Raw genomic sequence first — 144,179 nt, forward strand, 5'->3', positions numbered from 1 at the left:
ACGTCATCATCTCGCTGTCGGATTCTCGCAGGATTTGGATTCCATATAAGGAGCCGCGCGTCGTGGCCATTTTCACTCCAGTCTCGGAGAGTGTAGTGAGAGGACGTGTCTCCGTCCTCAGTGTCTGTGTGGGGGTGGGAAAGTGGGGTGGCAAGTCTTGTGCTATGTTGTGCTGCTCAGTCCAGTCCAGTGTAGTCAGTGTATTGTGCTGCATCAGTCCAGCCAGTCACAGTGTTGGTATCCTCTGCTACTACAGTATATGTCCCCAGTGCTGCTGGCTGCTGTATAAATCCCTTGCATTTTTGCTGTGTTGTCTTACATCAGACCAGAGGTCGTGTCTTGTGCAGCATCAGTCCAGTGACCAGTCACAGTGGTGGTGTCCTCAGCTGCCATATATCCAGTTTTACTGCCGTATAATTCCTGTGATATTGCCGTATAATTCTCGGAATACTGGCGTATAATTCCTGTGATACTGGCGTATAATTCCTGTGACATTGCCGTATAATTCCTGTGATATTGCCATATAATTCTCGGAATACTGGCGTATAATTCCTGTGATACTGCCATATAATACCCGTGATACTGGCGTATAATTCCTGTGATACTGCCATATAATCCCCGTAATACTGCCAATTAATCCCTGTGATACTGGCTTATAATTCCTGTGATACTGCCATATAATTCCTGTGATACTGACATATAATTTCTGTGATACTGCCATATAATTCCAGTGATACTGGCGTATAATTCCTGTGATACTGGCGTATAATTCCTGTGACATTGCTGTATAATTCCTGTGATATTGTCGTAAAATTCTCAGAATACTGGCATATAATTCCTGTGATACTGCCATATAATTCCCGTGATACTGCCGTATAGTTCCAGTTATCCTGCCGTATAATTCCATATAAATCCATATAATTCCGTATAAATTCAGTTCAGTGGTGCTGCCATATAAATTCAATGGTGCTGTCCTGTGCTGTATATGGGCCCTCATTCCGAGTTGTTCGCTCGCAAGCTGCTTTTAGCAGCTTTGCACACGCTAAGCCGCCGCCTACTGGGAGTGAATCTTAGCTTATCAAAATTGCGAACGAAAGATTAGCAAAATTGCGAATAGACACTTCTTAGCAGTTTCTGAGTAGCTCCACACTTACTCGGCAACTGCGATCAGTTCAGTCAGTTTCGTTCCTGGTTTGACGTCACAAACACTCCCAGCGTTCGGCCAGACACTCCTCCATTTCTCCAGCCACTCCCGCGTTTTTCCCAGAAACTGTAGCGTTTTTTCCGCACACACCCGTAAAACGGCCAGTTTCCGCCCAGAAACACCCACTTCCTGTCAATCACATTACGATCACCAGAACGAAGAAAAAACCTCGTAATGCCGTGAGTAAAATACCTAACTGCATAGCAAATTTACTTGGCGCAGTCGCACTGCGGACATTGCGCATGCGCATTAGCGACTAATCGCTCCGTTGTGAGAAAAATATAACGAGCGAACAACTCGGAATGACCCCCATTATTTACTCCATATAAAGGAGTTAATAATATTTAATCCAAATAATTTTTAGTGTTTGCCCTGTAAGGTGTTAGGGGTATGCTCTCTTCTGCTGATTATTGTGTTATATAACTCCAGAAAAATAATGGAGAACAAACATTTGGAGGATAAAATAGGGAAAGATCAAGAACCACTTCCTCCTAGTGCTGAAGCTGCTGCCACTAGCCATGACATAGACAATGAAATGCCATCAGCGCTGTCTGCCAAGGCCGGTGCCCATTGTGATAGTAGAGGGCATGTAAAATCCAAAAAGCCAAAGTTCAGTAAAAAGACCCAAAAAAAGAAATTGAAATGGTCTGAGAAAAAACGTAAACTTGCCAATATACCATTTACGACACGACGTGGCAAGGAACGGCTGAGGCCCTGTTCTATGTTCATGACTAGTGGTCCAGCTTCACATGATGATGAAAGCCCTCATAACTGAGGCCGCCATTAGTGCAGTGGGATTTAGACAATTGATGAAGGTATTGTGCCCCCGGTACCAAATCACATCTAGATTCCACTTCACTAGGCAAGCGATAGCGAGATTTTGCCATTTAATTCCAGTGATTTGGATGTATAATTATTAATTACAGTGATCTTGCCAATTAATTCCAGTGATTTGGACGTATAATTATTAATTACAGTGATCTTGCCAATTAATTACAGTGATTTGGACGCATAATTCCAGTGATTTTGCCAATTAATTCCAGTGATTTGGATGTATAATTCCAGTGATTTGGACGTATAATTCCAGTTGGAAATGTTTGTGTCGCTTGGCTTAGTCATACAGCTACCTCATTGGCCATTGCACCTCTTCGACATCTTTGCATGAGGTGCTGATTGGGGCCTAGTTTTTGAAAAGTGCCATCCTATCTGACACTGCCGTATGAGTCCAGGTGTACTGCTGTATTAGTCCTGGGGTACTGCCGTATAAGTCCACCAATTGCAGATTTTTTAAAAGTGACTGGAGCGTGCTGGAGATGCTGTCAGTGGACTGAACAATTTCGGCCAACTCTCGACATTCAGCCACTGCGTGACACTACTAGATGGGCCAGGTGGTTGTGTCGCTTGGCTTAGTCATACAGCAACCTCATTGCAATTCTTTTTCTTCTTTGCATGATGTGCTGTTTGGGACCTTTTTTTCATATCTGCCCTCCTATCTGCCACTGCAGTGACCACGCCTAGATGGGCCAATTGTTTGTGTCGCTTGGCTTAGTCATACAACTACCTCATTGCAATTCTTTTTCTTCTTTGCATCATGTGCTGTTTGGGGCCTTTTTTTATATCTGCCCTCCTATCTGCCACTGCAGTGCCACGCCTAGATGGGCCAATTGTTTGTGTCGCTTGGCTTCGTCACACAACTACCTCGGTGCAATTATTTTTCTTCTTTGCATGATGTGCTGTTTGGGAGCTTTTTTTTTTTTTTTTATATATATCTGCCCTTCTGTCTGACACTGCAGTGCCACTCCTAGTTGGGCCAATAGGCCAGGTGTTTTGTGTTGTCCACTTGTTTTGCTTAGCTTAGTCATCCAGCAACCTCGGTGCAACCTTTTGGCCTAAAAACAATATTGTGAGGAGTGAGGTGTTCAGAATAGACTGGAAATGAGTGGAAATGATTGTTATTGAGGTTAATAATACCATAGGAGCAAAATTACCCCCAAATTCTTTGATTTTAGCTGTTTTTATGTTTTTGTTTTTTTAAAAATCATCCAGATCCAAAACCAAAACACGAAAGGGTGGATTTGGCAAAACCAAGCCAAAACCAAGATACGAAAGTGGAATTAGAACCAAAACACAAAATACGAAAAGTGCCAGCCGCACATCTCTATTTTACACCTGCCCCACCTGCAGTGCTGCATGGTTTTACCAAGATGCAAAGTTAACTGCTCTTTTTGCTCCTAAGTCAGAACATGCCCCATTATGTTATGCTCTTTGAAATCCATGTTTAACAGAGTTTGGTGATTTATCTGTGGATTAAAATTGGGGCTAATTCTGAGTTGGATGCAAGTGGAAATTCGGATTGTTCAATTTGCTGCACATTTGTCCAAGAAAGAAATCAGTGACTGTGCACATGTCAAATCAGACTATCTGTTATGCAAAATAAGTATTTCTGGGCCATAACGTTACTGCTGTGTAATTCCTCTAGAGTTGAAGGGGTCTATTCCAGAGCCGTAACTAGACTTTTTTTGGGGGGCATCCCATGCCAGTAAGAGAATTGGTGCACACCCTAACACCCCCCTACACACACGCACCCCCACACACATTTTTCCAATTGGAACATAAGGTGCATGCCTTGTGTGTGGAAGGGGCATGTCAAAATTGATCATATGTAAATAAATATATCTATATTATACACACATTTATAGAACATTGCAAGAAAATTTATTTTGAAAAAAGGAGCTCTTTATATCACATTCATGAACTTAACTTCAGAGCTTGCTGTTACAATACCCTTTATTAAATAATACATTTCAATATACTGCCATACCCAGGATTCAAACTTATCACCTGTTGCATTCCAGTAAAACACCTACTCATAGATCTATGTGATCCTACATAAAAACTATGAGATTTCTAACAAAATAAAGCTACTTGTACTTTGTAAAAAATTAATCAGTATTGCAATCCCTTGCAGCCACACACTACATACATCTCCTTAGCTTCAATTTTTACCTAGCAAGTTTAATTTTTATCTTGCAAGTGCACAGTTAGCTTAAAATTCTCTAGCTTTCTATGCAAGGGCAGATAGCTCACTGAATAGAGTGTCTGACTGCAATGCCACGGGGCCAATGGGCTTGAATCCCGGGTACATCAGCATCTTGAATTGAAATAAAAGTCAGTGCGACTGAATAGCAAAGAGCTATTAAGTTAAGTTCATGAATGTTGTATAGGTATTTGCAATGGAAGGGGTGGGGTTAGGAGATAGAGGTGGTGAAGAGCTTCTGGGCTTCAAAAAGGGGGGAAGCTTTGCCACCAACAGCGCCCCCTACCCTGCAGCGCTATGTACGGTGGCACACTTTGCACACACCTAGTTACGGCCCTGGTCTATTTATGTAGAAAATGAAAAGTGAATTATTACTTAACACTATACATCGCATCAGTTCACTGTGATGCATAGCTTTGATAAGTAGTATTTCATGTATTCTTAAGCTTCTGGCAATGTGATCTGGTATTCAGGGCTCCAGCGTTGAAGTCTACTCCTGCGGGCCCCTCTGAGAAGCTGGTGGGTCCCTTCTGCTCATGTGCCGGCGGTTAATGTCCTGGGAGGCTGCATGGGCTCCTGGGATTTCAGGGTGCAGAGCATCGGGTGCTGGACAGAGAGCGAGAAAGCTTTGAGCTTCCCTGCAGTTACTGCACTTAAGTTCCGATAATGTCATCCTGAGATGGCAAACCTGAACTCTATGGAGAAGCAGAAAGCAGAGCCTTCCATCATTTCATGAATTGTACTCACCTGCTATTCAGGCATGGAGCAGGGGTGCTGCTGGAGAAGTCAGGAACTTCTCCACAGTAACCCACTTTGTTAATAGCCCAAAGTAAAGAAAGGCCCTGTTTTCTGTAAAACAGGGCTTTACTCTGCTTTATGACTAGACCCCATAGTGTATTATCATTAAATCCTGCAATGTCTTTTTGGATATCCTACCTCCTATATATTAATTTGGCTGGGAGCCTATTCAGCAGTATGAGCAAATTAGTGTAAAGATATCAGGGACGGACATATTATTTAGTTACATATGTAGTCAATAAATTAAATGTTCCCTTTGTTGTGTAACATAGGGAACATAGCTGTATTAACATAAGCTCACAGTTGTTATCTCAGCTCTACGGAATCTCAGTGCCCTTTCATTCAATCCTGCACAGTCCCTGACTTCTAGCTATCTATCTATTTGGCTAGGAGGACATTTTAGCAGCATAGAAATATTAATATTTAGTTGTTCATTAGTGCATTGGAGACGGACACACTATCCAGTGTATTGTTGTTCAATCCTACCTGTCCCAGTAAGGGATTTCCTGCCTTCTATCTATTTGTTTGTTCTGGGAGCTTGTTTTAGCGGCATGGACACATTAATATTAGAGATGAGCGGGTTCGGTTCTCAGAGAACCGAACCCTACCGGTCTTCACATCCCGAGCCCGGATCCGAGTCAAGCTCAGGTTTTCCCGCCTGACTCGGGAACCAGAATGAGGCAAAACATCATCATCCCGCTGTCGGATTCTCACGGGGTTTGGATTCCATATAAGGAGCCGCGCGTCGCCGCCATTTTAACTCCGGCATTGGAGAGTGTAGAGAGAGGTCGTGTCTCCATTCTCTCAGTGTCCTCAGTGCCCGTGTCTTGTGCGGCATCTGTCCAGTCACAGTCTTGTGTCCTCTGCTGCCATATGTCCAGTGCTGTGGTGGTGTGTTGTGCTACATCAGTTCAGTCACAATGGTGGTGTCCTCTACTGCCATATGTCCAGTGCTGCTGTATAATAAGTCCCATACAGTGTTGCTGTGTTGTCCTGCATCAGACCAGTGGTAGTGTCCTGTGTATCAGTCAGTCCAGTGACCAGTCACAGTGGTGTCCTCTGATGCCATATGTCCAGTGCTGCTGTATATGGTGCCGTGTTGTGCTGCATCAGTTCAGTGATGGTGTATTGTCCTGCATCAGTCCAGTGGTGGTGTCCTTGTGCTGCCGTATATGTCCAGTGGTACTGCCGTATATGTCCAGTGATCCTGCCGTATAATTCCGGTAATCCTGCTGTATAATTCCAGTAATCCTGCTGTATAATTACAGTGGTACTGACGTATAATTCCAGTAATCCTGCCATATAATTCCAGTAATCCTGCCGTATAATTACAGTGGTACTGGCATATAATTCCAGTAATCCTGCCGTATAATTCCAGTGGTACTGCGTATAATTCCAGTAATCCTGCCTTATAATTACAGTGATCCTGACGTATAATTACAGTAATCCTGCCATATAATTCCAGTGGTACTGTCGTATAATTCCAGTAATCCTGCCGTGTAAATCCAGTGGTACTGTCGTATAATTCCAGTAATCTTGCCGTATAAATCCAGTGGTACTGGCATATAAATCCAGTAATCCTGTTTTATAATTACAGTGGTACTGGCATATTATTCCAGTAATCCTGTCGTATAATTCCAGTAATCCTGCTGTATAATTCCAGTTGTACTGCCGTATAATTCCAGTAATCCTGCCATATAATTCCAGTAATCCTGCCGTATAATTCTAGTGGTACTGGCGTATAATTACAGTAATCCTGCTGTATAATTACAGTAATCCTGCCGTATAATTCCAGTGATCCTGCTGTATATTTCCGGAGATCCTGCCGTATAACTTTAGTGATCCTGACATATAATTCCATATAAATCCGTATAATTCCATATAAATCCAGTCCAGTGGTGCTGCTATATAAATTCAGCGGTGCTGTCCTGTGCTGCACATTATATACTCCAAATAAAGGGGTTATTAATATTTAATCCAAATAATTTTTACAGGGTTTGCCCTGTGAGGTGTAGGGGTACGCTCTCCTGTGCCACATATTGAGGGTCATTCCGAGTTGATCGCTAGCTACTGTTGTTCACTGCATAGCGATCAGTGAAAAAAACAGCTAATCTGCGCATGCATATGCATCACAATGTGCACGCACGTCGTACGGGTACAAACTCCTTTGTGGCTTTGCACTGGTACTAGCTTCGATTCCAAACGCACAGCCAATTGCAAGGAGATTGACATGAAGTGGGCATTTCTGAGTGGCAACTGACTGTTTTCAGGGAGTGCTTGGTAAAATGCAGGCATGTTAGAAAAAATGCAGGTGTGGCTGGGCGTTCGCTGGGCGGGTTAGTGACGTCAAAAGCCGTCCCTCCATCGTTAGAATCAACGCACACGAAGAGTAACTACAGGGCTGGTCTTGTTTTGCACAAAAAGATTTTGCAGGCGCTCTGCTGCACAAGCGTTTGCACTTCTGCAAAGCAAATATATACTCCCCTGTGGGCGGCGACTATGCGTTTGCATGGCTGCTAAAAACTGCTAGCAAGCAATCAACTCAGAATGACCCCCTTTGTGTTATGTAACTCCAGAAAAATAATGGAGAACAAAAATTTGGAGGATAAAATAGGGAAAGTTCAAGAACCACTTCCTCCTAGTGCTGAAGCTGCTTGCACTAGTCATGACATAAACAATAGAATGCCATCAACGTCATCTGCCAAGGCCAATGTGATAGTAGAGGGCATGTAAAATCCAAAAAGCCAAAGTTCAGTAAAAAGACCCAAAAAAAGAAATTGAAATGGTCTGAGGAGAAATGTAAACTTGCCAATATGCCATTTACGACACGGAGTGGCAAGGAACGGCTAAGGCCCTGGCCTATGTTCATGACTAGTGGTATCACAAATCCCCAAGGAGAGTCGAAGTGTGTCGGCAGTTGCGATGCCTGATCTTCTCAACACTGGACGGGAAAAGGTGGCTCCTCCCACCATTTGCACGCACCCAGCAAGTGCTGGAAGGAGCACCCACAGTCCAGTATCTGATATTCAGATTGAAGATTTCACTGTTGAAGTACACCAGAATGAGGATATGGGTGTTGCTGGCGCTGAGGAGGAAGTTGACGATGAGGATTCTGATGGTGATGTGGTTTGTTTAAATGAGGCACCGGGGGAGACACCTGTTGTCCGTGGGATGAAGAAGCCCATTGTGATGCCTGGGCAAAATATTAAAAAAGCCACCTCTTCGGTGTGGAATTATTTCTCCACAAATCCGGACAACAGGTGTCAAGCCGTGTGTTGCCTCTGTCAATCTGTAATAAGTAGGGGTAAGGATGTTATCCACCTAGGAACATCCTTCCTTATACGTCACCTACAGCGCATTCATCAGAAGTCAGTGTCAAGTTGCGAAACTTTGGGTAATAGTGTAAGCAGTCCGCTGACACCTAAATCCCTTCTTCCTCTTGTATCCAAGCTCCTGCAAGCCATACCACCAACTTCCTCAACGTCAACTTCCTCCTCAGTCAGGAACGTCAACTGGGGAGTCCTTTCCTAACCGGGATTCCTCCGGAGGATCCTTGAGTTGTACGCCTGCTGTTGCTGCCACTGCTGTTGTTGCTGCTGGGAGTCGATTGTCATCCCAGAGGGGAAGTCGGAAGACCGCTTTTATTACTTCAACTAAGCAATTGACTGTCCAACAGTCCTTTGTGAGGAAGATGAAATATGACAGCAGTCATCCTGTTGCAAAGCGGATAACTGAGGCCTTGACACTTATGTTGGTGTTAGACGTGGGTCCGGTATCCACCATTAGTGCAGTGGGATTTAGACAATTGATGGAGGTATTGTGTCCCCGGTACCAAAACCCATTTAGGTTCCACTTCACTAGGCAGGCGATACTGAGAATGTACAGAGACGTCAGAAAAAAGTGTTGCCAGTGTCCTAAAAAATGCAGTTGTATCAAGTGTCCACTTCACCATGGACATGTGGACAAGTGGAACAAGGCAGACTAAGGACTATATGACTGTGACAGCCCACTAGGTAGATGTATTGCCTCCCGCAGCATCAGTAGCAGCATCTCGCAAATCCAAACTCGTTTCTAGGTAAGCTATGCTGTGTATCACCGCTTTATATAAGAGGCACACTGCTGACAACCTCTTACAGAAACTGAGGGACATCATCGCGCATTGGCTTACCCCACTTAGACTCTCCTGGGAATTTGTGAAAATGCCACCAATATTTTGCGTGCATTACAACAAGGCAAATTCCAGCACGTCCCATGTTTTGCACATACAATTAATTTGGTGGTGCAGAATCTTTTGAAAAATGACAGGTGTGTACAGGAGATGCTGTCAGTGGCCCGAAAAATTGCAGGCTACTTTTGACATTCTGCCACTGCGAGCCGAAGACTGGAGCACCAGCAAACACTCCTGAACCTGCCCTGCCATCAACTGAAGCAAGAGGTGGTAACGAGGTGGAATTCAACACACTATATGCTTCAGAGGATGGAGGAGCAGCAAAAGGCCATTCAAGCCTATACATCCACCTACGATATAGGCAAAGGAGGGGGAATGCACCTGACTCAAGCGCAGTGGAGAATGATTTACGTCTTCAGCAAGGTTCTCCAACCCTTTGAACTTGCCACACGTGAAGTCAGTTCAGACACTGTCAGCTTGAGTCAGGTCATTCCCCTCATCAGGCTTTTGCAGAAGCAGCTGGAGAAATTGAAGGAGAAGCTAATACGGAGCGATTCTGCTAAGTATGTGGGACTTATGGATGGAGCCCTTCATTTGCTTTGCCAGGATTCAAGGGTGGTTAATCTCTTGAAATCAGAGCACTACATTTTGGCCACTGTGATCGATCCTAGGTTTAAAGCCTACGTTGTATCTCTCTTTCCGGCAGACACAAGTATGCAGAGGTGCAAAGACCTGCTGGTGAGTAAATTGTCAACTCAAGCGGAATGTGACCTGTCAACAGCTACTTCAATTTCTCCCGCCACTGGGGCTGCAAGGAAAAGGATAAGATTTCCTAGCCCTCCCGCTGGCGGTGATGCAGGGCAGTCAGGAGCGAAAGCTGACATCTGGTCTGGACTGAAGGACCTGCCAATGATTACTAGTGATGTGCACCGGCAATTTTTCGGGTTTTGTGTTTTGGTTTTGGGTTCGGTTCCGCGGCCGTGTTTTGGGTTCGAACGCGTTTTGGCAAAACCTCACCAAATTTTTTTTGTCGGATTCGGGTGTGTTTTGGATTCGGGTGTTTTTTTCAAAAAACCCTAAAAAACAGCTTAAATCATAGAATTTGGGGGTCATTTTGATCCCATAGTATTATTAACCTCAATTACCATAATTTCCACTCATTTTCAGTCTATTCTGAACACCTCACACCTCACAATATTATTTTTAGTCCTAAAATTTGCACCGAGGTCGCTGGATGGCTAAGCTAAGCGACACAAGTGGCCGACACAAACACCTGGCCCATCTAGGAGTGGCACTGCAGTGTCAGGCAGGATGGCCCTTCAAAAAAATACTCCCCAAACAGCACATGACGCAAAGAAAAAAAGAGGTGCAATGAGGTAGCTGTGTGACTAAGCTAAGCGACCCTAGTGGCCGACACAAACACCTGGCCCATCTAGGAGTGGCACTGCAGTGTCACGCAGGATGGCCCTTCAAAAAAATACTCCCCAAATAGCACATGACACAAAGAAAAAAAGAGGCGCAATGAGGTAGCTGTGTGACTAAGCTAAGCGACCCTAGTGGCCGACACAAACACCTGGCCCATCTAGGAGTGGCACTGCAGTGTCACGCAGGATGGCCCTTCAAAAAAATACTCCCCAAAACAGCACATGACCCTTCAAAAAAATACTCCCCAAACAGCACATGACGCAAAGAAAAATGAAAGAAAAAAGAGGTGCAAGATAGAATTGTCCTTGGGCCCTCCCACCCACCCTTATGTTGTATAAACAGGACATGCACACTTTAACGAACCCATCATTTCAGCGACAGGGTCTGCCACACGACTGTGACTGAAATGACTGGTTGGTTTGGGCCCCCACCAAAAAAGAAGCAATCAATCTCTACTTGCACAAACTGGCTCTACAGAGGCAAGATGTCCACCTCATCATCATCGTCCGATTCGTCACCCCTTTCTCTGTGTACAGCCCCCTCCTCACAGATTATTAATTTGTCCCCACTGGAATCCACCATCTCAGGTCCCCGTGTACTTTCTGGAGGCAATTGCTGCTGGTGAATGTCTCCACGGAGGAATTGATTATAATTCATTTTAATGAACATCATCTTCTCCACATTTTCTGGAAGTAACCTCGTACGCCGATTGCTGACAAGGTGAGCAGCGGCACTAAACACTCTTTCGGAGTACACACTGGAGGGAGGGCAACTTAGGTAGAATAAAGCCAGTTTGTGCAAGGGCCTCCAAATTGCCTCTTTTTCCTGCCAGTATATGTACTGACGTGCCTACTTGGATGCGGTCACTCATATAATCCTCCACCATTCTTTCAATATTGAGAGAATCATATGCAGTGACAGTAGACGACATGTCAGTAATAGTTGGCAGGTCCTTCAGTCCGGACCAGATGTCAGCACTCGATCTAGACTGCCCTGCATCACCGCCAGCGGGTGGGCTCGGAATTCGTAGCCTTTTCCTCGCACCCCCAGTTGCGGGAGAATGTGAAGGAGGAGCTGTTGACGGGTCACGTTCCGCTTGACTTGACAATTTTCTCACCAGCAGGTCTTTGAACCCCTGCAGACTTGTGTCTGCCGGAAAGAGAGATACAAGGTAGGTTTTAAATCTAGGATCGAGCACGGTGACCAAAATGTAGTGCTCTGATTTCAACAGATTGACCACCCGTGAATCCTGGTTAAGCGAATGAAGGGCTCCATCCACAAGTCCCACATGCCTAGCGGAATCGCTCTGTTTTAGCTCCTCCTTCAATATCTCCAGCTTCTTCTGCAAAAGTCTGATGAGGGGAATGACCTGACTCAGGCTGGCCGTGTCTGAACTGACTTCACGTGTGGCAAGTTCAAAAGGTTGCAGAACCTTGCACAACGTTGAAATCATTCTCCACTGCGCTTGAGACAGGTGCATTCCACCTCCTTTGCCTATATCGTGGGCAGATGTATAGGCTTGAATGGCCTTTTGCTGCTCCTCAATCCTCTGAAGCATATAGAGGGTTGAATTCCACCTCGTTACCACCTCTTGCTTCAGATGATGGCAGGGCAGGTTCAGGCGTTTTTGGTGGTGCTCCAGTCTTCTGTACGCGGTGCCTGTACACCGAAAGTGGCCCGCAATTCTTCTGGCCACCGACAGCATCTCTTGCACGCCCCTGTCGTTTTTTAAATAATTCTGCACCACCAAATTCAAGGTATGTGCAAAACATGGGACGTGCTGGAATTTGCCCACATGTAATGCACGCACAATATTGCTGGCGTTGTCCGATGCCACAAATCCCCCGGAGAGTCCAATTGGGGTAAGCCATTGTGCGATGATCTTCCTCAGTTGCCGTAAGAGGTTTTCAGCTGTGTGCGTATTCTGGAAAGCGGTGATACAAAGCGTAGCCTGCCTAGGAACGAGTTGGCGTTTGCGAGATGCTGCTACTGGTGCCGCCGCTGCTGTTCTTGCAGCGGGAGGCAATACATCTACCCAGTGGGCTGTCACAGTCATGTAGTCCTGAGTCTGCCCTGCTCCACTTGTCCACATGTCCGTGGTTAAGTGGACATTGGGTACAACTGCATTTTTTAGGACACTGGTGACTCTTTTTCTGAGGTCTGTGTACATTCTCGGTATCGCCTGCCTAGAGAAATGGAACCTAGAGGGTATTTGGTACCGGGGACACAGTACCTCAATCAAGTCTATAGTTGGCTCTGAAGTAACGATGGATACCGGAACCACGTTTCTCACCGCCCAGGCTGCCAAGGCCTCAGTTATCCACTTTGCAGCAGGATGACTGCTGTGATATTTCATCTTCCTCGCAAAGGACTGTTGAACAGTCAATTGCTTACTGGAAGTAGTACAAGTGGTCTTCCGACTTCCCCTCTGGGATGCCGATCGACTCCCAGCAGCAACAACAGCAGCGCCAGCAGCAGTAGGCGTTACACTCAAGGATGCATCGGAGGAATCCAAGGCAGTAGAGGACTCGTCAGACTTGCCAGTGACATGGCCTGCAGGACTATTGGCTTTCCTGGGTAAGGAGGAAATTGACACTGAGGGAGTTGGTGGTGTGGTTTGCGGGAGCTTGGTTACAAGAGGAAGGGATTTACTGGTCAGGGGACTGCTTCCGCTGTCGCCCAAAGTTTTTGAACTTGTCACTGACTTATGATGAATGCGCTGCAGGTGACGTATAAGGGAGGATGTTCCGAGGTGGTTAACGTTCTTACCCCTACTTATTACAGCTTGACAAAGGCAACACACGGCTTGACACCTGTTGTCCGCATTTGTGTTGAAATAATTCCACACCGAAGAGCTGATTTTTTTTGTATTTTGACCAGGCATGTCAATGGCCATATTCGTCCCACGGACAACAGGTGTCTCCCCGGGTGCCTGACTTAAACAAACCACCTCACCATCAGAATCCTCCTTGTCAATTTCCTCCCCAGCGCCAGCAACACCCATATCCTCATCCTGGTGTACTTCAACACTGACATCTTCAATTTGACTATCAGGAACTGGACTGCGGGTGCTCCTTCCAGCACTTGTAGGGGTCGTGCAAATGGTGGAAGGCGCAAGCTCTTCCCGTCCAGTGTTGGGAAGGTCAGGCATCGCAACCGACACAATTGGACTCTCCTTGGGGATTTGTGATTTCGAAGAACGCACAGTTCTTTGCTGTGCTTTTGCCACCTTAAGTCTTTTCTTTTTTCTAGCGAGAGGATGAGTGCTTCCATCCTCATGTGAAGCTGAACCACTAGCCATGAACATAGGCCAGGGCCTCAGCCGTTCCTTGCCACTCCGTGTCGTAAATGGCATATTGGCAAGTTTACGCTTCTCCTCAGACGCTTTTAATTTTGATTTTTGGGTCATTTTTTTACTGATCTTTTGTGTTTTGGATTTTACATGCTCTGTACTATGACATTGAGCATCGGCCTTGGCAGACGACGTTGATGGCATTTCATCGTCTCGGCCATGACTAGTGGCAGCAGCTTCAGCACGAGGTGGAAGTGGATCTTGATCTTTCCCTATTTTTTTAACCTCCACATTTTTGTTCTCCATATTTTAATGCGCACAACTAAAAGCCACCACAGGTATACAATGTAGATGGATGGATAGTATAGTATTATATTACTTATGGAGGACGAGTGACGACACAGAGGTAGGTACAGCCGTGGCCTACCGTACTGCTATATATACATAATATACTGTATAATATAATAACGGACCTGGTGGACACTGTCAGCAGACTGCTAAACTAGTATGAAGAAAAAAAAAGCCACCACAGGTATACAATGTAGATGGATGGATAGTATAGTATTATATTACTTATGGAGGACGAGTGACGACACAGAGGTAGGTACAGCCATGGCCTACCGTACTGCTATATATACATAATATACTGTATAATATAATAACGGACCTGGTGGACACTGTCAGCAGACTGCTAAACTAGTATGAAGAAAAAAAAAGCCACCACAGGTATACAATGTAGATGGATGGATAGTATAGTATTATATTACTTATGGACGACGACTGACGACACAGAGGTAGGTACAGCCGTGGCCTACCGTACTGCTATATATATATAATATACTGTATAATATAATAACGGACCTGGTGGACACTGTCAGCAGACTGCTAAACTAGTATGAAGAAAAAAAAAAAGCCACCACAGGTATACAATGTAGATGGATGGATAGTATAGTATTATATTACTTATGGAGGATGACTGATGACACAGAGGTAGGTACAGCCGTGGCCTACCGTACTGCTATATATATATATATATATATATATATAATATACTGTATAATAATAACGGACCTGGTGGACACTGTCAGCAGACTGCTAAACTAGTATGAAGAAAAAAAAAAGCCACCACAGGTATACAATGTAGATGGATAGTATAGTATTATATTACTTATGGACGACGACTGACGACACAGAGGTAGGTACAGCCGTCGCCTACCGTACTGCTATATATATATAATATACTGTATAATATAATAACGGACCTGGTGGACACTGTCAGCAGACTGCTAAACTAGTATGAAGAAAAAAAAAGCCACCACAGGTATACAATATAGATGGATGGATAGTATAGTATTATATTACTTATGGGCGACGACTGACGACACAGAGGTAGGTACAGCCGTGGCCTACCGTACTGCTATATATATATAATATACTGTATAATATAATAACGTACCTGGTGGACACTGTCAGCAGACTGCTAAACTAGTATGAAGAAAAAAAAAGCCACCACAGGTATACAATGTAGATGGATGAATAGTATAGTATTATATTACTTATGGAGGACGAGTAACGACACAGAGGTAGGTACAGCCGTGGCCTACCGTACTGCTATATATATATATATATATATAATATACTGTATAATAATAACGGACCTGGTGGACACTGTCAGCAGATTGCTAAACTAGTATAAAGAAAAAAAAAGCCACCACAGGTATACAATGTAGATGGATGGATAGTATAGTATTATATTACTTATGGACGACGACTGACGACACAGAGGTAGGTACAGCCGTGGCCTACCGTACTGCTATATATATATATATATAATATACTGTATAATAATAATGGACCTGGTGGACACTGTCAGCAGACTGCTAAACTAGTATGAAGAAAAAAAAAGCCACCACAGGAGTGTTTTTCAGGCAGACAAACGTATACTGGACTGGTGGTCACTGTCAGCAAAACTGTGCACTGTACTCCTGCTATAACTGCTCCCCAGTCCCCACAATTAGGCAGTGTGAGCAGTGCACTCAGCACAGATATATCATGCAGCAGTGCAGCACACTGAGCACAGATATGGTGGAGCGTTTTTTTCAGGCAGAGAAACAACGGATTAAACTCACTGGTGGTATTATAATCAATACCCTGCACTGTACTCCCTAACAGCTGCTCCCCGTCCCCAATCCTCCCCACAACTATAACTAAGTCACTCTTTTCTACTATAACGGAGAGGACGCCAGCCACGTCCTCTCCCTATCAATCTCAATGCACGTGTGAAAATGGCGGCGACGCGCGGCTGCTTATATAGAATCCGAGTCTCGCGAGAATCCGACAGCGGGATGATGACGTTCGGGCGCGCTCGGTTTACCCGAGCCACGCGGGAGAATCCGAGCACGGCTCGGACCCGTGTAAAAAGGCTGAAGTTCGGGGGGGTTCGGTTTCCGAGAAACCGAACCCGCTCATCACTAATGATTACTGACATGTCGTCTACTGTCACTGCATATGATTCTGTCACCATTGAAAGAATAGTGGAGGATTATATGAGTGACAGCATCCAAGAAGGCATGTCAGACAGTCCGTATGTATACTGGCAGGAAAAAGAGGCAATTTGGATGCCCTTGCACAAGCTGTCTTTATTTTACCTAAATTGCCCCCCCTCCAGTGTGTACTCCGAAAGAGTGTTTAGTGCAGCCGGTAACCTTGTCAGCGATCGGTGTAGGAGGTTACTTCCACAAAATGTGGAGAAGATGATGTTCATCAAAATGAATTATGAATTCCTCCGGGAAGAACTTGACTAGCAATTGTCTCCAGAAAGTACACAGGGACCTTTGATAGTGGATTCCAGTGGGGACGAATTAATACTCTGTGAGGAGGGGGATGTACACACACTGAAAGGGTGAGGAATCGGAGGATGAGGATGAGGTCAACATCTTGCCTTTGTAGAGCCAGTTTGTGCAAGGAGAGATTGATTTTTTGGGTGGGGGCCCAAACAAACCAGTCATTTCAGCCACAGTCGTGTGGCAGACCCTGTTGCTAAAATGATTGGTTTGTTAAAGTGTGCCTGTCCTGTTTATACAATATAAGGGTGGGTGGGAGGGCCCAAGGACAATTCCATCTTGCACCTCTTTTTCTTCTTTGCCTCATGTGCTGTTTGGGGACTAGTTTTTTAAAGTGCCATCCTGTCTGACACTTTCGTATATGTCCAGTGGTACTGCCATATAATTCCAGTGATACTGCCGTATATATGTCCAGTGGTACTGCCATATAATTCCAGTGATATTGTCATATAATTCCTGTGATATTGCTGTATAATTCCAGTGGGAATTGTTTGTGTTGCCTGGTTTAGACATACAGATACCTCATTGCACCTCTTCTACATCTTTGCATAAGGTGCTGTTTGGGGTCTTTTTTTTATTTCTGTCCTCCTCTCTGCCACTGCAGTGCAACTCCTAGATGGGCCAATTGTTTGTGTCGCTTGGCTTAGTCATACAGCTACCTCATTGCACCTCTTCTACATCTTTGTATGAGGTGCTGTTTGGGGCCCAGTTTTTGAAAAGTGCCATTCTGTCTGCAACTGCAGTGCCACTCCTCGATGGGCTGGTGTTTGTGCTGCACACTTGTGTTGCTTGGCTTAGTCATACAGCTACCTCGTGCACCTCTTTTTCTTCTTTACATCATTTGCTGTTTGGTGCCTTTTTTTATATCTGCCCTTCTGTCTGACACTGCAGTGCCACTCCTAGATGGGCCAGATGTTTGTGTCGTCCACTTGTGTCGCTTAGCTTAGTCATCCAGCAACTTTGTGCAACCTTTTGGCCTAAAAACAATATTGTGAGGTGTGAGGTGTTCAGAATAGACTGGAAATGAGTGGAAATGAATGTTATTGAGGTTAATAATACCATAGGATCAAAATTACCCCCAAATTATGTGATTTTCGTGGTTTTTATCAAAAATCATCCAGAGCCAAAACCAAGACACGAAAGGGTGGTTTTGTCAAAACCAAGCCAAAACTAAAACACAAAAGTGGAATTAGAACAAAAACCAAAACACAAAAAGTGCCAGCCGCACATCTTTAATTAATATTTAGACATTCGGAAATATGTTTAAGTGGACATGCTTCCGACACACACTTTTCACTGCATTTCACAGCTTTTTCAAGGCTGAACCTGTATATTTCACTGCTTTTTACCCATCATTTATAGGAGACTTTTTTTAAGCACAGTATAATTAAAAGTGATATTTTAAATATATTTTTCCTTGTGTGCCTGCTAGTATACAACCCCTTTTCTCTTTCTCCCTTGGGCATTAACCATGTAATCGCAGGGAATTGATCAGTTTCATGGAGTGTCATGGGAGCGTCATGGGTGATTCTGTGCTTCTTTACAGTGTGCAGACAGATATGGGATGTCTATTTCAGACAGATCATTTGCACCAAATATGGGACTAATGATATTGGCTGCGGATATAAGAAACGGGCTTCCACATGCGTTCAGACTAGTGATGTGCACCGGACATTTTTCGGGTTTTGTGTTTTGGTTTTGGATTCGTTTCCACTCATTTCCAGTCTATTCTGAACACCTCACACCTCACAATATTATTATTTTTAGTCCTAAAATTTGCACCGAGGTCGCTGGATGGCTAAGCTAAGTGACACAAGTGGCCGACACAAACACCTGGCCCATCTAGGAGTGGCACTGCAGTGTCAAGCAGGATGGCACTTCAAAAAAATTGTCCCCAAACAGCACATGATGCAAAGAAAAATGAAAGAAAAAAGAGGTGCAAGATGGAATTGTCCTTGGGCCCTCCCACCCACCCTTATGTTGTATAAACAGGACATGCACACTTTAACGAACCCATCATTTCAGCGACAGGGTCTGCCACACGACTGTGACTGAAATGACTGGTTGGTTTGGGACCCCACCAAAAAAGAAGCAATCAATCTCCCCTTGTACAAACTGGCTCTACAGAGGCAAGATGTCCACCTCATCATCATCCTCCGATTCCTCACCCCTTTCACTGTGTACATCCCCCTCCTCACAGATTATTAATTCGTTCCCACTGGAATCCACCATCTCAGATCCCTGTGTACTTTCTGGAGGCAATTGCTGGTGAATGTCTCCACGGAGGAATTGATTATAATTCATTTTGATGAACATCATCTTCTCCACATTTTCTGGAAGTAACCTCGTACGCCGATTGCTGACAAGGTGAGCGGCTGCACTAAACACTCTTTCGGAGTACACACTGGAGGGAGGGCAACTTAGGTAGAATAAAGCCAGCTTGTGCAAGTGCCTCCAAATTGCCTCTTTTTCCTGCCAGTATACGTACGGACTGTCTGACGTGCCTACTTGGATGCGGTCACTCATATAATCCTCCAACATTCTTTCAATGGTGACAGAATCATATGCAGTGACAGTAGACGACATGTCAGTAATCGTTGCCAGGTCCTTCAGTCCGGACCAGATGTCAGCACTCGCTCCAGACTGCCCTGCATCACCGCCAGCGGGTGGGCTCGGAATTCTTAGCCTTTTCCTCGCACCCCCAGTTGCGGGAGAATGTGAAGGAGGAGCTGTTGACGGGTCACGTTCCGCTTGACTTGACAATTTTCTCACCAGCAGGTCTTTGAACCTCTGCAGACTTGTGTTTGCCGGAAAGAGAGATACAACGTAGATTTTAAATCTAGGATCGAGCACGGTGGCCAAAATGTAGTGCTCTGATTTCAACAGATTGACCACCCGTGAATCCTGGTTAAGCGAATTAGGGCTCCATCCACAAGTCCCACATGCCTAGCGGAATCGCTCTGTTTTAGCTACTCCTTCAATGTCTCCAGCTTCTTCTGCAAAAGCCTGATGAGGGGAATGACCTGACTCAGGCTGGCAGTGTCTGAACTGACTTCACGTGTGGCAAGTTCAAAGGGTTGCAGAACCTTGCACAACGTTGAAATCATTCTCCACTGCGCTTGAGTCAGGTGCATTCCCCCTCCTTTGCCTATATCGTGGGCAGATGTATAGGCTTGAATGGCCTTTTGCTGCTCCTCCATCCTCTGAAGCATATAGAGGTTTGAATTCCACCTCGTTACCACCTCTTGCTTCAGATGATGGCAGGGCAGGTTCAGGAGTGTTTGCTGGTGCTCCAGTCTTCGGCACGCGGTGGCTGAATGCCGAAAGTGGCCCGCAATTCTTCGGGCCACCGACAGCATCTCTTGCACGCCCCTGTCGTTTTTTAAATAATTCTGCACCACCAAATTCAATGTATGTGCAAAACATGGGACGTTCTGGAATTTGCCCAGATGTAATGCACGCACAATATTGGTGGCGTTGTCCGATGTCACAAATCCCCAGGAGAGTCCAATTGGGGTAAGCCATTCTGCGATGATGTTCCTCAGTTTCCGTAAGAGGTTGTCAGCTGTGTGCCTCTTCTGGAAAGCGGTGATACAAAGCGTAGCCTGCCTAGGAACGAGTTGGCGTTTGCGAGATGCTGCTACTGGTGCCGCCGCTGCTGTTCTTGCTGCTGGAGGCAATACATCTACCCAGTGGCCTGTCACAGTCATGTAGTCCTGAGTCTGCCCTGCTCCACTTGTCCACATGTCCGTGGTTAAGTGGACATTGGGTACAACTGCATTTTTTAGGACACTGGTGACTCTTTTTCTGAGGTCTGTGTACATTTTCGGTATCGCCTGCCTAGAGAAATGGAACCTAGATGGTATTTGGTACCGGGGACACGGTACCTCAAACAAGTCTCTAGTTGCCTCTGAATTAACGGTGGATACCGGAACCACGTTTCTCACCTCCCAGGCTGACAAGACCTGAGTTATCCGCTTTGCAGCAGGATGACTGCTGTGATATTTCATCTTCCTCGCAAAAGACTGTTGGACAGTCAGTTGCTTACTGGAAGTAGTACAAGTGGTCTTCCGACTTCCCCTCTGGGATGACGATCGACTCCCAGCAGCAACAACAGCAGCGCCAGCAGCAGTAGGCGTTACACTCAAGGGATGCATCGGAGGAATCCCAGGCAGGAAAGGACTCGTCAGACTTGCCAGTGACATGGCCTGCAGGACTATTGGCTTTCCTGTGTAAGGTGGAAATTGACACTGAGGGAGTTGGTGGTGTGGTTTGCAGGAGCTTGGTTAGAAGAGGAAGGGATTTAGTGGTCAGTGGACTGCTTCCGCTGTCATCCAAAGTTTTTGAATTTGTCACTGACTTCTGATGAATGCGGACCAGGTGACGTATAAGGCAGGATGTTCCTAGGTGGTTAATGTCCTTACCCCTACTTATTACAGCTTGACAACGGCAACACACGGCTTGACACCTGTTGTCCGCATTTGTGTTGAAATAATTCCACAACGAAGAGGTGATTTTTTTTGTATTTTGACCAGACATGTCAATGGCCATATTCGTCCCACGGACAACAGGTGTCTCCCCGGGTGCCTGACTTAAACAAACCACCTCACCATCATAATCCTCCTTGTCAATTTCCTCCCCAGCGCCAGCAACACCCATATCCTCATCCTGGTGTACTTCAACAGTGACATCTTCAATTTGACTATCAGGAACTGGACTGCGGGTGCTCCTTCCAGCACTTGCAGGGGGCGTGCAAATGGTGGAAGGCGCAAGCTCTTCCCGTCCAGTGTTTGGAAGGTCAGGCATCGCAACCGACACAATTGGACTCTCCTTGGGGATTTGTGATTTAGAAGAATGCACAGTTCTTTGCTGTGCTTTTGCCAGCTTAAGTCTTTTCATTTTTCTAGCGAGAGGATGAGTGCTTCCATCCTCATGTGAAGCTGAACCACTAGCCATGAACATAGGCCAGGGCCTCAGCCGTTCCTTGCCACTCCGTGTCGTAAATGGCATATTGGCAAGTTTACGCTTCTCATCAGACGCTTTCAATTTTGATTTTTGGGTCATTTTACTGAACTTTTGTTTTTTGGATTTTACATGCTCTCTACTATGACATTGGGCATTGGCCTTGGCAGACGACGTTGATGGCATTTCATCGTCTCGGCCATGACTAGTGGCAGCAGCTTCAGCACGAGGTGGAAGTGGATCTTGATCTTTCCCTATTTTAACCTCCACATTTTTGTTCTCCATTTTTTAATGTGTGGAATTATATGCCAGTATCAATAGCAATGGCCTACTATACTATATATACTGCGCACAACTGAAATGCACCACAGGTATGGATGGATAGTATACTTGACGACACAGAGGTAGGTAGAGCAGTGGCCTTCCGTACCGTACTGCTATATATACTGGTGGTCACTGTCAACAAACTGCAAAACTTAAATGCACCACAGGTATAGAATCTAGATGGATAGTATACTTGATGACACAGAGGTAGGTAGAGCAGTGGCCTTCCGTACCGTACTGCTATATATACTGGTGGTCACTGGTCAGCAAATCTCTGCACTGTACTCCTCCTATATAATATACTGGTGGTCCCCAGTCCCCACAATAAAGCAGTGTGAGCACAGATATATACAGCACACTGAGCACAGATATGGAGTGTTTTTCAGGCAGACAATGTATACTGGTGGTCACTGGTCAGCAAAACTCTGCACTGTACTCCTCCCATATATATACTGGTGGTCCCCAGTCCCCACAATAAAGCAGTGTGAGCACAGATATATGCAGCACACTGACCACAGATATGGAGTGTTTTTCAGGCAGACAACGTATACTGGTGGTCACTGGTCAGCAAGACTCTGCACTGTACTCCTCCTATATAATATACTGGTGGTCCCCAGTCCCCACAATAAAGCAGTGTGAGCACAGATATATGCAGCACACTGAGCACAGATATGGAGTGTTTTTCAGGCAGACAACGTATACTGGTGGTCACTGGTCAGCAAAACTCTGCACTGTACTCCTCCTATATAACACAGCTGCTCCCAGTCCCCACAATTAAGCAGTGTGAGCACAGATATATGCAGCACACTGAGCACAGATATGGAGTGTTTTTCAGGCAGACAACGTATACTGGTGGTCACTGGTCAGCAAAACTCTGCACTGTACTCCTCCTATATAATACAGCTGCTCCCCAGTCCCCACAATTAAGCAGTGTGAGCACAGATATATGCAGCACACTGAGCACAGATAATAAGATTTTAAACCTACCGGTAAATCTATTTCTCCTAGTCCGTAGAGGATGCTGGGAACTCCATAAGGACCATGGGGTATAGACGGGCTCCACAGGAGATAGGGCACCTAAAAAGAACTTTGACTATGGGTGTGCACTGGCTCCTCCCTCTATGCCCCTCCTCCAGACCTCAGTTAGAGAACTGTGCCCAGAGGAGGTGGACAATACAAGGCAGGATTTAGCAATCCAAGGGCTAGATTCATACCAGCCCACCACAATCATACCATGTAACCTGGAACATACATAACCAGTTAACAGTATGAACAAAAACAACAGTAACGGTCCAAGACCGATGTCAACTGTAACATAACCCTTATGTAAGCAACAACTATATACAAGTCTTGCAGAGTTTCCGCACTGGGACGGGCGCCCAGCATCCTCTACGGACTAGGAGAAATAGATTTACCGGTAGGTTTAAAATCTTATTTTCTCTTACGTCCTAGAGGATGCTGGGGACTCCGTAAGGACCATTGGGTTTATACCAAAGCATCCAATCGGGCGGGAGAGTGCGTATGACTCTGCAGCACCGACTGAGCAAACGCTAGGTCCTCATCAGCCAGGGTATCAAACTTGTAGAATTTAGCAAAAGTGTTTGACCCCGACCAAGTCGCCGCTCGGCAAAGTTGTAAAGCCGAGACGCCTCGGGCAGCCGCCCAAGAAGAGCCCACCTTCCTAGTGGAATGGGCCTTAACCGAATTTGGTACCGGCAATCCAGCCGTAGAGTGAGCCTGCTGAATCGTATTACAGATCCAGCGAGCAATAGTCTGCTTTGAAGCAGGAGCACCAATCTTATTGGCCGCATACAGGACAAACAGAGCCTCTGTTTTCCTAATTCTAGCCGTCCTGGCTACATACATTTTTAAGGCCCTGACTACGTCCAGGGATCTGGAATCGTCCTGGTCACCGGTAGCCACAGGCACCACAATAGGTTGATTCATATGGAACGACAAAACCACTTTAGGCAAAAATTGCGGACGTGTCCTCAATTCAGCTCGATCCACATGAAAAATCAAGTAGGGGCTCTTGTGTGATAGAGCCGCCAATTCTGACACTCGCCTTGCTGATGCTAAGGCCAACAACATGACCACCTTCCAGGTAAGAAATTTCAACTCAACCTTGTTAAGCGGTTCAAACCAGTGTGATTTTAGGAACTGCAACACCACGTTCAGGTCCCATGGTGCCACTGGAGGCACAAAAGGGGGCTGGATGTGCAGCACTCCCTTTACAAACGTCTGGACTTCTGGAAGAGAAGCCAATTCCTTCTGAAAGAAAATCGAGAGGGCCGAAATCTGTACCTTAACCGAGCCTAATTTCAGGCCCATATCCACTCCTGTCTGTAGGAAGTGGAGAAGACGACCCAGATGAAAATCTTCCGTAGGTGCATTCTTGGTCTCACACCAAGACACATACTTTCGCCAGATACGATGATAATGTTTTATCGTCACCTCCTTCCTAGCCTTTATTAAAGTAGGGATGACCTCTTCCGGAATCCCCTTTTTTTGCTAGGATTCGGCGTTCAACTGCCATGCCGTCAAACGTAACCGCGGTAAGTCTTGAAATACACAGGGCCCCTGCTGCAACAGTTCTTCCCTCAGAGGAAGAGGCCAGGGGTCTCCTGTGAGCATCTCTTGTAGATCCGAGTACCAGGCCCTTCGAGGCCAGTCTGGGACAACGAGTATCGTCTGTACTCTTCTTCGTCTTATGATCCTCAACACTATCGTGATGAGAGGAAGAGGAGGAAACACGTAGACCGATTCGAACACCCACGGTGTTACCAGAGCGTCTACTGCTGCTGCCTGAGGGTCCCGAGACCTGGCGCAATACCTCCGAAGTTTTTTGTTGAGGCGTGACGCCATCATGTCTATTTGAGGAGTTCCCCAAAGACGTGTTACGTCTGCAAAGACTTCTTGATGAAGTCCCCACTCTCTTGGATGGAGATCGTGTCTGCTGAGGAAGTCTGCTTCCCTGTTGTCCACTCCCGGAATGAAGACAGCCGACAGAGCGCTTACATGATTTTCCACCCAGCGAAGGATCCTTGTGGCTTCCGCCATCGCGACTCTGCTTCTTGTCCCGCCTTGGCGGTTCACATGAGCCACTGCTGTGACATTGTCTGATTGATATATATTGGTAGATGCTCAATTAGCTTAGTGATATCATTCAGGTGCTCGAAAGGGAGGGGTATTTCTAAGCAAGAAAAAAAGCCATTTGTTTCTCCCAGCACCCTGAATGATAACCGTAACCAGATTTAAATTCCACATAATAATAGAATTCAGAGATCTTCGTTACACATATTTGCGCAAATGTGTGAATAAGCCCCAAAGCCGCATCAAGGCATCTCTGTATATTTGGGGTCCCTAGCGCTATATCTAGGTGCAGGGTGTGGCACCCCAAAACACCAGCATAAGCCAGAAAGCCCAGCGTAGCATACCAGTGAAAAAACTATAGTGTTAATAAATTAGTATTTAGGAAGCCGAAGCTATAGAGAAAGTGATACAAAAATGAAATGCAATTAAAATAGAGAAATAGTGTTAAAAAATTAATAAGTGAAAAGTGTTAATAGAATGTAAGGGTATGCCACACTAAGGCCATCCAGCTCAGCCAGTCCAGAGGCACCACACCTCACACCTCCATTACCCCAATCTGGGTCTAAGATTAACCAGCAAGGAGCCACATGATAATGGCTCCTTACTACAATATGTCTAAGCTAAGAGCTACCTACCTTGGAGCAACCCCATAATGCTCCATGTGGCATGTCAGGGCCTGCACCTCCTCCTAATGCAGGAATCTCTCTGCCTCTCACAACAAACATATATATTGGTAGATGCTCAATTAGCTTAGTGATATCATTCAGGTGCTCGAAAGGGAGGGGTATTTCTAAGCAAGAAAAAAAGCCATTTGTTTCCCCCAGCACCCTGAATGATAACCGTAACCAGATTTAAATTCCACATAATAATAGAATTCAGAGATCTTCGTTACACATATTTGCGCAAATGTGTGAATAAGCCCCAAAGCCGCATCAAGGCGTCTCTGTATATTTGGGGTCCCTAGCGCTATATCTAGGTGCAGGGTGTGGCACCCCAAAACACCAGCATAAGCCAGAAAGCCCAGCGTAGCATACCAGTGAAAAAACTATAGTGTTAATAAATTAGTATTTAGGAAGCCGAAGCTATAGAGAAAGTGATACAAAAATGAAATGCAATTAAAATAGAGAAATAGTGTTAAAAAATTAATAAGTGAAAAGTGTTAATAAAATGTAAGGGTATGCCACACTAAGGCCATCCAGCTCAGCCAGTCCAGAGGCACCACACCTCACACCTCCATTACCCCAATCTGGGTCTAAGATTAACCAGCAAGGAGCCACATGATAATGGCTCCTTACTACAATATGTCTAAGCTAAGAGCTACCTACCTTGGAGCAACCCCATAATGCTCCATGTGGCATGTCAGGGCCTGCACCTCCTCCTAATGCAGGAACCTCTCTGCCTCTCACAACAAACATATATATTGGTAGATGCTCAATTAGCTTAGTGATATCATTCAGGTGCTCGAAAGGGAGGGGTATTTCTAAGCAAGAAAAAAAGCCATTTGTTTCCCCCAGCACCCTGAATGATAACCGTAACCAGATTTAAATTCCACATAATAATAGAATTCAGAGATCTTCGTTACACATATTTGCGCAAATGTGTGAATAAGCCCCAAATCCGCATCAAGGCGTCTCTGTATATTTGGGGTTCCTAGCGCTATATCTAGGTGCAGGGTGTGGCACCCCAAAACACCAGCATAAGCCAGAAAGCCCAGCGTAGCATACCAGTGAAAAAACTATAGTGTTAATAAATTAGTATTTAGAAAGCCGAAGCTATAGAGAAAGTGATACAAAAATGAAATGCAATTAAAATAGAGAAATAGTGTTAAAAAATTAATAAGTGAAAAGTGTTAATAGAATGTAAGGGTATGCCACACTAAGGCCATCCAGCTCATCCAGTCCAGAGGCACCACACCTCACACCTCCATTACCCCAATCTGGGTCTAAGATTAACCAGCAAGGAGCCACATGATAATGGCTCCTTACTACAATATGTCTAAGCTAAGAGCTACCTACCTTGGAGCAACCCCATAATGCTCCATGTGGCATGTCAGGGCCTGCACCTCCTCCTAATGCAGGAATCTCTCTGCCTCTCACAACAAACTTATATATTGGTAGATGCTCAATTAGCTTAGTGATATCAGTCAGGTGCTCGAAAGGGAGGGGTATTTCTAAGCAAGAAAAAAAGCCATTTGTTTCCCCCAGCACCCTGAATGATAACCGTAACCAGATTTAAATTCCACATAATAATAGAATTCAGAGATCTTCGTTACACATATTTGCGCAAATGTGTGAATAAGCCCCAAAGCCGCATCAAGGCGTCTCTGTATATTTGGGGTCCCTAGCGCTATATCTAGGTGCAGGGTGTGGCACCCCAAAACACCAGCATAAGCCAGAAAGCCCAGCGTAGCATACCAGTGAAAAAACTATAGTGTTAATAAATTAGTATTTAGGAAGCCGAAGCTATAGAGAAAGTGATACAAAAATGAAATGCAATTAAAATAGAGAAATAGTGTTAAAAAATTAATAAGTGAAAAGTGTTAATAAAATGTAAGGGTATGCCACACTAAGGCCATCCAGCTCAGCCAGTCCAGAGGCACCACACCTCACACCTCCATTACCCCAATCTGGGTCTAAGATTAACCAGCAAGGAGCCACATGATAATGGCTCCTTACTACAATATGTCTAAGCTAAGAGCTACCTACCTTGGAGCAACCCCATAATGCTCCATGTGGCATGTCAGGGCCTGCACCTCATCCTAATGCAGGAACCTCTCTGCCTCTCACAACAAACATATATATTGGTAGATGCTCAATTAGCTTAGTGATATCATTCAGGTGCTCGAAAGGGAGGGGTATTTCTAAGCAAGAAAAAAAGCCATTTGTTTCCCCCAGCACCCTGAATGATAACCGTAACCAGATTTAAATTCCACATAATAATAGAATTCAGAGATCTTCGTTACACATATTTGCGCAAATGTGTGAATAAGCCCCAAATCCGCATCAAGGCGTCTCTGTATATTTGGGGTTCCTAGCGCTATATCTAGGTGCAGGGTGTGGCACCCCAAAACACCAGCATAAGCCAGAAAGCCCAGCGTAGCATACCAGTGAAAAAACTATAGTGTTAATAAATTAGTATTTAGAAAGCCGAAGCTATAGAGAAAGTGATACAAAAATGAAATGCAATTAAAATAGAGAAATAGTGTTAAAAAATTAATAAGTGAAAAGTGTTAATAGAATGTAAGGGTATGCCACACTAAGGCCATCCAGCTCAGCCAGTCCAGAGGCACCACACCTCACACCTCCATTACCCCAATCTGGGTCTAAGATTAACCAGCAAGGAGCCACATGATAATGGCTCCTTACTACAATATGTCTAAGCTAAGAGCTACCTACCTTGGAGCAACCCCATAATGCTCCATGTGGCATGTCAGGGCCTGCACCTCCTCCTAATGCAGGAACCTCTCTGCCTCTCACAACAAACATGTATATTGGTAGATGCTCAATTAGCTTAGTGATATCATTCAGGTGCTCGAAAGGGAGGGGTATTTCTAAGCAAGAAAAAAAGCCATTTGTTTCCCCCAGCACCCTGAATGATAACCGTAACCAGATTTAAATTCCACATAATAATAGAATTCAGAGATCTTCATTACACATATTTGCGCAAATGTGTGAATAAGCCCCAAAGCCGCATCAAGGCGTCTCTGTATATTTGGGGTCCCTAGCGCTATATCTAGGTGCAGGGTGTGGCACCCCAAAACACCAGCATAAGCCAGAAAGCCCAGCGTAGCATACCAGTGAAAAAACTATAGTGTTAATAAATTAGTATTTAGGAAGCCGAAGCTATAGAGAAAGTGATACAAAAATGAAATGCAATTAAAATAGAGAAATAGTGTTAAAAAATTAATAAGTGAAAAGTGTTAATAGAATGTAAGGGTATGCCACACTAAGGCCATCCAGCTCAGCCAGTCCAGAGGCACCACACCTCACACCTCCATTACCCCAATCTGGGTCTAAGATTAACCAGCAAGGAGCCACATGATAATTGCTCCTTACTACAATATGTCTAAGCTAAGAGCTACCTACCTTGGAGCAACCCCATAATGCTCCATGTGGCATGTCAGGGCCTGCACCTCCTCCTAATGCAGGAATCTCTCTGCCTCTCACAACAAACATATATATTGGTAGATGCTCAATTAGCTTAGTGATATCAGTCAGGTGCTCGAAAGGGAGGGGTATTTCTAAGCAAGAAAAAAAGCCATTTGTTTCCCCCAGCACCCTGAATGATAACCGTAACCAGATTTAAATTCCACATAATAATAGAATTCAGAGATCTTCGTTACACATATTTGCGCAAATGTGTGAATAAGCCCCAAAGCCGCATCAAGGCGTCTCTGTATATTTGGGGTCCCTAGCGCTATATCTAGGTGCAGGGTGTGGCACCCCAAAACACCAGCATAAGCCAGAAAGCCCAGCGTAGCATACCAGTGAAAAAACTATAGTGTTAATAAATTAGTATTTAGGAAGCCGAAGCTATAGAGAAAGTAATACAAAAATGAAATGCAATTAAAATAGAGAAATAGTGTTAAAAAATTAATAAGTGAAAAGTGTTAATAGAATGTAAGGGTATGCCACACTAAGGCCATCCAGCTCAGCCAGTCCAGAGGCACCACACCTCACACCTCCATTACCCCAATCTGGGTCTAAGATTAACCAGCAAGGAGCCACATGATAATGGCTCCTTACTACAATATGTCTAAGCTAAGAGCTACCTACCTTGGAGCAACCCCATAATGCTCCATGTGGCATGTCAGGGCCTGCACCTCCTCCTAATGCAGGAATCTCTCTGCCTCTCACAACAAACATATATATTGGTAGATGCTCAATTAGCTTAGTGATATCAATCAGGTGCTCGAAAGGGAGGGGTATTTCTAAGCAAGAAAAAAAGCCATTTGTTTCCCCCAGCACCCTGAATGATAACCGTAACCAGATTTAAATTCCACATAATAATAGAATTCAGAGATCTTCGTTACACATATTTGCGCAAATGTGTGAATAAGCCCCAAAGCCGCATCAAGGCATCTCTGTATATTTGGGGTCCCTAGCGCTATATCTAGGTGCAGGGTGTGGCACCCCAAAACACCAGCATAAGCCAGAAAGCCCAGCGTAGCATACCAGTGAAAAAACTATAGTGTTAATAAATTAGTATTTAGGAAGCCGAAGCTATAGAGAAAGTAATACAAAAATGAAATGCAATTAAAATAGAGAAATAGTGTTAAAAAATTAATAAGTGAAAAGTGTTAATAGAATGTAAGGGTATGCCACACTAAGGCCATCCAGCTCAGCCAGTCCAGAGGCACCACACCTCACACCTCCATTACCCCAATCTGGGTCTAAGATTAACCAGCAAGGAGCCACATGATAATGGCTCCTTACTACAATATGTCTAAGCTAAGAGCTACCTACCTTGGAGCAACCCCATAATGCTCCATGTGGCATGTCAGGGCCTGCACCTCCTCCTAATGCAGGAATCTCTCTGCCTCTCACAACAAACATATATATTGGTAGATGCTCAATTAGCTTAGTGATATCAGTCAGGTGCTCGAAAGGGAGGGGTATTTCTAAGCAAGAAAAAAAGCCATTTGTTTCCCCCAGCACCCTGAATGATAACCGTAACCAGATTTAAATTCCACATAATAATAGAATTCAGAGATCTTCGTTACACATATTTGCGCAAATGTGTGAATAAGCCCCAAAGCCGCATCAAGGCGTCTCTGTATATTTGGGGTCCCTAGCGCTATATCTAGGTGCAGGGTGTGGCACCCCAAAACACCAGCATAAGCCAGAAAGCCCAGCGTAGCATACCAGTGAAAAAACTATAGTGTTAATAAATTAGTATTTAGGAAGCCGAAGCTATAGAGAAAGTAATACAAAAATGAAATGCAATTAAAATAGAGAAATAGTGTTAAAAAATTAATAAGTGAAAAGTGTTAATAGAATGTAAGGGTATGCCACACTAAGGCCATCCAGCTCAGCCAGTCCAGAGGCACCACACCTCACACCTCCATTACCCCAATCTGGGTCTAAGATTAACCAGCAAGGAGCCACATGATAATGGCTCCTTACTACAATATGTCTAAGCTAAGAGCTACCTACCTTGGAGCAACCCCATAATGCTCCATGTGGCATGTCAGGGCCTGCACCTCCTCCTAATGCAGGAATCTCTCTGCCTCTCACAACAAACATATATATTGGTAGATGCTCAATTAGCTTAGTGATATCAATCAGGTGCTCGAAAGGGAGGGGTATTTCTAAGCAAGAAAAAAAGCCATTTGTTTCCCCCAGCACCCTGAATGATAACCGTAACCAGATTTAAATTCCACATAATAATAGAATTCAGAGATCTTCGTTACACATATTTGCGCAAATGTGTGAATAAGCCCCAAAGCCGCATCAAGGCGTCTCTGTATATTTGGGGTCCCTAGCGCTATATCTAGGTGCAGGGTGTGGCACCCCAAAACACCAGCATAAGCCAGAAAGCCCAGCGTAGCATACCAGTGAAAAAACTATAGTGTTAATAAATTAGTATTTAGGAAGCCGAAGCTATAGAGAAAGTAATACAAAAATGAAATGCAATTAAAATAGAGAAATAGTGTTAAAAAATTAATAAGTGAAAAGTGTTAATAGAATGTAAGGGTATGCCACACTAAGGCCATCCAGCTCAGCCAGTCCAGAGGCACCACACCTCACACCTCCATTACCCCAATCTGGGTCTAAGATTAACCAGCAAGGAGCCACATGATAATGGCTCCTTACTACAATATGTCTAAGCTAAGAGCTACCTACCTTGGAGCAACCCCATAATGCTCCATGTGGCATGTCAGGGCCTGCACCTCCTCCTAATGCAGGAACCTCTCTGCCTCTCACAACAAACATGTATATTGGTAGATGCTCAATTAGCTTAGTGATATCATTCAGGTGCTCGAAAGGGAGGGGTATTTCTAAGCAAGAAAAAAAGCCATTTGTTTCCCCCAGCACCCTGAATGATAACCGTAACCAGATTTAAATTCCACATAATAATAGAATTCAGAGATCTTCATTACACATATTTGCGCAAATGTGTGAATAAGCCCCAAAGCCGCATCAAGGCGTCTCTGTATATTTGGGGTCCCTAGCGCTATATCTAGGTGCAGGGTGTGGCACCCCAAAACACCAGCATAAGCCAGAAAGCCCAGCGTAGCATACCAGTGAAAAAACTATAGTGTTAATAAATTAGTATTTAGGAAGCCGAAGCTATAGAGAAAGTGATACAAAAATGAAATGCAATTAAAATAGAGAAATAGTGTTAAAAAATTAATAAGTGAAAAGTGTTAATAAAATGTAAGGGTATGCCACATTAAGGCCATCCAGCTCAGCCAGTCCAGAGGCACCACACCTCACACCTCCATTACCCCAATCTGGGTCTAAGATTAACCAGCAAGGAGCCACATGATAATGGCTCCTTACTACAATATGTCTAAGCTAAGAGCTACCTACCTTGGAGCAACCCCATAATGCTCCATGTGGCATGTCAGGGCCTGCACCTCCTCCTAATGCAGGAACCTCTCTGCCTCTCACAACAAACATATATATTGGTAGATGCTCAATTAGCTTAGTGATATCATTCAGGTGCTCGAAAGGGAAGGGTATTTCTAAGCAAGAAAAAAAGCCATTTGTTTCCCCCAGCACCCTGAATGATAACCGTAACCAGATTTAAATTCCACATAATAATAGAATTCAGAGATCTTCGTTACACATATTTGCGCAAATGTGTGAATAAGCCCCAAAGCTGCATCAGAGCATCTCTGTATATTTGGGGTCCCTAGCGCTATATCTAGGTGCAGGGTGTGGCACCCCAAAACACCAACATAAGCCAGAAAGCCCAGCGTAGCATACCAGTGAAAAAACTATAGTGTTAATAAATTAGTATTTAGGAAGCCGAAGCTATAGAGAAAGTGATACAAAATGAAATGCAATTAAAATAGAGAAATAGTGTTAAAAAATTAATAAGTGAAAAGTGTTAATAGAATGTAAGGGTATGCCACACTAAGGCCATCCAGCTCAACCAGTCGAGAGGCACCACACCTCACACCTCCATTACCCCAATCTGGGTCTAAGATTAACCAGCAAGGAGCCACATGATAATGGCTCCTTACTACAATATGTCTAAGCTAAGAGCTACCTACCTTGGAGCAACCCCATAATGCTCCATGTGGCATGTCAGGGCCTGCACCTCCTCCTAATGCAGGAATCTCTCTGCCTCTCACAACAAACATATATATTGGTAGATGCTCAATTAGCTTAGTGATATCATTCAGGTGCTCGAAAGGGAGGGGTATTTCTAAGCAAGAAAAAAAGCCATTTGTTTCCCTCAGCACCCTGAATGATAACCGTAACCAGATTTAAATTCCACATAATAATAGAATTCAGAGATCTTCGTTACACATATTTGCGCAAATGTGTGAATAAGCCCCAAAGCCGCATCAAGGCATCTCTGTATATTTGGGGTCCCTAGCGCTATATCTAGGTGCAGGGTGTGGCACCCCAAAACACCAGCATAAGCCAGAAATCCCAGCGTAGCATACCAGTGAAAAAACTATAGTGTTAATAAATTAGTATTTAGGAAGCCGAAGCTATAGAGAAAGTGATACACAAATGAAATGCAATTAAAATAGAGAAATAGTGTTAAAAAATTAATAAGTGAAAAGTGTTAATAGAATGTAAGGGTATGCCACACTAAGGCCATCCAGCTCAGCCAGTCCAGAGGCACCACACCTCACACCTCCATTACCCCAATCTGGGTCTAAGATTAACCAGCAAGGAGCCACATGATAATGGCTCCTTACTACAATATGTCTAAGCTAAGAGCTACCTACCTTGGAGCAACCCCATAATGCTCCATGTGGCATGTCAGGGCCTGCACCTCCTCCTAATGCAGGAACCTCTCTGCCTCTCACAACAAACATATATATTGGTAGATGCTCAATTAGCTTAGTGATATCATTCAGGTGCTCGAAAGGGAGGGGTATTTCTAAGCAAGAAAAAAAGCCATTTGTTTCCCCCAGCACCCTGAATGATAACCGTAACCAGATTTAAATTCCACATAATAATAGAATTCAGAGATCTTCGTTACACATATTTGCGCAAATGTGTGAATAAGCCCCAAATCCGCATCAAGGCGTCTCTGTATATTTGGGGTTCCTAGCGCTATATCTAGGTGCAGGGTGTGGCACCTCAAAACACCAGCATAAGCCAGAAAGCCCAGCGTAGCATACCAGTGAAAAAACTATAGTGTTAATAAATTAGTATTTAGAAAGCCGAAGCTATAGAGAAAGTGATACAAAAATGAAATGCAATTAAAATAGAGAAATAGTGTTAAAAAATTAATAAGTGAAAAGTGTTAATAGAATGTAAGGGTATGCCACACTAAGGCCATCCAGCTCAGCCAGTCCAGAGGCACCACACCTCACACCTCCATTACCCCAATCTGGGTCTAAGATTAACCAGCAAGGAGCCACATGATAATGGCTCCTTACTACAATATGTCTAAGCTAAGAGCTACCTACCTTGGAGCAACCCCATAATGCTCCATGTGGCATGTCAGGGCCTGCACCTCCTCCTAATGCAGGAACCTCTCTGCCTCTCACAACAAACATATATATTGGTAGATGCTCAATTAGCTTAGTGATATCATTCAGGTGCTCGAAAGGGAGGGGTATTTCTAAGCAAGAAAAAAAGCCATTTGTTTCCCCCAGCACCCTGAATGATAACCGTAACCAGATTTAAATTCCACATAATAATAGAATTCAGAGATCTTCGTTACACATATTTGCGCAAATGTGTGAATAAGCCCCAAAGCCGCATCAAGGCGTCTCTGTATATTTGGGGTCCCTAGCGCTATATCTAGGTGCAGGGTGTGGCACCCCAAAACACCAGCATAAGCCAGAATGCCCAGCGTAGCATACCAGTGAAAAAACTATAGTGTTAATAAATTAGTATTTAGGAAGCCGAGGCTATAGAGAAAGTGATACAAAAATGAAATGCAATTAAAATAGAGAAATAGTGTTAAAAAATTAATAAGTGAAAAGTGTTAATAGAATGTAAGGGTATGCCACACTAAGGCCATCCAGCTCAGCCAGTCCAGAGGCACCACACCTCACACCTCCATTACCCCAATCTGGGTCTAAGATTAACCAGCAAGGTGCCACATGATAATGGCTCCTTACTACAATATGTCTAAGCTAAGAGCTACCTACCTTGGAGCAACCCCATAATGCTCCATGTGGCATGTCAGGGCCTGCACCTCCTCCTAATGCAGGAATCTCTCTGCCTCTCACAACAAACTTATATATTGGTAGATGCTCAATTAGCTTAGTGATATCAGTCAGGTGCTCGAAAGGGAGGGGTATTTCTAAGCAAGAAAAAAAGCCATTTGTTTCCCCCAGCACCCTGAATGATAACCGTAACCAGATTTAAATTCCACATAATAATAGAATTCAGAGATCTTCGTTACACATATTTGCGCAAATGTGTGAATAAGCCCCAAAGCCGCATCAAGGCATCTCTGTATATTTGGGGTCCCTAGCGCTATATCTAGGTGCAGGGTGTGGCACCCCAAAACACCAGCATAAGCCAGAAAGCCCAGCGTAGCATACCAGTGAAAAAACTATAGTGTTAATAAATTAGTATTTAGGAAGCCGAAGCTATAGAGAAAGTGATACAAAAATGAAATGCAATTAAAATAGAGAAATAGTGTTAAAAAATTAATAAGTGAAAAGTGTTAATAGAATGTAAGGGTATGCCACACTAAGGCCATCCAGCTCAGCCAGTCCAGAGGCACCACACCTCACACCTCCATTACCCCAATCTGGGTCTAAGATTAACCAGCAAGGAGCCACATGATAATGGCTCCTTACTACAATATGTCTAAGCTAAGAGCTACCTACCTTGGAGCAACCCCATAATGCTCCATGTGGCATGTCAGGGCCTGCACCTCCTCCTAATGCAGGAATCTCTCTGCCTCTCACAACAAACATATATATTGGTAGATGCTCAATTAGCTTAGTGATATCATTCAGGTGCTCGAAAGGGAGGGGTATTTCTAAGCAAGAAAAAAAGCCATTTGTTTCCCCCAGCACCCTGAATGATAACCGTAACCAGATTTAAATTCCACATAATAATAGAATTCAGAGATCTTCGTTACACATATTTGCGCAAATGTGTGAATAAGCCCCAAAGCCGCATCAAGGCGTCTCTGTATATTTGGGGTCCCTAGCGCTATATCTAGGTGCAGGGTGTGGCACCCCAAAACACCAGCATAAGCCAGAAAGCCCAGCGTAGCATACCAGTGAAAAAACTATAGTGTTAATAAATTAGTATTTAGGAAGCCGAAGCTATAGAGAAAGTGATACAAAAATGAAATGCAATTAAAATAGAGAAATAGTGTTAAAAAATTAATAAGTGAAAAGTGTTAATAAAATGTAAGGGTATGCCACACTAAGGCCATCCAGCTCAGCCAGTCCAGAGGCACCACACCTCACACCTCCATTACCCCAATCTGGGTCTAAGATTAACCAGCAAGGAGCCACATGATAATGGCTCCTTACTACAATATGTCTAAGCTAAGAGCTACCTACCTTGGAGCAACCCCATAATGCTCCATGTGGCATGTCAGGGCCTGCACCTCCTCCTAATGCAGGAACCTCTCTGCCTCTCACAACAAACATATATATTGGTAGATGCTCAATTAGCTTAGTGATATCATTCAGGTGCTCGAAAGGGAGGGGTATTTCTAAGCAAGAAAAAAAGCCATTTGTTTCCCCCAGCACCCTGAATGATAACCGTAACCAGATTTAAATTCCACATAATAATAGAATTCAGAGATCTTCGTTACACATATTTGCGCAAATGTGTGAATAAGCCCCAAATCCGCATCAAGGCGTCTCTGTATATTTGGGGTTCCTAGCGCTATATCTAGGTGCAGGGTGTGGCACCCCAAAACACCAGCATAAGCCAGAAAGCCCAGCGTAGCATACCAGTGAAAAAACTATAGTGTTAATAAATTAGTATTTAGAAAGCCGAAGCTATAGAGAAAGTGATACAAAAATGAAATGCAATTAAAATAGAGAAATAGTGTTAAAAAATTAATAAGTGAAAAGTGTTAATAGAATGTAAGGGTATGCCACACTAAGGCCATCCAGCTCAGCCAGTCCAGAGGCACCACACCTCACACCTCCATTACCCCAATCTGGGTCTAAGATTAACCAGCAAGGAGCCACATGATAATGGCTCCTTACTACAATATGTCTAAGCTAAGAGCTACCTACCTTGGAGCAACCCCATAATGCTCCATGTGGCATGTCAGGGCCTGCACCTCCTCCTAATGCAGGAATCTCTCTGCCTCTCACAACAAACTTATATATTGGTAGATGCTCAATTAGCTTAGTGATATCAGTCAGGTGCTCGAAAGGGAGGGGTATTTCTAAGCAAGAAAAAAAGCCATTTGTTTCCCCCAGCACCCTGAATGATAACCGTAACCAGATTTAAATTCCACATAATAATAGAATTCAGAGATCTTCGTTACACATATTTGCGCAAATGTGTGAATAAGCCCCAAAGCCGCATCAAGGCGTCTCTGTATATTTGGGGTCCCTAGCGCTATATCTAGGTGCAGGGTGTGGCACCCCAAAACACCAGCATAAGCCAGAAAGCCCAGCGTAGCATACCAGTGAAAAAACTATAGTGTTAATAAATTAGTATTTAGGAAGCCGAAGCTATAGAGAAAGTGATACAAAAATGAAATGCAATTAAAATAGAGAAATAGTGTTAAAAAATTAATAAGTGAAAAGTGTTAATAAAATGTAAGGGTATGCCACACTAAGGCCATCCAGCTCAGCCAGTCCAGAGGCACCACACCTCACACCTCCATTACCCCAATCTGGGTCTAAGATTAACCAGCAAGGAGCCACATGATAATGGCTCCTTACTACAATATGTCTAAGCTAAGAGCTACCTACCTTGGAGCAACCCCATAATGCTCCATGTGGCATGTCAGGGCCTGCACCTCATCCTAATGCAGGAACCTCTCTGCCTCTCACAACAAACATATATATTGGTAGATGCTCAATTAGCTTAGTGATATCATTCAGGTGCTCGAAAGGGAGGGGTATTTCTAAGCAAGAAAAAAAGCCATTTGTTTCCCCCAGCACCCTGAATGATAACCGTAACCAGATTTAAATTCCACATAATAATAGAATTCAGAGATCTTCGTTACACATATTTGCGCAAATGTGTGAATAAGCCCCAAATCCGCATCAAGGCGTCTCTGTATATTTGGGGTTCCTAGCGCTATATCTAGGTGCAGGGTGTGGCACCTCAAAACACCAGCATAAGCCAGAAAGCCCAGCGTAGCATACCAGTGAAAAAACTATAGTGTTAATAAATTAGTATTTAGAAAGCCGAAGCTATAGAGAAAGTGATACAAAAATGAAATGCAATTAAAATAGAGAAATAGTGTTAAAAAATTAATAAGTGAAAAGTGTTAATAGAATGTAAGGGTATGCCACACTAAGGCCATCCAGCTCAGCCAGTCCAGAGGCACCACACCTCACACCTCCATTACCCCAATCTGGGTCTAAGATTAACCAGCAAGGAGCCACATGATAATGGCTCCTTACTACAATATGTCTAAGCTAAGAGCTACCTACCTTGGAGCAACCCCATAATGCTCCATGTGGCATGTCAGGGCCTGCACCTCCTCCTAATGCAGGAACCTCTCTGCCTCTCACAACAAACATATATATTGGTAGATGCTCAATTAGCTTAGTGATATCATTCAGGTGCTCGAAAGGGAGGGGTATTTCTAAGCAAGAAAAAAAGCCATTTGTTTCCCCCAGCACCCTGAATGATAACCGTAACCAGATTTAAATTCCACATAATAATAGAATTCAGAGATCTTCGTTACACATATTTGCGCAAATGTGTGAATAAGCCCCAAAGCCGCATCAAGGCGTCTCTGTATATTTGGGGTCCCTAGCGCTATATCTAGGTGCAGGGTGTGGCACCCCAAAACACCAGCATAAGCCAGAATGCCCAGCGTAGCATACCAGTGAAAAAACTATAGTGTTAATAAATTAGTATTTAGGAAGCCGAGGCTATAGAGAAAGTGATACAAAAATGAAATGCAATTAAAATAGAGAAATAGTGTTAAAAAATTAATAAGTGAAAAGTGTTAATAGAATGTAAGGGTATGCCACACTAAGGCCATCCAGCTCAGCCAGTCCAGAGGCACCACACCTCACACCTCCATTACCCCAATCTGGGTCTAAGATTAACCAGCAAGGTGCCACATGATAATGGCTCCTTACTACAATATGTCTAAGCTAAGAGCTACCTACCTTGGAGCAACCCCATAATGCTCCATGTGGCATGTCAGGGCCTGCACCTCCTCCTAATGCAGGAATCTCTCTGCCTCTCACAACAAACTTATATATTGGTAGATGCTCAATTAGCTTAGTGATATCAGTCAGGTGCTCGAAAGGGAGGGGTATTTCTAAGCAAGAAAAAAAGCCATTTGTTTCCCCCAGCACCCTGAATGATAACCGTAACCAGATTTAAATTCCACATAATAATAGAATTCAGAGATCTTCGTTACACATATTTGCGCAAATGTGTGAATAAGCCCCAAAGCCGCATCAAGGCATCTCTGTATATTTGGGGTCCCTAGCGCTATATCTAGGTGCAGGGTGTGGCACCCCAAAACACCAGCATAAGCCAGAAAGCCCAGCGTAGCATACCAGTGAAAAAACTATAGTGTTAATAAATTAGTATTTAGGAAGCCGAAGCTATAGAGAAAGTGATACAAAAATGAAATGCAATTAAAATAGAGAAATAGTGTTAAAAAATTAATAAGTGAAAAGTGTTAATAGAATGTAAGGGTATGCCACACTAAGGCCATCCAGCTCAGCCAGTCCAGAGGCACCACACCTCACACCTCCATTACCCCAATCTGGGTCTAAGATTAACCAGCAAGGAGCCACATGATAATGGCTCCTTACTACAATATGTCTAAGCTAAGAGCTACCTACCTTGGAGCAACCCCATAATGCTCCATGTGGCATGTCAGGGCCTGCACCTCCTCCTAATGCAGGAATCTCTCTGCCTCTCACAACAAACATATATATTGGTAGATGCTCAATTAGCTTAGTGATATCATTCAGGTGCTCGAAAGGGAGGGGTATTTCTAAGCAAGAAAAAAAGCCATTTGTTTCCCCCAGCACCCTGAATGATAACCGTAACCAGATTTAAATTCCACATAATAATAGAATTCAGAGATCTTCGTTACACATATTTGCGCAAATGTGTGAATAAGCCCCAAAGCCGCATCAAGGCGTCTCTGTATATTTGGGGTCCCTAGCGCTATATCTAGGTGCAGGGTGTGGCACCCCAAAACACCAGCATAAGCCAGAAAGCCCAGCGTAGCATACCAGTGAAAAAACTATAGTGTTAATAAATTAGTATTTAGGAAGCCGAAGCTATAGAGAAAGTGATACAAAAATGAAATGCAATTAAAATAGAGAAATAGTGTTAAAAAATTAATAAGTGAAAAGTGTTAATAAAATGTAAGGGTATGCCACACTAAGGCCATCCAGCTCAGCCAGTCCAGAGGCACCACACCTCACACCTCCATTACCCCAATCTGGGTCTAAGATTAACCAGCAAGGAGCCACATGATAATGGCTCCTTACTACAATATGTCTAAGCTAAGAGCTACCTACCTTGGAGCAACCCCATAATGCTCCATGTGGCATGTCAGGGCCTGCACCTCCTCCTAATGCAGGAACCTCTCTGCCTCTCACAACAAACATATATATTGGTAGATGCTCAATTAGCTTAGTGATATCATTCAGGTGCTCGAAAGGGAGGGGTATTTCTAAGCAAGAAAAAAAGCCATTTGTTTCCCCCAGCACCCTGAATGATAACCGTAACCAGATTTAAATTCCACATAATAATAGAATTCAGAGATCTTCGTTACACATATTTGCGCAAATGTGTGAATAAGCCCCAAATCCGCATCAAGGCGTCTCTGTATATTTGGGGTTCCTAGCGCTATATCTAGGTGCAGGGTGTGGCACCCCAAAACACCAGCATAAGCCAGAAAGCCCAGCATAGCATACCAGTGAAAAAACTATAGTGTTAATAAATTAGTATTTAGAAAGCCGAAGCTATAGAGAAAGTGATACAAAAATGAAATGCAATTAAAATAGAGAAATAGTGTTAAAAAATTAATAAGTGAAAAGTGTTAATAGAATGTAAGGGTATGCCACACTAAGGCCATCCAGCTCAGCCAGTCCAGAGGCACCACACCTCACACCTCCATTACCCCAATCTGGGTCTAAGATTAACCAGCAAGGAGCCACATGATAATGGCTCCTTACTACAATATGTCTAAGCTAAGAGCTACCTACCTTGGAGCAACCCCATAATGCTCCATGTGGCATGTCAGGGCCTGCACCTCCTCCTAATGCAGGAATCTCTCTGCCTCTCACAACAAACTTATATATTGGTAGATGCTCAATTAGCTTAGTGATATCAGTCAGGTGCTCGAAAGGGAGGGGTATTTCTAAGCAAGAAAAAAAGCCATTTGTTTCCCCCAGCACCCTGAATGATAACCGTAACCAGATTTAAATTCCACATAATAATAGAATTCAGAGATCTTCGTTACACATATTTGCGCAAATGTGTGAATAAGCCCCAAAGCCGCATCAAGGCGTCTCTGTATATTTGGGGTCCCTAGCGCTATATCTAGGTGCAGGGTGTGGCACCCCAAAACACCAGCATAAGCCAGAAAGCCCAGCGTAGCATACCAGTGAAAAAACTATAGTGTTAATAAATTAGTATTTAGGAAGCCGAAGCTATAGAGAAAGTGATACAAAAATGAAATGCAATTAAAATAGAGAAATAGTGTTAAAAAATTAATAAGTGAAAAGTGTTAATAAAATGTAAGGGTATGCCACACTAAGGCCATCCAGCTCAGCCAGTCCAGAGGCACCACACCTCACACCTCCATTACCCCAATCTGGGTCTAAGATTAACCAGCAAGGAGCCACATGATAATGGCTCCTTACTACAATATGTCTAAGCTAAGAGCTACCTACCTTGGAGCAACCCCATAATGCTCCATGTGGCATGTCAGGGCCTGCACCTCATCCTAATGCAGGAACCTCTCTGCCTCTCACAACAAACATATATATTGGTAGATGCTCAATTAGCTTAGTGATATCATTCAGGTGCTCGAAAGGGAGGGGTATTTCTAAGCAAGAAAAAAAGCCATTTGTTTCCCCCAGCACCCTGAATGATAACCGTAACCAGATTTAAATTCCACATAATAATAGAATTCAGAGATCTTCGTTACACATATTTGCGCAAATGTGTGAATAAGCCCCAAATCCGCATCAAGGCGTCTCTGTATATTTGGGGTTCCTAGCGCTATATCTAGGTGCAGGGTGTGGCACCCCAAAACACCAGCATAAGCCAGAAAGCCCAGCGTAGCATACCAGTGAAAAAACTATAGTGTTAATAAATTAGTATTTAGAAAGCCGAAGCTATAGAGAAAGTGATACAAAAATGAAATGCAATTAAAATAGAGAAATAGTGTTAAAAAATTAATAAGTGAAAAGTGTTAATAGAATGTAAGGGTATGCCACACTAAGGCCATCCAGCTCAGCCAGTCCAGAGGCACCACACCTCACACCTCCATTACCCCAATCTGGGTCTAAGATTAACCAGCAAGGAGCCACATGATAATGGCTCCTTACTACAATATGTCTAAGCTAAGAGCTACCTACCTTGGAGCAACCCCATAATGCTCCATGTGGCATGTCAGGGCCTGCACCTCCTCCTAATGCAGGAACCTCTCTGCCTCTCACAACAAACATATATATTGGTAGATGCTCAATTAGCTTAGTGATATCATTCAGGTGCTCGAAAGGGAGGGGTATTTCTAAGCAAGAAAAAAAGCCATTTGTTTCCCCCAGCACCCTGAATGATAACCGTAACCAGATTTAAATTCCACATAATAATAGAATTCAGAGATCTTCGTTACACATATTTGCGCAAATGTGTGAATAAGCCCCAAATCCGCATCAAGGCGTCTCTGTATATTTGGGGTTCCTAGCGCTATATCTAGGTGCAGGGTGTGGCACCCCAAAACACCAGCATAAGCCAGAAAGCCCAGCGTAGCATACCAGTGAAAAAACTATAGTGTTAATAAATTAGTATTTAGAAAGCCGAAGCTATAGAGAAAGTGATACAAAAATGAAATGCAATTAAAATAGAGAAATAGTGTTAAAAAATTAATAAGTGAAAAGTGTTAATAGAATGTAAGGGTATGCCACACTAAGGCCATCCAGCTCAGCCAGTCCAGAGGCACCACACCTCACACCTCCATTACCCCAATCTGGGTCTAAGATTAACCAGCAAGGAGCCACATGATAATGGCTCCTTACTACAATATGTCTAAGCTAAGAGCTACCTACCTTGGAGCAACCCCATAATGCTCCATGTGGCATGTCAGGGCCTGCACCTCCTCCTAATGCAGGAATCTCTCTGCCTCTCACAACAAACTTATATATTGGTAGATGCTCAATTAGCTTAGTGATATCAGTCAGGTGCTCGAAAGGGAGGGGTATTTCTAAGCAAGAAAAAAAGCCATTTGTTTCCCCCAGCACCCTGAATGATAACCGTAACCAGATTTAAATTCCACATAATAATAGAATTCAGAGATCTTCGTTACACATATTTGCGCAAATGTGTGAATAAGCCCCAAAGCCGCATCAAGGCGTCTCTGTATATTTGGGGTCCCTAGCGCTATATCTAGGTGCAGGGTGTGGCACCCCAAAACACCAGCATAAGCCAGAAAGCCCAGCGTAGCATACCAGTGAAAAAACTATAGTGTTAATAAATTAGTATTTAGGAAGCCGAAGCTATAGAGAAAGTGATACAAAAATGAAATGCAATTAAAATAGAGAAATAGTGTTAAAAAATTAATAAGTGAAAAGTGTTAATAAAATGTAAGGGTATGCCACACTAAGGCCATCCAGCTCAGCCAGTCCAGAGGCACCACACCTCACACCTCCATTACCCCAATCTGGGTCTAAGATTAACCAGCAAGGAGCCACATGATAATGGCTCCTTACTACAATATGTCTAAGCTAAGAGCTACCTACCTTGGAGCAACCCCATAATGCTCCATGTGGCATGTCAGGGCCTGCACCTCATCCTAATGCAGGAACCTCTCTGCCTCTCACAACAAACATATATATTGGTAGATGCTCAATTAGCTTAGTGATATCATTCAGGTGCTCGAAAGGGAGGGGTATTTCTAAGCAAGAAAAAAAGCCATTTGTTTCCCCCAGCACCCTGAATGATAACCGTAACCAGATTTAAATTCCACATAATAATAGAATTCAGAGATCTTCGTTACACATATTTGCGCAAATGTGTGAATAAGCCCCAAATCCGCATCAAGGCGTCTCTGTATATTTGGGGTTCCTAGCGCTATATCTAGGTGCAGGGTGTGGCACCCCAAAACACCAGCATAAGCCAGAAAGCCCAGCGTAGCATACCAGTGAAAAAACTATAGTGTTAATAAATTAGTATTTAGAAAGCCGAAGCTATAGAGAAAGTGATACAAAAATGAAATGCAATTAAAATAGAGAAATAGTGTTAAAAAATTAATAAGTGAAAAGTGTTAATAGAATGTAAGGGTATGCCACACTAAGGCCATCCAGCTCAGCCAGTCCAGAGGCACCACACCTCACACCTCCATTACCCCAATCTGGGTCTAAGATTAACCAGCAAGGAGCCACATGATAATGGCTCCTTACTACAATATGTCTAAGCTAAGAGCTACCTACCTTGGAGCAACCCCATAATGCTCCATGTGGCATGTCAGGGCCTGCACCTCCTCCTAATGCAGGAACCTCTCTGCCTCTCACAACAAACATGTATATTGGTAGATGCTCAATTAGCTTAGTGATATCATTCAGGTGCTCGAAAGGGAGGGGTATTTCTAAGCAAGAAAAAAAGCCATTTGTTTCCCCCAGCACCCTGAATGATAACCGTAACCAGATTTAAATTCCACATAATAATAGAATTCAGAGATCTTCATTACACATATTTGCGCAAATGTGTGAATAAGCCCCAAAGCCGCATCAAGGCGTCTCTGTATATTTGGGGTCCCTAGCGCTATATCTAGGTGCAGGGTGTGGCACCCCAAAACACCAGCATAAGCCAGAAAGCCCAGCGTAGCATACCAGTGAAAAAACTATAGTGTTAATAAATTAGTATTTAGGAAGCCGAAGCTATAGAGAAAGTAATACAAAAATGAAATGCAATTAAAATAGAGAAATAGTGTTAAAAAATTAATAAGTGAAAAGTGTTAATAGAATGTAAGGGTATGCCACACTAAGGCCATCCAGCTCAGCCAGTCCAGAGGCACCACACCTCACACCTCCATTACCCCAATCTGGGTCTAAGATTAACCAGCAAGGAGCCACATGATAATGGCTCCTTACTACAATATGTCTAAGCTAAGAGCTACCTACCTTGGAGCAACCCCATAATGCTCCATGTGGCATGTCAGGGCCTGCACCTCCTCCTAATGCAGGAATCTCTCTGCCTCTCACAACAAACATATATATTGGTAGATGCTCAATTAGCTTAGTGATATCATTCAGGTGCTCGAAAGGGAGGGGTATTTCTAAGCAAGAAAAAAAGCCATTTGTTTCCCCCAGCACCCTGAATGATAACCGTAACCAGATTTAAATTCCACATAATAATAGAATTCAGAGATCTTCGTTACACATATTTGCGCAAATGTGTGAATAAGCCCCAAAGCCGCATCAAGGCGTCTCTGTATATTTGGGGTCCCTAGCGCTATATCTAGGTGCAGGGTGTGGCACCCCAAAACACCAGCATAAGCCAGAAAGCCCAGCGTAGCATACCAGTGAAAAAACTATAGTGTTAATAAATTAGTATTTAGGAAGCCGAAGCTATAGAGAAAGTAATACAAAAATGAAATGCAATTAAAATAGAGAAATAGTGTTAAAAAATTAATAAGTGAAAAGTGTTAATAGAATGTAAGGGTATGCCACACTAAGGCCATCCAGCTCAGCCAGTCCAGAGGCACCACACCTCACACCTCCATTACCCCAATCTGGGTCTAAGATTAACCAGCAAGGAGCCACATGATAATGGCTCCTTACTACAATATGTCTAAGCTAAGAGCTACCTACCTTGGAGCAACCCCATAATGCTCCATGTGGCATGTCAGGGCCTGCACCTCCTCCTAATGCAGGAACCTCTCTGCCTCTCACAACAAACATGTATATTGGTAGATGCTCAATTAGCTTAGTGATATCATTCAGGTGCTCGAAAGGGAGGGGTATTTCTAAGCAAGAAAAAAAGCCATTTGTTTCCCCCAGCACCCTGAATGATAACCGTAACCAGATTTAAATTCCACATAATAATAGAATTCAGAGATCTTCATTACACATATTTGCGCAAATGTGTGAATAAGCCCCAAAGCCGCATCAAGGCGTCTCTGTATATTTGGGGTCCCTAGCGCTATATCTAGGTGCAGGGTGTGGCACCCCAAAACACCAGCATAAGCCAGAAAGCCCAGCGTAGCATACCAGTGAAAAAACTATAGTGTTAATAAATTAGTATTTAGGAAGCCGAAGCTATAGAGAAAGTGATACAAAAATGAAATGCAATTAAAATAGAGAAATAGTGTTAAAAAATTAATAAGTGAAAAGTGTTAATAAAATGTAAGGGTATGCCACATTAAGGCCATCCAGCTCAGCCAGTCCAGAGGCACCACACCTCACACCTCCATTACCCCAATCTAGGTCTAAGATTAACCAGCAAGGAGCCACATGATAATGGCTCCTTACTACAATATGTCTAAGCTAAGAGCTACCTACCTTGGAGCAACCCCATAATGCTCCATGTGGCATGTCAGGGCCTGCACCTCCTCCTAATGCAGGAACCTCTCTGCCTCTCACAACAAACATATATATTGGTAGATGCTCAATTAGCTTAGTGATATCATTCAGGTGCTCGAAAGGGAAGGGTATTTCTAAGCAAGAAAAAAAGCCATTTGTTTCCCCCAGCACCCTGAATGATAACCGTAACCAGATTTAAATTCCACATAATAATAGAATTCAGAGATCTTCGTTACACATATTTGCGCAAATGTGTGAATAAGCCCCAAAGCTGCATCAAGGCATCTCTGTATATTTGGGGTCCCTAGCGCTATATCTAGGTGCAGGGTGTGGCACCCCAAAACACCAGCATAAGCCAGAAAGCCCAGCGTAGCATACCAGTGAAAAAACTATAGTGTTAATAAATTAGTATTTAGGAAGCCGAAGCTATAGAGAAAGTGATACAAAAATGAAATGCAATTAAAATAGAGAAATAGTGTTAAAAAATTAATAAGTGAAAAGTGTTAATAGAATGTAAGGGTATGCCACACTAAGGCCATCCAGCTCAACCAGTCGAGAGGCACCACACCTCACACCTCCATTACCCCAATCTGGGTCTAAGATTAACCAGCAAGGAGCCACATGATAATGGCTCCTTACTACAATATGTCTAAGCTAAGAGCTACCTACCTTGGAGCAACCCCATAATGCTCCATGTGGCATGTCAGGGCCTGCACCTCCTCCTAATGCAGGAATCTCTCTGCCTCTCACAACAAACATATATATTGGTAGATGCTCAATTAGCTTAGTGATATCATTCAGGTGCTCGAAAGGGAGGGGTATTTCTAAGCAAGAAAAAAAGCCATTTGTTTCCCTCAGCACCCTGAATGATAACCGTAACCAGATTTAAATTCCACATAATAATAGAATTCAGAGATCTTCGTTACACATATTTGCGCAAATGTGTGAATAAGCCCCAAAGCCGCATCAAGGCATCTCTGTATATTTGGGGTCCCTAGCGCTATATCTAGGTGCAGGGTGTGGCACCCCAAAACACCAGCATAAGCCAGAAATCCCAGCGTAGCATACCAGTGAAAAAACTATAGTGTTAATAAATTAGTATTTAGGAAGCCGAAGCTATAGAGAAAGTGATACACAAATGAAATGCAATTAAAATAGAGAAATAGTGTTAAAAAATTAATAAGTGAAAAGTGTTAATAGAATGTAAGGGTATGCCACACTAAGGCCATCCAGCTCAGCCAGTCCAGAGGCACCACACCTCACACCTCCATTACCCCAATCTGGGTCTAAGATTAACCAGCAAGGAGCCACATGATAATGGCTCCTTACTACAATATGTCTAAGCTAAGAGCTACCTACCTTGGAGCAACCCCATAATGCTCCATGTGGCATGTCAGGGCCTGCACCTCCTCCTAATGCAGGAACCTCTCTGCCTCTCACAACAAACATATATATTGGTAGATGCTCAATTAGCTTAGTGATATCATTCAGGTGCTCGAAAGGGAGGGGTATTTCTAAGCAAGAAAAAAAGCCATTTGTTTCCCCCAGCACCCTGAATGATAACCGTAACCAGATTTAAATTCCACATAATAATAGAATTCAGAGATCTTCGTTACACATATTTGCGCAAATGTGTGAATAAGCCCCAAATCCGCATCAAGGCGTCTCTGTATATTTGGGGTTCCTAGCGCTATATCTAGGTGCAGGGTGTGGCACCCCAAAACACCAGCATAAGCCAGAAAGCCCAGCGTAGCATACCAGTGAAAAAACTATAGTGTTAATAAATTAGTATTTAGAAAGCCGAAGCTATAGAGAAAGTGATACAAAAATGAAATGCAATTAAAATAGAGAAATAGTGTTAAAAAATTAATAAGTGAAAAGTGTTAATAGAATGTAAGGGTATGCCACACTAAGGCCATCCAGCTCAGCCAGTCCAGAGGCACCACACCTCACACCTCCATTACCCCAATCTGGGTCTAAGATTAACCAGCAAGGAGCCACATGATAATGGCTCCTTACTACAATATGTCTAAGCTAAGAGCTACCTACCTTGGAGCAACCCCATAATGCTCCATGTGGCATGTCAGGGCCTGCACCTCCTCCTAATGCAGGAATCTCTCTGCCTCTCACAACAAACTTATATATTGGTAGATGCTCAATTAGCTTAGTGATATCAGTCAGGTGCTCGAAAGGGAGGGGTATTTCTAAGCAAGAAAAAAAGCCATTTGTTTCCCCCAGCACCCTGAATGATAACCGTAACCAGATTTAAATTCCACATAATAATAGAATTCAGAGATCTTCGTTACACATATTTGCGCAAATGTGTGAATAAGCCCCAAAGCCGCATCAAGGCGTCTCTGTATATTTGGGGTCCCTAGCGCTATATCTAGGTGCAGGGTGTGGCACCCCAAAACACCAGCATAAGCCAGAAAGCCCAGCGTAGCATACCAGTGAAAAAACTATAGTGTTAATAAATTAGTATTTAGGAAGCCGAAGCTATAGAGAAAGTGATACAAAAATGAAATGCAATTAAAATAGAGAAATAGTGTTAAAAAATTAATAAGTGAAAAGTGTTAATAGAATGTAAGGGTATGCCACACTAAGGCCATCCAGCTCAGCCAGTCCAGAGGCACCACACCTCACACCTCCATTACCCCAATCTGGGTCTAAGATTAACCAGCAAGGAGCCACATGATAATGGCTCCTTACTACAATATGTCTAAGCTAAGAGCTACCTACCTTGGAGCAACCCCATAATGCTCCATGTGGCATGTCAGGGCCTGCACCTCCTCCTAATGCAGGAATCTCTCTGCCTCTCACAACAAACATATATATTGGTAGATGCTCAATTAGCTTAGTGATATCATTCAGGTGCTCGAAAGGGAGGGGTATTTCTAAGCAAGAAAAAAAGCCATTTGTTTCCCCCAGCACCCTGAATGATAACCGTAACCAGATTTAAATTCCACATAATAATAGAATTCAGAGATCTTCGTTACACATATTTGCGCAAATGTGTGAATAAGCCCCAAAGCCGCATCAAGGCGTCTCTGTATATTTGGGGTGCCTAGCGCTATATCTAGGTGCAGGGTGTGGCACCCCAAAACACCAGCATAAGCCAGAAAGCCCAGCGTAGCATACCAGTGAAAAAACTATAGTGTTAATAAATTAGTATTTAGGAAGCCGAAGCTATAGAGAAAGTAAAACAAAAATGAAATGCAATTAAAATAGAGAAATAGTGTTAAAAAATTAATAAGTGAAAAGTGTTAATAGAATGTAAGGGTATGCCACACTAAGGCCATCCAGCTCAGCCAGTCCAGAGGCACCACACCTCACACCTCCATTACCCCAATCTGGGTCTAAGATTAACCAGCAAGGAGCCACATGATAATGGCTCCTTACTACAATATGTCTAAGCTAAGAGCTACCTACCTTGGAGCAACCCCATAATGCTCCATGTGGCATGTCAGGGCCTGCACCTCCTCCTAATGCAGGAATCTCTCTGCCTCTCACAACAAACATATATATTGGTAGATGCTCAATTAGCTTAGTGATATCATTCAGGTGCTCGAAAGGGAGGGGTATTTCTAAGCAAGAAAAAAAGCCATTTGTTTCCCCCAGCACCCTGAATGATAACCGTAACCAGATTTAAATTCCACATAATAATAGAATTCAGAGATCTTCGTTACACATATTTGCGCAAATGTGTGAATAAGCCCCAAAGCCGCATCAAGGCGTCTCTGTATATTTGGGGTCCCTAGCGCTATATCTAGGTGCAGGGTGTGGCACCCCAAAACACCAGCATAAGCCAGAAAGCCCAGCGTAGCATACCAGTGAAAAAACTATAGTGTTAATAAATTAGTATTTAGGAAGCCGAAGCTATAGAGAAAGTGATACAAAAATGAAATGCAATTAAAATAGAGAAATAGTGTTAAAAAATTAATAAGTGAAAAGTGTTAATAGAATGTAAGGGTATGCCACACTAAGGCCATCCAGCTCAGCCAGTCCAGAGGCACCACACCTCACACCTCCATTACCCCAATCTGGGTCTAAGATTAACCAGCAAGGAGCCACATGATAATGGCTCCTTACTACAATATGTCTAAGCTAAGAGCTACCTACCTTGGAGCAACCCCATAATGCTCCATGTGGCATGTCAGGGCCTGCACCTCCTCCTAATGCAGGAACCTCTCTGCCTCTCACAACAAACATGTATATTGGTAGATGCTCAATTAGCTTAGTGATATCATTCAGGTGCTCGAAAGGGAGGGGTATTTCTAAGCAAGAAAAAAAGCCATTTGTTTCCCCCAGCACCATGAATGATAACCGTAACCAGATTTAAATTCCACATAATAATAGAATTCAGAGATCTTCATTACACATATTTGCGCAAATGTGTGAATAAGCCCCAAAGCCGCATCAAGGCGTCTCTGTATATTTGGGGTCCCTAGCGCTATATCTAGGTGCAGGGTGTGGCACCCCAAAACACCAGCATAAGCCAGAAAGCCCAGCGTAGCATACCAGTGAAAAAACTATAGTGTTAATAAATTAGTATTTAGGAAGCCGAAGCTATAGAGAAAGTAATACAAAAATGAAAGGCAATTAAAATAGAGAAATAGTGTTAAAAAATTAATAAGTGAAAAGTGTTAGTAGAATGTAAGGGTATGCCACACTAAGGCCATCCAGCTCAGCCAGTCCAGAGGCACCACACCTCACACCTCCATTACCCCAATCTGGGTCTAAGATTAACCAGCAAGGAGCCACATGATAATGGCTCCTTACTACAATATGTCTAAGCTAAGAGCTACCTACCTTGGAGCAACCCCATAATGCTCCATGTGGCATGTCAGGGCCTGCACCTCCTCCTAATGCAGGAACCTCTCTGCCTCTCACAACAAACATATATATTGGTAGATGCTCAATTAGCTTAGTGATATCATTCAGGTGCTCGAAAGGGAGGGGTATTTCTAAGCAAGAAAAAAAGCCATTTGTTTCCCCCAGCACCCTGAATGATAACCGTAACCAGATTTAAATTCCACATAATAATAGAATTCAGAGATCTTCGTTACACATATTTGCGCAAATGTGTGAATAAGCCCCAAAGCCGCATCAAGGCGTCTCTGTATATTTGGGGTTCCTAGCGCTATATCTAGGTGCAGGGTGTGGCACCCCAAAACACCAGCATAAGCCAGAAAGCCCAGCGTAGCATACCAGTGAAAAAACTATAGTGTTAATAAATTAGTATTTAGGAAGCCGAAGCTATAGAGAAAGTGATACAAAAATGAAATGCAATTAAAATAGAGAAATAGTGTTAAAAAATTAATAAGTGAAAAGTGTTAATAAAATGTAAGGGTATGCCACACTAAGACCATCCAGCTCAGCCAGTCCAGAGGCACCACACCTCACACCTCCATTACCCCAATCTGGGTCTAAGATTAACCAGCAAGGAGCCACATGATAATGGCTCCTTACTACAATATGTCTAAGCTAAGAGCTACCTACCTTGGAGCAACCCCATAATGCTCCATGTGGCATGTCAGGGCCTGCACCTCCTCCTAATGCAGGAATCTCTCTGCCTCTCACAACAAACATATATATTGGTAGATGCTCAATTAGCTTAGTGATATCATTCAGGTGCTCGAAAGGGAGGGGTATTTCTAAGCAAGAAAAAAAGCCATTTGTTTCCCTCAGCACCCTGAATGATAACCGTAACCAGATTTAAATTCCACATAATAATAGAATTCAGAGATCTTCGTTACACATATTTGCGCAAATGTGTGAATAAGCCCCAAAGCCGCATCAAGGCATCTCTGTATATTTGGGGTCCCTAGCGCTATATCTAGGTGCAGGGTGTGGCACCCCAAAACACCAGCATAAGCCAGAAATCCCAGCGTAGCATACCAGTGAAAAAACTATAGTGTTAATAAATTAGTATTTAGGAAGCCGAAGCTATAGAGAAAGTGATACAAAAATGAAATGCAATTAAAATAGAGAAATAGTGTTAAAAAATTAATAAGTGAAAAGTGTTAATAGAATGTAAGGGTATGCCACACTAAGGCCATCCAGCTCAGCCAGTCCAGAGGCACCACACCTCACACCTCCATTACCCCAATCTGGGTCTAAGATTAACCAGCAAGGAGCCACAAGATAATGGCTCCTTACTACAATATGTCTAAGCTAAGAGCTACCTACCTTGGAGCAACCCCATAATGCTCCATGTGGCATGTCAGGGCCTGCACCTCCTCCTAATGCAGGAACCTCTCTGCCTCTCACAACAAACATATATATTGGTAGATGCTCAATTAGCTTAGTGATATCATTCAGATGCTCGAAAGGGAGGGGTATTTCTAAGCAAGAAAAAAAGCTATTTGCTTCCCCCAGCACCCTGAATGATAACCGTAACCAGATTTAAATTCCACATAATAATAGAATTCAGAGATCTTCATTACACATATTTGCGCAAATGTGTGAATAAGCCCCAAAGCCGCATCAAGGCGTCTCTGTATATTTGGGGTCCCTAGCGCTATATCTAGGTGCAGGGTGTGGCACCCCAAAACACCAGCATAAGCCAGAAAGCCCAGCGTAGCATACCAGTGAAAAAACTATAGTGTCAATAAATTAGTATTTAGGAAGCCGAAGCTATAGAGAAAGTGATACAAAAATGAAATGCAATTAAAATAGAGAAATAGTGTTAAAAAATTAATAAGTGAAAAGTGTTAATAGAATGTAAGGGTATGCCACACTAAGGCCATCCAGCTCAGCCAGTCCAGAGGCACCACACCTCACACCTCCATTACCTCAATCTGGGTCTAAGATTAACCAGCAAGGAGCCAGATGATAATGGCTCCTTACTACAATACTGTATGTCTAAACTAAGAGCTACCTACCTTGGAGCAACCCCATAATGCTCCATGTGGCATGTCAGGGCCTGCACCTCCTCCTAATGCAGCCGACAGAGCGCTTACATGATTTTCCGCCCAGCGAAGGATCCTTGTGGCTTCCGCCATCGCGACTCTGCTTCTTGTCCCGCCTTGGCGGTTCACATGAGCCACTGCTGTGACATTGTCTGATTGAATCAGAACCGGAAGGTTTCGAAGAAAACTCTCCGCTTGTCGAAGGCCGTTGTAAATGGCCCTGAGTTCCAACACATTGATGTGTAGACAAGACTCCTGGTCTGACCAAAGACCCTGAAAAGTCTTTCCCTGTGTGACCGCTCCCCATCCTCGGAGGCTCGCGTCCGTGGTAACCAGGATCCAGTCCTGAATCCTGAACCGGCGACCCTCCAGCAGGTGAACACTTTGCAACCACCACAGGAGGGACACTCTGGTTCCCGGGGACAGAGTTATTTTCCGATGTAAGTGCAGATGGGACCCGGACCACTTGTCCAGAAGGTCCCATTGAAAAGTTCTTGCATGGAACCTTCCGAAGGGAATGGCCTCGTAGGCCGCCACCATTTTTCCCAGAACTCGAGTGCATTGGTGAACTGACACCCTTTTCGGTTTTAGCAGGTCTCTGACCATGTTCTGGATGTCTTGGGCTTTCTCTATTGGGAGGAAGACTTTCATTTGTTCCGTATCCAGTATCATACCTAGGAACGGTAGTCGAGTTGTCGGAATCAACTGTGACTTCGGTAGATTTAGAATCCAAACGTGTTGCTGGAGCACTCTCAGAGAGAGCGCCACACTGCTCAGCAATTTCTCCCTTGATCTCGCTTTTATCAGGAGATCGTCCAAGTATGGGATAATTGTGACTCCATGCTTGCGCAGGACCACCATCATTTCCGCCATTATCTTGGTGAAAATCCTCGGGGCCGTGGAAAGTCCAAACGGCAACGTCTGAAATTGGTAATGACAATCCTGTACAGCGAATCTCAGGTATTCCTGATGGGGGGCATATATGGGGACATGAAGGTACGCATCCTTTATGTCCAGAGACACCATAAACTCCCCCTCCTCCATGTTGGCTATTATTGCTCTGAGAGATTCCATTTTGAATTTGAATCTTTTTATGTACAGGTTTAGGGATTTCAGATTCAAAATCGGTCTGACCGTACCGTCCGGTTTCGGGACCACAAATAGGGTTGAATAGTAACCTCTTCCCTGCTGGTGCAGGGGAACCTTGATTATCACTTGCTGTATACACAGCATTTGAATTGCAGCTAACACTACATCCCTTTCCGATGTGGAAGCTGGTAGGGCCGATTTGAAAAATCGGCTCGGGGGCACATCCTCGAATTCCAATTTGTAACCCTGGGAAACTATTTCCAACACCCACGGATTCAGGTCCAAACTGACCCAGGCCTGACTGAAAAGTCGAAGACGTGCCCCCACCGGTGCGGAATCCCTCAGGTGAGTCCCAGCGTCATGCTGTGGTTTTTGGAGCAGCCGGGGAGGACTTTTGTTCCTGGGCACCTGCCGAAGCAGGTGCTCTCTTGCCTCTGCCCTTACCTCTGGCGAGGAAAGAAGATCCCCGACCTCTTTTGGACTTGTGCGACCGAAAGGACAGCATCTGATAGGGTGTTGCTTTCTTTTGCTGTTGGGGAATATATGGTAAAAAATTTGATTTACCTGCTGTAGCTGTGGAAACCAGGTCCGTCAGCCCATCCCCAAACAATACATCACCCTTATAGGGTAGTACTTCCATATGTTTTTTGGAATCCGCATCACCCGTCCATTGGCGAGTCCATAAGGATCTTCTCGCTGAGATAGACATGGCATTGGCCCTAGAAGCTAGCAATCCAATGTCCCTTTGAGCATCCCTCATAAATAAGACTGCGTCTTTTATATGGGCTAGAGTTAGGAATATAGTATCCTTATCCATAGTATCAAATTGATCTGTCAGCTCATCTGTCCAAGCTGCAATTGCGCTACACACCCATGCCGACGCAATCGTCGGTCTTAACACAGCACCCGTATGAGAATAAATACCCTTTAAGGTAGTTTCTTGCCTGCGATCTGCAGGGTCCTAAAGGGCCGCTGTGTCAGGAGACGGTAGCGCCACTTTCTTGGACAAGCGCGTCAGGGCCTTGTCCACAGTGGGGGGTGATTCACAAATCTCCCTGTCCTGCTTAGGGAAAGGGTATGCCATAAAAATTCTTTTGGGGATCTGCGGTCTCTTATCCGGAGTCTCCCAAGCTTTTCCAAAGAACTCATTTAATTCATGAGATGTGGGAAAATTAATAATCTGTTTCTTTTCCTTAAACATGTGTACCCTTGTGTCGGGGACCGAGGGTTCATCCACAATATGCAACACATCCCTTATTGCCACAATCATACACTGAATGGTTTTAGTCACCCTAGGGTGCAATTTTACTTCGTCATAGTCGACACTGGAATCAGAATCCGTGTTGGTAGTAGTGTCTTGTGTTAAGGGACGCTTTTGAGACCCCGACGGGCCCTGTGAGTCGGTCCAATCTGAGGATTGACCGCCTGATGTCCCCCCTAAACCAGCCTTATCAAGCCTTTTATGTAAAGATGCCACACTTGCATGCAACGTATGCCACATGTCCATCCAATCTGGAGTCGGCACAACCGACGGGGACACACCACTCATTTGCTCCACCTCCTCCTTGGAGAAGCCTTCCACCTCAGACATGTCGACACACACGTACCGACACCCCACACACACAGGGATTAATCTATAAGGGGACAAAACCCCAACCAGGTCCTAAGGAGAGACAGAGAAAGAGTATGCCAGCACACACCAGCGCTTAACAACACTGGGAAAAAAAAAATATATATCCAGATAGCGCTTTTTTATATATATTATGTCAATTCTCACTCACTGCGTCGCCAAAGTGCCCCCCTCCTCTTTTTTCCAGCCTGTGTTCAGCAGGGGAGAGACCAGGGAGCCAGCGTTTTCTTTCTCATGCAGCTTCTGTGGAGAAAATGGCGCTGGTTAGTGCTGAGGATCAAGCCCCGCCCACCCGACGGTGGGCTTCGGTCCCAGTGATTTTTCCAATAAAATGGCGGGGGATCCGCGATTTACTGCCTCCGCAGTCTAATCCCACTGTATTTGTGCCAAAATGTGAGGATTATTGCTGCCCAGGGCGCCCCCCCCTGCGCCCTGCACCCTTCAGTGCTGCTCTTTGTGTGTGTGACTGGGAGCAATGGCGCGCAGCTTACCGCTGCACGCCTTACCTCATGAAGATCTGATGTCTTCTGCCGCCTAAGATGTCTTCTATCTTCTCTATCCGCTTCTACCTTCGGCATCTGTGAGGAGGACGGCGTCGCGGCTCCGGGACGAACCCCAGGTGAGACCTGTGTTCCGACTCCCTCTGGAGCTAATGGTGTCCAGTAGCCTTAGAAGCAGTGCCCAACTTGACAAGCCAGCTCTGCTTCTCTCTCCTCGGTCCCACGATGCAGGGAGCCTGTTGCCAGCAGGACTCCCTGAAAATATAAAACCTAACAAAATTATTTTTCAACAGAAAACTCTGGAGAGCTCTCTGCAGTGCACCCATTCTCCTCTGGGCACAAGATCTAACTGAGGTCTGGAGGAGGGGCATAGAGGGAGGAGCCAGGGCACACCCATAGTCAAAGTTCTTTTTAGGTGCCCTATCTTCTGCCGAGCCCGTCTATACCCCATGGTCCTTACGGAGTACCCAGCATCCTCTAGGACGTAAGAGAAATGGAGTGTTTTTCAGGCAGACAACATATACTGGTGGTCACTGGTCAGCAAAACTCTGCACTGTACTCCTCCTATATAATATACTGGTGGTCCCCAGTCCCCACAATAAAGCAGTGTGAGCACAGATATATGCAGCACACTGAGCACAGATATGGAGTGTTTTTCAGGCAGACAACGTATACTAATGGTCACTGGTCAGCAAAACTCTGCACTGTACTCCTATATAATACTGCTGCTCCCCAGTCCCCACAATTAAGCAGTGTGAGCACAGATATATGCAGCACACTGAGCACAGATATGGAGTGTTTTTCAGGCAGACAACGTATACTGGTGGTCACTGGTCAGCAAAACTCTGCACTGTACTCCTCCTATATAATACAGCTGCTCCCCAGTCCCCACAATAAAGCAGTGTGAGCACAGATATATGCAGCACACTGAGCACAGATATGGAGTGTTTTTCAGGCAGACAACGTATACTGGTGGTCACTGTCAGCAAAACTCTGCACTGTACTCCTCCTATATAATACAGCTGCTCCCCAGTCCCCACAATTAAGCAGTGTGAGCACAGATATATGCAGCACACTGAGCACAGATATGGAGTGTTTTTCAGGCAGACAACGTATACTGGTGGTCACTGTTCAGCAAAACTGTGCACTGTACTCCTCCTATATAATACAGCTGCTCCCCAGTCCCCACAATTAAGCAATAAGCACACATATTTTTGCATCAAGAATTCAAGATTAATAAACGGAGAGGACGCCAGCCACGTCCTCTCCCTAACATTTCCAATGCACGAGTGAAAATGGCGGCGACGCGCGGCTGCTTATATATAATCCGAATCTCGCGAGAATCCGACAGCGGGATGATGACGGTCGGGCGCGCACGGTTTAACCGAGCCATACGGGAGAATCCGAGTATGCCTCGGACCCGTGTAAAATGGGTGAAGTTCGGGGGGGTTCGGTTTCCGGGGAACCGAACCCGCTCATCACTAATCAAGCGGAGAACTTACTTCGGAGAAGACCGGTTCTGATTCAGTCAGACAATGTCACAGCAGTGGCTCATATAAACCACCAAGGCGGAACAAGGAGCAGAGTGGCCATGGCAGAAGCGATCAGGATTCTACGCTGGGCGGAAGGCCATGTAGGCGCGCTGTCAGTGGTGTTCATTCCGGGGGTGGACAACTGGGAGGTGGACTTCCTCAGCAGGCACGACCTGCATCCGGGGGAGTGGGGACTTCATCAAGAAGTCTTTGCACAGGTCGCGGATCGGTGGGGCCTGCCTCAAATAGACATGATGGCGTCCCGTCTCAACAAAAAGCTAAAGCGGTATTGCGCCAGGTCAAGGGACCCTCAGGCGGTATCGGTAGACGCTCTGGTGACACCTTGGGTGTTCAGATCGGTCTATGTGTTTCCTCCTCTTCTTCTCATACCCAAGGTCTTGAGAATTGTAAGAATAAGCAGGGTCAGAACAATCCTCATTGTTCCAGATTGGCCACGGAGGACTTGGTATCCGGAACTGCAAGAGTTGCTCACAGAAGATCCGTGGCCTCTTCCTCTAAGGCAGGACCTGCTGCAGCAGGGGCCCTGTCTGTTCCAAGACTTACCGCGGCTGCGTTTGACGGCATGGCGGTTGAACGCCGGATCCTAGCGGAAAAAGGAATTCCGGAGGAAGTCATTCCTACCCTGATCAAGGCTAGGAAAGACGTGACGTTGAAACATTATCACCGTATATGGCGGAACTATGTTTCTTGGTGTGAGGCCAGAGCTGCTCCTACGGAGGAGCTCCATTTGGGCCGTCTACTTCACTTCCTTCAAACAGGAGTGACCTTGGGCCTAAAATTAGGGTCCATAAAGGTCCAGATTTCGGCCTTATCCATTTTCTTTCAAAGAGAATTAGCCTCTCTTCCTGAGGTACAGACTTTTGTGAAGAGGGTGCTGCATATTCAGCCTCCCTTTGTGCCTCCGGTGGCGCCTTGGGATCTTAACGTGGTGTTACGTTTCCTCAAGTCACCTTGGTTTGAACCACTTAAAACTGTGGAGTTGAAATACCTCACGTGGAAAGTGGTCATGTTGTGGGCATTAGCTTCGGCAAGACGTGTTTCAGAATTGGCGGCTTTATCGCATAAAAGTCCATACTTGGTTTTTCACGTGGATAGGGCAGAGTTGAGGACTCGTCCTCACTTTCTGCCAAAAGTGGTCTCATCTTTTCATGTGAACCAACCTATTGTCGTGCCTGTGGCTACAAGGGACTTGGAGGATTCCGAGTCCCTGGATGTAGTCAGGGCTTTGAAGATTTATGTGACCAGAACGGCTCGGATCAGGAAGACTGAAGCTTTGTTTGTTCTGTATGCGGCCAACAAGGTTGGCGCCCCTGCTTCAAAGCAGACTATTGCTCGCTGGATCTGTAACACGATTCAGCAGGCGCATTCTACAGCAGGATTGCCGTTACTGAAATCGCTTAAGGCCCACTCCACTAGGAAAGTGGGCTCTTCTTGGGCGGCTGCCCGAGGGGTCTCGGCATTACAGTTGTGCCGAGCAGCTACTTGGTCGGGGACAAACACCTTTGCAAAGTTCTATAAGTTTGATACCCTGGCTGAGGAGGACCTCCTGTTTGCTCAATCGGTGCTGCAGAGTCATCCGCACTCTCCCGCCCGTTTGGGAGCTTTGGTATAATCCCCATGGTCCTTACGGAGTCCCAGCATCCTCAAGGACGTTAGAGAAAATAAGATTTTACTTACCGGTAAATCTATTTCTCGTAGTCCATAGAGGATGCTGGGCGCCCGTCCCAAGTGCGGACTTCTTCTGCATGACTTGTATATAGTTATTGCTTACATAAGGGTTATGTTATAGTTTTCGGTGATACCGTGGCTATGTTGTTGTTCATACTGTTAACTGGGTAAGTTTATCTTAAATTATACGGTGTGATTGGTGTGGCTGGTATGAATCTCGCCCTTAGATTTACAAAAATCCTTCCTCGTACTGTCCATCTCCTCTGGGCACAGTTTCCCTAACTGAGGTCTGGAGGAGGGGCATAGAGGGAGGAGCCAGTGCACACCCAGAATCTAAAGCTTTCTTAAAGTGCCCTATCTCCTGCGGAGCCCGTCTATTCCCCATGGTCCTTAAGGAGTCCCAGGATCCTCTACGGACTATGAGAAATAGATTTAATGGTAAGTAAAATCTTATTATTACAGTGTATTAAAAGCTCTTCCTACCCGCAAAAAATGTGTGAGTGCAATATGCTTACTTCTAACTATCTCTCTTATTATACAGTATTATATGATTGTGGTATGTGTAACCGGCGGATCCCGGGTTCTATTCCTATTCTATTCCGGTCGCCATGGGTTCTATTCCTACTCTATGGGTCTCGTGGACACCCACGAGTGGGAATAGTCCCTGTTAGTCGGCATGCCGACCATCGGGATTGTGAAGGGGCGGGATGTAGGGGGAGGTTATGTGACCGTCGGTCACATAACTGCATCCCTATTATACTATGTAGAGTTCTTTTTCCTTTACATGTAAGAGACAGATACAGTGTAAGTAAGCCTCCTCTTATACATTGGCGGTTACATTTTTATGGAGCACTTGTCCTCACTGCTGGTGTTTATGCATGCTGTATGGGATAACAAAGCGTGCACCGAAAAAAAGACACAGAAACACTGTGAAAGCATTTTTATTGGAAATTGATACTCTTTTTTTCTCCTCTATATTTCTCCCATATGAGGATGTTTTAATATTGATTGTGAGTGCAATTACTGGTTATGTCTAATATCTTTTTGTGTTTGTATATAAACTTTCTATCGGCCGATGTCGGACCACATGACATCATTGCACAATAACCTTACAACTAAATGTGAATTAACTTAACTTATCTAGAAATAATGACACAGAGAAATAACGACACAGACCACAGAAATGCCATTAAAATCGCTCAACTGTTATTTATTTTAATTATAATACTTAAACTAAGTATGGTGGCAAATAAGAAAGAATGACCGGATCAGCAGTGACATTACGATTTATTGCCGCTATGCATGTCCACGACATTACTTTATTTATCTCATTGGCTACGCCAATAAGCGCTGAGTCTCTAACTCTCTCCCCAATACACAGCAACAGGGCCGGCTAGACAGCCAAGCCCAATGACCCCCGGTAAAGAGGGCCAGAGTATACAATGTATTGGGCAAAGAGCGCACCTCCAAACAGCGGCGCAATAGCCACTGTAACTACCGTTCTTTCCCGTAACAGAGATAGGTTGACAAACCCCAACTGGCAAAGAAAAAGAAAAATGAGTGGGGAAATGTAAGGTGACCAGGGGAGGGAGGGAGGGCGGGCAAATTCTGGAGAGAAAGAGGCAGATAAAACCCCTGTCTCTATCAAAATGCCTGCTAGCACCTCCCAAACACTTCCATTATTCTAATTAAAATCCAACCCCCCAGACCTCTTTAACTGTTTGCTAACCTGCTAATTGTGCAAGGCCCATGCAATCCTATGGCCTTGAAGTTTTCAAACTCTTGCGCTATTTGCACTCGCTTTTCATTTCCTTTGGATGTGTTTGGTCATACATTATTATAGCTTATTTGCTGCTTCTAGGTTGCACAGTGGTAAACTATTAGAGATGTGCACTGATCCCCGTGTTTTAGTTGTGTTGGAGCTGTGGGCCCGATTCAGACCTGATCGCTGTATTGCAAAATCACCGAACAGTGACAGAATGGTGGGAAAATTTCAATCGCTAGGCATATGCAAGGTGACTGACAGGAAGCGGACATTTGGGGGTGGTAACTGCCCATTTTCTGTGAGTATCAGGAAAAACGCAGGCATTCCCAAGTGTTTTCAGAGAGGGTGTGTGATGTCAGCTCTGGCCCCCGATCAGCCTGATTCTATCACACTGTAGGAGTAAGTCCTGGGCAATGCACAGACTGCACAGACTGGAAAAATCATTCGATGGTGAGTAACTTGCGAATGGATTTGCAGCTGTCCACTGTCTGGCAAATTTTTTGCATGATGTACACATGCATTCACACACTTGCACGGGGCAGGTTTTCACTCTCTATGGGCGGCAACTATCTGATCGCAGCACTCTGCAAATTTGCAGAGGAGCAATCGGTTCTGAATTAGGCCCTGTATCTCCTTTATGTTTTGGATCTGTATTTGGTTCTGTCAAAACCTCCCTTGTGTGTTTTGGTTTTAGAACTGTATTTTTTTTAATTTTTTAGGAAAATCATCAGAACAGCTAAAATCACAGAATTTTGGTCTGTTTTTGGTCCTACATTATCATTTACCTTAATACATTACCATTTACCTTAAAACATTATTTCCAGTCAATATTAACCACCTCACAGCTCACAATATTGTTTTCAACCAGTTTAAGCCAAAAGGCTGCACCAAAGTAGCTGGATGACTAAGCTAATCGACAGCAGTGGGCAACACAAACATGTGGCACTTAAACTACCCACATGGCATATCTAGGAAAAAGAATGGCACTGCAGTGCAAAGGATAGTTTAACAGTCAATTGTTTTGTTAAACTCAGTGGTGCAAGTATGCAGATACGCTCGTGTGTGGAGTACCCTTAAGAATTTGGCAGCAGGTACACAGTACCACCTGCCACACACTTTGCACCCGTGATCGCCATTACCACAATTATAATGTGCAAAAAAGAAACAAGACCATGGTGCTTGGCAGCATGTCGGCGCCTCCCACTTTGTCAGGGTTACTGGGAGCGCAACAGTGACGTCATGATGTCAAATCCCGCTCCTTCCTCTGGCGGCTGTGGCTGGTGTAAAGAGAGGAGCCTTGGTGCACTTTCCCACGCGTCTCTTGCTGGGAGCAGCAGTGCACCTGTTTCAGCTTGTGTGATGCATCAGTGCTAAGCGGCATTTGTTCTTCACAGGCTGGGCTGCTGGGCATGTCTCTGGCTTCACTGTGTGGGGTAATTCATTACTAATATAATGTGGACCCTAATATATATTTATATTATTATGGGGCATAATAAGTGGTCATAGTGGAAATTTTTAAGTGGGGGTATGGAAAAGTGAAGGTTGCAGTGCACGTGCTCTGGAAAAGGGGGTGTGGTCTCTCAAAAGGGGGAATGTCCTTAAGTGTAGTCTACCACACCACATAGCCCTTATACACATTATGCACCACAATAGTACTACCCCTTATACTATCTAGTACTGGTGCTTCTTACACATTATGCCACACGGAATGAGCCAAAATTCACATTATGCCACACAGTATGAGCCAAAATTCACACAGTATGAACCAAACTTCACATTATGCCACACAGTATGAGCCAAATTCACATTATGCCACACAGTATGAGCCAAATTCACATTATGCAACACAGTATGAGCCAAAATTCAGGGACAGGTAAAGTGACAGAGAAAGTGACAGCAGGGACAGGGAGAGAGTAACAGAGGGACAGAGACAGTGACAGCAGTGACAGAGAAAGTGAGAGCAGTGACAGAGAGAGTACAAGCAGTGACAGAGGAACAGAAAGAGTGACAGCAGTGACAGAGAGAGTGACAGCAGTGACAAAGAGAGTGACAGCAGTGACAGAGGAACAGAGTGAGTCCCAGGTATTGTGGAACTGCAAGGCCCAGCATACAATGGATCTTGTCATTAATTTCTACAACGGGTGAAACCTACAGCTGGCCAAAGCCTGTGACCACAGGCTGTGACCACTTTTGCATTAATAATCCTATCTCCTAATACTGCTCTTTTGTGTCCACTTGTGTGATCAATTTAAAGGAAACAAAAAAAGGGGGAAACCATGAGTTATGGTACAGAGAGGCATCTACAGATGAGGGGACAGGTGTCTCTCCTCCAGGTTCGGGAACCGGGAGGCGGGCTCCAGCGGCAAAAACCGGGACTGAGTGCACTACAGGTGGCTTCAGGCGGGGTGAAGATAAAAGGGCTCGGGCTCCAGTGGCTGCGGGATCGGGCTCCAGTGGCAAAAACCAGGACTGGGTGCACCACAGGTTGGCGCCCAGCAGGCTCCAGACGTGGTGGCATCTGGAACTGTGCGCTGCTTTGTACCCACTACATGGACACAGAAGCAGCGAAGCTACCACTGCAGCAGGCTGGCCACTCCCCCCTCCTCATGCTGCTCAGTGCTGCCTCTACAGTGTCAGACTCGAGTCTGCACACTGTTTTATATATACAGGTTGAGTATCCCTTATCCAAATATTCCAAAATACGGAATATTCCGAAATACGGACTTTTTTGAGTGAGAGTGAGATAGTGAAACCTTTGTTTTTTGATGGCTCAATGTACACAAACTTTGTTTAATACACAAAGTTATTAAAAATATTGTATTAAATGACCTTCAGGCTGTGTGTATAAGGTGTATATGAAAAATAAATGAATTGTGTGAATGTAGACAAACTTTGTTTAATGCACAAAGTTATAAAAAATATTGGCTAAAATTACCTGCAGGCTGTGTGTATATGGGCCCTCATTCCGAGTTGTTCGCTCGGTAAAAATCTTCGCATCGCAGCGATTTTACGCTTAATGCGCATGCGCAATGTCCGCACTGCGACTGCGCCAAGTAAATTTGCTATGCACTTAGGAATTTTACTCACGGCATTTTCATCGTTCTGGCGATCGTAATGTGATTGACAGGAAATGGGTGTTACTGGGCGGAAACAGGCCGTTTTATGGGCGTGTGAGAAAAAACGCTACCGTTTCCGGAAAAAACGCAGGAGTGGCTGGAGAAACGGGGGAGTGTCTGGGCGAACGCTGGGTGTGTTTGTGACGTCAAACCAGGAACGACAAGCAGTGAAATGATCGCAGATGCCGAGTAAGTCTGAAGCTACTCAGAAACTGCTACGAGGTGTGTAAACGCAATATTGCGAATACATCGTTCGCAATTTTAAGATGCTAAGATTCACTCCCAGTAGGCGGCGGCTTAGCATGAGCAAATCTGCTAAAATTCACTTGCGAGCGAACAACTCGGAATGAGGGCCATGGTGTATATGTAACATAAATGCATTCTGTGCTTAGATTTTGGTCCCATCGCCATGATATCTCATTATGGTATGCAATTATTCCAAAATACGGAAAAATCCCATATCCAAAATACCTCTGGTCCCAAGCATTTTGGATAAGGGAGACTCAACCTGTATAAATAAAAACTTCCGGGACAGTGGCGAAGTGGCAGTATTCCATACCGCTGCATTCCGGCCCACTTCGACCACTGGGCATTACTATATATTTCTATTATACCAGGGTCACTACTACAGTATATTTTCTTGTTATAGTGGAGGCATTAGTATATATTGTTATTAAATTGTGGGCATTACTATATATAATTATTCTGGGGCATTACTATATATTTCTATTATACTGGGGCTATCACTAGATATTTCTATTATACTGGAGGCATTACTATATGTTTCTTTCTAGTCTTGCCTCCAGAGTGCAAAGAAAAGGGGCTGTGTCGTGTGGCCATGCTCCTAGTGTCACATAGCCACTCCCAGTAGTAGCATGTGGCCACACCCTCTCACAACACATGGTCATGCCAATTTTCAGCACTCAGTACCACTAAGAAAATATTTCTACTTGCACCACTGGTTAAACTACTACAAGTGTATATGGGTCATTAGGTCGACAGCCATTAGGTTGACTGCTATTGGTCGACATGCAGTAGGTCGACATGGTCAATAGGTCAACATGGTAAATGTGTCGACATGGACTTTGTACTTGTCACAGGTTACCGTTCCCAATTGTAGTCCGCGTGGATCGTAAAATATGAAAAAGTTCAAAAAATGTAAAAAAAGGAAAAAACTCATGTCGACCTTTTTCCATGTCAACCTAGTACATGTTGACCTGTTGACCATGTCGACCTAATGACTGTCGACCTAATGACCGTATCCCCTACAAGTAGTCTTCCTGGTCCTATCCTGGGATGAAGATTCACTCACAGCATCAGCAGCATAAGGCGTAGCACTCAAGGATATTTAGCTTTTATTTTGTTTAAACTGGAGCAGAGCACCCCTAGATTGACAGAGCACCCCTGGAGGACACAGCATCCCCTTGAAGGACACAGTAGCCCTTTTAAGGACATGGCAGCTACTTGAAAGACGGAGACAGCCCCTTGTTGGAAAGAGCACCCCTGGAAGACACAACAGCCCCTTGATGGGCAACACAGCACCCCTGGATGGACACAGCATGGACACATCCATTCAATACAAGCACCACAGCTGGAGTGAAGATGGCACGATCACCAGGAACCTTGTATAGAATCCAAAACCTGTGAGATCCTGACTGCGAGAGGATGACTTTTGCCTCGTTTTGGGACCCGAGTCAAGTGGGAAAACCCAAGCCAGACTCGGATTCTGGCTCGAATAGTGAAGTTCGAGTGAGTCCGGCTCATCTTTATAAACTATTAGTATTTTTTTACGCCGCTAAATAGGGCGTCTGTGATTCTTCTATTGTGCAATTTCAGGGGAAACTTGCATAGCAATACAACCTCGCCAGACACGATCCTTAGTAAATTTACCCTCATGATTTACTGAAGTGGGTGTCAGCAACCCTAGTGATGTCACTGCTAATATGTTCACTGTGGTGTACTTGAAATAACATAAAATATATTTGCATACATGTTCACTTTTCATTTAATATGCTCTTTGCAACTATATAACAAATGAATTACACTATCTGAACATGTATGGCAATGCTTATGCATTGCGTATACTGATTTTTAAGCATTTTATTTACTATCACTGTGATGTCACACCAACTATTCCAGGTGTCAGAAAGCAAGGGCGTCACAGGTGACATGAGATTCTTCAGCAGTATACACAGGCACATATCATTAGACAGCAGAGACTAATTAAATACAATGACATATAGGGAAGGGTTTATAAATGACATTACTTGTTTATTATTTTCTGGTCTGCAGTAAAACTTTATTTAAGCACATTTAAATTACAGTTATTGAGGATTTACAAAGGGCATCATGGATCTACCCTGGCCCAGAGCTGCACATTATAAGCTGGCAAAGCTTTCTCTAGAAGTGTACTTCTAAGAAGTAAGAACCTGCTCTTCTGGCACGATGCAGCTTCTGCCACTCCTGATGATTAACATATTCTTCTAAGACAAAAAGAGGTTTCACCTTAAAACACAGATACAGAAACATTTTTGGAGGAAAAAAAATAATTAATTAGATTCTATTCAATACAAAGATCTCATAGAAAAAAGACTGAATATAATTTACACATTTATTCCGCACAGTTCTAGTGCTGCATATCTTCCAACTGTCCCGATTTCGACAGGACAACCCCGCTATTCGGACCCTGTCCTGCTGTTCCACCCGTGGGTCACAGTGTTCCGCGGGCGGGGCAGGTTGGGAAAGTCAGTGATCACCGCTGCTCTGCTTTGCAAAGCAGCCGTTGATCACTGAATAGTTGCCGTGCACATCTAAACAGTTCAGGGAGGTGAGTAGGGGGCTGATCAGCTGCTGAGGGAGTGCTGGGTATGCCCTCAAATGACAGAAATGGGGTTTGTGCGGTGAGGTCCCACCCCCTTCCCAAGATGCCCCATCCCTTTTCAGCCTCGGTCGCGCCTAGGGCACGGCAGGTCCTGCATCAGTCCCTACACAAGTTGGGAGGTATGGTACTGGGTAACACCATGCTTAAACATTCATGCTTAAATGCCCTGATTCACCACATTCCAAAGTTGCTGTATTGATTGAGACCTGGGGACTGTGGAGGTCATTGGAGTACACTGGACTCACTGCCATTTTCATGGCACATTGGGGGTAATTCAGACCTGATCGCTGTTGTGCATTTTCGCTGGCACATCGCACAACAGCACCTGGCATCAGTGACTAGAGATGGGATGGTGCGAAAAAAAATGATTGCACAGGCGATCGCAAGGTGATTGACAGGAAGTGGCCGTATGTGGGTGGCAACTGACCGTTTTACAGGAGTGTCCGGAAAAATGCAGGATGAATTAGGCATTTTCAGGGAGGGTGTCTGATGTCAGCTCCGGCCCCGATCAGCAGCAAACAATCTCAGCATGTGAGTAAGTCCTGGGCTGTGCAGAGACTGCACAAACTGATGTTTGTGCAGCTCTGCTACAAAAGTAATTGCATACCTGCACAGCACTTTACCCCTCCCCCTGTAGGCGGCAACTATCTGATCACAGAGCTGCAAAAAAACACACCCTAGCGATCAGGTCTGAATTACCCCCCATTATCTTCTGAAAGTAGCAATTAGAAGATGCAGGGGCTGGTCATAAAGCGGTGCACATGGTCAGCAACAATACTCAGGTAGGCTGTGGCATTTGAAGCACAATCAATACTAAGGGTAAGGGGTCTAATATTTGCCACGAAAATCTTCCACACACCATCACTCCACTAGCCTGAACCATTCACACAAAGCAGGATAAATTCATGATGTTTATTATTATTATCCTTTATATGGTGCCACAAGTGTCCTACAGGCAGTGCCCAACAAAGTACATACACAAATGAACAGACAAGAAAACAGTGACTTACAGTAGAAGACAAGAACATGGTTTATGAGCATTGCTGCATAAACCATGGTCACTCAAAAAACATCAAACTGGCAGAAACTAAGGGTTAGGTGCTGCTGTAGGGAGTATGGAGTAGATGATAGTATAAGTAAGGGAAGGAAAAGCACATGACGGAAGAGGATCCTGCTTGTCAGTGCTAACATTTTAAAGGATAGAGGTAGACAGACAGATGGGTCAGACAGTGAGCATGGAACAGAGGGTTAGGATGAGACATGGCTGGGTTTGATGAAGAGATGGGTCTTGAGGAAGGAAATAAAGTAAATAACAAAAGCAAAAATGCTACAAAACAAAAATGTGGTCTGATGCATAGCTTATCTACACCTATATGTATATGTGTGTAGAAAGTCAGTAATGGCCGAATGACAGTAGAAGATGTGCAAATAGTACCAGTTTTCTTCTATGCCTCAACCTTCTCAGAAACTCCGAAAGTCGTTATTCTTAAGGTTAGAGGAATGAGGACCACCAGGTACCCCCAACAATACCAGTCACCACACTTGTAGACAGTGACTAACTGTTTATTTATAAGTAGTTGTAGTCACTGTGAGGGGATTCAAAGGATTAACTTTGCAAAAGGTCATACCTTCACACGCATTAGTAATAAACATAAAACAATAAATGTTAGGCACACAGAATAACATGATTTAGTATAAATGAACAATATGTATCCACAATTACCATTACAATATTTATACAATTGGTGCCCCGCATATATAAAGTTGTGAGTGCACTTCAAGGGTCTATTTCCTTTAAACTGGATGAAGTATGAACTTAACACAATATATGAGGAATTGAGGCTATCAAATGCGGACGAATCTGTCTATGTGTGATATGTACCTGAGTCCTTTAAGCCCCCGCAGCACTAAAGGCAGCCACTGGAAGTACAGGGGTTAATTGGCCGGCAGGTTACTAGGCAACCCAGGCCGACAGGAGGACCCCAGGGATTGGCCGGGGAAGAGCGGGCTACAGGAGAGGCGAGATTGGCGCCCAGAGTTGGGAAGGAGAAAAAAAGCCGACGGAGGGAGAGGAGAGAGAGCCGCCAAGAGCCGCTGGGACAGTGCCGCGCTGTGCAGAGGGAAGCCACCAGTCACAGCCGCGATCATAGAGCTGGGACCCGACCATGGCCACCAATCCCTCTGTCGCTGAGGAGAGCTACCAGACGTGGCGCTACCACCGGGTGCAGGAGAGGTCGCGCTACCGCCGAATAAGTGAGGAAAGGGGAAGCCAGACCCGCTGCCGCTGACAGAGGAGACACGCGACGCTGCTGCTGGCTGCTGACAGGGTGAGAGGAGAGCCAGAGAGACACGCCGCAGCAGCAGGGGAGAAACAGGAAGGAGCTGCCAGCAGGAGACAGCCGGAACCTGGGGAGCACTGCTTGAATGTGTGCCCAGCAGAGGGGTGAGCTGTGACCCGAGTACAAAATAGCGCCAACACAAAGGAGTGCGCAGAGTGCTGCCAGCCTACAGGTATTTATTCTATAGACAGTTCTCCAGCCAGTCCATGCACCCCCCTTGATTTGTTAAGAGGCACATTGCAGCCGAGTTGGAAGCAACTTAACAGGGAATGTGCTTGCATAATAAATACAAGTCTTATCTATGGCCATAGAGACTTGATCAGAGACACCCTAAGAGCCATCACCGTACTTCAACTTGTACAGCCATAAGACTCTACCTAATCCTCAGTACATACAGACTGTTCACCCTCTGTGGAGCCCTCAGGGATACCATTTGTGATTATCCACCAGACTGTCAAGTCAGTGTTATTCTTGCGGCCTACTGTGAGCAGGATTTATCGGCCCTACCGGCTACAAAGTAATTATAAATCTCTTCAGAGATTGTGTTCCACCAATCCGTGCTCGAACTGTTGGGACATTATACTGGGCCAGAGACTCCCTTTTATTGAGTCCATAGCACCATCTAGTGACCCCTCGGTATACCGTGTGCATATTTATGAAACAGCTTTGCAAATGTCTGAGTGTTGAAATTCTGAATGCACTTGTGTTAATGTTGTGTTATATTTTTTTGTCCACCATGCCAATGGTATGTGACCAAAAGTATTGTGCCTTATCGAATTGCACTGAGTTTTACTAATCGGTGAATTAAGTCACGTGAACCAGTAACTAAACCCTGTTTGCAATAAATCCTTATCACCGTGTCCCACGATTATGATCCTTGTGCACTTTGGAAGGTGGGGGCGTTGTTCGTACTGGGGTATCTCCGTCCTTCTGCCCAGGTCCTACACAGGTGTTCTACGCAGATTTCGGCAGGCGTTGCAACAAGCAAGAATTGGACGACCAGATAGGCCACAACTGGACAGGCGCGAGACGCCAGGTACGCTGACTTATCACATTTGGCATCCGCGAACAGGATACGAACAAGATTACGGATCCACGGGTTCCCGCTACTCCCACATCAGCATCCGGCAGGAGGATGCTACCAGCGTCACCCGGGCAAAGAGACACGACCACCATGGCGGCATCACCGTTGATTATGCCATACTATTTTGGAGCACCATGGTTACCAACGTATGCAGGAAAACAAGTTCCGGGTTCGAGTACATTCAAAGAATTTAAAGACAAGATGTATTCAATGTTCCGCCTGTACCCACTGACCGAAGAACAGAAAATAGAGATCGTAATGGGTCAATTGACGGATTCGGCACTACTGGAAGTGAAGGCATGGGAAGACAACTAAAAGAAGACCGTCGAATGCATCTTCAAGAAGCTGGTGACCATATTCGACTGCCAGACCATAGCGGAACTAAAGAGCCGCCTTTATACGAGAAAACAAAGACCCGACGAATCACTGCGAGACTTCATGCTGGCCCTACAAGAAGCTGCAAAGGCTATACGGGCCCTTAATGAATGAGAGGTCGAAGGGATAGATAGAATGTTAATAGATCTGTTTGTAGAAGGGGCGAAAGGAGAGACAATTTGCTCTCAATTGCGCATGGAGAGACGACAGCAACCAGGGAGCTCCATCTCCGAATTCAAAGAGACGGTGCTGTAGATACTTGGGAAAAATCAGAGCAATAATGTTGAGAAAGACGCATCTTCGGAGTGGAGTGAAGATGACAGCTACAGAGAAACCACGCCGCTCCGAAAGCCAGACGGACTATCCCAAGTGGGAGCGGTTCTCCAGCAAGCACAAGCCCCAACGGGACCAGGTCCTATTGAAACACTCAATCAGAAGCTGACGGAGATGACAATGGATCTCTCCCGAATGAGCCGAAGGTTGGACGAGCTCGACAGGGATCAAGATAGGAATAGATGCAGAGAATTGCGTCAAGAACGAGGTGGGCGGAGTTGTTCTCGCTGGGACGTGGTAAGAGAATCTGGCCGAAGATCCACCGACCAGTTCGACTCTCAGGGGAGCCCGATATGCAGAGTGTCGACAGAGTGGCCATATCGAAAGGAACTATCCTGCGGCTGCTTTAAACGAAGAACTCCCGAGGCAATGGACCGACCTTCGGGAGAGGAACCAGTAAGTGGTCCACTGCCACAAGAATGGTCCAGGTACTTCGGAGAGTGTCCACACCTGAAGATCTGGATCAATGGGATCGAAGTGCCAGCTCTGTTGGATACTGGGTCGCAAGTCTCAACCATCCGGATCACTGAGTTCCTTCAGCACTAAGACGAAGCCGCCATTGTGTCCCCACCAACCACCTGAGAAGTTTGGTAGACTTCTTGGAAAGCAGCCACTAACCCCTATTGCACACTGTAACTGAAGCCGCTGCGGCCGCTGTAATAAATCCTTTACCTATGTACTCTGTCCCCAGTTAGCGTACACAGTCCTGTACTGTGCACGCACTTTGCGTACACACGCCGGAATAGCCGTGCAGCTTACACTCAGTGCATACACACAGACCGACACGCTGAGAGCACGAGGCAGCTCTAGGTGTGGCAATTACACTATACAAACGCTCAACAGAAACTGAATGCAACACCAGTATTTGATTGTAAGTTGTGGTCCAGAGCAGCAACAAGTAATAATATATTTGAAAAAGCGGGTTACATTAAGTTACAATATAAATGGTACAACACAATACAATTCAATCACAGAGAGAGAGTCACACCCAATGATACGTACGCTTTGTCGCTTGCGCCACCCGGATCCGGTCCCCAGTCATCTGGCGAGACGACCTATGAGTCTTTAAAAAAGCAGAGAGAGAGCGTGACCGGCCCAGGTGCAAGGTTTATATACCCTTGCCCAAAATACAATACAATGGGGTTGTATGCTCTCCACCGATTAGTTGGAGGGATGGTCGTTTACAGTACAGGAGAGGTCATTGGTCGGTTTGAAGAGATGGGCGATGCCTTGATCCAGGGGTGTGTACAGCTGGTCAGCTCTGGATTCCCGCCGCATACCAAGTACATAATAAACACAAATATACCTTTAATCTGCCTTTGCGAATAACTATTCGCAACGACATGCGATCTTCTCCAAACCAACACCGGATTATTACTCATAATTATCCGAACACGTAGATACCATGCATGATACTCTGATCAGTTACTGTCCCCTCACATACTGTAAAGGTGTATAATTCCCTTGTTGTGCCTTGTAAATAAGTAAAAGTTGCATGAGGGGAAAGGGGAGACTATGTGTAATGTGTGTACTAAGTTTGGGAAATATGTAATGTGTGACAGATATTTCCATGTTCATTAGGTTACTTTGTTATGTTATCTCCAGGCAACATGATCCTACACATGAAATGACCAACCATTCTCAAGATACACACAAATATATATAAATATATATATATATATATATATATATATATATATATATATATGTGTGTGTTTCCCTGCTATTATATCTATCTTTCAAAGGTTTTCTAGACTGCAGGCTGCCTGTAGTTCTTAATTTGAAACCGCAGGCTTGTGTGTATCTATTGGGATATTTGTCTCCCATTGTTCTGGCCCCCACCAAACGATGACTTGTTCAGTTTGTGTTTGTCTTTCTTCACAGACCAGGGGGACTGTTCAAACATTGGAGTGAACAAGACATTGTGTTGGAAGAATGTGCATGTTTGGTTAGATTAGTGTGTGTGTGAACAGTGACTCGACACAGGCTGGGAACTGTGGCATGTGTCTGTAATCATTTCCATTGCAAGTAAGAATCTTTCTGTAATTGCTCATACCACGCCCGTACGCGCACTCCCGTGGGAGGCGATTGTATGCAATTTGCAAGTATGCTGCACGCACGCCAGACTAAGTACATGCATGGATGCCATCTGTGTGGTGTTTGCATGTGGTGTGTGTATTGCAATATTTTTCGACTTCGACAGTCCACCCTTTGGCAGTCAACAATAACTTCCACTAATATTAATAACAGAAAAAAATATTTACATGCTATACATTACAATGGGCGAGTATGTACCTTGGAAGAGGGAGAAAAGGTCATAGGTGAGAAATGGATGGCCTAGTGTGATAGGAAAAACGTGTATGTATGAGTAACTGCCTGAGGGGGATGTATCATCGTGCAACACTAGCTTCTAGGCTTTGCGAAGTATTCATTATATTCCTTCTCATCCCGTATTAAGGGTCATACATGGTCCAACAAACTCCACCGAGCTATATGATAAATGGGGAGCACATTTATCTGATGATACATCGTGGGGATCCATATGTGTGAGCAATTATGTGTCCCTATTATCTAATGACTATGTGTGTTTCACTAACCTAGCCCTACAGAGATGAACAGAAGACATGTAACGGTACATACAATACTAAAATTACATTTTTGGTGATTGATGAGTTGGGTTCCGGTTTGTGGATTTCCTTTTTCTGATGCTAGCCTTGGCGAAAGTGATACGCTGATCCTGGGGTCTTACCAACCCGTACTCTCCATCAGAACTCACTCCAGATCCTTGCTCGACGTCTCGGGGGCCCTCACAAAAACAAATTGTCCTGCACAAAAACAAAACTACCAGAAAAAGCCGGAATACAGTCTCTTGGGATGGATCCATTTAGTTAGGGACAAAAATAGGAAGATGAGGGGGAAAAACAAAAACAAAGGGAAAGTAGTGGGGAGGTGAAAAAAGAAAAACTCGTGCGACAACCTTCCTTGATCTTTGTTAACCGTCTCTGGCTGCACCAACCATCTTAGCTCTTTCCGCTCCCTACGCTCGGGTGCCGCTCAACAGTCTTGTGTTTTTAGTTCTCCCGGAATAGCTGCTCCAGCGATACAAGGTTCTCTTCACCTTTCTCCTTATCACGAGCTGTCTCCGGGTCTGCAACCTTCTTGCAATGGGACGAGTGGACCCAAGTCTCTCTTTCGCCGACCTTTAGTGCTGTTGTACTGGTCAATAAACTTGGTACGGTCCTTCCCACCTGTCAATGAGGCAACCTGAGCGTAGAAAATTTCGAATAATCACAAAGTCCCCAGGTTCAATGTCATGACAATTACTGTTTGGTAGGTCAGGAATCACCAGCTTTAGATTTATTTGTTGATTTCTGAGCTCCTGGCTCATCCTAACCAAATATTGCACAGTCACTTCATTATTACATTTCAAATCATCCTGGGGGTCAATCATTACGTGAGGTTGTCGCCCAAAAAGAACTTCAAAGGGTGATAGGTTAAGTGGTGACCTGGGAGTGGTTCTGATGCTGTACAACACTAGTGGCAATGCCTCTGGCCACAACAATCCAGTTTCAACCATCACTTTGCTAAGCTTGTTCTTAATAGTGCTATTCATTCTCTCCAACTTTGCGCTCGCCTGTGGCCGGTACGGAGTATGTAGCTTGCTATTAATACCCATCAGTTTGCACATGACCTGAAAGACTTCACCTGTAAAATGGGTACCCCTATCACTTTCAATTATTCTAGGGATACCATATCTACACACAAATTCCTGCACAATTTTCTTTGCAGTGAACGTAGCAGTATTTGTGGCAGCGGGGAATGCTTCTACCCAATTTGAAAAGACATCTGTACACACTAGGACATATTTCAGATTCCTACAGGGTGATAACTGTATGAAGTCTATTTGTATCACCTGGAAGGGTCCGTCCGTAGGAGGGATATGGGATGGCTCCGTCGGTATTGTCTTCCCAACATTCTTTCTCATGCAGGTAATACAAGCCATTGCCCTCCTACCTGCATGAGATGAGAACCCTGGTGCACTCCAGTATGCCCTGACCAGTTTGCACATACCTTCCTTGCCCAAGTGGGTCAGGCTGTGAGCTGCTTCCGCTAGGGCTGGAAGATATGCCTTGGGGGCCACTGGCTTACCGTGCCCATCTGTCCAGAGGCCCGAAGACTCTCTTCCATATCCCTTCGCCTTCCAGACGGACTTCTCCTGCAGGGAACACAGATCTTGCATTTCAATGAGTTGTTGTGTGCTTATTGTGTTAAATGTCATCAGTGTTGTGATGTTGGTTAGTGTGGCTGAACTTGCTGCTACCTTGGCAGCTTCGTCTGCCCGGCTGTTACCAAGTGAGATTGGATCTTGGTTGTAAGTGTGTGCTTTGCACTTGATAACAGCCACTCTGTCTGGTTCTTGTATCGCTGTTAGAAGCCTTTTTATGTGGAACGCATGCGCTACAGGTGTGCCAGCTGCCGTCATAAAATTTCTGAGGCGCCATAGAGCCCCAAAATCATGCAATACTCCAAAGGCATACCTAGAATCTGTGTATATATTGGCTGACTTACCCTTGGCCAATTCACACGCTCTGGTTAGGGCGACCAGCTCAGCAACTTGTGCTGAGTGCGGTGGGCCCAGGGGCTCAGCTTCTATGATACTTCTGTCATCTACGACTGCGTATCCAGTACACGGGTCTCCCGAGTCCGTCTGTCTGTGGCAACTACCGTCAGTGTAAAAAGTAAAATCTACGCCTTCCAGTGGGTTGTCACTAATGACAGGTCTTGCAGTGAAAGTCTGGTTCAGGTATTCCATACAATCATGCGTATCAGTGTCTGCACTAAATCCTCCTTCACCATCATACTCATCCTCCACCCTTTGTGCCTGTCCAGGCACACCTGGCAGATAAGTTGCAAGATTTAGTGCGCTGCATCTCTTTATGGTGATGTTTACAGGGGCCATTAGTGCTAATTCCCACTTTGTAAACCGTGCCGATGAGACATGTCTGGTTTGGGTGGAGTTCAGTAAGGCTGATACTGCATGAGGTGTATGGATGGTCAGGTTGTGTCCTAACACTACGTCTTCGCTTTTACTTACTAGCAAAGCTATTGCTGCAACACTTCGCAAGCATGTGGGGAGAGACCGCGCTACAGTGTCCAACTGTGCACTGTAGTAAGCTACCGGCCTGCTGGCATCACCATGTCTCTGGGTTAGGACACCTGCCGCACACCCAGCACTTTCCGTACCGTACAATTCAAAGGGTTTCCCATAATCTGGCATGCCTAATGCAGGTGCCTGTGATAGGCACTGTTTGAGTCTCTCAAATGCCAGTTCGGACTCATCTGTGTGCGAGATCCGATCTGGTTTGTTCGAAGAGACCATCTCTTGCAAAGGTAAAGCCAGTATGGAGAACCCTGGGATCCAGTTTCGGCAGTACCCACACATTCCAAGAAAGGTGCGGATCTGTTGCTGGGTTTGTGGCAGAGTCATGTCGCGAATCGCCTGTATTCTATCAGCGGTGAGGTGTCTAAGTCCTTGTGTCAAGCAATGTCCCAAATATTTTACCCTGGTCTGGCACAGCTGCAACTTATCCTTTGAAATCTTGTGTCCCATATTAGAAAGGTGAAACAGAAGCTGTTTCGTGTCTTTCAAGGACGATTCGAGTGAATCAGAACACAGCAATAAGTCATCTACATACTGTATTAATACTGATCCGCTCTCAGGTTGAAAGGATTGTAAACAGTCATGCAAAGACTGGGAGAAAATACTTGGGCTGTCAATGAAACCTTGGGGTAGGCGAGTCCAGGTGTACCGTACTCCACTGTAAAAGAAGGCGAAAAAGGTACTGACTGTCGGGATGGAGAGGGACAGAAAAGAAGGCAGAACAGAGATCAATGACAGTGAAGTATGAAGAGGTTGCGGGGATCTGCATCAAGATGACAGCAGGATTGGGCACTACGGGGAATTGACTCTCAACTATTTTCTTCACCCCTCTTAAATCCTGCACTAGCCGGTAACCCCTCCCCCCGCTCTTTTTGACAAGGAAAATGGGACTATTGGCTGCGCTGGACGTCCTGACTAGGATGCCCTGCTGTAGCAGCCATTCTATGACAGGGAAAATTCCTAGTTCTACCTCTGGCTTCAGAGGGTATTGAGGGATTTTTGGACCTATCCTGCCATCTTTTAATTGTACCACTATTGGGGCTACATTCGCCATCAATCCAGTGTCTTGTCCATCTTTGGTCCATAGGGAACCCGGTATTTGTGAGATCATTTCTTCTACCTGTGATGGACATGCGTCTAGGACAGTAGAGTGCAACATTAGCCGTTGTGGTGTGTCTGGCATATCTTGCACTTCCTATGCGTGGTTTTCAGGGATATCTAAAAACACGCCTTCAGGTGTACAATATATGACACATCGCATTTTGCACAGTAGGTCAATGCCTAGTAGATTAGTCGGAGCCGACGCAGCCAACAAAAATGAATGTCTGGTTTGCAAGGGCCCAATCGTAATCTCTGCAGGTCTAGACAAAGGATACTGCTGCACTCTTCCCGTCACTCCCATAGCCGAAATGGTTTTGCCCGTGGTCAGTAAATTGGTTGGAGCTTTGAGTACAGATCTGGCCGCCCCTGTATCTACAAGAAATGGTTGTAGTGTTCCTGCTACTTTGACCAAGACCTCAGGTTCATTCCCAGGGCCAGCGATCAGCTTCACAGGCTGCAGACTACAGGTGTGGCCTAACCTCTATTGGGGCCGTGGACCCACCGTTTGGGCGTTGGCGGCTATGATATGTGAGGGGGATAACGGTAAGTCTTCGGGGGCTCGCCAGTCCTCCCGTGGTGGGTACCTACTTGTTTCCCCTCTATGCGGCTCGTACGCTCCCCTGTATGATCCCTGATCTCCTCTATGTGTATAATTACTTTGCTCGTGTTCTTGTCTAGGGGGTCTGAGTTTTTGTGTGCTGTTACAATTGCTGGCATAATGCCCTTCCCTTTTACACAGATAACAAACTCTTGGCTTTTTCCATGTGTCAGGGGCCTGGGGTTTTGGTCGAGTTGGTGCTCCTTCCAGTGCTTGGATGCTCATCACCATCAACCGCTCCACTTATGCCTCCCTGGTTTTCTGGATATTACGGTCGTGCTCCAGTGCTGATTCCCTAAGTGCAGTCACCGTAATACCCCTCCAGTTTGGCAGAGAAGTTTGCACCCTGGTTTTCAGCGCCTCCTTCAATCCCTCCATTAATACAGAGACAGCTACTTCCCTGTGGTTGACATTGTCTCTAATATCCTCAACCCCAGTGAATTTAGCCATTTCCATCAAAGCTCTGTGGAAATATTCGGATGCCAGTTCATTCTCTTTCTGTCTTATGGAAAAAATCTTATTCCATCTAACTACGGCTGGGAAATACAAACCTAGTTGTATATTGATTTGCCTGACATTCTCCTGATTGTAAGCATCAGTGAGTGGCACTTCTGCATCTAGGTTGCAGTCTGTAATAAATTTTGGGATGTCAATGTTAGAGGGGAGACTCGCTCGCAACACCGTCCGACAATCTTTGTTTGTGGGTTCTTGGGAAAGTCCTAAATCTTTTATATATTTCTGGCATCCGACTAAATCCTTTCTGGGGTCAGGGAATTCTGCCGTAATTGACCTCAGCTCCATACGGGACCAGGGACAGTACATTGCAATGTTCCTGATTGGGGTCACCCCCTGAGTGTCAGTTCTCCCGTTAGGGACTGCAATCACCCTAACTGGATGCAACTCAACCACATCTTTCTTGTTTGTCTCTACAATACGGTGAGTCACTGTTTCTGCATAATGGACGGTACCGTACTTACCAGTCGCCACAATCTCATCTGCCCCCTCACTGGCTGATGCGGCCACTGCCCTTGGTGGTTGGGCAATGCCCACCCTTGTGTAGTGTATGGTGGCAGCCAGGGCAAGGGCTGAGACCATGCTAGGCTCATCCTCTACGTTGCTGTAATCTTGGGGAGAAGGTAAAACAGGGTACAAGGTACAAGCGTTAGTTTTAATACATTCGCTGCGCATTTCCCTGACCTTTGCCTTTGTATCATTGGTGGTGACACTCTTCTCTCCATCAACATATGGTGGTGGTGGTGCTGTCGCAGTCACGCTTCTGCCTGGTTTGGAACTTGCTGTGCGAGCAAGCTCCCTTTGCACATCCCCCTCTTGTTGCCACAACTTTAAACAATCTGTATGCCTTACCCTTTGCTTTCTGGATTTGAGCAGGCATATTCTAATCCTTACATTTTGTAGTACCTCTGGATCAAAACTACCTATCCCAGGAAAGGATGCTTTATCCCCCACAGTCATTCGTGTCCATTCATCACAAAAGGTCTCAGTGTGGCGACCATACTTCCCCCACATTACCAACCGAGCTGACCCCCTGGGTCTCAATTCTACTGTCTGAACCCTGACTGAGGAACGTTCCTGTGTTGTGCACTTGGCTCCCATTGTGGACCCTTTTAACATGGGAAAACTTCCTAAAATGCTCCAAACACAGTAGTCTAACGGTGGAAGTCCTCAAAGTTCTTCCACTAACTTCTTCTGCTCCGAGTACCACGGATCCGCCCTATTTAGCAGACACGCGTAGCCAGTGCAGGCCCTACTTCGGCCTATAACCCCTGGGCCTTTAGGAGTAGCTTACCGTACCCAGTGAATATCTGCCTAAAAGACAATTTTTACACAAATCACGCTTGCATGTGCTTTACACAATGCGTATGATGACGAGATTTACGCACAAATATGCAAAACTTCGTATCACGTTGCGCCACGTATCGCTCACACAACCGTGCGGTCCAATCGTACCGCTTATAGACACTTGCTATCTATAAGTTGTAGGATCACTGGAGTCTTAACACTGTGCTCCAAAACAGCCGGAGTGTAATACGAAGAAAAAAAACCCTTTAAAACAACAACTTCACAAACCTTTATCACACTCCGTTGCACGTGTTCACCTAGACCGTGCTCACCAAGTTCACAGAGTTTCACCAAGTTCACCGAGTTCACCGAGTTCACCAAGTTCACCAAGCGGGGTTCAATACATTCACACCTTTTTCAGCCCACACTAACACTCTATAGTTTTCTGATCAGAAAAATATCCTTTCCTGTAATCTGATAGCTTTCCCCAGAGGTAACACACTTTATCAATGTTCTTCTAATCTGCATTTGAAACCGGATAGTTATGTGCTATTTGTAGATAAACATCTACTACTCCGCTTTAAATTGAACTATTGTGTGTTTGTCCTTGGCGTTAGCGATCTTACGCAACTTGCGTAATTACGCAACCGCACGTGCCTTTTCACGCTTGTGCGCGCTCACGTACTTTGTCCGGGCCACATGTACAAAAGTGCGCCCGCACTAAAACAAATCACACAGTATAAATGTGAGCGATATAAACTATTGTCGCTCACGAACACACCCCACAATTGCTCTGTTTAACCTAAAGGACTAGGTCAGAGCTGCGTTTTGTGTTCTTACAACTATATCATTAACACAGTTACTTCAAATGTATATAGCAACACAGATGTATCCGGTTTCACACAAACCTATAAATGACCATTATAACCTATGGCAACAATATGTGGGATGGATGCAAAGTATGGGTACGCTGTGTGCGCCTTTACGCAAGGTTACATGTGCAAAAGAACAAAAACAAAAAAACTTTTAAATGGCTTTTTTTCCCCCTTTGTCCTTGTGGTTCACGCCAGCATCCCTAACCAATGCAGTACAGGCGCGGTTCAGCAGCACAAGATAGCTCAACACAATATAATATTGCTAATCCACCCTTTGCTGCTGGCAAGTGCCTGCAATGTTGTGCAAAAGCCGGGTATGAGACGAGCCGGACGATGCCCCCAACTGAGAAGTTCGGTAGACTTCTTGGAAAGCAGCCACTAACCCCTATTGCACACTGTAACTGAAGCCGCTGCGGCCGCTGTAATAAATCCTTTACCTACGTACTTGTCCCCAGTTAGCGTACACAGTCCCGTACTGTGCACGCACTTTGCGTACACACGCCGGAATAGTCGTGCAGCTTACACTCAGTGCATACACACAGACCGACATGCTGAGAGCACGAGGCAGCTCTAGGTGTGGCAATTACACTATACAAACGCTCAACAGAAACTAAATGCGACACCAGTATTTGATTGTAAATTGTGGTCCAAAGCAGCAACAAGTAATAATATATTTGAAAAAGGTGGTTACAATAAATTACAATATAAATGGTACAACACAATACAATTCAATGACAGAGAGAGAGTCACACCCAATGATACGTACGCTTTGTCGCTTGCGCCACCCGGATCCGGTCCCCAGTCATCTGGCGAGACGACCTATGAGTCTTTAAAAAAGCAGAGAGAGAGCATGACCGGCCCAGGTGCAAGGTTTATATACCCTTGCCCAAAATACAATACAATGGGGTTGTATGCTCTCCACCGATTGGTTGGAGGGATGGTCGTTTACAGTACAGGAGAGGTCATTGGTCGGTTTGAAGAGATGGGCAAAGCCTTGATCCAGGGGTGTGTACAGCTGGTCAGCTCTGGATTCCCGCCGCATACCAAGTACATAATAAACACAAATATACCTTTAATCTGCCTTTGCGAATAACTATTCGCAACGACATGCGATCTTCTCCAAACCAACACCGGATTATTACTCATAATTATCCGAACACGTAGATACCATGCATGATGCTCTGATCAGTTACTGTCCCCTCGCATACTGTAAAGGTGTATAATTCCCTTGTTGTGCCTAGTAAATAAGTAAAAGTTGCATGAGGGGAAAGGGGAGACTATGTGTAATGTGTGTACTAAGTTTGGGAAATATGTAATGTGTGACAGATATTTCCATGTTCATTAGGTTACTTTGTTATGTTATCTCCAGGCAACATGATCCTACACATGAAATGACCAACCATTCTCAAGATACACACAAATATATATATATATATATATATATATATATACAGTGGGGATCGAAAGTTTGGGCACCCCAGGCAAAAAATCATTTTAATGTGCAAAAAGAAGCCAAGGAAAGATGGAAAAATCTCCAAAAGGCATCAAATTACAGATTAGACATTCTTATAACATGTCAAAAAAAGTTTGATTTTATTTCCATCATTTACACTATTAAAAGAACAGAAAACAAAAAATGGCGTCTATATATACTGATTATTTTGTCTAGGAGTTTATAATGTTTGGGGACTCTTGTTTACTAATAAGAGAAAGTCGTTTGGTCAATAATATATATAATATAGAAATATATGCCTAAATGTGATGTTTGACTAATAGACAGGAATTATGGTAATTAAGTTTAAATTGAGAAAAATACTCATTAATGTATATAATTTGTTAGATTGACTCAGTAGATGTTCAATATAGTATTAATTGTGTTGTATGATCAATTTTTAACTACAAAGAATAACTTTCTATTATGTGCAACATATAATTTAAACATTTCAGCCTATTAAACAGATCCAGCTGTTGCAAGTAATCTCATTAGAAAGAGTATAAATGTGTGACTGAATAGAGGGGAGGTATTCGTCCTGAGGAAGTCTCCGGTTGCCAAGGAGACGAAACGCGTTGACGCCCACTTTTCAAAGTTCAGCTGTTCGGCAATACCTGCTGATCGATCTTGCTAAACGGCCTCACAGCCAACGACCTTCACAGCTACATCTTACCACGGCTAGGATACACGCCGGGCGCTCCAGCCAGCGGCTCTCGGCGAGAGCACTTACATCCGTCTAGGTGCCGTACTGCAGACGTCCGGTTCTCTGCCTACCCGTACCGAGTGACTGCTACTGGCCGCCGCAGTTAGGTCTAATACTCGGTTAGAGGAGATTGTTATTACTGCAGATGTCCGGTTCTCCGCTCACCCGTACCGAGTGACTGCTACTGGCCTCCGCAGTGAGGTCTAACACCCGGTTTGAGGAGGTGGGTTCTTTGGAGATCTTCACACAGGTTATTAAGAACTATTATCTATCCGGAGTATAGCCGTGATAAATATACGGCCTTTTCCAAACCAGCTTTAATCAGCTTAATTAACTGCATACCCATTTATGTGCACAGATACATTAACGGACCCTGTTTATTCATACTCTCAGGAATCTGCACATGGGTAATTATACATCAATATACACAAAAGTTCATCATTAAATAAGGCTGTGATTATTTTTACGAGACATTTAATAAACACTGGGACGCCAGTGTACTTCTATTTTTATCTAGCAATATAACAAAGATATTTCATCTCATTGTATGCTATACTAATTGTGATTATAAAGTAATTGTTGCCTAATACATGCTGCTTATCTTGTATGAAATGTACACCTCTTTTTAAATATTAGATAAAGAATTTATTGTTATACTTTCACAGTTCTACTGAGTCAATTATTCTATATGACAGACTGCACACTATAGTTTAATCTGATACAGTGTATATATAGCGCAGAGTATACATTTTTTTTCTTGTTTTTCAATTAATTGGCAACCTAGCTAGTTGTCCTACTCAGCTGCTATTGATGCACTTTATATAATTAATTACTAATTGTTATCAGCGCCGGAAGAATAACAGTTAAGGACAGGTGTCCTGCTCTGTTTATTCCCTTGTATGACTGACAACAACCCATTGGCGCACCTGTCCACCGTCCGGCTCGGTGCCCTTGAACAGCGATGGGTATCACGGCTCGCCAATTTCCAATATACCGTGTCCTACAGGAGTGGGAAGTCCAACGGCAATGCCGACGCTCTGTCCCGTTTGCCCACCACTGATGTGGCGGAGGAAGGAAGAGACATTGGGGAAGAAATAGAAGCCCCAGTCTTCAAGGCCTCAAGGAAAGGATGGATGATCACCTCAGATCCATTAGCTGTCATGGACCAACAGCGATCGGATATGTCCGAAGCCCATGATGTAGACTGGGAAGCTATCCAGTCGCAGAACCTAGTGCCGAAGAAACTCGCAGCCCTCCTCCGACGAAACCACCAGCTGACCCGGGCACAGCGTGCCGAAGCAGATCCGGAGCTGGTAAAGCTACTGCGACATAGAGAACAATTTCACCTGAAACAAGGCATCCTAGTACGGACCAGCATCGACCCTGGTATTCACCAGACAGTGGACCAAGTGGTCGTTCCCAGGAAATAAGCCTCCTTTCTACTTACCGCCTACCATAACAAATATGGGCATTTTGGTACAGAAAAAACAAAAGCCATCTTGCGTACACGGTACTTCTGGATAGGTCTGCACGACGACGTAGAGCAATGGTGTCGGACTGTGTCCCTTGCAACGTGAAGAGGCATCCAGGTGCACACCAGAAAGATCAATTGCACCCCATCAAGAGTCACCACCCACTGAAAATTGTCACCCTCGACCACGTGAAACTAGAGCCCAGCACCAGCGGGCACAACTACGCCTTAACCATGACCAACCACTATAGCAAGCTCCTAGTGGCGGTCCCTGTGAAAGATTTGACTGCTAAGACTAGGGCCGAGCTGTTCCTGAAACACTTTGCCAGGCCATACGGGTATCCCGAATGTATACTAACTGACCAAGGTCCTGCCTTTGAGTCGCAGCTATTCCATGAACTCTGCTCCTATTATGGATGCAAGAAAGCAAGAACGACAGCATACCACCCACAGGGGAATGGTTTGTGTGAAAGAGCTAACCAGACCCTCATTGGGATGCTCAGAAGCATACCAGCTGAAGACCGCGCCCGTTGGCCGACCTTGTTACCTGAACTTATCTACCTCTACATTAATGCAGAGCATTCCTCCACCGGTTTCACACCATAGTACCTTATGTTTGGTCGACAAGGTAAACTGGCTCAAGACCTAGAGCTTAACCCCGCGCTGACTTCTCCTGCCACCCCACAAACCGAATGGGTCCGTGAGCATCAACAGAGAATTGAAGCAGCCCAAGGACTAGTGGAAATGTGGATGGGAACCGTCTGCCACCATCAAGAGAGGAATTACAATGCAACCACCTAGCCTATGCCTCTAAACGTGGGTGACTTTGTTTGGAAAAAACGGAATCACCGCACCAGTAAGTTGGACACCATGTGGAAAAACGCACCCTATGTCGTCATCAGTGTCCCGAAGGGAGAATGGTTCACTTATGAAATCCGCTGAGGTCAAGACGGACCCGTCAGTGTTGTGTCCAGAGAACAACTCAAACCTTGCAGCTCCAAAGTATCACCAGAAACAGCAGACTCACCTGTGGCAGAAGGGCAGGGATCCATACCCTTACTTGACCCCATGGAGCTCTTACTCTTTATGTGCGGTCCACCCGCATCGAGCTCAGCGCCTCATGACACCCTAGCTCCCATGGTTAATAGGCTCGTAGAGGGTCAGAGTCGGCCCAATCCAGTCACTACCCACAGTAAGAACAGATTCCCCACTGTAAAAATTAGAAATTCGGGACGTAGCACAAAGGGCGTCCCGCCCTCCAGGTACAGGGAATAAGCTAAAACTTGATCGGTAATTACGTTTGTTTAAGAATGTATATGTATGTTGGTACCCAAATTGGTTATGTTCACATGTTTACTAGTGTTCGCATCTTGAAAGACTGTGGCATTGACTTTTGGCATGTTGCCTAATGCGTGAGGACACGCAATCTTCCAGAGGGGGGAAATGTGATATGTACCTGAGTCCTTTAAGCGTCGGCAGCACTAAAGGCAACCACTGGAAGTGCAGGGGTTAATTGGCCGGCAGGTTGCTAAGCAACCCAGGCCGACAGGAGGACCCCAGGGATTGGCCGGGGAAGAGCGGGCTACAGGAGAGGCGGGATTGGCGCCCAGAGTTGGGAAGGAGAAAAAAGCTGATGGAGGGAGAGGAGAGAGAGAGCTGTCAAGAACCGCTGGGACAGTGCCTCGCTGTGCAGAGGGAAGCCACCAGTCACAGCCGCGATCATAGAGCCGGGACCCGACCATGGCCACCAGTCCCTCTGTCACTGAGGAGCGCCGCCAGATGTGGCGCTACCACCAGGTGCAGGAGAGGTTGTGCTACCACCGAGGAAGTGAGGAGAGGGGTAGCCAGACCGGCTGCCACTGACAGGGGAGACACGTGACGCTGACAGTGTGAGAGGAGAGCCGGAGAGACACGCCGCAGCAGCAGGGGAGAAACAGGAAGGAACTGCCAGCAGGAGGCAGCCAGAACCTGGGGAGCGCTGCTTGTGTGTGTGCCCAGCAGAGGGGCGAGCCGTGACCCGAGTACAAAATAGCTCAATACAAAGGAGTGTGCTGAGTGCTGCCAGCCTACAGGTATTTATTCTATAGACAGTTCTCCAGCCAGTCCATGCACCCCCCTTGATTTGTTAAGAGGCACATTGCAGCCGAGTTGGAAGCACCTTAACAGGGAATGTGCCTGCATAATAAATACAAGTCTTATCTATGGCCATAGAGACTAGATAAGAGACACCCCTAAGAGCCATCACCGTACTTCAACTTGTACAGCCCTAAGACTCTACCTAATAGCTCTGTGCTGGGCGTCCCCCCGCATGTCTAAGTGCCTGATCGTAGCTGTGCTAAATTTAGCACAGCTACGATCAACTCGGAATTACCCCCGTTGAACATTATTCTGCTTGCCTTACAGCTCTGTTCCTTAATGTAGAGCTGTCACTGGATTTTGTTTACCCTCCTAGATAGTAGCCTTTGATAGTCCAACCACTACTCTGGTTATACTTTTAGCACTAATTTATGAGCTGCAGATGTCAGAAAAAGATCATAAGCTGTCTTTTCCAGTTGCCGACTATTGGTTCAAGTTGTCACTGCATAATGGGGGTGATTCAGACCTGATTGCTTGGCTACTAACTTTGCTGTCCTGAGTTCAGATAGTCGCCGCCTCCAGGGGCAGTGTAAATTCGCTGTGCAAGTGTGCGATCCCATGTGTACGCCGAGATGCAAAAATCAAGTGTGTGCAGTGTGTACGCAGCCCAGGATTTACTCCTACATTATGATGAGAACAGGCTGATCGAGGCCGGAGCTGATGTCAGACATCCTCCCTGAAAACACCTGGACACACCTGCGTTTTTCTGGACGCTCCCAGTAAACGGCATCTTCCTGTCAATAACCTTGCGATTGCCCTTGCGATCGGATTTTTCGCACCAACTCGTCGCTGAACGGTGATGCCCTTTGTTGCTGTCCAAAACGCGTACACATTGCGGGCATACTCATTTACTACCTGATCGCCTGCGATGCGAAAACGCACAGCAGCGATCAGATCTGTATGACCCTCAATGTCCCTAAGCAGCTGAAGTTTTCTATATGGCTCCTGTCTGCAACCTCTAAACCTCAGGCAATGCAAGAGTCTTCCCATGTGTGAGTCAGCCAAGGTCTCTGCCTCTATCAACTACTGTTGATTACTGTCCTCTAAAGGGTTGGTTAGCCTGTAGAAGTGTGACTAGTGCAGGGCTGTGTTCATAGGCATGCGCACAGGGGGTGCCTGGTGCGCACAGGCACCCCCTAATGTCCGGCACCCCCCTCACCATTAGAAAATGTAATCCACTAAGCATGCAAAAGCAGAGGCTTAGAACCTGATAAGACTGTGTGGACCACGTGATATGCCTGAATTGAGTAGGAGCCGGCACAGTGATCAAGCTGAATATAAACTACAGCTCCCAGCAGCCTTTGCTGCCGGAAGTTGGAGCTGAAGTTTACTTTCAGTTTCAGTTGGCCATGTTAGTACGCTGCGCAGGGGCGGATTGGGTCATTGCAAATGTCCCCTACCCTCAGTGGCTTTCTGGCAATGGCATCGTGCCCACACCGCCCGCCACCCTGGCACTGCACCCGCACCGCCCACCCACCCACCATTGCGCCGCCGAAGGCCCGTGGTGTTTGGCCGGGGAGGCATGACTTAACTACAGCAGAGCAGCTCCCACTTTGTTTGGGCTGCTGTCAGGAGTACTACCACTACGCCAATGCTGCTGCCTGGCGCCACTGGCCTCTGGCTCCCAGAAGGTGAGGGTGGCTGGTAGGACACAGGGATATAGAAGGGGACACACACACACACACACACACACACACACACACACTCACTCTATGAAGCGGGGAGGGGCACAAACTGACTGAAGGGGGGCAGAGAAACAGAATGAAGGGGGGACAATGACACAGAGAGACATAAAATGAAAGGGGGGCGGGAATTCTGTTCGACACAGCCTCCCCCCACTAAATGGATGGGGATAGTAAGAGACCCAGGCGAAATATGATGGTTTGGCAGAAAGACACAGTCGTGAGATGATTATGTGGCTGAAAGATGACGCACTGGGGGAGATGATAAAGGGGGGAGATGGTATGGCTAAGAGGCAACGCAGGTAAGAAATTATGGTGTGGTTGAGAGATGCAAGGGGGATGAAAGGCTCATACTGTTTGGCTGAGAGACGCCAGGGGGACGCTCATAATAATGTGAATATGGCTTACACTGTGTGGCAAGTGTAGAAATAGCTAGAAAGAAAGCCAAAAGAAACGATATAGGTGGTTGAGCACTCTTAATATAATCTAAGAAAAAAGGGGGAAATATAACAAAATTAACAGAAACAGACAAACAGTAAAACTTAACTTTTATTAATTATATGCAATGGCCCCCAGGCCCGTGTATCAATAAAAATAGACTTACAAGGGCCATTGCATATAATTTCTAGCTATTTCTACACTCATAACACTTTGACTCTGTGGGAGCACCACCACTCTCATTTGTATAGATAGTTGTTCTATATCAAATTACCAGTGATCACATGAATGAGACTACATATTTTGTATAATATCTCTTTGAACCAGTGCAATGAGATAACTGCCTTTTTTGTGTTATACTGTGTGGCGTAATGTGAATTTCCACTCATACCATGCGGCGTAATGTCAATTTTGGCTCATACTATGTGGCATAATGTGAATTTAGTCTCATTCTGTGTGGCGTAATGTGAATTTTGTGTAATACCGTGTGGTGTAATGTGAATTTTGTCCCATACCACGTGGCGTAATGTAAATTTTGGCTCATACAGTGTGAGGTAATGTGAAATTTGGCTCATATTGTGTGGCGTAATGTGAATTTTGACTCATACATTGTGAAGTAATGTGAAATTTGGCTCATATTGTGTGGCGCAATGTGAATTTTGGCTCATACTGTGTGGCGTAATGTGAAATTTGGCTCATACCGTGTGGCGTAATGTAAATTTTGGCTCATACAGTGTAAAGTAATGTGAAATTGTGCTCATATTGTGTGGCGTAATGTGAATTTTGACTCATACAGTGTGGCGTAATGTGAAATTTGGCTCATATTGTGTGGCGTTATGTAAATTTTGGCTCATACTGTGTGGCGTAATGTGAATTTTGACTCATACAGTGTGGCGTAATGTGAAATTTGGCTCATATTGTGTGGTGTAATGTGACTTTGGCTCATACCGTGTGGCGTAATGTGAATTTTGGCTCGTACTATATTGTATATTGTGAATTTCGGCTCATACTGTGTGGTATAATGTGAATAAGGGGCACTACTGTCAATAGCTGGTGCGCATGGGGACATATATGACAAATGCTGGTGTCCTTCTTATATAGAGAGTCTGAGTCTGATGGCATGAAAAGAGGCAAATGTGGCTCTGATGGCACATGAATAAAATGTAAACTTTACTTGTGTTATATTAAAACTCAAATGTTCGTCCCCCTAAATCTCCCATACTTTTCAGAGTGACTCACTGAAAATAAAGGGTTCAAGGGGTGGTGCATGTGTGTGTGGGGAATGCATATGCACCTAGACCCACCACTCTCTAGTTCCGCCACTGGGTCAGGGATAGGTTGACAAAGTGTAAGCAGTGATAGGCAGCAGTGGCAGCTAGATCACAGGGATATGCCGTAGCGGACAGTCAGTACCGGCAGGTGGTCGCACCCTTATGTTTTTTTTCTCTGGGGTGTATTATATCTACCTGTATTATTAGGAACTAGGGAGAAATTAGATTAAGCCATGTAATTTTACTGCATGTAAAATAGTGCTAGATATGTCCAAAAGGCGATGCACCCCCTAATAAAATAAGCTGTGCACGCCTATGGCTGTGTTGAATGTGGTATTACCAACCTTTCTCTATAGATAGCTGGTCTGTCTCATGAAAAGGCAGCTGGATTTCTGCTAGATTACAAGGGGAGAGGCTATTTCATGGTGGGCTGGTCCCTGCTTGCTCTAGGGCTAGAAAAATAGGATTTTAATACCTACCGGTAAATCCTTTTCTCTTAGTCCGTAGAGGATGCTGGGGTAACCATAAGAACCATGGGGTATAGACGGGATCTGCAAGGACACATGGGCACTTTAAGACTTTGAATGGGTGTGAACTGGCTCCTCCCTCTATGCCCCTCCTCCAGACTCCAGTTGTAGGAACTGTGCCCAGGGAGACGGACATTTCGAGGAAAGGAATTATTGTTAAACTAAGTTGAGATACATACCAGCTCACACCGCAAACACGCCACGCAACATGGCATTCAACAGAACTCAAGCCAACGGCATGAACAATGTCAGCAACAGGCTGACTATAACCATAACACAACCTGTGTGTAACCATAACTAATAACTGCAGATACAGTACGCACTGGGACGGGCGCCCAGCATCCTATACGGACTAAGAGAAAAGGATTTACCGGTAGGTATTAAAATCCTATTTTCTCATACGTCCTAGAGGATGCTGGGGTAACCATAAGAACCATGAGGTTATACCAAAGCTCTAGAACGGGCGGGAGAGTGCGGATGACTCTGCAGCACCGATTGGCCAAACATGAGGTCCTTCTCGGCCAGGGTATCAAACTTGCAAAACTTAGCAAAAGTGTTTGAACCCGACCAAGTAGCTGCTCGGCAAAGTTGTATTACCGAACCCCCCCCCCCCCCCCGGACAGCCACCCAGGACGCGCCCACCTTCCTGGTAGAATGGGCCTTCACCGATTTCGGCAACGGCAATCTCCAGACGTAGAATGAGCCCGCTGAATCGTAGCACAAATCCAGCATGCAATAGTCTGTTTGGAAGCAGGAGCCCCAATCTTGTTGGGATCATACAGGACAAACAGAGGCTCTGTTTTCCTAATCTGAGCCGTTCTGGCGACATAATTTTTAAAGCTCTGACCACATCGAGAGACTTTGACTCCACTAAGACGTCAGTAGCCACTGGCACCACAATAGGTTGGTTCATGTGGAACGACGACACCACCTTCGGCAGAAATTGTTGACGAGTCCCCAACTCTGCTCTATCTTCATGGAAGATCAAATAAGGGCTCTTGTGAGACAAGGCCGCTAACTTCGATACCCGCCTTGCGGATGCCAAGGCCAACAGCATGACCACTTTCCAAGTGACAAATTTCAACTCTACCTTCTGTAAAGGTTCAAACCAATGTGATTGAAGGAACTTCAACACCACATTAAGATCCCATGGTGCCACTGGGGGCACAAATGGAGGTTGGATGTGCAACACGCCTTTCATGAGTCTGATCTTCTGGAAGGGAGGCCAATTGTTTTTGAAAGAAAACCGATAAGGCTGAAATCTGTACTTTAATTGAGCCCAACTTTAAGCCCGCATCCACACCTGCTTGTAGAAAATGGAGAAAACGTCCTAACTGAAATTCTTCCGTAGGAGCCTTCTTGGATTCACACCAAGACACATATTTTCTCAAAATATGGTGGTACTGTTTAGACGTTACCCCTTTTCTAGCCTGAAGAAGTGTGGGAATGACTTCACAGGGAATACCCTTTCGGGCTAGGATCCAGCGTTCAACCGTCACGTCATCAAACGTAGCCGCGGTAAGTCTTGATACACGCACGGCCCCTGCTGTAACAGATCCTCTCGTAGAGGAAGAGGCCTGGGATCTCCTATGAGTAATTCCTGAAGATCTGGATACCAAGCCCTCCTTGGCCAGTCTGGAACAATGAGGATCGCCTGAACCTTTGTTCTTCTTATGATCTTTAGTACTTTCGGAATGAGAGGAAGCGGAGGGAATACATACACCGACTGAAACACCCATGGTGTTACTAGGGTGTCCACAGCTATTGCTTGAGGGTCCCGCGACCTGGAACAATATCTCTGAAGTTTCTTGTTGAGACGAGACGCCATCATGTCTATTTGAGGAACTCCCCAAAGACTTGTCACTTCTGTGAAGACCTCTTGATGAAGACCCCACTCCCATGGATTGAGATCGTGTCTGCTGAGGAAGTCTGCTTCCCAGTTGTCCACTCCTGGAATGAAGATTGCTGACAGAGCGCTTTTATGCTTTTCCGCCCAACGGAGAACTTTCATGGCCTCTGCCATTGCTGCTCTGCTTTTTGTTCCGCCCTGGCGGTTTATGTACGCTACTGCTGTTACATTGTCCGACTGAATCAGGATGGGCAGATTGCGCAGAAGATGTTCCGCTTGAAGAAGGCCATTGTAAATGGCCCTTAACTCCAGAATGTTTATGTGTAGACAAGTTTCTTGGCTTGACCATCTTCCCTGGAAGTTTTCCCCCTGTGTGACTGCACCCCAACCTCGGAGACTCGTATCCGTGGTTTCTAGGATCCAGTCCTGGATCCCGAACCTGCGCCCCTCTAGGAGGTGAGAGCTGTTCAGCCACCACAGGAGCGAGATTCTGGTCTCGGAAGACAGGATTATCCTTCGGTGCATATGAAGGTGGGATCCAGACCACTTGTCCAACAGATCCCACTGAAACACCCTGGCATGGAATCTGCCAAACTGAATGGCCTCGTAAGCCGCCACCATTTTCTTCAGCAACTGAGTGCATTGATGGATTGACACTCTTGCCGGTTTCAGAGTTTGATTGACCAGGTTCTGAATTTAAAGAGCCTTTTCCACTGGAAGAAAAACTCTCTGTAATTCTGTGTCCAGAATCATTCCCAGAAAGGACAGCCTCGTCGTCGGCACCAAGTGTGATTTCGGCAAGTTTAGGAGCCAAGCATGTTGTTGCAGAACTGTCAGGGAGATCGTAATGTTCTGCAGTAACTGGTCCCTGGATCTCGCCTTTATCAGGAGATCGTCCAAGTACGGGATAATTGTGATTCCTCGCTTGCGCAGGAGAACCATCATTTCCGCCATTACTTTGGTGAAAACCCTCGGAGCCGTGGACAGACCAAACGGCAACGTTTGAAATTGGTAATGACAATCCTGAACTGCAAACCTCAGGTAAGCCTGATGCGGAGGATAAATGGGAACATGCAAGTAGGCATCCTTTATATCCACCGACACCATAAAATCCCCTTCCTCCAGACTGGAGATCACTGCCCGGAGAGATTCCATCTTGAATTAGAATTTTCTTAGGTAGAAATTGAGGGATTTTAGATTCAAGATTGGTCTGACCGAGCCGTCCGGCTTCGGGACCACGAATAGGCTCGAAAAAAATCCTTCTCCCTGTTGTGACGGGGGAACCTTGATAATGACCTGATTTTGACACAACGTTTGTATTGCATCGCGTACCACCTCCCTGTCCGGAAGAGAAGCTGGTAAGGCCGATTTGAAAAATTGGTGAGGGGGAACGTCTTGAAACTCTAGTTTGTACCCCTGGGACACTATTTCCAAAACCCAAGGGTCCAGGGCCGAACGAACCCAGAACAGACTGAAGAGTTTTAGACGTAACCCCACCGGTGCGGACTCCCGCAGAGGAGTCCCAGCGTCATGTTGTGGATTTGGCAGAAGCCGAGGAGGACTTCTGCTCCTGGGAACCTGCCACTGCCGGTGATCTTTTACCTTTTCCCCTTCCTCTAGTATCAAGGAAGGAAGAACCTCGGCCTTTCTTGTATTTATTGGGCAGAAAGGACTGCATCTGATAGTGGTGTGTTTTCTTTTGTTGTGCAGGAACATAAGGTAAAAAGGATGACTTACCCGCGGTAGCCGTAGATACCAAATCAGTGAGGCTGTCACCAAACAAGACACCACCTTTATATGGTAGAGACTCCATATTTCTCCTAGAATCAGCATCAGCATTCCATTGATGAATCCACAATGCTCTCCTAGCTGAGACTGCCATGGCATTGGCTTTCGAACCCAAAAGGCTGATATCCCTCGCAGCTTCCTTTAGGTAGGCTGCAGCATCCCTGATATGACCTAGTGTCAAGAGAACGCTATCCCTATCCAGGGTATCTATCTCAGAATACAAGCTATCAGACCATTTTTCGATAGCAGTACTCACCCCGGCAGATGCAATGGCTGGCCTGAGCAGCGTACCTGTGGTGACATAAATGGATTTCAATGTAGTTTCCTGCCTACGATCCGCAGGATCCTTAAGGGCTGCCGTGTCAGGGGACGGAAGAGCCACCTTTTTGGACAGCCGTGCTAGAGCCTTGTCCACAATGGGGGGGTGACTCCCACTTTTCCCTATCCCCCGAGGGAAACGGATACGCCACCTGAATCCTTTTGGGAATCTGAAACTTTTTGCCAGGATTTTCCCAAACCTTTTCAAATAGAGTGTTCAGTCCATGAGAGGAAGGAAACGTTACCTCAGGTTTCATTCCCTTATACATACAGACCCTTTTGTCAGGAACAAGAGGGTCTTCCGAGATATGTAATACGTCTTTTATTGCCACAATCATGTACCAAATGCTATTTGCCAATTTTGGATCTAATCTGGTATCACTGTAGTCGACACTGGAGTCAGAGTCCGTGTCGGTATTTGTGTCTGCCAACTGAGCAAACGATCGCTTTTGTGACCCCGAGGGGGTCTGGACTTGTAACAGCACATCCTCCACAGATTTCTTCCATGCCTGGTTCTGAGACTCAGATTTATCCAATCTCTTATTAATAAGAGCCACATTTGCATTCAAAGCATTCAACACATTTAACCAATCAGGAGTCGGCAGTGCCGACAGGGTCACTCCCACAGCCGTTTGTGTCCCTAAAACAGTCTCCTCCTGGGAAGAGCACTCTGCCTCAGACATGCCGACACACGTGTATTCACCACTCACAAACACATTGGGCATATAGGGGACAGACCCGCCTAAAGTCTGACAGCGAGACACAGAGAGAGTTTGCCAGCTCACAACCCAGCGCTTCACCAACGGTTCTGACAACACTAAACAATGCCTCAGATCTGCAGTGCTTTTATAACACACATATATTGCACCAAATTTACTGAAGAGAAAATGCTCTGTTGTGAGCTGTGAGGGCTAAGCTCCGCCCCCGTAATGGCGCGCTTCAGTCCCGCTATTTAAAAAAAAAATATTTATACTGGCGGGGGTTAGGACAGTGCCCAGGCACTATGTCCCCTATAGCCAGTCTCCTTTGAGGTTTATATGCTACCCAGGGCTCCCCCCCCCCCCCCGCGCGCCCTGCACCCTGTAGTGACGCTGTGTAGTGGGAGCATGGCGCGCAGCGTGCGATCGCTGTGCGGTACCTCAGAAGCCGTCACTGAAGTCTTCTTTGCTTCTTCTACTCACCTGTCTTCTGACTTCTGGCTCTGCAAGGGGGGTGACGGCCGGCTCTGGGAACGAGCATCTAGGCGTACCTAGCGATCAGACCCTCAGGAGCTAATGGTGTCCTGTAGAAAAGAAGCAGATCCTTTAAACTCACTAGAAGTAGGTCTGACTTCTATCCCCTAAATCCCACGAAGCAGGGAGACTGTTGCCAGCAGTCTCCCTGAAAATAAAAAAACTAACAAAAGTCTTTTCCCGAGAAACTCTGTAGAGCTCCTCAGTGTGCATCCAGTCTGCCTGGGCACAATTCTAAAACTGGAGTCTGGAGGAGGGGCATAGAGGGAGGAGCCAGTTCACACCCATTCAAAGTCTTAAAGTGCTCATGTCTCCTGCGGATCCCATCTATACCCCATGGTTCTTATGGTTACCCCAGCATCCTCTAGGACGTATGAGAAAGCTCAACCTCTCTAGCTGAAGGGAGTGACATTACCACTCCCCAGGGTCAGCTAACAGTTCTCAAATAACCGCCTCTCCCCCACTCGGCTGACGAAAGCTGTAGAAATGCTCCAGAGATGGCTGGTATGGCAGGGATGCTCTCTCTAAGCCAGGATACCAGGCCCACAGACTCCACTGCTCCTGGTAAGCTAACCAGTGTCCTCTCACTCCTCATTTAAGATGGCTGCTTCCCCCTTCAACTGCTACTTCTCAACGGCTCTTCTCTTTACTCTCTCCAGCATGAGTGGACCTGTGACCCCTCACCTCACGCGCCATTCGTTGTTCGCACACATTTGTCGGGATGTTGCCTGGGGGCAGTTATTAACCCCACAGCCGCTTGGTATATTCTTTAGCTACACACAGTTCTTATTTCACACTTTAAGCAGTATGACTCTTAGCGTTGAATACAATTGTAGGTGATTGACAACAGTCTCCTCCTTCTCCTTATAGTTGGTTCGGAGATAACATCACAATACAGATAACCCAACGCATTTCGTCTTATACAAAAGACTTCATCAGGGGTACATCTAGAATGACTGGAACGTACAGTTGTTTATACGAACAGTAAAATACGATAAGAATCGTTCATACGTGCTTGGTGGGAAATCCCATATATCACCAGGGCTTTCTGGTATACAACCTGTTTGGCCTTATAGTGAGAAAACTTGTAAAAGAAAAATTCGGATACCCAGGTACAGAAAAATCACTTAGATAGGGAACCTTTCTGTGAATCTGCAGCAGAAGCTCAGTACCTGTGTAATCATATATATAGGTGGTCTTCAGTTTGCCGGCTGTTGGGATCCCGACGCACAGCATACCGGCGCCATCGGCATACCATACTACACCCATATATATATATATATATATATAATGACACATTAAAGCTTTGCTGCTTTGTTTGCACGATATACCAAGTCTCTGAGTCCCGCTTCCTGCTGTTCGTTCCATGTGTGGGGGCGCTGACCCCTGTGAGAGGGCACCGGAGCAAGTATCATACTTTGCCCTGGGAATGCCGGATCCTGTTTATGAATATATATATATATGTATATATATATATATATATATACTGTATATACTGTATATATATATATATATATATATATATATATATTTCTCTAACGTCCTAAGTGGATGCTGGGGACTCCGTAAGGACCATGGGGAATAGCGGCTCCGCAGGAGACTGGGCACATCTAAAGAAAGCTTTAGGACTATCTGGTGTGCACTGGCTCCTCCCCCTATGACCCTCCTCCAAGCCTCAGTTAGATTTCTGTGCCCGACGAGAAGGGTGCACACTAGAGATGAGCGGGTTCGGTTTCTCTGAATCCGAACCCGCCCGAACTTCATGTTTTTTTACACGGGTCCGAGCGACTCGGATCTTCCCGCCTTGCTCGGTTAACCCGAGCGCGCCCGAACGTCATCATCACGCTGTCGGATTCTCGCGAGGCTCGGATTCTATCGCGAGACTCGGATTCAATATAAGGAGCCGCGCGTCGCGGCCATTTTCACACGTGCATTGAGATTGATAGGGAGAGGACGTGGCTGGCGTCCTCTCCGTTTAGAAATTAAAATAGATAGGAGAGTGAGAGTGAGACACTTCATTTACTTACTGGAGCTTAGGAGGAGTTATACTAGTGACTGATGACCAGTGACCTGACCACCAGTGCAGTTTTATAATTTATTATTATTTAATAATCCGTTCTGTTCTTGTTCTCTGCCTGAAAAAAACGATACACAGTGACTCAGTCACACTCACATACCATATCTGTGCTCAGCCCAGTGTGCTGCATCATCTATGTATAATATCTGACTGTGCTCAGTGCTCACACAGCTTAATTGTGGGGGAGACTGGGGAGCAGTTATAGGTTATAGCAGGAGCCAGGAGTACATATTAAACAGTGCACACTTTTGCTGCCAGAGTGCCACTGCCAGTGTGACTGACCACTGACCACTGTGACCAGTGACCTGACCACACTGACCACCAGTATAGTATATTGTGATTGTCTGCCTGAAAAAGTACACTCGTCGTGTGACTTGTGTGGTGTTTTTTTATTCTATAAAAATTAAAAAACTCATTCTGCTGACAGACAGTGTCCAGCAGGTCCGTCATTATATAATATATACCTGTCCGGCTGCAGTAGTGATATATATATATATTTTTTATATCATTATTTATCATCCAGTCTATACTAGCAGCAGACACAGTACGGTAGTTCACGGCTGTAGCTACCTCTGTGTCGGCACTCGGCAGTCCATCCATAATTGTATACCACCTACCCGTGTTTTTTTTTTCTTTCTTCTTTATACATACTACATCTCATTATCATCCAGTCTATATTAGCAGCAGACACAGTACAGTACGGTAGTCCACGGCTGTAGCTACCTCTGTGTCGGCACTCGGCAGTCCATCCATAATTGTATACCACCTACCCGTGGTTTTTTTTTTTCTTTCTTCTTTATACATACTACATCTCATTATCATCCAGTCTATATTAGCAGCAGACACAGTACGGTAGTCCACGGCTGTAGCTACCTCTGTGTCGGCACTCGGCAGTCCATCCATAATTGTATACCACCTACCCGTGTTTTTTTTTTTCTTTCTTCTTTATACATTACATACTACATCTCATTATCATCCAGTCTATATTAGCAGCAGACACAGTACGGTAGTCCACGGCTGTAGCTACCTCTGTGTCGGCACTCGGCAGTCCATCCATAATTGTATACCACCTACCCGTGTTTTTTTTTTTTCTTTCTTCTTTATACATACTACATCTCATTATCAACCAGTCTATATTAGCAGCAGACACAGTACAGTACGGTAGTCCACGGCTGTAGCTACCTCTGTGTCGGCACTCGGCAGTCCATCCATAATTGTATACCACCTACCCGTGTTTTTTTTTTTCTTTCTTCTTTATACATACTACATCTCATTATCATCCAGTCTATATTAGCAGCAGACACAGTACAGTACGGTAGTCCACGGCTTTAGCTACCTCTGTGTCGGCACTCGGCAGTCCATCCATAATTGTATACCACCTACCCGTGGTTTTTTTTTCTTTCTTCTTTATACATACTACATCTCATTATCATCCAGTCTATATTAGCAGCAGACACAGTACAGTACGGTAGTCCATGGCTGTAGCTACCTCTGTGTCGGCACTCGGCAGTCCATCCATAATTGTATACCACCTACCCGTGGTTTTTTTTTTCTTTCTTCTTTATACATACTACATCTCATTATCAACCAGTCTATATTAGCAGCAGACACAGTACGGTAGTCCACGGCTGTAGCTACCTCTGTGTCGGCACTCGGCAGCCCATCCATAATTGTATACCACCTACCCGTGCTTTTTTTTTTCTTTCTTCTTTATACATACTACATCTCATTATCATCCAGTCTATATTAGCAGCAGACACAGTACAGTACGGTAGTCCACGGCTGTAGCTACCTCTGTGTCGGCACTCGGCAGTCCATCCATAAGTATACTAGTATCCATCCATCTCCATTGTTTACCTGAGGTGCCTTTTAGTTGTGCCTATTAAAATATGGAGAACAAAAATGTTGAGGTTCCAAAATTAGGGAAAGATCAAGATCCACTTCCACCTCGTGCTGAAGCTGCTGCCACTAGTCATGGCCGAGACGATGAAATGCCAGCAACGTCGTCTGCCAAGGCCGATGCCCAATGTCATAGTACAGAGCATGTCAAATCCAAAACACCAAATATCAGTAAAAAAAGGACTCCAAAACCTAAAATAAAATTGTCGGAGGAGAAGCGTAAACTTGCCAATATGCCATTTACCACACGGAGTGGCAAGGAACGGCTGAGGCCCTGGCCTATGTTCATGGCTAGTAGTTCAGCTTCACATGAGGATGGAAGCACTCAGCCTCTCGCTAGAAAACTGAAAAGACTCAAGCTGGCAAAAGCACCGCAAAGAACTGTGCGTTCTTCGAAATCCCAAATCCACAAGGAGAGTCCAATTGTGTCGGTTGCGATGCCTGACCTTCCCAACACTGGACGTGAAGAGCATGCGCCTTCCACCATTTGCACACCCCCTGCAAGTGCTGGAAGGAGCACCCGCAGTCCAGTTCCTGATAGTCAGATTGAAGATGTCAGTGTTGAAGTACACCAGGATGAGGAGGATATGGGTGTTGCTGGCGCTGGGGAGGAAATTGACCAGGAGGATTCTGATGGTGAGGTGGTTTGTTTAAGTCAGGCACCCGGGGAGACACCTGTTTTCCGTGGGAGGAATAGGGCCATTGACATGCCTGGTCAAAATACAAAAAAAATCAGCTCTTCGGTGTGGAAGTATTTCACCAGAAATGCGGACAACATTTGTCAAGCCGTGTGTTGCCTTTGTCAAGCTGTAATAAGTAGGGGTAAGGACGTTAACCACCTCGGAACATCCTCCCTTATACGTCACCTGCAGCGCATTCATAATAAGTCAGTGACAAGTTCAAAAACTTTGGGTGACAGCGGAAGCAGTCCACTGACCAGTAAATCCCTTCCTCTTGTAACCAAGCTCACGCAAACCACCCCACCAACTCCCTCAGTGTCAATTTCCTCCTTACCCAGGAATGCCAATAGTCCTGCAGGCCATGTCACTGGCAATTCTGACGAGTCCTCTCCTGCCTGGGATTCCTCCGATGCATCCTTGAGTGTAATGCCTACTGCTGCTGGCGCTGCTGTTGTTGCTGCTGGGAGTCGATCGTCATCCCAGAGGGGAAGTCGTAAGCCCACTTGTACTACTTACAGTAAGCAATTGACTGTCCAACAGTCCTTTGCGAGGAAGATGAAATATCACAGCAGTCATCCTGCTGCAAAGCGGATAACTGAGGCCTTGACAACTATGTTGGTGTTAGACGTGCATCCGGTATCCGCCGTTAGTTCACAGGGAACTAGACAATTTATTGAGGCAGTGTGCCCCCGTTACCAAATACCATCTAGGTTCCACTTCTCTAGGCAGGCGATACCGAGAATGTACACGGACGTCAGAAAAAGACTCACCAGTGTCCTAAAAAATGCAGTTGTACCCAATGTCCACTTAACCACGGACATGTGGACAAGTGGAGCAGGGCAGGGTCAGGACTATATGACTGTGACAGCCCACTGGGTAGATGTATGGACTCCCGCCGCAAGAACAGCAGCAGCGGCACCAGTAGCAGCATCTCACAAACGCCAACTCTTTCCTAGGCAGGCTACGCTTTGTATCACCGCTTTCCAGAATACGCACACAGCTGAAAACCTCTTACGGCAACTGAGGAAGATCATCGCGGAATGGCTTACCCCAATTGGACTCTCCTGTGGATTTGTGGCATCGGACAACGCCAGCAATATTGTGTGTGCATTAAATATGGGCAAATTCCAGCACGTCCCATGTTTTGCACATACCTTGAATTTGGTGGTGCAGAATTTTTTAAAAAACGACAGGGGCGTGCAAGAGATGCTGTCGGTGGCCAGAAGAATTGCGGGACACTTTCGGCGTACAGGCACCACGTACAGAAGACTGGAGCACCACCAAAAACTACTGAACCTGCCCTGCCATCATCTGAAGCAAGAAGTGGTAACGAGGTGGAATTCAACCCTCTATATGCTTCAGAGGTTGGAGGAGCAGCAAAAGGCCATTCAAGCCTATACAATTGAGCACGATATAGGAGGTGGAATGCACCTGTCTCAAGCGCAGTGGAGAATGATTTCAACGTTGTGCAAGGTTCTGATGCCCTTTGAACTTGCCACACGTGAAGTCAGTTCAGACACTGCCAGCCTGAGTCAGGTCATTCCCCTCATCAGGCTTTTGCAGAAGAAGCTGGAGACATTGAAGGAGGAGCTAACACGGAGCGATTCCGCTAGGCATGTGGGACTTGTGGATGGAGCCCTTAATTCGCTTAACAAGGATTCACGGGTGGTCAATCTGTTGAAATCAGAGCACTACATTTTGGCCACCGTGCTCGATCCTAGATTTAAAGCCTACCTTGGATCTCTCTTTCCGGCAGACACAAGTCTGCTGGGGTTGAAAGACCTGCTGGTGAGAAAATTGTCAAGTCAAGCGGAACGCGACCTGTCAACATCTCCTCCTTCACATTCTCCCGCAACTGGGGGTGCGAGGAAAAGGCTCAGAATTCCGAGCCCACCCGCTGACGGTGATGCAGGGCAGTCTGGAGCGACTGCTGATGCTGACATCTGGTCCGGACTGAAGGACCTGACAACGATTACGGACATGTCGTCTACTGTCACTGCATATGATTCTCTCAACATTGAAAGAATGGTGGAGGATTATATGAGTGACCGCATCCAAGTAGGCACGTCACACAGTCCGTACTTATACTGGCAGGAAAAAGAGGCAATTTGGAGGCCCTTGCACAAACTGGCTTTATTCTACCTAAGTTGCCCTCCCACAAGTGTGTACTCCGAAAGAGTGTTTAGTGCCGCCGCTCACCTTGTCAGCAATCGGCGTACGAGGTTACATCCAGAAAATGTGGAGAAGATGATGTTCATTAAAATGAATTATAATCAATTCCTCCGCGGAGACATTGACCAGCAGCAATTGCCTCCACAAAGTACACAGGGAGCTGAGATGGTGGATTCCAGTGGGGACGAATTGATAATCTGTGAGGAGGGGGATGTACACGGTGATATATCGGAGGATGATGATGAGGTGGACATCTTGCCTCTGTAGAGCCAGTTTGTGCAAGGAGAGATTAATTGCTTCTTTTTTGGTGGGGGTCCAAACTAACCCGTCATATCAGTCACAGTCGTGTGGCAGACCCTGTCACTGAAATGATGGGTTGGTTAAAGTGTGCATGTCCTGTTTATACAACATAAGGGTGGGTGGGAGGGCCCAAGGACAATTCCATCTTGCACCTCTTTTTTCTTTAATTTTTCTTTGCGTCATGTGCTGTTTGGGGAGGGTTTTTTGGAAGGGCCATCCTGCGTGACACTGCAGTGCCACTCCTAGATGGGCCCGGTGTTTGTGTCGGCCACTAGGGTCGCTTATCTTACTCACACAGCTACCTCATTGCGCCTCTTTTTTTCTTTGCGTCATGTGCTGTTTGGGGAGGGTTTTTTGGAAGGGCCATCCTGCGTGACACTGCAGTGCCACTCCTAGATGGGCCCGGTGTTTGTGTCGGCCACTAGGGTCGCTTATCTTACTCACACAGCTACCTCATTGCGCCTCTTTTTTTCTTTGCGTCATGTGCTGTTTGGGGAGGGTTTTTTGGAAGGGCCATCCTGCGTGACACTGCAGTGCCACTCCTAGATGGGCCCGGTGTTTGTGTCGGCCACTAGGGTCGCTTATCTTACTCACACAGCTACCTCATTGCGCCTCTTTTTTTCTTTGCGTCATGTGCTGTTTGGGGAGGGTTTTTTGGAAGGGACATCCTGCGTGACACTGCAGTGACACTCCTAGATGGGCCCGGTGTTTGTGTCGGCCACTAGGGTCGCTTATCTTACTCACACAGCTACCTCATTGCGCCTCTTTTTTTCTTTGCGTCATGTGCTGTTTGGGGAGGGTTTTTTGGAAGGGCCATCCTGCGTGACACTGCAGTGCCACTCCTAGATGGGCCCGGTGTTTGTGTCGGCCACTAGGGTCGCTTATCTTACTCACACAGCTACCTCATTGCGCCTCTTTTTTTCTTTGCGTCATGTGCTGTTTGGGGAGGGTTTTTTGGAAGGGCCATCCTGCGTGACACTGCAGTGCCACTCCCAGATGGGCCCGGTGTTTGTGTCGGCCACTAGGGTCGCTTATCTTACTCACACAGCTACCTCATTGCGCCTCTTTTTTTCTTTGCGTCATGTGCTGTTTGGGGAGGGTTTTTTGGAAGGGCCATCCTGCGTGACACTGCAGTGCCACTCCTAGATGGGCCCGGTGTTTGTGTCGGCCACTAGGGTCGCTTATCTTACTCACACAGCTACCTCATTGCGCCTCTTTTTTTCTTTGCGTCATGTGCTGTTTGGGGAGGGTTTTTTGGAAGGGACATCCTGCGTGACACTGCAGTGCCACTCCTAGATGGGCCCGGTGTTTGTGTCGGCCACTAGGGTCGCTTATCTTACTCACACACCTACCTCATTGCGCCTCTTTTTTTCTTTGCGTCATGTGCTGTTTGGGGAGGGTTTTTTGGAAGGGACATCCTGCGTGACACTGCAGTGCCACTCCTAGATGGGCCCGGTGTTTGTGTCGGCCACTAGGGTCGCTTATCTTACTCACACAGCTACCTCATTGCGCCTCTTTTTTTCTTTGCGTCATGTGCTGTTTGGGGAGGGTTTTTTGGAAGGGACATCCTGCGTGACACTGCAGTGCCACTCCTAGATGGGCCCGGTGTTTGTGTCGGCCACTAGGGTCGCTTATCTTACTCACACAGCTACCTCATTGCGCCTCTTTTTTTCTTTGCGTCATGTGCTGTTTGGGGAGGGTTTTTTGGAAGGGACATCCTGCGTGACACTGCAGTGCCACTCCTAGATGGGCCCGGTGTTTGTGTCAGCCACTAGGGTCGCTTATCTTACTCACACACCTACCTCATTGCGCCTCTTTTTTTCTTTGCGTCATGTGCTGTTTGGGGAGGGTTTTTTGGAAGGGACATCCTGCGTGACACTGCAGTGCCACTCCTAGATGGGTCTGGTGTTTGTGTCGGCCACTAGGGTCGCTTATCTTACTCACACAGCTACCTCATTGCGCCTCTTTTTTTCTTTGCGTCATGTGCTGTTTGGGGAGGGTTTTTTGGAAGGGACATCCTGCGTGACACTGCAGTGCCACTCCTAGATGGGCCCGGTGTTTGTGTCGGCCACTAGGGTCGCTTATCTTACTCACACAGCTACCTCATTGCGCCTCTTTTTTTCTTTGCGTCATGTGCTGTTTGGGGAGGGTTTTTTGGAAGGGACATCCTGCGTGACACTGCAGTGCCACTCCTAGATGGGCCAGGTGTTTGTGTCGGCCACTAGGGTCGCTTAGCTTAGTCATCCAGCGACCTCGGTGCAAATTTTAGGACTAAAAATAATATTGTGAGGTGTGAGGTATTCAGAATAGACTGAAAATGAGTGGAAATGATGGTTTTTGAGGTTAATAATACTTTGGGATCAAAATGACCCCCAAATTCTATGATTTAAGCTGTTTTTTAGGTTTTTTGGAAAAAAACACCCGAATCCAAAACACACCCGAATCCGACAAAAAAAATTCGGTTAGGTTTTGCCAAAACGCGGTCGAACCCAAAACACGGCCGCGGAACCGAACCCAACACCAAAACACAAAACCCGAAAAATTTCCGGCGCTCATCTCTAGTGCACACTAGGGGCTCTCCTGAGCTTCTTAGTGAAAGTTTTAGATTAGGTTTTTTATTTTCAGTGAGACCTGCTGGCAACAGGCTCACTGCATCGAGGGACTAAGGAGAGAAGAAGCGAACTCACCTGCGTGCAGAGTGGATTGGGCTTCTTAGGCTACTGGACATTAGCTCCAGAGGGACGATCACAGGCCCAGCTTGGATGGGTCCCAGAGCCGCGCCGCCGGCCCCCTTACAGAGCCAGAAGGCAGAAGAGGTCCGGAAAATCGGCGGCAGAAGACGTCCTGTCTTCAACAAGGTAGCGCACAGCACTGCAGCTGTGCGCCATTGCTCTCAGCACACTTCACACTTCGGTCACTGAGGGTGCAGGGCGCTGGGGGGGGGCGCCCTGAGACGCAATAAAAACACCTTGGATGGCAAAAAAAATGCATCACATATAGCTCCTGGGCTATATGGATGCATTTAACCCCTGCCAGAATCCATAAAAAAGCAGGAGAAAAGTCCGCGAAAAAGGGGCGGAGCCTATCTCCTCAGCACACTGGCGCCATTTTCCCTCACAGCTCCGTTGGAGGGAAGCTCCCTGTCTCTCCCCTGCAGTCACTACACTACAGAAAGGGTTAAAAAAAGAGAGGGGGGCACTAATTAGGCGCAGTATTAACTATACAGCAGCTATAAGGGGAAAAACACTTATATAAGGTTATCCCTGTATATATATAGCGCTCTGGTGTGTGCTGGCAAACTCTCCCTCTGTCTCCCCAAAGGGCTAGTGGGGTCCTGTCCTCTATCAGAGCATTCCCTGTGTGTGTGCTGTATGTCGGTACTTTTGTGTCGACATGTATGAGGAGAAAAATGATGTGGAGACGGAGCAGATTGCCTGTAATAGTGATGTCACCCCCTAGGGGGTCGACACCTGAGTGGATGAACTGTTGGAAGGAATTACGTGACAGGGTCAGCTCTGTATAAAAGACAGTGGTTGACATGAGACAGCCGGATACTCAGCTTGTGCCTGTCCAGACGTCTCATAGGCCGTCAGGGGCTCTAAAGCGCCCGTTACCTCAGATGGCAGATATAGACGCCGACACGGATACTGACTCCAGTGTCGACGGTGAAGAGACGAATGTGACTTCCAGTAGGGCCACACGTTACATGATTGAGGCAATGAAAAATGTTTTACACATTTCTGATAATACGAGTACCACCAAAAAAGGGGTATTATGTTCGGTGAGGAAAAACTACCTGTAGTTTTCCTGAATCTGAGAAATTAAATGAGGTGTGTGATGATGCGTGGGTTTCCCCCGATAACAACGGATGATTTCTAAAATGTTATTGGCATTATATCCTTTCCCGCCAGAGGTTAGGGTGCGTTGGGAAACACCCCCTAGGGGGGATAAAGCGCTCACACGCTTGTAAGGGCTCTACCTTCGCCTGAGATGGCCGCCCTTAAGGATCCTGCTGATAGAAAGCAGGAGGGTATCCTAAAAGGTATTTACACACATACTGGTGTTATACTGCGACCAGCAATCGCCTCAGCCTGGATGTGCAGTGCTGGGTTGGCGTGGTCGGATTCCCTGACTGAAAATATTGATACCCTAGATAGGGACAGTATATTTTTGCCTATAGAGCATTTAAAAGATGCATTTTTATATATGCGTGATGCACAGCGGAATATTTGCCGACTGGCATCAAGTCTAAGCGCGTTGTCCATTTCTACCAGTAGAGGGTTATGGACACGTCAGTGGTCAGGTGATGCGTATTCCAAACGGCATTTGGAAGTATTGCTTTATTAAGGGAGGAGTTATTTGGGGTCGGTCTTTCAGACCTGGTGGCCACGGCAACAGCTGGGAATTCCACGTTTGTACCCCAGGTCGCCTCTCAACATGAGAAGACGCCGTATTATCAGGCGCAGTCTTTTCGTGGACAAGCGGGCAAAAGGTTCCTCATTTCTGCCCCGTGACAGAGGGAGAGGAAAAAGGCTGCAGAAATCAGCCAGTTCTCAGGAACAGAAACCCTCTCCCGCCTCTGCCAAGCCCTCAGTATACGCTGGGGCTTTACAAGCAGAATCAGGCACGGTGGGGGGCCCGTCTCAATGAATTTCAGCGCGCAGTGGGCTCACTCGCAAGTAGACCCCTGGATCCTTCAGGTGATATCTCAGGGGTACAAATTAGAATTCGAGACGTCTCCCCCTCGCCGTTTCCTAAAGTCGGCTTTACCGATGTCTCCTTCTGACAGGGAGACAGTTTTGGAATCTAAAATCTTTGAACACTTACGTACAGAGGTTCAAATTCAAGATTGAGTCACTCAGAGCAGTGATTGCGAACCTGGAAGAAGGGGACTACATGATGTCTCGGGACATCAAGGATGCTTACCTTCATGTCAAAATTTACCCTTCTCACCAAGGGTACCTCAGGTTTATGGTACAGAACTGTCACTATCAGTTCAGACGCTGCCGTATGGATGGTACACGGCACCCCGGGTCTTTACCAAGGTAATGGCCGAAATGATGATATTCCTTCGAAGGAAGTGAATTTTAGTTATCCCTTCCTTGGACAATTCCCTGATAAGGGTAAGATCCAGGGAACAGTTGGAGGTCGGTGTAGCACTATCTCAGGTAGTGTTGCGGCAGCACGATTGGATTCTCAATATTCCAAAATCGCACCTGGTTCCGACGACGTGTCTTCTGTTCCTAGGGATGATCCTGGACACAGTCCAGAAAAAGGTGTTTCTCCCGGAGGAGAAAGCCAGGGAGTTATCCGAGCTAGTCAGGAACCTCCTAAAACCGAGCCAAGTCTCAGTGCATCAATGCACAAGGGTTCTGGGTAAAATGGTGGCTTCCTACGAAGCAATCCCATTCGGCAGATTCCACGCAAGAACTTTCCAGTGGGACCTGCTGGACAAATGGTCCGGATCGCATCTTCAGATGCATCAGCGGATAACCCTGTCACCAAGGACAAGGGTGTCCCTCCTGTGGTGGTTGCAGAGTGCTCATCTTCTAGAGGGCCGCAGATTAGGCATTCAGGACTGGGTCCTGGTGACCACGGATGCCAGCCTGCGAGGCTGGGAAGCAGTCACACAGGGAAAGAATATCCAGGGCTTATGGTCAAGCCTGGAGACATCACTTCACATAAATATCCTGAAGCTAAGGGACATTTACAATGCTCTAAGCTTAGCAAGACCTCTGCTTCAAGGTCAGCCGGTGTTGATCCAGTCGGACAACATCACGGCAGTCACCCACGTAAACAGACAGGGTGGCACAAGAAGCAGGAGGGCAATGGCAGAAGCTGCAAGGATTCTTCGCTGGGCGGAAAATCATGTGATAGCACTGTCAGCAGTATTCATTCCGGGAGTGGACAACTGGGAAGCAGACTTCCTCAGCACGACCTCCACCCGGGAGAGTGGGGACTTCACCCAGAAGTCTTCCATATGATTAAAAACTCGACAGGTATTGCGCCAGGTCCAGGGACCCTCAGGCAATAAGCTGTAGACGCTCTGGTAACACCGTGGGTGTACCAGTCAGGGTATGTGTTCCCTCCTCTGCCTCTCATACCCAAGGTACTGAGATTGATAAGATGGAGAGGAGTAAGCACTATATTCGTGGTTCCGGATTGGCCAAGAAGGACTTGGTAACCGGAACTTCAAGAGATGCTCACGGAGGATCCGTGGCCTCTACCTCTAAGAAGGGACCTGCTCCAGCAAGGACCCTGTCTGTTCCAAGACTTACCGCGGCTGCGTTTGACGGCATGGCGGTTGAACGCCGGATCCTGAAGGAAAAAAGGCATTCCGGATGAAGTCATCCCTATCCTGATCAAAGCCAGGAAGGATGTAACCGCAAAAACATTATCACCGCAATTGGCGAAAATATGTTGCGTGGTGCGAGGCCAGTAAGGCCCGACGGAGGAAATTCAACTGGGTCGATTCCTACAATTCCTGCAAACAGGAGTGTCTATGGGCCTGAAATTGGGGTCCATTAAGGTTCAAATTTCGGCCCTGTCAATTTTCTTCCAAAAAGAACTAGCTTCAGTCCCTGAAGTTCAGACGTTTGTAAAAGGGGTACTGCATATACAGCCTCCTTTTGTGCCTCCAGTGGCACTTTGGGATCTCAATGTAGTTTTGGGTTCCAAAAGTCACATTGGTTTGAACCACTTAAATCTGTGAAGTTAAAATATCTCACATGGAAAGTGGTCATGCTGTTGGCCCTGGCCTGGGCCAGGCGCGTGTCAGAATTGGCGGCTTTATCCTGAAAAAGCCCTTATCTGATTTTCCATTCGGACAGGGCGGAATTGAGGACTCGTCCTCAGTTTCTCCCCAAGGTGGTTTCAGCGTCTCACCTGAACCAACCTATTGGTGGTGCCTGCGGCTACTAGGGACTTGGAGGCCTCCAAGTTGCTAGACGTTGTCAGTGCCCTGAAAATATATGTTTCCAGGACGGCTGGAGTCAGGAAATCTGACTCGCTGTTTATCCTGTGTGCACCCAACAAGCTGGGTGCTCCTGCTTCTAAGCAGACTATTGCTCGTTGGATTTGTAGTACAATTCAGCTTGCACATTCTGTGGCAGGCCTGCCACAGCCAAAAATCTGTAAATGCCCACTCCACAAGGAAGGTGGGCTCATCTTGGGCGGCTGCCCGAGGGGTCTCGGCTTTACAACTTTGCCGAGCAGCTACTTGGTCAGGAGCAAATACGTTTGTAAAATTCTACAAAATTGATATCCTGGCTGAGGAGGACCTGGAGTTCTCTCATTTGGTGCTGCAGAGTCATCCGCACTCTCCCGCCCGTTTGGGAGCTTTGGTATAATCCCCATGGTCCTTACGGAGTCCCCAGCATCCACTTAGGACGTTAGAGAAAATAAGAATTTACTTACCGATAATTCTATTTCTCATAGTCCGTAGTGGATGCTGGGCGCCCATCCCAAGTGCGGATTGTCTGCAATACTTGTACATAGTTATTGTTACAAAAATCGGGTTATTTTTGTTGTGAGCCATCTTTCAGAGGCTCCTCTGTTATCATGCTGTTAACTGGGTTCAGATCACAGGTTATACGATGTGATTGGTGTGGCTGGTATGAGTCTTACCCGGGATTCAAAATCCTTCCTTATTGTGTACGCTCGTCCGGGCACAGTATCCTAACTGAGGCTTGGAGGAGGGTCATAGGGGGAGGAGCCAGTGCACACCAGATAGTCCTAAAGCTTTCTTTAGATGTGCCCAGTCTCCTGCGGAGCCGCTATTCCCCATGGTCCTTACGGAGTCCCCAGCATCCACTACGGACTATGAGAAATAGAATTATCGGTAAGTAAATTCTTATTATATATATAGGGTTTACAGACATAGTACATATTTACAGAATCCATAAATACAGTGTAACAACCTTTGTACTTGGTTGTACCAGAGTATTTATATTGTTTCTTGAATCATTTAAGTGTAACTGTGGTGCAATTATAATGTACTCTATAATGTTTCACACTGCGTGAACACAGGAATACATAATCTTAAAACTATAGAAAGTAACAATGTGGTTAGTTAAGGTTTATTTACTGTATATGAAGCAGATGGTAATAGCCATCTATCTTGTTAAGATTTAAGAGGAGTTTATTTTTGTTCATGCTTTTATGTTACAGGAGAGAGTTATATGAGAAAGGGGAAATGGTTCAGGTTTGATTATATAATAATTTCTGTATGTGGTTATATAATAATTTCTGTATGTGGTTATAGAATCATTTCTGTATGTGGTTATAGAATCATTTCTGTATGTTATGAAAACCTAATTAAGCAATTAGTACATTTCCAGAAGAATCATCTGTGCACACAACGGATAATGTACCCCAGGGCACAGCTCAGGCAGAAGGGTATAGTGATAACAGAACGGGCATTGCAGGAGTTACTACCAGCTGTAACCCATTCATGAGAAAAAATCCCTATCCCCAGTGAAAATGCTTTTAGACCTTTGACAAAACAGACTCCAATGGACATACAGATGTAGCCACGCTCATCTTACTGTGATGCAGAATGCTGCAACACGGCTTGCTGCATGGCGTGCCAGGCTGCCACTATTCGCAACTGTTCGCAGTCGGCAATCGCTCCATTAATTTCTAAAGGAATTAATGGAGCGATTGGCGGCTGCGAAAGGTTGTAGCCTGTCACACCACACAGCATGCCGCATCGTAGTAAGATGAGCATGGCTACATCTGTATTTATCAGTAATATGACTACTAAAAATATGTGTAACTGGGTGTTTTGACTAAAGATGAGCGGGTTTGGTTTCCTCTGTTTTACTTGGATTTACTCGGTTCTCAAAACGGCATCTTATTGGCTCACAGATGTCACGTGTTTTGGATAGCCAATAAGAAAAATCCAGATAACACCAAAGTGGCATTAATTCTGGCGTTAAATCCGAACCTGCTCATCTCTAGTTTTAACACAGTGTTTACATAATTTTAGTATCACATGAATATACTAATTGGCAAGTGGAGCTGAATTCACAAAATTCCCTTCCACACCTTTAAATTCTCAGGGTTTTTTTTAGTGATCAGTTCGCATTTCCTATACTTGTAATAGGAAATGGGATCTGCTCAAATTTACTAAAATATGTAAAAGAAAATACTGGAGGGAGCTCTGTGATAATAACGCCATCTTCAGATAGTGTTATACAGGCTTCCCTCCAATTCTACTACTTCAGCTCTGCTCTGACAGGCAGAGCAGAACTCAGAGCTGGCGCCTGTGATCATCCTTGTGTGTCAAAATAAACCTCAGGCTGATCACTGAAGAAAATAAATAGTTAAATAAGAAAATAGTAAAATAAAACTTACATGCTGCGGCACCCAGGAATCAATATTCAGCAGGATCCTTCTCTCCCCAGTCAGTGGATCTGTGCTTGTGAACTGAGATGCTTAGCAACTCCTGGCTGGCAACTTAGTTTACAGCACCAATCAGCTGACCATGTCACAGAGCAGTAGCACAGCAATTACCTGACCAGATCACTTGAGGTAAGTGTCACTTGATCACCTGAGGTAAGTGTCAGCTCAGCAGGGGTGGGCAAATGAGATCGTAGGCAGGATGATTGCGGAGAAGAGGTAATTGTGTGTATGAGTGGGAGGGGTTTGTAGAAAAGAGTCACATGCAGAGGCATAGTCTCTGGGTATTTTTTCTGAAAAGTACCCAGAGAAGTGTCGGGACAGAGCTTTTTGTAACTCTGTCCCTGCATGCAATGTTTGATATATTTTTGCGATGTATTCAAATATCACAGTGTGAATTTGGGTGACTTTATCACATTTGATCTGTATCTGAGATGCACATTGTGATAAACATGCCTCTTAGTAACTTGGGATATGTGTTTGATGTTTTCAGGAGATTTACTGATTTCATCTCCGTGACACATGGGGGGCAATTCAGTTGTTTTCCCAGCGGCTGTCATAAGTGGACACCTGACAGAGCAGTTCAATTGCTGCTCTGTTTGAGTGTGTGTCGTGGGGTAATGGGGACACATTTCTGCTTGCAGCCTTCTACGGTGACAAGCAGAAATGTGGGAAAAGTCCGTGGTTTAGGTCCCCTAATCAGGACTTTAGATGGGTTTAGCCGATATACATTGCTAAACAAGGTCTATTTGGATGCAACTACTGCAATAATTAATTGGTGCTTGCAAACAATTGAATTGCTCCATTATGTACCTATTGCAATTGCTCCATTATGCACCTATAGCAATTGAATTCCCCACATGGACTCTGTTTGGAGTAAAATTTAAGTGAACTGTACAAGAATATCTCTCACCAGTAAAATAATTTACTATTTGTTATTTTAGAATTTCTGCTAAGTAAACCTGAGTTAACAGTAACCCCACATGCAGCCAGTTACAGGTGTTTTCAGTTACACTTTTTTTCAGAGCCTCCACTATAAAGAGTCATAAAGTGGAGTTAAAGATTAACACATGTTCTGTCTGGTCTGGCAATGAGACCTTGAAGACACCACTTACAACTTCATTGCTTTGACCTTTGGTTAAATTAGTTCCATCCCAGTCACATTTATTGGGAAAGATACAAATATCAGGCAAGAGCAGCATCCCCAAGATCTGGGAAATGGCAGTTTAGTTCCTCAGTACATATTGTAATGTTGTACACCAGAGTTTCCCAAACTCTGCCATTACAGTCCAGGGCCAGTATTTACTAAGAATTCGAGTTTGTCCGTTTTGTGTTTTTTTATCTAAGTCCTAATCCGGGAATTCACTAAGCACCAATCTCGGCAGTGTTTGGACTATTCGTAATGGTTTGAATGACAACGTTCACAAATACGAATGAATAGACCATCGGTCAAACGCGGCTGTTATTTCATAGAATACGGGAATTCACTATTCATTCGTATTTGGGTGTTAGTCTCTGAGGGCTCAAGTGCGGGTCTATTTTTTTCCGAATCGTTAAAAAAAGCAGCAAAAAATTAGACCTGCTTTTTCCAGTCGAGTTTGGATAACCATGCACGGATCACTGACATCTGTGCATGGTTATCTATGGGAAAGGGTGTGTTTAGTGTAAAAACAGAAAAAAAAATTGCGTGGGGTCCCCCCTCCTAAGCATAACCATCCTCGGGCTCTTTGAGCCGGTCCTGGTTGACAAATTATGGGGGGAAAAATGACAGCGGTTCCCCCATATTTCATCAAACAGCACCGGGCTCTGCGCCTGGTCCTGGTGCAAAAAATACGGGGGACAAAAAGAGTAGGGGTCCCCCGTATTTTTTGTACCAGCACCGGGCTCCACTAGCTGGACAGATAATGCCACAGCCGGGGGTCACTTTTATACAGCGCCCTGCGGCCGTGGCATTAAATACCCAACTAGTCACCCCTGGCCGGGGTACCCTGGAGGAGTGGGGACCCCTTCAATCAAGGGGTCACCCCCAGCCACCCAAGGGCCAGAGGTGAAGCCCGAGGCTGTCCCCCCCATCCAAGGGCTGCGGATGGGGGGCTGATAGCCTTGTTGAGAATGTAAGAATATTGTTTTTTGCAGAAGAACTACAAGTCCCAGCAAGCCTCCCCGCAAGCCGGTACTTGGAGAACCACAAGTACCAGCATTCGGGGGGGAAACGGTCCCGCTGGTACCTGTAGTTCTACTGCAAAAAAAATACCCCAAAAACAACAGGACACAGACACCGTGAAAGTACAACTTTATTACATTCATTCCGACACACACATACTTACCTATGTTGACACGCCGACTATGGCCACGTCTTCGTCTGTCGACGTCTCCAAGTCGAATCCGGGGTACCTGAAAATAAAATTATACTCACCTAAAGCCAGTGTGTCCTGTTCTTTTTTTTGTAATCCACGTACTTGGCAAAAAAAAACAAAAAAAAAACGGAAACCCGACCACGCACTGAAAGGGGTCCCATGTTTTCACATGGGACCCCTTTCCCCGACTGCCAGGACCACCCCTGACTACTGTCAAAGAGGGTCCCTTCTGCCAATCAGGGAGCGCCACGTCGTGGCACCCTCCTCATTGGCTGTGTGCTCCTGTAGTGTCTGTCAGGCAGCACACGGCAGAGATACAATGTAGCGCCTATGCGCTACATTGTATCCAATGGTGGGAACTTTGCGGTCAGCGGTGAGGTTACTTTCGGTCAACCGCTGACCGCAAAGTTCCCACCATTGGATACAATGTAGCGCATAGGCACTAAATTGTATCTCTGCCGTGTGCTGCCTGACAGACACTACAGGAGCACACAGCCAATCAGGAGGGTGCCACGACGTGGCGCTCCCTGATTGGCAGAAGGGACCCTCTTTGACAGTAGTCCTGGGGGGTCCTGGCAGTCGGGGAAAGGGGTCCCATGTGAAAACATGGGACCCCTTTCAGTGCGTGGTCGGGTATCCGTTTTTTTTTTTGCCAAGTACGTGAATTACAAAAAAAAAGAACAGGACACACTGGCTTTAGGTGAGTATAATTTTATTTTCAGGTACCCTGGATTCGACTTGGAGACGTCGACAGACGAAGACGTGGCCAGAGTCGGCGTGTCAACATAGGTAAGTATGTGTGTGTCGGAATGAATGTAATAAAGTTGTACTTTCACGGTGTCTGTGTCCTGTTTTTTTGGGGGTATTTTTTTTGCAGTAGAACTACAGGTACCAGCGGGCCCGTTTCCCCCCGCATGCTGGTACTTGTGGTTCTCCAAGTACCGGCTTGCGGGGGAGGCTTGCTGGGACTTGTAGTTCTTCTGCAAAAACCAATATTCTTACATTCTCAACAAGGCTATCAGCCCCCCATCTGCAGCCCTTGGATGGGGGGGACAGCCTCGGGCTTCACCCCTGGCCCTTGGGTGGCTGGGGGGACCCCTTTATTGAAGGGATCCCCACTCCTCCAGGGTACCCCGGCCAGGGGTGACTAGTTGGGTATTTAATGCCACGGCCGCAGGGTTCTGTATAAAAGTGACTCCCGGCTGTGGCATTATCTGTCCAGCTAGTGGAGCCCGGTGCTGGTACAAAAAATTCGGGGGACCCCTACTCTTTTTGTCCCCCGTGTTTTTTGCACCAGGACCAGGCGCAGAGCCCGGTGCTGGTTGATCAAATATGGGGGAACCCCTGTCAATTTCCCCCCCATATTTTTTCAACCAGGACCGGCTCAAAGAGCCCGAGGCTGGTTATGCTTAGGAGGAGGGACCCCACGCAATTTTTTTCAAATTTAAAAACAATTAAAACACATTTTTAAGGTACACAATGAAGCCCTGCACGGATCTCACAGATCCGGCCGGGATTCCTTGTGTTTTGTCAGGCAGTGTTTTACTCATCACTCCCGTAAAACACTGCCTGACATTACGAATCATATCGACATCGGAAAAAACGAATGTGCAAAACTCGGCAGCTTAGTGAATGATCGTATCAGGATTCAAAAAGTTGCAGTAAAATACACCCGATACCATTCGAGTTCAAACACCCTTAAAAACGGCAAAAACACGAATATTAGTAAATAAACCCCCAGGTTTAAAGGATATCGATACTTGAGTCCAGATGGTTAAATCAAATTGACTGAGGTACTAATTTATACCTCTCTGACATCACCAAAGCCGGAACGCACCCGGGACCTTGTACACGGATCCAACATGGGCCCTCATTCCGGGTTGATCTCTAGCTCCCGTTGTTCGCTGCGTAGCAATCATTTAAAAAAATGGCAAAACAACGCATGCTTATGGGCCGCAATGTGCACGCGCGGCGTATTGGTACAAAGATCATAGTTGTTTTGCACTGCTTCTAGCGACGATTCCATTCGCAAAACCAATCGCAAGGAGATTGACAGAAAGTGGGAGTTTGTGGGTGTCAACTGACCGTTTTCTAGGAGTGTTTGGAAAAATGCAGGCGTGTCCAGGCATTTGCAGGGCGGGTATCTGATGTCAAGTCTGAGACCTTCGTTGCAGCAATCATCACACAGAATAAGTAACTACAGGGCTGATCTTGTTTTGCACAAAATGTTTTTGTACCGCTTGGCTGCACAGTCGTTCATACTCTTGCAAAGTGAAAATACACTCCCCCGTGGGCGACGACTATGCGTTTACACGGCTGCTAAAAGTAGCTAGCGAGCAATCACTCAGAATGAGGGCCCTGGTGCATCCCAGCTGTGACCCCTTTCAGACTGCAAGGCTGTTCCTGATTTACTGCAGTGTCAGCCACGCCTTCGGTCACATGCTCCGGGCTGACACTTGGAGAGGAGACCATCTCCAAGGGCAGGCTTTCCTATCAGTGCCGTAACTAGGCATTTTAGCGCTGTGTGCAAGAAACGACAGTGGCGCCCCCCCATGTAAGACAGGGGCAGTATGCGCCGTAGGCGCGCAAAAATTTAGAGGGGCGTGGCTTCATGGGGAAGGGGCGTGGTCACAAAATAATAGCAATTCATACTACGGTGCACAGTAGTCTACATTATTCAAATTACGCTGCACAGTAGCGCCACTACACCAGGTAGAGCCCCTTTTATACATTACAGCAGACAGCGTCCCCCTTTTGACACATTACAGCAGACAGTCCCCCTTTTTACACATTACAGCAGACAGCGTCCCCGTTTATACACATTACGGCAGACGGTGTCCCCCTTTATACACATTGCGGCAGCCAGGCCCCCTTTTTACACATTGCGGCAGCCAGGCCCCCTTTTTACACATTACGGCAGACAGTCCCCCTTTTTACACATTGCGGCAGCCAGTCCCCCTTTTTAAACATTGCAGCAGCCAGTCCCCCTTTTTACACATTGCGGCAGACAGTCCCCCTTTTTACACAATGCGGCAGCCAGTCCCCCTTTTTACACAATGCGGCAGCCAGGACCCCTTTTTACACAATGCGGCAGCCAGGACCCCTTTTTACACATTGCGGCAGCCAGTCCCCCTTTTTACACAATGCGGCAGCCAGGACCCCTTTTTACACAATGCGGCAGCCAGGACCCCTTTTTACACATTATGGCAGACGGTGTCCCCCTAAAAGAGAGAGAGAGAGAGATACTTACCTGACAGGCTCCTCGTGCTGGCAGCTCCCTCGGTGCAGGCAGTGAGATGAGAAGGAAGAGGAGGGAGGGGGAGCAGGGAGCCGCAGCAGCGCTATTTGATTGGTAGTAAGCGCCGCTGCAGCATCCCCCTCTTCTTCTGTATTGGCTGCCTGGCGCTGCTGTGGATGCTGGGATGAAGGAACCGCATCCCAGCATCCATAGCAGCGCCGGGCAGCCAATACAGAAGGAGAGGGGGATGCTGCAGCGGCGCTTACTACCAATCAAATAGCGCTGCTGCGGCTCCCTGCTCCCCCTCCCTCCTCCTCCTTCTCTCCGCTGCTCGGCACTTCTGTCTTCCCCTCCACAGCGCGGCGGCGGCGCACACAGCAGAGGCGGCATGTACTGAGTCAATTTGACTCATTACATGCCGCTGGCCGTTGCGCCCTCAGGGCAACTGCGCTGTGTGCTTAGCCCCCTTGGCACACACGTAGTTACGGCCCTGTTTCCTATAGTGTGAACGGGTTCAGGGTCACATCAACAGTGTGTTATGATTCCCGTACTCCAGACCAGAAGAGATCTTATGGCAGAGGTCTGAGTACTGGGAAGATATGCTGGTTGTGGGAGCAGGAGAGCCTAGTAACCCCTGGCGCCCTAACTCCGTTGTCTCGCCCGTGTTATCAGAAATCCCTTGCGAGACTATGGTTGCTTGAGCCCATGGCAGCCGCGTTCGAAGGGCGGATTATGTCTGCCCAACCCCGATGCCCCCGCAGGTCTTAATGGGAGACAAAGGGAAATCCGAGACAGGGTGATAACAAGGGGCCCTCTGACTAAGCAACCAGGCCAGGGGTTACAAGCTAACTAACTTTAACCAAAGGTATGTGCGGACTAGCCGCCAGGGAAAAGGACAACCAAAGAACCACTGATCCGTTACTCCTATCCAGCACCGCTGGATACCAGAGTGGATCTGTGGGAGCGGAATCCTCCGCAAAAGCTCCAGAACACAAATTAACTAAATAATAAACAGTAAGCGGACAAGCCGCAACACACGGCTGAGCCGCGACTCACGAACACCACAGGATGTTAAAGGTGCTCGGTCAGACTCCAGGAATAGATGGCAAACTTCCGAGTACAGGATCTCTGAGGACAGGAACAACCGGATTGAGCAGGACTGGAAACTCTCTGTAGCAGACACAGGCAAACAGGAAGCTATCACCGGCGTCTGTAAGAAGTCCTGAGGGTGCCTTAATTCAGGAACCCTCCAATCAAGATCCAGACAGGGTAATCAATGGAAATGCCGTGCAGCTTGCATGCTGCACGGCCAGCACATAATCAGGTAATTTAGGACAGACCCAGCAACGGGGAACGCGGCTGAACGTGGCGTCCCCGTTGCTAAGGTCAGAGCGGCTCTGTGCGCCCGGCGTCTAGCGTTGCCAGGGAGCCGGCGGCTGAACGCGCACGGCGTCCCTGGTTGCTAGGCGCCGGGCCGCACCGACGAGCGGACCCCGGCGCCTAACAGTACCCCCCCCTTGAGGAGGGGTCAAGGAACCCCTAAAGCCAGGTTTCTGAGGAAATTCTCGAAAAAATGCCCTTTTGAGCCTTGGGGCATGAAGGTCCTCATCCAGGACCCAAGACCTTTCCTCTGGCCCATAACCTCTCCAATGTACCAAAAAATAAAGCCGACCCCGGGACAACTTGGAATCGAGAACCTTCTCCACCAAGAACTCCTGCTGACCCTGTACATTTACTGGAGATCTCCCCTGAGATATTCTACGAGGAAATCTACTGGACGAAACATAAGGTTTAAGCAATGAGCAATGGAAGGTATTTCCGATCCGTAAAGTTTTTGGTAAGCGTAACCGGAAAGCAACTGGATTGACTTTTTTGATAATGAGAAATGGTCCAATAAATCTAGGACCCAATCTGGCTGAGGTTTGTCGGAGTTTAATGTTGTGAGTCGACAACCACACCCTGTCTCCTACTTTAAAAGTGCACGGCCGCCGGAGTCTGTCAGAAAATCTTTTTTCCCGGAATGCTGCTTTTCTGAGAGCCTGGTGCACTTTTTTCCAAATAAGTTTAAGATGAGAGGTCAGGGCCAGAGAGGAGACAGAGGAATGTTGAAAAAATGAATTAGCTCTGGGGTGAAAACCAAAAACTGCAAAAAATGGAGACACATTGGTGGAGGAATGACAGGCATTATTATAAGCAAACTCCGCCAATGGAAGAAACTCAGACCAGTCATTTTGGAGTTTGGCCGAGTACAAACGCAAATATTGTTTAAGAGATTGGTTAACTCGCTCAGTCTGTCCATTGGATTGGGGATGATAGCCGGAGGTTAATGATAATTTCATCTTCAACGAAGCACAAAAGGACTTCCAAAATTGTGCAATGAATTGTGGACCCCTGTCAGAGACAATATCAGTGGGTAAGCCATGGAGTCTGAAAACATGGCGGAGGAACAAGACTGCCAATCCCTGGGCAGATGGCAATCGGGGAAGAGCAATGAAATGGGCCATTTTGCTAAAACGGTCCACTACCACCCATATGACTCGGCATCCGGCTGACAGAGGGAGGTCCACCACAAAATCCATGGAGATATGCGACCATGGCCTAAGGGGAACATTCAAGGGCATAAGTTGACCTATAGGCAAAGAACGGGGAACTTTATGCTGTGCACAGACCTGACAAGAAAAAACAAACTCTTTAATGTCTTTGGAAAGACCAGGCCACCATACTGAGCGGGAGACTAATTCCAAAGTCTTAGCGATTCCCGGATGCCCGGCAACCTTGCTATCATGAAACTCCGCCAAAACAGTAGCTCTCAAAAACTCAGGGACAAAAAGACGACCAGCAGGAGTATTTCCAGGAGCTTGATGTTGAAGCAGCTTTAACTGGGTAAATACATCCTGTGTGAGGCCTGCCCGAATGACTGAAGACGGAAGTATGGGAGTAACAGGACTGTTGTCTTGAACTGGAAGAAAACTGCGTGACAGGGCATCTGCCTTAGTATTCTTGGAACCTGGCCTGAAGGTGATAATGAATTTGAAACGAGTAAAAAATAAAGCCCAACGAGCCTGCCGGGCATTCAGTCGTTTGGCAGATTCAATGTATTGAAGATTTTTGTGATCAGTCAAAACTGAAATGGTATGGGTCGCTCCTTCAAGCCAATGCCTCCACTCCTCGAAAGCCCATTTAATAGCCAGCAATTCCCGGTTACCAACATCGTAGTTGGATTCTGCAGATGAGAATTTCCTGGACATAAAGGCACAAGGATGTAATTCAAGGGAATCTGGATCCTTCTGAGAAAGGATAGCCCCTACTCCAACCTCCGAGGCATCAACCTCAACAATGAAAGGCAATTCTGGGTTGGGATGTCTAAGGACAGGGGCTGAGACAAAGGCTTGTTTCAAGGCCTGAAAAGATAACTCAGCTTCACATGACCAATTGGTAGGATCTGCTCCCTTCTTAGTAAGTGCCACAATGGGAGCAACTAGGTCAGAGAAAGAGTGAATAAATCTTCTATAGTAGTTTGCAAACCCTAAAAAGCGCTGAATTGCTTTTAAATTGGTGGGTTGCGCCCAACTAAGGATGGCTTGGAGCTTCTTCGGTTCCATACGGAATCCCCGAGGGGAAATAATGTACCCTAAAAAGGATACCTCCGTGACATGAAATTCACACTTCTCCAGTTTGGCATATAGGTGATTTTCACGTAATTTCTTTAGCACCTGACGCACCTGGGTAACATGTTGTTCTTCAGAGTCAGAATATATCAAAATATCGTCTAAGTAGACTACAACGAATCTTCCAAGAAATTCACGGAGCACATCATTAATGAGATCCTGGAAAACTGCCGGAGCGTTTGACAGGCCGAATGGCATAACCAGATACTCATAATGGCCTGATTGAGTACTGAATGCCGTTTTCCACTCATCCCCTGACTTGATTCTGATGAGGTTATATGCTCCTCTAAGGTCAATTTTGGAAAAAATCACAGCCGAACGTAGCTGATCAAAGAGGACAGAGATCAGCGGCAGAGGGTAAGTATTCTTTACTGAGATTTTATTCAAAGCTCTAAAGTCAATGCAGGGTCTGAGTGAACCATCCTTCTTCTCTACGAAGAAGAAACCTGCACTTAATGGGGATTTAGATGGCCTGATAAAACCTTTCCCAAGGCTTTCTTTCACATACTCATTCATGGCCACAGTTTCAGGACCAGACAATGCATATAACCTTCCTTTAGGCAACGTGGCACCAGGAATTAGCTCAATGGCACAATCGTAAGGCCTATGGGGAGGCAGAATATCCGCATTGCCCTTGGAAAACACGTCGACAAAATCCTGATATTCCTCAGGAATGGGTGCAGGAACGGCGGCAGCTACTCGGATAGGAAGCGTAATACATTCTTTCCTACAGATGGTACCCCATTGTAAGATCTCCCCCGACTGCCAATCAATGATGGGATTATGAAAGGCCAGCCAAGGGTGACCCAGAACCACAGGAACTGCTGGACAATGAGTAAGGAAAAACTCAATCTTTTCAGAATGCAGGGCACCCACCGAGAGTAAAACAGGAGGTGTACCTAGAGAAATAACCCCATTGGACAAGGGACTCCCATCTAAACCATGCATGGTGACACACCTACCCAAGGTTAACTGAGGAATACCTAAGGCCTTGGCCCATGTTAAATCCATAAAGTTCCCTGCAGCTCCACTGTCCACAAAAGCAGAGACCGAGGAACAGAGGCTGCCAAAGGAAACTTTAGCAGGAACTAACAGTGAATTATTTGAGGAGATGAGCTGCAGACCAAAGTGAACCCCCTCACAACTCACTTGGTCAGGAAGTTTCCCGATTTGTTCGGACAACTACGGGCAAAATGTCCCTTACCTCCACAGTATAAACAAAGACCAGAATTTTGCCTCCTGGTTCTTTCTTCAGGAGACAATTTGGAGAGACCTATCTGCATAGGCTCCTCCATGTCTACAGGAATGGAAAGCACACAAGGAGAAGACCCGACAGATGCCCCTTTTACAGCCCTCCGCTCTCTGAGCCGACGATCTATCTTAATAGAGAGCTCCATGAGTTTATCGAGAGTCTCAGGAGCGGGATACTGAAGGAGACTGTCTTTTATAGATTCAGATAAGCCGAGGCGAAACTGACTGCGCAGGGCTGGGTCATTCCATCCACAGTCGTTCGACCAACGGCGAAACTCCGTACAATAATTCTCTGCGGGATTCCTACCCTGTCTAAGAGCACGCAACTGACTCTCAGCAGACGCCTCTCTATCAGGGTCGTCATACAATAGCCCTAAAGATTTTAAAAAGGCGTCTACAGACGATAAGGCCGGATCGTCTGTCTTTAAACCAAAAGCCCAGGTCTGAGGATCCCCCTGAAGCAGAGAAATAATAATTCCAACCCGCTGAGCCTCCGTACCTGAGGAGACTGGTCTTAAACGAAAATAAAGTTTACAAGACTCTTTAAAATTAAAAAACTGTTTTCTATCCCCAGAAAAACGGTCAGGCAGATGCATTTTTGGTTCAGGGATGACCCTCGGGGAAGTCCGTAACAGATCTTCCTGTGACCTCACCCGGAGGGACAGATCCTGAACCATCTGAGTAAGTTCTTGAATCTGACTAACTAGAAGCTGGCCAGGATTTGGCCCAATACCGGCGGGATTCATGAGGCCGACAAAATCTCCCAACTGAATAAGTGAAAAAATTAACTCCTGTTAATTTAAATTTTTTCTTTTGTCTGGCCGGTGATAATGTTATGATTCCCGTACTCCAGACCAGAAGAGATCTTATGGCAGAGGTCTGAGTACTGGGAAGATATGCTGGTTGTGGGAGCAGGAGAGCCTAGTAACCCCTGGCGCCCTAACTCCGTTGTCTCGCCCGTGTTATCAGAAATCCCTTGCGAGACTATGGTTGCTTGAGCCCATGGCAGCCGCGTTCGAAGGGCGGATTATGTCTGCCCAACCCCGATGCCCCCGCAGGTCTTAATGGGAGACAAAGGGAAATCCGAGACAGGGTGATAACAAGGGGCCCTCTGACTAAGCAACCAGGCCAGGGGTTACAAGCTAACTAACTTTAACCAAAGGTATGTGCGGACTAGCCGCCAGGGAAAAGGACAACCAAAGAACCACTGATCCGTTACTCCTATCCAGCACCGCTGGATACCAGAGTGGATCTGTGGGAGCGGAATCCTCCGCAAAGCTCCAGAACACAAATTAACTAAATAATAAACAGTAAGCGGACAAGCCGCAACACACGGCTGAGCCGCGACTCACGAACACCACAGGATGTTAAAGGTGCTCGGTCAGACTCCAGGAATAGATGGCAAACTTCCGAGTACAGGATCTCTGAGGACAGGAACAACCGGATTGAGCAGGACTGGAAACTCTCTGTAGCAGACACAGGCAAACAGGAAGCTATCACCGGCGTCTGTAAGAAGTCCTGAGGGTGCCTTAATTCAGGAACCCTCCAATCAAGATCCAGACAGGGTAATCAATGGAAATGCCGTGCAGCTTGCATGCTGCACGGCCAGCACATAATCAGGTAATTTAGGACAGACCCAGCAACGGGGAACGCGGCTGAACGTGGCGTCCCCGTTGCTAAGGTCAGAGCGGCTCTGTGCGCCCGGCGTCTAGCGTTGCCAGGGAGCCGGCGGCTGAACGCGCACGGCGTCCCTGGTTGCTAGGCGCCGGGCCGCACCGACGAGCGGACCCCGGCGCCTAACACAGTGCACCCGTTCTCACTGCACTGTACCCGTGTATAACCCTGCTTTAATCCTGGGTTGAAATGCCAGGTCAGTCGACCCGGGAAATTGTTAAGTGGCGTTTTCACACTGCGCATTGACCCGAGTCAACCTGGCAATAACCCTGGGATATATTGCCAATGTGAAAGGGGTATAAGACAGTTGTGCTCAAGCATGGATAGTCTTAAAACCTTGACTGTAGCGACACAGTTTGGGAAACTCTGTTGTAAGCAATTCCCTCTGCACCTCTGGTGTCCAGCAAATTGTAAATTCATCGAGAGAACTACAGAATATACACTACTACTTATGCTTTTCAAAATTCTGCCCAGTTGCAATAACTTGGACAGAATTTGTTCATTAATGTTAAAAGATGCTGTTGACTACGGTTACACTAAATCAGAGGTTCAAAAACTTGATCCTCAATGCACCATAATGGTCCAGGTTTTAAAGGTAACCATGCTCATAGCCAGATTAAGGGGGGGGGGGATGCAAGGCATACTGTACCCCAGGCCCCCCTCTGTCAGGGGGCCCCCTGGCTGGAGCACAGTGACATCACTACCTCTCCTTCTTGTGCAGCAGCAGAACCAGGCAGTCGGAATGTGAGCAAGACAGTATGTTGTGCAGGCAGAGACACAGGAGTATCAGGTTTCATGAGCTACAGTAGCGATGGAGCTTCCCAACCAGAGGAGAGCTAGAAGGGGAAAGAGAGCTGTAAGTAACTAAGGGATACCAGCTTCTCCTAATCCCAGCATGGATCCTGTGTAACCTGTTATCTAATGAGAGCATTTGGGTCTAGTGCGAGACACACACAGAGTCCTCCTGAGTCCTGTCCCAGTGTGTAAGTAGTACAGAGGCTGTATGTGTATTTTAAGGTTATTTAAGTTGTCTTTGTTCCACTACAAGAAAACTTTATAAAATAGTTGTCTCTCTATAAGGTGGAGCTATAAACAGTACTCAGGCATTATTAAACTATTAGTTTAAATCTACTGTAATATACACAATTGGCGTAATTTTAATATACACAATCCATACCTGTGTTGAAATCTCTTTCTTATCAATAGGTGAAACAGGTAACGCCAATGATGTATTAAGAGGGAAGTCCAGGTAAAGAGCATTTTTGGGGTTATGTTGGGAGGTATGCACAATTGAATATACACTCCCAATTCACCAGGGCCCCCTGTCTGAAGTGCCCCGTGGCCCCCAAAGGCTTAATCCGGTCCTGACCATGCTCATGCACAAGCACTTACTAATTACTTGCATGAGAGGCCTGGCAGGAGCACAGGTCAGCCCCGCCCCATTTTTACCTGTCAGCACCACCAGCAGCACCCTCTTTCCCCAGCCCATACCTTGCTGCTATGGGACCAGGGAGATTGCTGCTGCTGAGCCTGTGTAGGGGAAGGGTTTGAGAAGGACTTCCCTAGACACACTGATACATTGAGATATTTTTTTGTCAGCAGCTAAAAAGCCTGACTCAGGGGTATTCACCATGCGGCCCTTCAGCAGCTGTGGAGCTACACATACCAACATGTCCTGCCACAGTTTCAGCATGCCTTAAGAGCAAAACTGTCAGGACAAGCTTGGTTGTGTAGTTAGACAGTAGCTTGAGAGACACATGTTGATTACCCCTGGCCTATTGGAATGTTTTTGCAGTGTGGGAGTAAATCCACACAGGCTCCACACATCAGCCATGACTAGGATTGAACTCAAAACCTCAGTGCTATGAGGCAATGATACTAACCACTGCTACAACCATGCTTTTCCATTATTATGAAATTATGAAAAGTAACCAGGTCCCTACTGTATGTATTTTGTATATACTGTTTTAAATGGGTGATCTAGCAATTCCAGCAGTATCATATAATTGACACAGATTCTGTGGCTGGCTAAACTGAAGCCTTATTTCAGTTGATTTTTATAAGCCACAGACAATGTGTAAATCATAAGGGTCCCAGATTAAAGTGATATTATGGCAAGCCTGTCTTCAGGAAGTAACACATACCTCTCAACTGTCCCGATTTTCACGGGACAGTCCCGCTGTCCCACCCGCGGGCCGCAGTGTCCCGCGGTGGGTGGGGGGGCCAGTTGGAATACTCATGCACTCGCTACCCTGCTTAGCAGAGCAGCGGTGAATAGATGCTGTGCGCATGCGCACAGCATCTATTCAGTGCATACAGAGGGAGAGGGGGCATGCCAGCGCTCACCCCTTTTTGGGAGCGCGCGTGGCTTCACCGCACGTGTGTCCCTCTTTCAACAAATGAAAAGGGAGGTATGGTAACATAGTAACATAGTTTCTGAGGTTGAAAAAAGGCAATTGTCCATCGAGTTCAACCTGTTAGTGATCTCCTACACTGTAATAATTTTAAGACTAATTTTAGCTAGGGTGAATGATTAGCCGTTATTTCAAGTACTTCTTGTTTTTTGTATTTTTTTATATATATATTATGTTCTATTGCTATAGTGCATGATTTACGCACTATATCCCTATATATCCTTATCCATTAGGAATATATCTTGCCCATTCTTTAAAGTAGTGACCGAGTCCGCCATTACTGTTCTCTCAGGCAGGGAATTTCAAATACGTATTGTCCTTACTGTGAAGAAACCTTTCCATTTCTGCGTGCAAAATCTCCTCTCTTCTAACCTAAGCGGGTGTCCACGTGTCCTTTGTTATGATCTTACCAAGAAAATATCCCCCGCTAGCTCTGTGTATTGACCCCTTATATATTTAAAAATGTTAATCATGTGCCCTCTTAATCTCCTTTTTTCAGTGTAAACATGCCTGGCCTAGTAAGCCTTTCGTCATATTCTAGCGTCTCCACCCCATTAATCAATTTGGTTGCCCGTCTCTGAACCTTTTCAAGTTCCAGGATATCCTTTTTGTAGTATGGTGCCCAAAGTTGTGCACAGTATTCAAGATGTGGCCTCACTAGTGATTTATATAATGGGAGTATAACAATCTCATCCCTTGCATCAATTCCTCGCTTTATGCAAGCTAATACCTTTTTTGCCTTATTTGCTGCATTCCTACTTTGGGTACTACAGCTAAGTTTGTTATCTATGAGAATACCTAAATCTTTTCCAGTACAAAATCCCCTACTTTCTCCCCATTTAGTATGCAGGTAGTATTTGTTGAAGACAAATTAAGGCACCTGTCTTTTATGAGCTGCTGCTCATTGTGGTCCCAGCTGTTCTGTTTCTTATCAGCTGGGACACTGGTTGTCTACGTGCATCTGCTCAGCTGCATTAAATTCTTCAGTAAGAGGCTGGACTGTCTTTGGGCAGCTGATTGGCCCTTTATCCTCCGCCTCTGTCTTTACACTCACTGTAAACTGCAATTTTCTAAGCCCTGTAGGTCCTGCAGATGTTGGACTGTCATGTAAGAATCAAAATCCAACAATAGTGATGCAACATGAAGCGACTCCATCACGAAGAGGTGAAAATATGATAGGCATGAAGTTAATTAGGTCACTACCATGGGGTATAACATTAATTAGGGCACTACTATTGAGCATAAAATGAACAACCACTTTGGAGGAGTTACTTAGAAGCTTTGGGACTGGATCTACTAGAGAATGTTGCTATGGGGCCCATAATGTTCTGGCTATGCCCTTGGTCAGGACTGTTAAGGAATCTTTACATAAAGTTCTATGAATATAGTTATATAGGCAACAAAATGTTATCTGGGAATCTGACACCTCTCAGGTAGTGAAATACTCTATTTTATGACAAAAGGTGAGAAAAAGATAAGCAAAAGCTGTAAAACTTTCTGCACAGGCAATTTAGAAACAATAATTGACTACAACCCATAACACACTGATATATTCATTGGCTTCTGACAAAATACATTTTCGTCCCCACTGAGTTTATGTGGTAAAGAATTTGGACTATGAGCTTCAATGGGACAATGGAGGTGATTCAGACCTGATCGCTGGGCTGCAAACTTTGCTGTCCTGTGTTCAGATAGTCGCCGCCTCCCGGGGAAGTGTAAATTCGTCGTGCAAGTGTGTGAGTGCATGTGTATGCCGAGCTGCAAAAATCCAGTGTGTGCAGTGTGTGCGCAGCCCAGGACTTACTCCTCCAGTGTGATGAGAACAGGCTGATCGGGGCCGAGCTGACGTCAGACACCCTCCCTGAAAACGCTTGGGCACACCTGCGTTTTTCCGGACACTCCCAATAAACGCTCAGTTGCACCAACAAACAGCCTCTTCCTGTCAATCACCTTCGAACGCCCGTGCGATCGGATTTTTCGCATCATCCTGTTGCTGACCTGCAATGCCCTTTGTTGTTGTCCGGAGCATGTGCGCATTGCAGTGCATACGCATGCGCAGTTTTGACCTGATTACCTGCTGTGCAAAAACGCACAGCAGTGATCAGATCTGAAACACGCTCAATGACTGATCAAATGATTAAATATTCTATATGAAAGACTATAAAAAGTTTAATATTAATATCAACCAACTATAAAGAGATTTTAAATTAGGCAAGATATATAAACTGATCTGTATTTTATAACAATCTGTCCACATTCCATTATCTTACATTTGTATTGTATAATATAAATTCTTCTCTAAGTGCTACAAGTCTGCTTTTAGAACATACCACACTAGAACTCATAGGCGTGCGCACGGGGGGTGCCTGGTGCGCTCAGGCACCCCCTAATGTCCGGCACCCCCCGCACGTCACGCCTGCGATCCGATCATCGCTGTCTATGTGCTGCTGCTGTTGTAGCAATACTACTACAGCAGCACACAGACAGCAAAGGGGGTCATTCCGAGTTGTTCGCTCGTTGACGATTTTCGCTATACTGCGATTAGTCGCTTACTGCGCATGCGCAAGGTTCGCAGAGCGCATGCGCTTAGTTATTTTACACAAAAGTTAGGTATTTTTACTCACGGCATACCGCAGCTTTTTCATCGTTATGGTGATCGTAGTGTGATTGACAGGAAGTGGGTGTTTCTGGGCGGAAACTGGACGTTTTCTGGGAGTGTCTGAAGAAACGGGGGAGTGTCTGGGCGAACGCTGGGTGTGTTTGTGACGTCAAACCAGGAACGAAACTGAATGAACTGATCGCAATGTAGGAGTAAGCCTGGAGCTACTCAGAAACTGCTAAGAAATTTCTATTCGCAATTCTGCTAATCTTTCGTTCGCAATTGTGCTATGCTAAGATACACTCCCAGAGGGCGGCGGCTTAGCGTGTGCAATGCTGCTAAAAGCAGCTAGCGAGCGAACAACTCGGAATGAGGGCCAATGATCGGATCACCTGCTGCGCATCACTCTTGGGCTGTTAGTTACACCCCCTCCCGCTGCGCCGATCAGACTCACAGACTGTGGGTGGGTTGGTGGCTGGCAGCACAGCCCACCTGCCGTCATACTCCTACGTCACACCGCTCGGCCTCCCTCTCTTCCTCCCTGCCCGCCCTGTGCTGTCACCCCGCCTATGTTCTCAGTCAGTGTGTGACCTGCCCTGCCATTGCTGACACACCCCAGGAGCCTAGGACTCTGAGCCGCTGCTGGAGCAGGTGGGAGGGAGGGAGGTAAGAAAAGAACGGTTATATATATTAGCTTGTATAGGTGCACACAGGAAACTGCTTGGATCAGCTAAAACAAACAAACACACACACATGTCTCAAAGTGGGCCGGTATGCAGCGGTATGGCATACTGGCACTTCGTTTTCACTGATCTGGAAGTGTGGTTTTTTTTAACTGAATTAAAAAGAGTGCAGCAGGAGGCGGGGGAAGTAGTCAGCCTGATGCACTAACAGAATGCTGCTCCCGTACCTGCCCAGCGCCCACTGAGGGTACACCCGGCTCTCCTTCCCTGCTGCCCCTGGAGCGCCACCGGGCTCCCATGTGGGGTGTGCCCGGCTCTTGTCCCTGCCGCCGCCGGAGCCCCACCAGGCGTCCACGTGTGGTGCACCCTGCACTCGTCACTACTGCCGGCAGAGCCCCTGTACCTGCCACACCAGACTGGTAGGCTTTAATATTAAATTACAATTCCCAATATGTCCCTCTCCACCCTGCACCCCCCTCTCACCCTGCATCCTCTCCCACCCAGCAACCCCCTCTTTTGTCTGTCCCTCTCCCCAATATATCCTCCTCCCTCCCTGCATTACCCCTCTCACCTGGTGCCCCTCTCTCATCCTGCGTCCCCCCTCTTCCTCTGTCCCTCTACCCAATATGTCCTACTCACACCCTGCATCCTCTCCCACCCTGCACACCCCTTCACCCTGCACCCCCCCCCCCCCCCCTGCGTCCTCTCCCACCCTGCACCCCCTCTCCACCAGCATCCTTTTCCACCCTGCGCCCCGTCCTCTCCCACCCTGCACCCCCATCTCCTCCTGCGTCCTCCCTGCATTCTCCCTCTCACCCTGCGTTCTCTCCCACCCAGCATCCCCCGCTTCCTCTGTCCCTCTCCCCAATATATCCTTCTCCCAGCCTGCATCCCCCCTCTCACCTGGTGCCCCTCTCTCATCATGTGTCTCCCTTCTTCCTTTTTCCCTCTCCCCAATATGTCCTACTCACATCCTGCATCCCCCCTCTCACCTGGTGCCCCTCTCCCACCCTGCAACCCTCTCCCATCCAGTGTCCCAATCCCCAATATGTCTCTCTCCCACCCTGCATCCTCTCCCACCCAGCATCCCCCCCTTCCTCTGTCCCTCTCCCCAATATGTCCTTCTCCCACCCTGCATCCACCCTCTCACCCAATGCCCCGTCCCCCTCAGTCCTTCCTACACCAAATGTCCTCCCTCTCATCCAGTGCCTCTTAAGGATACGCCCCTTGTGATTGGCAATGCCCCTCTTTCGGCGCGCACACCAGAGGCGTGCGCAACAGTACACCCTTGAGTGGACACTATATCCTTTCAATTTCCATATCCCAACTTCAAAAGTCCCACTTCGACCACTGTGTATATGTGTGTATGTATATATATATATATATATATATATATATATATATATATATTTATACACTGCTCAAAAAAATAAACGGAACACTAAAATAACACATCCTAGATCTGAATGAATGAAATATTCTTATTAAATACTTTGTTCTTTACATAGTTGAATGTGCTGACAACAAAATCACACAAAAATGATCAATGGAAATCAAATGTATTAACCCATGGAGGTCTGGATTTGGAGTCACACTCAAAATTAAAGTGGAAAAACAGACTACAGGCTGATCCAACTTTGATGTAATGTCCTTAAAACAAGTCAAAATGAGGCTCAGTAGTGTGTGTGGCCTCCACGTGCCTGTATGACCTCCCTACAACACCTGGGCATGCTCCTGTTGAGGTGGCGGATGGTCTCCTGAGGGATCTCCTCCCAGACCTGGACTAAAGCATCTACCAACTCCTGGACAGTCTGTGGTGCAACGTGGCGTTGGTGGATGGAGCGAGACATGATGTCCCAGATGTGCTCAATTGGATTCAGGTCTGGGGAACGGGCGGGCCAGTCCATAGCATCAATGCCTTCATCTTGCAGGAACTGCTGACACACCCCAGCCACATGAGGTCTAGCATTGTCTTGCATTAGGAGCAGTGGCGTAAGTTCATCACAGTCGCCCGGAGGAAAGATAAATATTGGTGCCCCCCTATTTCCTATATTAAGATAAATATATGTATGTATGTGTGCGTGTGTGCGTGTGTGTGTGTATGGAGTGTTCTGAAAACAATTTATATACTGTATTTATACATTTAATTGTATTTTATTTGAAATCACACATTTCTTAGCAGTCATACCCAGGATTAGAACCCATGACCTGTTACACTAACAGCAGACACTTTACTGATGGAGCTATTTGCTCCTGTAGAGGAAGCATGAGAATTCTAACTATATGAAGTTACGTGTAATTGTCAGAAAAGTATCTTCATATAGTTAAAATTCTCATATTTCCTATACAGGAGCAAATAGCTTCATAGGTTGTGGTTTCTAATCCTAGGTGTGATACTTGTAAAATGAGTACATTCAGTATAATAAAGAGGGTGTGATTTGTAAAGTGCAGGGACCAGTGAGGAAGTCGGACACTGAAAAAACAGCGACAGCTATCAATTAACTTAATTCAATGGTGTCACAGAATGGGAGGAGAGGTGCCCCCCTTCAGAGCAGGGGCCCGGCGGCAGATGACTCAGTTGCCTCCCAGAATTCTGCCTCTGATTAGGAGGAACCCAGGGCCAACCGCACCAGCATATGGTCTCACAAGGGGTCTGAGGATCTCATCTCGGTACCTAATGGCAGTCAGGCTACCTCTGGCGAGCACATGGAGGGCTGTGCGGCCCCCAAAAGAAATGTCACCCCACACCATTACTGACCCACTGCCAAACCGGTCATGCTGGAGGATGTTGCAGGCAGCAGAACATTCTCCTTGGCGTCTCCAGACTCTGTCACGTCTGTCACATGTGCTCAGTGAGAACCTGCTTTCATCTGTGAAGAGCACAGGGCGCCAGTGGCGAATTTGCCAATCTTGGTGTTCTCTGGCAAATGCTAAACGTCCTGCGCGGTGTTGGGCTGTAAGCACAACCCCCACTTGTAGACGTCGTTCCCTCATACCACCCTCATGGAGTCTGTTTCTGATCGTTTGAGTAGACACATGCACATTTGTGTCTTGCTGGAGGTCATTTTGCAGGGCTCTGGCAGTGCTCCTCCTGTTCCTCCTTGCACAAAGGCGGAGGTAGCGGTCCTGCTGCTGGGTTATTGCCCTCCTACGGCCTCCTCCACGTCTCCTGATGTACTGGCCTGTCTCCTGGTAGCGCCTCCATGCTCTGGACACTACGCTGACAGACACAGCAAACCTTCTTGCCACAGCTCGCATTGATGTGCCATCCTGGATGAGCTGCACTACCTGAGCCACTTGTGTGGGTTGTAGACTCCGTCTCATGCTACCACTAGAGTTAAAGCACCGCCAGCTTCCAAAAGTGAAAAAAACATCACCCAGAAAGCATAGGAGCTGAGAAGTGGTCTGTGGTCACCACCTGCAGAACAACTCCTTTATTGGGGTTGTCTTGCTAATTGCCTATAATTTCCACCTGTTGTCTATTCCATTTGCACAACAGCATGTGAAATTGATTGTCAATCAGTGTTGCTTCCTAAGTGGACAGTTTGATTTCACAGAAGTGTGATTGACTTGGAGTTACATTGTGTTGTTTAAGTGTTCCCTTTATTTTTTTGAGCAGTATATATATATATATATATATATATATATATATACTTGACGGTAAAGGCGGCACTCTGGAGACGGTTCAATGCAGTGGAAAAATATCCTTGTTTATTTCTACATGTTTCGGCTTAGAAGCCGTCCTCAGGAAACAAGTATTGTGCAAACATTAAGTACATTTATACCCCTTGTGTCTCAGTGATTGGTTACACTTGCCTGCCGCGCTTCCATCGGTCGCCGGCTCCTTCACGCCGCGTCATCCTCACCGCCCTCAATGATGATGCTCAGGTCACCAGAGCCGGTAGCAGGGGCGGAAGTCCCGGAGGCAGCGGAGTCGGCTGCCGCCGGGCTCCTAACCTGAAGAGGGCGCCTCGCAGCGCCCACTGACTTTACACAGATTGACACGCGGACGAGCGTCCGCATGTCAATCTGCGGTCTCCCTCCCTGCTGTGTTGGAGGGACACGGAGCGCATAGAGCGTCTCTCCTGTGTCCCTCCCTGGCTCTCTCCCCCGGCGGTCTAATACAGGAAGTGCCGTTCGTGAGCTCTGATTGGCTCACGAACCGGCACTTCCTGTATTAGACCAGCCGGGGGAGAGAGCCAGGGAGGGACACAGGAGAGACACTCTATGCGCTCCGTGTCCCTCCAACACAAGGGGGGGCAGGCACTGGGGGCATATACCTGGCACTGGGGGGCATATACCTGGCACGAGGGAGGGAGGGGGGGGAGACCTGGCACTGGGGGGCATATACCTGGCACTGGGGGGGCATATACATGGCACTGTGGGGGAAGACCTGGCACTGGGGGGCATATACCTGGCACTGGGGGGCATATACCTGGCACTGGGGGTGAAGACCTGGCACTGGGGGGCATACACCTGGCACTGGGGGGCATATACCTGGCACTGTGGGGGAAGACCTGGCACTGGGGGGCATATACCTGGCACTGGGGGGCATATACCTGGCACTGGGGCGGGGGGCATATGTGGCACTGGGGAGAGGGATATATTTGGCACTGGTGGCATATACCTGGCACTGTGGGGGAAGATCTGACACTGGGGGCATATACCTGGCCCTGTGGGGGAATATCTGGCACTGGGGGCATATACCTGGCACTGGGTGCATATACCTGGCCCTGTGGGGGAATATCTGGCACTGGGGGCATATACCTGGCACTGTGGGGGGAAGATCTGGCACTGGGGGCATATACCTGGCCCTGTGGGGGAATATCTGGCACTGGGGGCATACACCTGGCACTGTGGGGGAAGATCTGGCACTGGGGGCATATACCTGGCCCTGTGGGGGGAATATCTGGCACTGGGGGCATATGCCTGGCACTGTGGAGGAATATCAGGCACTGGGGGCATATAGCTGGCACTGTGGGGGAGTAGGCACTGAGGGGGCATATGTGGCACTGTGGTGGAATATTTGGCACTGGGGGGAGCAGGCACTGAGGGGGCATATGTGGCACTGGGGGGGGGTATATTTGGCACTGGGGGCATGTACCTGGCACTGGAGGCATATACCTGACACTGGGGGAATATCTGGCACTGGGGGCATATGTGGCACTGGGAGCACGGCCCTAGCAACAAGCACTACCCCCTAGCAACGAGCATGACACCCAGTGCATGAACCCCCTGGCAACGAGCATGACACCCTGAGCATGAAATCCCCTGGCACCGTGCATGGAACTGCTGGCAACGAGCATGACACCCAGTGCATGAAACCCCTGGCAACGAGCATGACACCCTGAGCATGAAAACCCCTGGCACCGTGCATGGAACCAAGAGCATGAAACCCCTGGCAACGAGCAGGTAATTTAAAAGTAATTAGAAGCCTTACTGTAGAACTTAATGTGTAATGGGCATTACGGTGTGTGGCATAATGTATCACGGACATTGCGGTGTGTGTCATAATGTGTCGGGCATTACGGTGTATGGTATACTATATCGCGGGCATTGTGATATGTGGTATAATGTCTCAGGCTCATTGTGGTGTGTGTTATACTGTGTCAAAGACATTGTATGTGCTATAATGTATCAAGGGCATTGCAGTGTGTAGCATAATGTATAATGGGCATTGTGATTCCTGTCATAATGTGTCACAGGCATTACGGTGTGTGGTATAATGTATCAGGGGCATTGCAGTGTGTAGCATAATGTATAACGGGCATTGCGATTCCTGTCATAATGTGTCGGGGGCATTACGGTGTGTGGCATAATGTGTCGTGGGCATTATGGTGTGTGCATATTGTGTCATGTGCATTATTGTGTGTGGCATAATGTCTAAGGGCCACTGCAGTATGTGGCATACTGTATACTGGGCATTACTATAAGGAGGAAAAATTACAAATAATGTAAGGGGCATGAATCAGGATTATTTTTCTTTCCCGTCTGGGCGTGCAGGTTGGAAAACTGGGGTATAACGCAGTCTTTTCCTGCAATGTCACGCCCCTTTATGGTAAGCCATCCCAACGAAGCCACACACTCTATACTGCCAATTATGGAGGGGGGGGGGGGGGGGGGGGGCAAATAATTTTTTGGCTTGGGGGAGAAAAATTTCTAGTTACGTCACTGAACTGACTCATTCCTGTAAGCCGCCACCACAGCGCAAACCCCAGGAGAGTACGCTGGTGAGCGCCTGCTGTGGGAGGTAGGAGAGGAGCTGCTGCTACCGTTGCCCCGCTGCTGTGGGGAAGGGGGGGACGGGATGGATGGACACACGTGCGAGGCGGAGTTTAAGAGCTGGTACCACGCTTGCCTTGTATTCCACTTCCTAATTGCACTCTGCCTCCGGTAATTGGGGAGGAGAATAGAGCCTTCTTTCACTACACAAGGTATCCATCTATGCTCCCTTTCTCCCTGTATAAGTGCACTGCCAGTATACTGTATGTATGTTTGTATATATAGATAGAGGTAGGGGTCTGGCACAGCCACATAATAGACTAATACATTGGGTGCCCTCACAGCAAAGTAGTTTAGCAAAATAGAGGTGGTGCGGCACTCCAATGATTTGCACACTGACACCAATTGAAGTAGTGCAACGTTTCAATGCCCGTTTAATGAATCTGCATTTTTGTCATATATACAATGACCCCCATTCTGCCTCATCCCGCCTCATATATACAATGACCCCTCATTCTGCCTATATATATATAGCCTGCAGGATCAATATTGGTGTGGTGTGTGTGTATGTGTATATATATATATATATATAATTTTATTTTTTTGCCTCTATATAGGGGGGCACCTGTATTTATATTGCCTCCGGGCGTCTAGGACGAACTTACGCCACTGGCCGGTAGGATCGCGCCGCGCTGGCCTGTGACGTCACCGGGCTGCTGCGGCTGGCATAGACTCCTTGTGTCACCATGGAGACCTACATAAACATAAACAAAACCCCAAATATGGTTAAAACAGTGATTAGATAAAAACAAATACATTTAAAAACAGGTCAAGCGGATCCAGAGTAGCATTGACCCCGATGGACATAAACTTATACAGGTATTAGAGGTTATGGGAACTACACTTCCAAAGTATATATTACAAAATATGTATTACAATCTGTATATTACAAAAAAGCATTGAGACCCGCATATTCATTAAGGTCACGTGGGGATATGGTGTCTAGTTGGTGTATCCAACGACATTCTCGTTAGAGGAGTTTTTTGCTTCTATTACCTCCTCTTCGATCAGCAGGTATATGATCGATAATTTTAGCACGAATAGATGCTACCCCATGGCCATTTAGTACACAATGCCTTGCAAATGGTTGTTCACTATTACCTGAACTGAGAGCTGACCGAATGGCCAATCTGTGATTGGCCATTCTCTCTTTGAACTGACAGTTCGTCTTGCCCACGTAGTATAAACCACATGGGCAAGACAGTACATATACAACAAAGCGGGAAGTGCATGTTAGTGGGTACTTAATTTTACATTTTTTACCCGTGTGTGAGTGTGTTATGGTGTCACCTGTTAGTAATGATCTACACATTACACATCCCACACATCGGTAACAGCCTGCCTTCCTGGTTAGAAAATGTGGCTTAGTAGGTGCTGAATTGAGATCAGTCACATCTAGTTTCACCAATAAGTCTTTGAGGTTCTTATTTCTAGTATAAGCTGGTAATAAATGAGACTTATAGAGTCCAGGTATATCCTTGTCAGTGTTGATGATCGGCCATATTTGTTTCATCTGTTGTTTATATGTGGCACTTTGATCATTATAGCGATTGACCCAAGGGATAATTTTCTTTTTTTGTGCTTTTTTATTACTGCTTTCTAGCGTTTGTGCTCTGGACAGTGCTAAGACTCTTTTTTTAGTAGCTTCTAGACTAGTTTGTTTATGCACATCCATTTCTCCCAGAGGAAGGCCCTTTAGAGGCTGAAACGCGTTGGAGCTACGATTATCCACACACTGGAATTCCCCCGACTTAACAAAAGGACCAGAGCGAGCGTCCGATTCACAGACAAGTCCCGATCACGTGATCGGGGAAACCCGGAAGCAGAGGAGATCACCTAGCAACAGAAGACGAGTGAAGGAGAAGCCGGTGACAGAGCGCGGCGGACAGCGGGAGAAGGTAAGAGGTGAGGCTCTGTGTGCGATGGGGGGACATCCGATAGGTTAGCTCTGCAGAGCACTATCCGGGATTTCCCCGCAACCCAAGACGGGACCGATACTCCGGCTCACGGGTTCCCGAGGGCGTCTGCACCAGGACGCACCGCGGGTTCCTATGGTCCGGGACAAGGACCTGTCCAGAGCCCTCCTTATCTAATCTTATGCCAAAAGCTGAATGCTCTAGACACCGTGAAGAAAGGGAAACGACACTATCTATCACCACCAAACACGATCAGTGTTTTGTTTAGTTTAAGCCACTATAAGTGCACTATAAAAAGGACATATACAAACAGAGGGGCGGGACGCCGCATCCCTCATTGAGCTACAAGTGACTGAGAAAAACTTTATGCTGCTACACCATCTGGCACATTAAAAGCTATTTATAACCAATAAATAAGTATATTTTAACATCTATACAGTACTACCTTATCATTTAGACATACGGTTTATAGTTATTTATTATTTCACGACTACAAGAAACGATTATCCGTTATATGCATGTGTGGAGAGGTCCACATAACAACACATTATTCCGACATTAATTAGGACTGAGCGCAGCACTATCCCTCTATTGCATAGTTTGTTTATATCCTCTCATTTTAAATTTATCTATCATCTCATTTAATGCTGGCTCAATCTGTGTAGGATCACTAGTGATCCTTCGTACTCTCAGCATTTGTGAGAATGGCAAATCCTCACGTAGGGCCAAAGGGTGTGCACTACTGTGATGTAACATAGTGTTTCTATCAGTAGGCTTTACAAATAAGGATGTGACTACCTGATGGTTCACTATTTGGACTTCTACGTCTAGAAAATTTACAATAGAATCACTCAAGGAAAAGGTCAGTTTAACTACGCTGTCTGAGTTGTTATGCAATTCAAGCTTATGTTGCAATTCCTCCACATTACCCTCCCTGAGAATAAGCAAGTCGTCTATGTATTTGCGATATAATATTAGACCATTGCTAATTCGACTCTGATATATTAGCTGTTGCTCAATGTGATACATAAACGCATTGGCGTACGATGGGGCCACATTGGACCCCATCGCACAGCCTGATCTCTGGAGGTAATATGCCCCATTGAAAATGAAATAATTTCTGGTAAGAACCAGTGTTAACAGCTCCACAAAAAATTCCACAGGCGGACCTTCATAATTTATGTTATCAGTTATGATAGATCTGACCGCTGCTATGCCATAAACATGTGGTATACATGTGTATAAACTGGAAACATCAGCACTACACATGATCGTGTGTGCTGGTAATGTACCCACATTGTTGAGGCAGTGCAGCAGGTCAATAGTATCTTTCAAGTAAGAGGGAATTTTTTGGATGCAAGGATTCAATAAGGCATCCAAATACACTGATATTGGTTGATATAGTGAACCCCTGGCAGATATAATCGGTCTACCAGGAGGTTCACTAACATCTTTATGGATCTTGGGGACCGTGTAGAATAAAGGTGTAATCGGGTATTCCACTGTTAGTGCCATACACAAATCCCCACTGATCCACTGATTCTGTACCGCTAGTGTGAGTAAATTGTCCAATTCTTGCTTATATTCCATAGTTGGATCTTTGGACAATGACTCGTAAACATTAGTGTCCTGTATTTGACAATGACACTCCTTCATATACTGTGTTAAGTCCTGTATAACAACTGCGCCCCCTTTATCAGCATTTCGTATAACTGTCTTTACGTGCTCTAAGTTGGTTGATGGCTTGTTTCTCAGCAGGGGTTATGTTGCTAAAATGGGGTTTACGTGAAATGTTATCACTGCCCATATCCTCCATCATACGTGAGAAGGTCTTTATGGAAGCATTCGTGGTGCCTGGATCAAATCGCGATCTACATTGAATCTTCTTTAATTGAGTAGGGATGTCATCCTTCCTAGCATGGTTGTCTCCCTGGGTGATCTTACCAAAATGCTCTTTGAGGCATAATGAACGTGTAAACCTATAGGTTTCCACTTGCCATTGGAAAGGATCATGTTGGTATGATGGAACAAACGAAAGTCCTTTACTTAAGATCTGTAATTCAATTGGGGTTAGTGGTGTTTTAGAGAGGTTGAAAACTGTGTCCGTCAGCGTCGTGTTTGGCGAGGCTTTGCCTTGCCTTTGGCACTGGTGCCCCCTCCGCGTCCTTGGGAGGGTGGTTTTTGCTTTCCGCCCTCGTGCGTGCCCCTAAAGGGTAGGCAGTGCTGGTGGTTGCTGATTGTGAGTCCGATTCACTTACGGATGTGCTGGACTGCTCATAATCTTGTGCTGCTCTGTATGGTTTACGTGTCCAGGCTATTTGTCGTTGACGCTCTGTTGATCTTGACATCATTAGCCATTGGTAGATGTTTCCAGTTTATACACATGTATACCACATGTTGATGGCATAGCAGCGGTCAGATCTATCATAACTGATAACATAAATTATGAAGGTCAGCCTGTGGAATTTTTTGTGGAGCTGTTAACACTGGTTCTTACCAGAAATTATTTCATTTTCAATGGGGCATATTACCTCCAGAGGTCAGGCTGTGCGATGGGGTCCAATGTGGCCCCATCATACGCTAATGCGTTTATGTATCACATTGAGCAACAGCTAATATATCAGAGTCGAATTAGCAATGGTCTAATATTATATCGCAGATACATAGACGACTTGCTTATTCTCAGGGAGGGTAATGTGGAGGAATTGCAACATAAGCTTGAATTGCATAACAACTCAGACAGCGTAGTTAAACTGACCTTTTCCTTGAGTGATTCTATTGTAAATTTTCTAGACGTAGAAGTCCAAATAGTGAACCATCAGATAGTCACATCCTTGTTTGTAAAGCCTACTGATAGAAACACTATGTTGCATCACAGTAGTGCACACCCTTTGGCCCTACGTGAGGGTTTGCCATTCTCACAAATGCTGAAAGTACGAAGGATCACTAGTGATCCTACACAGATTGAGCCAGCATTAAATGAGATGATAGATAAATTTAAAATGAGAGGATATAAACAAACTAGTCTAGAAGCTACTAAAAAAAGAGTCTTAGCACTGTCCAGAGCACAAACGCTAGAAAGCAGTAATAAAAAAAGCGCAAAAAAAGAAAATTATCCCTTGGGTCAATCGCTATAATGATCAAAGTGCCACATATAAACAACAGATGAAACAAATATGGCCGATCATCAACACTGACAAGGATATACCTGGACTCTATAAGTCTCATTTATTACCAGCTTATACTAGAAATAAGAACCTCAAAGACTTATTGGTGAAACTAGATGTGACTGATCTCAATTCAGCACCTACTAAGTCACATTTTCTAACCAGGAAGGCAGGCTGTTACCGATGTGTGGGATGTGTAACGTGTAAATCATTACTAACAGGTGACACCATAACACACCCACACACGGGTAAAAAATTTAAAATTAAGTACCCACTAACATGCACTTCCCGCTTTGTTGTATATGTACTGTCTTGCCCATGTGGTTTATACTACGTGGGCAAGACGGATTGTCAGTTCAAAGAGAGAATGGCCAATCACAGATTGGCCATTCGGTCAGCTCTCAGTTCAGGTAATAGTGAACAACCATTTGCAAGGCATTGTGTACTAAATGGCCATGGGGTAGCATCTATTCGTGCTAAAATTATAGATCATATACCTGCTGATCGAAGAGGAGGTAATAGAAGCAAAAAACTCCTCCAACGAGAATGTTGTTGGATACACCAACTAGACACCATATTTCCCACGTGGCCTTAATGAATATGCGGGTCTCAATGCTTTTTTGTAATATACAGATTGTAATACATATTTTGTAATATATACTTTGGAAGTGTAGTTCCCATAACCTCTAATACCTGTATAAGTTTATGTCCATCGGGGTCAATGCTACTCTGGATCCGCTTGACCTGTTTTTAAATGTATTTGTTTTTATCTAATCACTGTTTTAACCATATTTGGGGTTTTGTTTATGTTTATGTAGGTCTCCATGGTGAAACAAGGAGCTTATGCCAGCCGCAGCAGCCCGGTGACGTCACAGGCCAGCGCGGCGCGATCCCACCGGCTCTGGTGACCTGAGCGTCATCATTGAGGGCAGTGAGGATGACACGGCGCAAAGGAGCCGGCGACCGATGGAAGCGCGGCAGGTAAGTGTAACCAATCACTGAGACACAAGGGGTATAAATGTACTTAATGTTTTCACAATACTTGTTTCCTGAGGACGGCTACTAAGCCGAAACATGTAGAAATAAACAAGGATATTTTTCCACTGCATTGAACCGTCTCCAGAGTGCCGCCTTTACCGTCAAGTCTATGGGAGTTGCTTTTCTCCAGGAGGGCACCGGAGCACGCTGTCACATTAGAGGGAGTGCCGGGTTTGTACTATCTTTTATATATATATATATATATATATATATAAATAAAACGGGGGTGTCCGGCACTCCACTTGTAGTCAATAAGATAAATGCTCCAGTGCCCTGCCTATTGAAGAATCTCTAGACCAAAAGAACAGCTGGCAATCGTGGAGGCTTAACAAAACCAGAAGACACAGTATCTGAAGTCAACGTTTCAGGGTATCACCCTTTTATCAAGACAAACTGTAAACACAAGACAAACAAAGATATATACGTTACCAGAATCACCGCGTGCACGAATCCTCCACTGCGCCCAAAGGGACCTGGTGACGTAA

The sequence above is a fragment of the Pseudophryne corroboree genome, chromosome 7 (assembly GCF_028390025.1).
Source record: "Pseudophryne corroboree isolate aPseCor3 chromosome 7, aPseCor3.hap2, whole genome shotgun sequence".
NCBI classification, from domain to species: Eukaryota; Metazoa; Chordata; class Amphibia; order Anura; family Myobatrachidae; genus Pseudophryne; species Pseudophryne corroboree.